Here is a 144179-nt window from a genome sequence, read left to right as displayed (position 1 = left end):
TCATTCAACTGTAAAAATAAGAAATGTAGACTAGAATATTGCTCTTTTCCTTTTGGCTCCCAAATCGTTGATGCTATTCGATATTGGTTCCATGTTATGTGAGGAGCAATGCCAGAGATTTGCACACTGCATGCCAACATTTAACCATTCATGTGACCAAGAGAAAGCTAATTCATTTCTCAAAAAAAACAAAAATAAAAATACTAAATGGAAACTGATTTAGTGATTATCAACCAGAAGAGACACTGAAATCCAAAGGGACATATATCAGAATCCTCACCATCAGATTTTGATAATATTAGAATCAGTGCCATGGAAGGACATTATGATCATTGTGAAGTCTCACTGGACATGTGTTTTTATGAAGAAGAACATTTGGAAACCTTTATCAGTAGTAATAATGAAGAGAGAGAGAGGGAAGGGGTGGAAATAATATTGATCAAATTAACAAATTATTATAAATAAATATTTATTAAATTAATATTAATTAAATTAATAAAATATCACATTTGGGTCACTGTATTATTTATTTAATTAAAAAATAACCCCATGAAATGGACACTACCTGAAATGATCATTCTAAGATCAATTCCATTTTTATGATTCTCAAAATACAGATTTCCAGATGTAGGAGAATAAGAGCAAGTTTTCAACACCAAAGTGGAAGTAAGTTACACACACACACACACACACACACACACACACATACACACATATATGTATATCTGACATTCAAAAGAGAAAATAGTGTAAATTACATATTAAAACTTTCAACCAAATCTAGTGCAAATTGCATTTGGAGACAAGCTCTTAACTGGGGCTATGATCTTGGGGGTGATCTCGGGTCATGAAACCAAGCCCCGATTAGTCTCCTTAAGACTCTCTCTCCCTCTCCCCACCAGATGCTCTCTCTCTCTCTCTCTAAAATAAATTAAAACATCTTTAAAAAAAAATACAAAGGGAAACTGACAAAACCATAGCAGAGAGAGATGCCCTTGCTTAACTACATGTCTTTATGTATCAAGTTGTAGAAAACAAGTACATTTCTGATATGTATAATACAGCTTCAAACCAAGTTAATCAAACTGAAAACTAAAGACACAAAGCAAATTTAAAAGCAGTCAGGAAAAAAAAAGACATTATGTAAGAAATGTAAAGGACCAGGCATGAAGTTTGACATATAGAGTAGTAAAATATTGACTCTAAATAGGGTTCGGAGTGCATATTGTTAGGGTTTCTCACTCTTAGCAGAACTGACATTTTGGGTGGGATGACTCTTTGTTCATGGGTCTCTCCAATGGACTGTAGCATTCTTAGCATCATCCCTGACCTCTATGAAGGAGATTTTTAACAACAAAAACTGTCTCCAGATAAAACCAGGTATCCAGGCTGGGGGGAGAGGTGAGACTGGGAAATCATCCTTGATGAGAATCACTGCCCTACAGCAATGATTAGAAGTAAAGAACCCATAAACAAACACGGACTGTTAAAATATATTCAATAATTCCAACAAAGTCTGGAAAGAAGCAATAGGCATTCAGAAAATAAAAGGGAAATTTATAATAAGTAGCAAGATGCTGTATTTAAATTAAAACACCAATAATTACACCAAATATAAGTAAAATAACACAACAGAAATTGTCATAATTTTATCGACAAAAATCAAGACCCAACTATATGGTTTCTACATCAAATGCACTTCAAATATAAAAACCCAAATAATTTAAAATAAAACAATGGAAAAAAGATACCCCATGCAAACAATCAACAGAGGAAATCAGGAGTGATTATATTAATATCAAACAAGGTGGACTTCAAGATAGTGAATAACAAGATAAAGAGTAACTTTTAAAATGGTAAAAAGAATAATAAATTACAATAACCCTAAATGTGTATGCACCTAATAAGACAAAACCCTATAACAGAGACCATGATCCTAGTAACACAAAATTCATGAACTGTAAACTCTATAATGACCATTTCTACCATATCCTTTCACATTGCTTTGTACATAGTAAATGGCCATCAATACATCTTGTTAATTTTTAATGTATCATAATTGATTTAACATTCTCCTTCAGAGTTAAGCTGTTTCCAATCTTAATTTTTTTATTTGACAGACAGAGATCACAAGTAGGCAGAGAGTGGGGAGGAAGCAGGCTCCCCGCTGAGCAGAGAGCCTGATGTGGGGCTCCATCCCAGGACACTGAGATCATGACCTGAGCCGAAGGCAGAGGCTTAACCCACTGAGCCACCCAGGCACCCCAGTTGTTTCCAATCTCAACTGGGTTTGTTGTAAGTGACTGCAGCATTCCTGGGGTGTCATTCCTCAAACTTTTGTTCTTGATCAACAGATCTATTCCACTATCTTTTATGCTATAAATATTTAGTTTGATCACAGAGTCTGCACCTGCCTACTTCAGTGCATATTCTTTGAATGAAAGAAGCCATGAGATTCTTCTATTTTTTTTTTTTTAATTTTACTCAGCAGCCCTTCCTTTTTTATCTTATGTCCCCTTGACTTTTATGTACAGGATGAAAATAATCCTTAAAAATGTTACTTATAAACTAACAAAATGGATTTTTGTTTTTCTTTAATATATTACATTGAAGGTCTTCAGAAAGCTTTTCATTCCCCACATATATAAATAAATATATAAACAAATGAATAAAAATCATCAAACAGTTAGATATAAGATTGTTTCCTCTATATTACCATGCTATCCCAGTAATGGTAAGAAACCATTATGGCACTCAATAGAGCATTAGAGAAAAAACACTGGTCTTAGATTCAGAAAATCCAGATTTCATCCCATTTCTCCCATTGCCAGTTTTGGAACTTTGAGCTATTTCCTAAATATAACTCATTTTACATTTCCTATTTTTAAAATATTGTTAGAACAACTTATCCCCAAGGTTTATGGTGAGGATCAAAGAAATTCCTGGATATAAACATAATTTGAGAATTTTCATCTGATTATAAAATGTCTTCATTTTTAAAAATTCTGATTTTAAAAGTCAGAAAAAACATTAGAGAATCTGTATGTTTTAGGATTACTTTTATGCATACATAACAAAAAGTCCGACTAACAAGGGCTTACTAAACCGAGTTTTCTCATTCTCATACACCATCAACCCACAAGTAGGCGGCTGCTGGCGTTTCATGGTGAGGCTAGGTAGGACAGAGACTATTTCTCTGTACTCTGTCCTTCTCTGCCGGCTGGCTTCCGGGCTCATGCTTGTGAAGGAAGGTTGCAAAATGGCTACAAAAGTCACATCACTACTGAAGGCAGAAGGGAAAGGTGAAAGGGGCAGGGCCAGCCCCTAACCCTTCTAAAAAAAGCAAGAGACTTCCCTGTCACTCCTCTAGTAGATGCGTTGGATTAGGTCCCAGTGATCACACTACTGTCGCACATCTCTAGAGGTATCTGCCGGTAGGCACTCTCGGGGTCCTGCATAGGAGCATGTCCCAGCTTATTGCTGAGATTCTGTGAGCCAAGATGAAAGGCTGTTGAAGAGGCAACAGCGTCAGTCACAGGATCTCCAGGGTGAGAAACATCTCTCTCTTCAGATCCGATCTTACCACCAAATCCCCACCCTCCCTCATAAATCATTTTCTTAACCAGGATAAATTTGGAGTCTCATTGCCTACACTCTCTTCAGCTGACCTCCTTCTACCCTCAGGACCACTTACAAAACCTGAATGCTTTCAAGCTTTTCAAACATTCAACCAGCTAGTCTTCAGGTACTAAGTGGGTTTACTACTTAGTGGCATCAATGTCCTCATTGGACCATTTTATGGGACAGGCTCTAATCTAATATTTAGGTAAGAAGTAGAAAAATGTTCCTAATGTAAAAATCATGACAACATATGTAGTAGTGCATGTCATCCTATAACATTTCTTAAAACTTCCTTCTCAGAATAATACACGATAAATTTTATTATGATTTGAAACATGTGAAGCTTTACGCCATGCTTCAAGAGGTCTTGAGGACATCCTACACCCAGCCCCTGCTCCCTCACTTCTATGTCTTCACAGAGCTCAAACTAACCATTCCTCCTTTGGGTACTTACTCAATCCTAGGTACTGAGCCAATATGCATAATTACTTTACCTCTTATGACCTTAAGAACATGGAAAACTGTACAATACTTTTCATTTTATACAGAAAGAAACGTTTTAAAAGGTGAAGTTATTAGTAAAGCATTAAAGTTCAAGTAGTTTTATCAATAAGAGTCACAAAGCTTTGTACAAAATTGTTGCGGGAATTATTACCCACTTTTTCTTGAATCTATGGCATTTGCTTGCTACTGTGCACTTGCATGAGGAAGAACACAGGTAAGATACATAGATCCAAACTCCATCCTTTTTACTTTACTCTTTTCTTAAATACCACAGAAAGGTTTCTGTTTACAAAAATGCCATTTTACATAATGTTAATGCATGCAAAGAGTTTAAAATATCTTTTAAGTAAGAGAAACGGAAACGGTAACAACAATGCCTGTGACTATTCATACTTACTTACCAAGACTGATACTATCATCAATTTCATTATCTTGTAAATCAAAAAGGAGAAAAATATTGAGAAATATTTTGACTTTGCTAGAGATTTTATGAAATGTTAAGAAATATCCTCAAACCTCAGTAGCCAGGCCTACGTTGTGAGAATTGTGTTTTGTAAGTGAGTTTAAGTGAATATTTTATCTAAGGAGGCTAGTCAATAGCCAGACTTCTAAAAGCCAGAATAAAACCCCAAAGATTGAATACCTCCAAAACAGCTACAACTTCATTTTGCAAACCTTTTTTGTACATAGTCTAAAGCTCTGAACAATAACAATACATTTTCAAACATGACAAGTACAATAAAATCCATTTAAAAAGAAAAGCAGAAGTAAGCAAAATTGGTTTCAGATGTGACTCCAAGGTGACTTGTGTAGGTAGTGAAAGGTGAACCAGCTTATTTGATACAGAAATCTGAGATATGATATGCTGCAAACAGTGTGCATTGGAGACTATCCAATACAGCCAGCTTGACCTTGCCACATGTCTTCATGGCCAAGTTTGGAGTTCACCACCCTCCCCTCCCCTCCCCAGTTCAACCCCATTCTTCGACAGCGGCAGGACAGATGCGGAACTACCGCGGGTGAGATGCATCTATGAGACATTTATACGCCGAGGGAGACTCTGAAGTGGGAGACTGGGAAGGTAAAAAGCAATCTGGAGATGGAAGTAATTAAAAAATAATGCTGTTTTTCACTGAAAACCATAGAGAGAAATAAATGGCGTAAGAGCTTCCACTTTTTAACTAAGGTGTTGTTTGCAAACTGGAGAACTGCTAAAATATTTACATCTTTAAGTGCATGTAGACAGATTTTTCTCCCTTTGCCACTGTCCCCAGAGAAGAAGAGAATATTCTGGAAGCACACTAATACAGATGATTTCAATTTCCAGAGGCTACCCCTGAGGATAACTCTGAAAGAGGAATGAGGTGGAATGAGGTAATCAAAAGTCATCTCTCCTCAGCCCAAACCACATATAAAAAAAAAAAGAGACTTGGTGTGGCTCTTGACACAAAAAGATTCCTTTGCTACTATTAGTGCCATCAGGAAGTAATATCTCATAAATAAAGCCAAAGTGCTACACAAGGACACTAAAATAAATCACCTGGTCCAATAAGTCTCAAATTTAATAGTAGAGGTATATTGGTTCTTTGAATGAGCTTAAGGTGATTGGACTGTTCATTCAGCCATTGAACCAATATATTTATTAGCAGCTGCTTTAAGTAGAATTACTAGTGAATATCTACTTTTAGTGATATATCGTGTATTAATTATATTTGTGTGTATATATATATACATAAGATATATATAGAGATGTATATATCTTTTATATTGATACCCTCAAAAGATACTCATTCTCTTCCAAATAAAAGGAGTTCTAGGGCCAGAATTCTGTCTCACTGTCTAGAAAATTGATTGTGTCCATGTGTGAGACACTAGCTAATCCTGTGTGTGGAGTAATGGGTCCAGAAAGCCAGACTTGATCCATGTGGGATTCTCAGACAGAGCTGCCCTCATTCTAACCCTCTTACACATTCACTTTCCACTGAAGCTGCCTGCAGACAAGTCCAAAAATTTCAGGCTCTGCCACTCTTCTGCCTCATGTGACATATTCAGAAAGGACAGCACAGCAACCACGGTTTTGTATTTACCAACGTCATGTCGTGGGTATGACCCAGATACCATCTATTAATGTCATATTTCAAAGGAGAGGCATCAGCAAAGCATGATTTACATTCTACCTCATAAATTACTCCCCTTGTCCCTCCTATTTGCCAGACATTCTCTAATGACCTTGCTACCTGCTGATCTTCCAACACGTAACTGCATACAAAAAAAATGGTAAAGATGAACTTCTAATCATGATCAACATCCTCAAAGGCCTGTGGATGCAATTAGGTATCACATAGGTCTTGGCAATATCCATCATCAAAACTGCCTTTTCACATATTTCTTTCTCTTGCAGTTTTCATACTTGTCCTAAATTCTTTATCATGAGAACTCTTATTTTCTAGAAATTGCTTTGTATCGTTTTTCCCATTCCTAGCACTACTCCCTACAATCTCGACATCCTTAAATTTTTCCTTCCATATGATTATTTCCATACTGAAATGATAGCACAACTGATAAATCTTGTCATCCATTTAAAACTGTGTTTACAATATAATAAACAAAGCAAAAATTGCTTTGGCAGAAATCCCTGCCAGATGATTTTGTGCACCAATAATCTCATCTCCGCCATTTGCATGTAGACGGCGTCAGGTTCTCTCTTCTAGCTTCATCCAGTATAGGTAAAACTAGGAATTGATTAGAGCACAGGTCTGGCTCCCCGTTATCTGATCGTAGCTTTTCACTGCCTTTGAGCCATTTTGCAACTCTATTAACTGCAGATAACAGATAGCAATAGCAAAATAGTCTTGTCTATAGAAATGCAAATAAATTCTGTCTGGGGAAGTTCAGTTGGCTGCTCTCTACCCCCTTGGGGAAAAGCCAGTTATTTATCTGTAAATTTATTTCAACATTGATCTACTTCATATAAATTTGTGCATTTTTGACTTTCTTGAACATCTGTCTGATTCCCTCATTAACAATCAGTTAAATAAAATATTTAACTAGTGTTTATGCTATGTCTGTTTGAGATTCAAGTTTTACCTTTTTTGAAAAATAATTCCTTAACACTGGGATTCACAGGCCAACCAGCACTGTATAACTTGAAGCCACAGACTATGAAGATACAAGGAAGAATATACTTACCTAAAATTTATTACCTTTGGTCTATGTTCATGAAAATGACTGAAAACCCTTTAAAAATTTTTTTATATATAATTTACAAAGTGCACAGAGAGCCAATAACTCAAAATGTTGTCAGTTAAAGAAGTTAAAATATAAAAGGTTGAAACATTAAAATGATGAAAATAAATTACTCAGCTCTGTCTCCTTTTCTTTTCTTCCTTTTTATGTTCTCTGACCCTCAAGAATTTAAAAAAAAAAAAAAAAAAGATAAAAGAAATGGCCAGAGAATATTCTCTCCTGATTGTATTTAGAAAGAAATGCTAGTTATAGGAATGTCCCTCAGTGTATAGCTTTTCAAACAAGAACATTCCATTCAGTTCTTCTGACTCCTTCCTGAATCATAGCTGAATGTGATGTATACAGGTTCTGTCTTGGGATCCTGGTCAGGGCGGTGTATGGCAGGTGGCACTGGCAGAGGTCAAGGGCTTCAGCTCCAGACGAGAATCCAGATTCTGGCTTTACGAATTATGTGTGAGTCTAGTCAACTCTTTTGATTCCTCTGAGCTTCAGGTAGTTTTGTATAAAACTATTATAGTAATAATAATAATGAAGATGATGATACTGCTTTATAAAATTATCTGAGGTTTAAATGAGAAACTACCTATGAATCTCCAAAAACAAGGCCTGTCATGTGGTAGCCACTCAATAAATATTATTATTACTACTACTACTATTATTATTATTGTCCCTTCTTTGATATGCTCCCAAAGAGTTGTTTTAATTTGTTCCTAATGTAAAGGAAGTCCTATCACGTACCTACAAGAACACAAAGAAGAAGTTTTATGCACATAAAATCAAGAAATAAAGCCTCTAACACAAAAAATAAATTAATTAAAATACTTTGTGTCACAATCTTAATATCAGTGAACATGTACATTGGCCATTATACTGGACTTCTGTAACAACTACTCTGATAATTAAGGAGATATCACCCAAACAGTAGACTAAAAAATCAGGCTAAATTTACTTTCTCTTCCTAAACCTTTTAATCAAAAGTAATGTGTCCTCCTTATTTGGTTGACATTCCACTGCACTTAAAAATAAATACATAAGTAAATAAATATTTAAGTTTTATATGTTAAATATATATTATATTAAACTTTATATACTGTAAATATATACACACATGTGTATATACATATATGAATATATATATTTATATGTATGTATATATATGTGCGTATATTTATATGTATATATGTATGTAACCACCACGGGAAGCAGAACACCTGCTTCTTTGAATAATTAAAAAATTCAAAGAAAAGCTCAGTTTTATAGATAAGACAAGGGATCTAACCAATGGCACGATTTCTGGTCGGTAACAAATTCACGCAATTTTAGTTGCCCCATGGTAATAAGCATTCTAAGATGGTCAGTTCTTTTAACACACAGTAAAGAGAAATGAGACAAAATATGAAAAAAAAAATCTGTGATCAATTTGGAAGATAACGTGCTTATAAATCCAAGTTGGCACTACTCTGAAGAACACAAATTTAAGCACTTCAGATGCAGTAACTAGATGTTTGATGCAGAAAAGACTCTTATTTCCCACCTGTTCTTTCATCCTATCCCCTTTCCAGGTGCTGCTGTATAATTTTTCTCACAACCAGGCAATTACATCTCCTGAATTGTGTGGTTCATCAGCTAACCATCTGGTTTCTAGGAGCAGTCATGTGCCGGGTTCACAATTTTCTTCATTCAAACCATGAGGAGGATGTAGAAATCTCAGGTGCAGTATTTGAGGCATTATTTATTCTGGAATAATGAACTATAAAGATGAAGATTTTTGACCACCCTTGACTTGCTGGTGAAGTCTTTAGGGCATTGGAGAACAAGGCTGGGGAGGCAAGGAAGATAGAGATCATGGTCACTTAATATGTGCATAGAAATATAAATAAATGTAAGTGACTATTTTTTCTTGATTGCACTTCCTCCTAGCATCCCAAACTGAACAGGCTGTAAATGTATGCCTCCAGACACCCAGAGAAAAGCAGCAATCTTAATTAGCCAAATTAAAACAGTAAGACACATCCGATTATCCCTTTTTAGTCTAAACTAGCTTCTAAAATGACAACTGATGTGAAAATAATTAAAACAAGACAGACTGGAAAAAGAGGAGAAATAATGTATTTAGATTTTGAAGAGAAGTAATTAGTTTTGGCAGGTTATTTTTTTTATGTAAATTGAAAAATTAGGTCTCCTAGGCAGAGGCGATACATTCAAGTGTCTGCATTTCTGGCACAACACGAGAGAAGAAAAAGTTATAATGAAAAGCAACAAAGATGAATTTCAAACAAGGAAAAGACTCCTTAAATTGTTACTTTTTTTTAAAGGAAGACAGATTCCCAAAGAAAATAGAATTCGTAGAATCTGTCTCAATAGTTCAGTATTGCTGTGGATGAGAAAACAATATTACTAATTTCCTAAGATTGTTTTTCGTCAATGCAGACACAGATTTTTTTTAAATTTAAACAGCTGTTTCTTCCTGTGTCATACTGTGTTACATTCATTAAGTTATTCTTCCTTTAAACTGTCATTTTTATATAGCTTTACTTCTCCTTTTTTGCTGCTTCATTTTCTAGAAACCTAGACCAGTCCTCACTTGATCTTGAACTTGTAATGTGCCATCCACTAACTTCTCCTGCCTGGGTTCACCCACACACACAGGCTTCAACCATCACAGAAAAAATGATGACTTATACTGTACTGAAATATACACTCTTCTTGCTGCCTTAATTTACCCATCATGCCTATGGAAACTATGTGGGACCCTGATAGAAGAATGAACAGGATACATAGGAGACAGAAAGAAGGAAATGGCAAATACTATTTGATTTGAGGTGCAGATGGGCAGGAGTGGTGGTTGGGAAGAAAAGGTTTCTTTGTAAACAGCTGATTTTCCAAGTCCCCATGCTCCAATAACTGCTACCACCTTAATAAAAGAGAATTATTTAGGGGATAAATGAAAAAAGAGCCCATTTACCAGCTTCCATGAACCACTAGTGGGATGAAGGTATGCACATAATACACACACACGTTTCTAGTTCAATAAAAATTAGTAATTAAAACCAAGCCTCACTCCTTTCCTAACCAAATCTTTAGTTAGTTAGATGATTCCCCATATCTGTATCTAAAATATACACAGGAGTTTTGATACATATGATGTTACTGAAAATCTTTGGCATTCCATGGTTTATGTGTACAAAGTGCCATATCCATTTACAACTCAAAATAATTCAAGTCTACTGGTTTCAAACCAATATGTCTATTAGTTTCAAGATTTCATTGAAGAGTACCTCCAGACATCTCACATTCGTCTATGATTCTACATATGCAATGGGACAGGCTTGAAGAAAATGAATGAATGTACTAAGAGAGACCTGTGGTCTGAAGCTGATGGACAAACATGCAATGTGCTCGCTGCAGGGTCTCCCCTTCACAAAGTAAAACTGTATTTCCAGCATTCTTGGAGTTAGTCTGACGCTGTGTGACTGACAGTTCAGCAGTGGGACTATGAGTCCCAAAAAGGCAGTTAAATGTTGGTGTGTGTCCTTCTTGATCGCCCTCTTGTATCTGTACCCTGGAAGCCAACAGCTTGCACAGTGGAATTACAGAGCAGGAGTTCAGACTCTGAGCCATAATTTAAGAGCAGCCAAGGAGGATCACCTGACCCACGAGTCAGAAATGAACCATTCTTCTGATAAGCCACTGAAATCATGGAGCTTTAGTTGTTGTCTCAGAATAGTTCACATATCCTAACCAACACAATGTTGTCAGAAACGGATCCACCAATACTTTTCCTCCTAACTGAAATAAAGAAGGAATATCAAAAGATTATCAATATCTTGGGATGCCTGGTGGCTCAGTTTGTTAAACATCTGCCTTTGGCTCAGGTCATGATCCCAGGGTCCTGGGATTGAGTCCAGCATCAGGCTCTTTGCTCAGCAGGAGGGCCTGCTTGTCCTTCTGCCTGATGTTCCGCCTGCTTGTGCTCTTTCTTTCTGACAAATAAATAAAATCTTAAAAAAGCAAAAGCAAAAACTACTGCTATCTTATCAACTGCACATAGTTAATATGAATGAAAATACTGTATAGAGTTAATATTTCTAACTAGGGCTCTGAGGACAAATGGCCTAAGTCCAAAATCTGACTCTTGTCTTTTATGAGGTGGATGATCCTGGTCAAATTGCTTACCTTCCTGTACCTCAATATCCTTATCCATAAAATGGGGACATTATCACTCTACCTCATATATTTCTATATAGACTAAATGAACTATTTCCTGGAAAGAATCTACCACAGTCCCTGGCACAGAACAAGTCCTATTGATAAATATTTACCATTATGCAGAGATAGAATCATCCACAGTTCTGAAGAAACATGCTTTCCAAATTTAAGTTACTATTTATATAATTGGCTAAATATTTCAGGGTTCCTTTCAATAGTCTTTACACAGGATAGCTGGGAGGTACAGTCAGGCAAGAGAGGGAGTTTTCTTTTCCTGAGTCCTGAATCCTTCTGACAATGTCTGACTAGAGACCTTACCTGGGCAGCTACGCAGTGCACTAGATAAATGGTGAGATCCTTCTAATGCCAATGAAGTTTTATAGACAACAACACTGCCTATTTACAACCTCAGTAAAACACTTTACAGTTTTACTGATGCCTCTTAATTTCTGTATTTGTGAAATGGCAGGAAATGATATGACAGGAAAGGCAAAACACAACAGCAACAATAACAACAACAACAACAAAACCAACAACCAATTCAAAAGGCCACAAGGCTGATTAATCTAATAAGAGCTTAGGAATATAGCATTTTCTTAAACTCTATACTGCACTTCATGCAATTGTATGAATTTCATGAATTGCATGAAAAAGAAATGCATCAAGAATTTCAGAGTCTGTATACACATATTACCATGTTTGTACACTTTAAAAAAAAAGGACAGATATTTACATGTATGGACATAAGAACACCTATTGCCAGGTCGTCCCTCATACCTTTAAGATACTCCTGGGCAAGAGAACCAAGCCTAGGCATATAAGAAACTACTTTTGCAGAAAGGAAACCATTTTTTCAAATATTTTTAGGTAACTTGAACTTGTTCCCCTACATATATTTATATATATATTATATATATATATATGAGTAATACCTCTTTCCCTAATTTTAAGCATAAATTGACCCTGAACTTGGTAAAATCTGACCTCCTAAAATATACCCTTATTAATGATAATGGTGACGATGATAATGAGTTCAATAGTTTAAAAAATGTATTGACTATTTAATATTTGCTAGATGATCTATTACGCTTTTATACTTAATCTTCATTTAATCCTGATAATAACCCTGAAATAAAATAATATCGTCATCATTTTATGGATAAGAAAGATGAGATTTAGAGAGATTAATAAACATATTGAGGTCATACAACTAAAGGTCACACATGTTAGATGTGGAACTCAAACCCAGCTCTGTTTTCTGTCTACTTAACCACCACGATATATTACCTTCTATTCCCTCTCTCTTCCATTCTCTCTCGGTTATAGCATATTTCTTAATGCATAACAGTTGTGCTATATCTAAATTATACAAAGTGTTCATGAATCACGTCTTCAGAAACATGCTATTTCTTAATGCAAGCGATAGCTCTTTTCACTGCTCTGTAAAAGAAATGAAGGTCACTCACCTTTCCCTGCCTCCATTTTCTCACATGTCAAATAGATAAATAATTACTTAATTTTTTAAAGATATATTATTTATTTATTTATTTATTTGAAAGAGAGCGAGCAAGAGAGAGTGCAAGTAGGGGAAGGGGGAGGGAAAAGCAGACTCTGCACTGAACACAGAACTGGGAGCCCAACACAGGGCTTGATCTCAGGACCCTGAGATCAGGACCCGAGCTGAAATCAGAGTTGGTGGCCCAACCAACTGAGGCACCCAGGTTCCTCCTTAAAAAAAAAAAAGGAAAAAATATTTTATTTATTTAGTTACTTAATATTTTTTAAATTTCTTTAAGCATTATTAATCAACAGCAAATAATAGATTGCTTGGAGGCATGATCATTATCAGCATAGTAAATGATGTCAGAGCAGAATATACACTCATTAATTGAACAAATATTTATCCAATAGCACATACTGCCAGGCATGGTCTCGGATTCTGAGGAAACAAAAGTTGAGATTAGGGTAGTACAAATGGACACAGATAGGAAGAAATAATGACTGTGCATTTTCTAAGTGAAGGTTTTCTTTATCTATAAAATGGTGTTAGATCAGTGGTTCTGAGAACTGGTTTGTGTCAGAATTACCAGACCTAACAAATCAGATACTCAATTAGTGAGGTCCTAAGCGTCCATATTTTACTGATTCCAATAATTCTCAATTGATTTCCATGGCACACACTAATGTTTGAGATTCATTAGGCTGTGGGATTCTTTAGGGGCCTTCCAACGCTAATAATCTCTGCATTCTTTTTTAAAGAATTTATTTATTTACTGGACAGGGAGATAGAGAGAACACAAGCAGGCAGAGCAGGTAGAGAGAGAGAGAAGCAGGCTCCCCACCAAGCAAGGAACCCAATGTGGAACTGGATCCCAGGACCCTAGGGATCGTGACCTGAGCTGAAGGCTGATGCTTAATTGACTGAGCCACCCATGATCTCTGCATTTTTGATTCATGATTGATCCTGATTCTATCGCAAAGAAAGGGAGATCTCAATGATAACTACAAGCTGTTTAACAGCATCTCTATGAAAGGACTCCAGTTTGCAGAAGTTCATTCTTGAATTTCATCCATAGAGACAGGATTTCAATCTTTTTTAACCTTATTTTCTCTTTTTGATGTTTTATGTTTTTTTTAAAAAAATCCAGCACATCTATTTTTAATTTCTAAGTTACATCCACATCCCTACTGTCTTGCGATGCAGTTTTAATAATGCTAATTAATGACAATGCTAGAAAGTGAACTGTGTGTGCATATAGATAATTTATAACATTTGTTTTACAATGACCTGGTAAGGAACACACACACACATACATACACGCACAATTTATTGCAACTCCCATAACCTCTATTGCCAGCTCTACCTCTTTAGTATATATGATTGTCATAATAATTGTAGGCTCCCTTCTTCCCAATATGGATCATTACCTACAAACCTGGAATGAATTTAGCTTCATTGTCATTGACTTTACATATGATTGAGCACCATAACGTATAGGAAAGTATTCTGTAAACTGAAAGGCATCACATGGTGTACATTACTCTTATCTACAGTAAAGATTAAAACTTTATTGATTGAGCAAATTTTATAATTTTGAAGCTTTAAAGCTTTGGGGAAAAACAATTGTGAAAACCTTTGTATATTTAAGGACTACCTTTTTGAGGATATTTGTACAGTAAACAGTCTTGGAAGACAGAGAAAGTGTCTCCTTCTAGGGTAGCAGGCAGACTTATTTGCTATCCAGGGTAGTAGAGATGTTTCCCTCCAGACAAAAACTGGGCATATTCGTTAGCAATCCCTTATAAAATTGGGGCTCACTAACCTCAGGGCTCTTTATCTAGAACATGAGCCCACGGTGTGTGCACCATCAACCTAGGACCACCTTCTGTTGTCTCTGTTGAACTTGGAGGGGGTGGGAAGCAAGAGAGATGTGAACATGAAGCTCACACTGCCTCATGTTGTGAGTAATAAAGTTCTCTGTCTCTGACCCAGAAAACTTGTGTCTTCTGCCAGCATTCATGAAATTATGCAAAGCAACAGTTTGTAGGCAGGGTAAAATCTCAGACTTTTCATACGGCTTGACAGGATGTAGATGTATGATACTCTTACAGGACAAGGAAAGGGTATTTAGCAAAAATAAAAAGGAATGCAATCTTCCATAAAGTTTGACATCTTCAAACTATTCTTAAAAAGAAAAAAAAAATCAGTGTGAAAATCTTTCTCTCTCTCCCTCCCATCTTCCATCCCTCCTTCCTCTGTCTCTCTCTTTCCTTTCTCCCCATCTCCATCCTCCCTCCTTCCTCTCTTTGCACTAAATTTTCTATGCCCGTTTAAGCTGGTCCTGCAGTTCTAATATCTATCTGCATTAGCATGTTCACTGTTCCAGGAACAGCATGTCCCTGAAAATCTCTGCTGGATATAAAACTTTCAAGCATAACTAATATGACAGCGAAATGAATTTCATTTAAATGAACAATGCATTTCTTGGCCTTCATGGGTCAAGGTTACCGTGGAGGGAACTGCCTTTGTTTACAATCATTTGTCATCCATCCACAAAAACCAAGTTAGCCTAGGATGTTTGTGTGTACACAGGAATGCCTTTCTTTTTCAGAGTGCACTGTCTTTGGAAAACAAACCAAACATTACAAAGATGACAATTTATAGTTCAGATCAACTACCTCCATTTGTTATTATAAATAGAAAGTGTAACAAAGTGATTACTCAATTTTTCTTAACATTTTAACCAAATCATTCTTAACATTTTAGCCAAATCAGATATATCAGGAAAATGAGCAGCAGTCCCCTAATCAAAGGGTATTGAGGATCTAAGTGAGACGTGACCCTAAATTCTGGGGTTATTGACCAAACCATTGTTGACTCCCTGAGTGGGCACACTTCCTGCCTGACATAAAAATTTACTATACCATGCTGCTTCCCAGATAAGCACCGTCTCTTGCCCCTGCAATGGTGCTGTTTCCTTATAAATCCTTGTTTCTTACATTTTCTGACAATAGAAACTGAAGCTATGGAGTGTCACATATCAACCCCATCAGTCCATAGAGCTCACGTAGGAACAGCAAATTACTACCAGAACTTATATTTCACTATTCATCTACCCATTACTCAACAGCATCCTGAGCCTCTTTGAAGGACCAGGCATTGTGCTAGGCTCAGACAAATAGGCAATTCAAAAATAAACACCAACAAGTTATAGGAAATTTGAAATTTTATTTTATTTTATTTGTAAAGATTTTATTTGTTTATTTGAGAGAGACAGAACACAAGCTGGGGAGGGGAGGGAGGGAGAAGCAGGCTCTCCATGGAGCAAGGAAACAGATGTGGGGCTCAACCCCAGGAACCTGGGATCATCACCTGAGCTGAAGGCAGACACTTAGCTGACTGAGCCACCCGGCCCCCCATGCTGGGAAATTTTTAAATGGTGTTCTAAAGAAATATGTGAAAGAATAAAGAAAGGATAAAACAATCGTTTCTGGAGTTGTCTAGAAAGTTTTCATCAAAATTTGACAATTCATTTCTCTACTCATAAACATTTGGGCATTTTTTTTTTTTTAGATGAATGAAAGTCATTAGGGCACTATAGCTAGAGGGAACAACACGCCAAGGTCCTTATGTCCTTATGCAAGGAAGTGCAATGTAATTTTGAAGGCAACTCCGATCAATAGTCAGGAATGGTTTTGAAGCTGGAAAATTCCAGGATCCGATTTATTTATTAGAAGAATATTCTACTGATGGTATAGTGATTATTGGGAGGAACAAGATAGAAACCTGGGCACCATTTCAGATGTTAGATAAGAGCCATGAGAATGCCTTCTTTGAAAGGTATTGCGAAACAGAGTCCTGTGATTGAAGCTTATTGTGGGATGTGAGAGCAAAGACTCAAAAGTGCCTCCATGTGTATGAAGGAGAATAAAAATACAAGGAGTTCAGTATTCATAGAGTATGCTACACTCCAGTGGTGGGGGGGGGGGGGGATAAAACACTAGGCAGAGATAATTGGAAATGTGAGCATGGGGCTCTGGAGAATATTTGGGTTTGGAAATATTATGTGGATTTGTGTGTCATATGAAAAGGAGTCATAACCATTGATTTAAATGCTGCGCCTCAGGGAAATAACAGAGATTTGGAACAGTATCGAACCCAGGATGGACTCCTAGGGAATGCAGATGTATAGTGAGAGAGCAGAAGAGGATGTAGAACAAATGAAATAGAAAGATCAGTGGTTGGGGCGCCTGGGTGGCTCAGTGGGTTAAAGCCTCTGTCTTCGGCTTAGGTCATGATCCCAGGGTCCTGGCATCGAGACCCAAATTGGGCTCTCTGCTCAGCAGGGAGCCTGCTTCCTCCTCTCTCTCTGCCTGCCTCTCTGCCTACTTGTGATCTCTGTCCATCAAATAAATAAATGAAATCTTAAACAAAAAAACAAAAAAAAAGAAAGAAAGAAAGAAAGAAAGATCAGTGAAGATCCAGGAAGCCCAAGAAAAGAACTTCCAAAGAGTCAACTAAAATGGTCAAGTAGTCTATGTCATTCACTTGCCAATAAATGGGTCACTCATGACATTGATGAAAAGGTTTCAGGAGAGTGGGGGGAAAGAAGCCAGTGTTTGCCTGGGAAGTAAATGGAGTCAACAGAGTAGAGCTACTGAATATTTCCTCTGTCACTGGCTGCCACAGGGGTGTTGCGCAATCATACAGGCTGCCATGGTCTGTGGGTAAACCCAGCGATCACCTGCGTCCGTGGTCGCTCTTTCCCCCACCATCTCTTGTAGCACCACAGTCCAGGCCCATTCCTGGCAGTGGGGCAGGAGCAGAGAGAGAATGCGAAGAGGACCCCTCTATATGTGTTTAATATTCACAATGGACCCCCAAGTTGGAATTTTAATGTTACCTCTGATGAAAGTTACTAAAATCAAAGAGGTACTAACAGGACTGAAAGGAAAAAGATATTTATGACTGGGTTCCAATACTAGACCCCATTATCATGGCATACAATAAGTTATTGCTTTTTTTTTTAAATAATCAAGAGTGGATATCAGAATTACTTTTATATTACTATTAACATACCAAAAGTATTATTTATATTCTATAACTTTTGAAACTACATTTTGGCATTAAAAAAAAAAAAATTCTTTAGGATGACCAAGAACAACCAAAGGGAAAATGGAATGGGCCTCTCTTGCCTCTGAGAGATCCTGATGCCAACCTCCCAGTAATTCCTCTCATTTGCATGACTCTGTGCACCTCCACGGGATTTTCTGCATTGATAAGCCAGTTGGCTACAAGCTCTGAATGACTGGGCATTAGAGCAGGGCAGAGCACTGGAGAAAGACCCTGGGAAGGGAGGGGAGAATAACCAGCACGCTACCATAAAACATGGGCTGCACAATGAATACTGTGCTCTATCTAGTTTAAACCCCTTCCTTTTTGACTCCAAGAATAGTTTATCCAAGCCAAACTATCTACTCTTGAAGTTCTGGTGGAGGAGCACATAATTAGAGATCTCCACAGAGACCAGTATTCAAGGCACTGCCAGTGCTCCTAACCTGGTTGGAAATGGCTGCCGAGATCCAAGTATACTTACCCAAGGTGCGGACTGTCTTCCATTTGCCCTTTCACTCCCTTGCATTTCTTTATCCTGCTCTGCCCCGGGAAGCCAATGACCTACTTGTTGGTTGGTTCTGCAGATGAGCAGTACCCATAGGAGATGGACAGAAAGAAAGAGGAGGGTGTATTCAGGACATATCTATTACCCTAGCTCCCTCTCTCTTTTCTGTATCAACTCCAATGGGGCTTCTGCTCCTTGTACAGAACGTGCTCTCTCTTTCTCTCTCTCTCTCAGCTGGCTAACTACACCTTCATGGGTAGTATGTGTGTGTTGCCCTGTTACTGTCTCCTGAGTATTGCTCACCAAGTGTTGCTTCCCTATTTTCTGTCAACATCTGCGTAAATGGTCACTTTAGTAAACTCTCACCAATAGACCCAGTTTGAGGCATAATCATCTGTTTCCTACTAGGACCCTGCCTGACTGACAAACCAATACTACAGAGATACACATCATTGAGAGAAGGAAAAAGAAATAGTCTGCCCATGGGAAATGAAAACAGACTTATGGAAACTTGAGATGCTACTCTTTACAAAGCTGTATAATTTGTTTAATTAAGGTCTAAAGCCATAGAAGCTATTAGATTCCAGATAAGTCTTCATGAGTAGTGTCATACCATGTATAAACCAGAAAAGAAATTCTCAATTATTCTCTCTTCCTTGCCCTGGGATCCCATGCTTTCTCGTTTCTTATTTTCTAAAACAGGAGGAGGAAAGTCTTCACTTTCCTCAAGTGCCACTACAATCAGACAGTGAAAGGATTAATGAAAGCTTATGTACATAATGATCCACAATCTCCTTAGATTATTTAATGGAAATCACAAGCCATTCATGACACACAAGCACTCTTAAAAGCACTCTGGGGAGTTATTCGTAAGAATGCTGTGGCCAGAAGGTAAAGGCTTACAAGGGCTTGTTGAGGTGCAATTTGGAATGTGTGAGATGTGTAGTTTGAGTTAGCAAACAATATGGGAACTAGGGGATTGCCGTAATAAATCACCAAAAAGTAGAGAAAATGCTATAAAAATGATGGCCAAGTCAAGGGATATTCACTGTCCTCCAGAGTGTGGATTTCAAATTTTGCCCTGCAAATTCAGCAATTCTTAACATATTCTTTGATATGCTTATAATTATTTCTTTATTACACAGTCCATATATTTTATATTTAACCAGATGTTTTCTCCATCCAGAGGCACAACTGTCTTCTACCTTTTCCCTCCCATGACTCAGTGGAATTCTGCCAGGTGAACAAGGAAAGTTTGGCTCTTTCATCCTTGCACAGCTATGCTAGCCACACCATAGGCAAGAGCTGAACACTCGCTAATATATTATTTCCACATCTTAATTGAAACAACTTCTGTCTGGAGAAGTTTTGAGAAAAGTGCATTTAGGTGACACATGTGTAAACACTGAGACCGCTCTGAAGGGGCAACTATTTTCATGGAGTATGCAGGGGCAAGGCGCGCCTGGGGGTATTTTGTTCCATCCATAGAAGAAACAGCTTCATGGTCAGTCATGGACTAGATATCGCTGAGGAATCTTTTAAGGCACTTTAACTGTTCAAAGCTCTGTTGAGATATGAATAACAAGTCATCATTTGGACAAATAGAAGCAATACAGTCTCAAATTGGTTGAAGCTGGAAAACTGGAGTTTACTGAGTTTGCTTATTCAGATCACGTTTATTTCTTCATGATGTTCTAACCATTACCACGCCAGGACTTACACTGACTAATGTCATTTGACTATGTCATATCTTAAATGCCAGTGTATGAAATTTTATCTTCAGTTTTAACATATTTTTAAATACTTTATTTAAACCTTATGAAGCCATGATCCTTATCTTATCCCCATTTGATTGTGTCACTCAGGCTAAGTGAATTGGCCAAGAATACACAGCTAGGAAAGTAGCAGAACAAAATTTAAAGCCAAGTTTCTCAAACCTAAGTTGTGGCCCATTTTTACCATGCAGGCAATTCCTACTTTGGCCAAAGTGCTTCTCTTCTTGATGTACAATTTGGGGATGTCAAGCCATCCTGAACTTATATTTATATTTAAGTACTTAAATATAAGTACAACACAATTCGCAGGCAAAGAACCTCCAAATATACAGGATGTTCCTGGAAAGTGCTGTTTGGGTGAGATATAAAGAGATGCTTTCTGCTCTGTTTCATTTGCTCATTTTCTAACATGACTCAAAAGAAATTATTTTGGCCTACATCTCAATCTATTTGAAATAAAATAAAATATGTGTCTTATGCTTTAATTTGAGGGGGTATAATAAAATAAGAATATGGGACATAAGGCCCAGATTCACCCTCTTCCCTGTTTCAAAAGTTCAATTGGTCTCTTAGCTACTGTCCTCATCACATCGAAATGCCTTCTACAGAGATGGATGTTTCATCATGAAGTCTTCTATTGCTGGCTATGGCTTATCTTTATGAATCCCCTGGGCAAAATGCATTCTCCAAGTGCATCTTTCCTTCTAATTCTTCCCAGCAAATGTTGTAAGTGGGTAGTTTTATCTGACCACATGCCCCTAGAGTGTGATCATATTCTGCAATCTCTGAGTCCCAGGAGAACTCAGGAATCCCAACATTGAAATGGGCATTGGACCAAGGCAAAAAAGCAGCTGAGGTACTAGGGGAAAGAGACAAGATGGAAAGGGACACTTTATGATGCGCAGCCCATATCTGAAACTTTTAGTGCTTCAGTGGGAATTTAAGTCCGTCAGTGATTCTTCTGCTTATTTTCCTGGAGTGGTAAAAGAACAGGGAGGGTTGAGCCTCTTGTAACTAAAGGAAACTAACATCAACATGAAAAGGTATTAAAGCATCAAGAGGAAATGCAATAGTGTGAGCCAGTCAAATTTTCAATTCTGCTTCAAGTATTTCGTAACTCACACCGCAACATTCTAGAGAATGGATTACTTTACTTACAGATGAAAGCCACACTAAGGATGACAGATAAACAGAAACACAAAGTGAATTTCTGATCAAAACCCAATAGGGTGATATAGACCCACAAATGAGTGGTGGAAAAGAAAAGTCAAAGGCCTCTTTGAAATAAGAACATATTAAATATCAGTTGTTGATTTTTTTTCTCTTTCCGCCTGGCGGTGTCTTCAAATAGCAAATGTTTAACCTCCAGTGCTAAGGATTCTTATTAATTCTCAGGACTTTGGAAAATAAAAATTCAACCCAGATCCAAGAGACGATAGACAAATGCCTTGAAATTTAAAGTGTTTTGGGGCATCCACTGACAAATCACACTTGAGCTATCAATCAATAACTGCCACTCTAAAGAATATTGGAGAACACCAGAGCTGGCAAAAGACCTCCAGGCTCATGTGCTTAAATATATTCAACATGGAAGCAAAAGATTGACAGAAACTTTGTGAATATAAACTCTTTTGACAGTGTTACTTTCATTTCCGAAGCATTTCTGATTTCTGATTTCTGATTTCTGAGCAAACCATGATTTAAGAAGCTCCAGTGTTACTGGTTCTGAGCCACACATCCAATAAGTATCATGGGCCATGAAAATAAGTGGAATCTGCTTTCTACTTTAGCAAATCTCTTTTCTAAACACCAGCTTTCTAAATAGACTAAGTCTTAAGTGTTTTTTTTCTTCCTACCATGGTACAAAACTAGAAAAAAGAAAGAACTGTGTTACTATCCTATATTTCAACATATACCTCAAGTTCAGTTTTTATAGTTGATAAGACTAAATTATCAAAGTAAGGTCAAAGGAAAAATGTTTTATAGACACTTCTTTTTATATCCACAGTAGTTAAAGGAACATTTCTGACATTTTTTTTTCCTGTTTTAAAAGCAATCCATGTAACTTTTTTAATTTGGAAAATACCATACAATCTATTGAAACAAATAATATAATCTATAAATGCATCACCTAATGATTACTATTAATATGTATTATAATTCTTCACAATGTATTTTTTTTACATATATGTTTAATTGGTATGCTATTATAATTTGGAGTTCACAACCCTTTTTTTTGTTTGTTTTTTAAGTTTTTATTCATTTAGGGGTGCCTGGGTGGCTCAGTAGGTTAAAGCCTCTGCCTTTGGTTCAGGTCATGATCCTGGGGTTCTGGAATCAAGCCCCACATTGGGCTCTCTGCTTAGTGGGGAGTCTGCTTCCCTTCTTTTCTCGCTGCCTGCCTCTCTGCCTCCTTGTGATCTCTCTCTCTCTGTCAAATAAATAAATAAAATCTTTAAAAAAAAAGGTTTTATTTATTTACTATTTATTTGAGGGGGGAGAGGGAAGGGGAGAAGGAGAGAAAGAATCTCAAGCAGACTCCTCGCTGAGCACAGAGCCTAATGTGGGGCTCTACCTCACAACTCTGAGGTCATGACCTGAGCTGAAATCAAGAGTCACACACTCAACTGACTGAGCCACCTAGGTGCCCCCACAATCCGTTTAACATGATGAAATGATGCAGTCACCCAACCTAGAGATTTGAGATCTATTCCAGATTCTTTACTTTTCCTTAGATGCCACTCACATTCAAAAAGTCATCAAATACTGCAGATTAAATTGCTTTCAGTCAAATATAGCACTTTATTTCCCCCTCTTTTAGCCAGAATGCTACTGCCTTACCTCAAGCTGTATCGTTACTCATCTTGACTATGGAACTAAACCTAATTTAGATCACTAGTCTTGTTTTAAATTTCAACTCATCTTTCACATTACTTACCAAATTATTATTTTTAGTGCATCAAAGATTGTGTTATTCTCCTATTCCACTAATTTTCTATTTTTCTGAAAAAGTGTTGAACTCCTTAATATGGTGTATTAAGTGTATAAACCATCATCATGGTTTCATCTAACCACTCTTTACTCTGGCTATATTCACTCATCCTTCCTTCCTACTATGTTCCAATTATTCTGAGCTGCTTCCATTTCTCCAAACCACCAGGGTAATCTGTGCCTTGCCTAATGCTTTTGATCATTCTATTCCGCAATCAAGTATCATCATTTCCTTTCTGAAAACCTCTCTCACTCTTCTTCTACTTTCCAAGTAGAAGAATCACACTCTCCTTTATACGTCACGCTGTATGTTTTTTCCCTCTATATAATTCTGCCTTCATCTTTTATGTTTTTCTCCTTCCCCTAAGAAATGGTACTTCTTGGGGCACCTGGGTGGCTCAGTGGGTTAAAGCCTCTGCCTTCGGCTCAGGTCATGGTCCCAGGGTCCTGGGATCGAGCCCCGCATCGGGCTCTCTGCTCGGCGGGAAGCCTGCTTCCTCCTCTCTCTGCCTGCCTCTCTGCCTACTTGTGATCTCTGTCTGTCAAATAAATAAATAAAAATATATTAAAAAAAAAAGAAAGAAAGAAAGAAATGGTACTTCTTAATGTTAGAAACCATGTCTTATTCATCTTTGTGACCCCAGAATCTAGAGTTCAAACCCCAGTACAAAAGAAATGTTCAAAAATTTCATAAATTAATGAACTATAAGAGTACGTATTACTCTGACTATTCATAAATGTCAATCAAAAACTTGGGCTGAATATCATTTTAACTTAAATATATTATTCCAATTCCTATGCCATGTTCACACTGTATTTATCCATTTTTGACTTTGTTGAACAACCACAAATGAAGGGCAAATTCAGCCTATTTAAAATCCCCATGGAATGACAATTCATAAAATGCTATAAAGAGATGAAACTCAGCAAACACCACAAAGCCATTATGAGAAAATTGTCATGCCCTAAATCTGCTCAGGACTGTGGGGTGCTTAACTGATAGTCACATTTGTTTTGGGATGTTTGCCTAGAAATGTTCTTTTAATAAATGTACTAAATAAGATGCATAATTTAGTTCCTTTTCTGTAGCCTGTTGGCCAACCGCCAACTCCAGCTCCTGCTCCACCTCCCTCCTTTCCTCATTCCTTGATCTCTTACCATCTCTTTCTTGGGTTTGACTCAGCACCAAGGTTACCTGCTGGCCTAGTACAAACAATCTCATTAAAAAGCCATCACAGTTGTGTCTGATGGCTTCATTTCTTCCCCAATGGCTCAATTTATATCTTCCTTTGGAACAAGTGGAGAGCAAGTTCTCTCCAGGATGACTTCATCCAGCTGTAGTGCATGCACACTGGCAGATAATAAGATGAATGAGGACACTTGCCTTTGTTGGGTAGACAAAAAAAGATGAAAAGAAGACTAGCTTTCCTAGTCTTCCCCTACTTATCACCATGGAATTTGTTAAGTTCTACTTTCCTTTGGAGGCTATCATGGTCAGTTCTCAAGGTTTCTTTTCTTGCTTTTATATAGCCTCAAGAAAAACTCAATAAGCTGAGAATCAGAAGACCTTGCTTCAAGATGAACTATTGAAAAATTAGTCGGTATGTGGGGAGGGGTCAAGACACACATAGTCTAGGTCCAATGGCAATATAGCCCCAAATCCTAGGTTTGTTAAGTTGCAGTCTGGCTTATGAGAGAAATTATTTGTTTAGATGCTTCCATGACCAAGAGACAAAGCATTAACACGTGAACACAATAGGTAAAGACATTTCACAGACAAAGGGAAAGGAAATGGGGGGAGAAGAGGCCACAAGAGCAGCTTTGTGCTCCTCTGATTCAGTGACAAGGGGTCTATGATGGTGACACTCCTTGGAATTCTGGCTTGAAAGCTACAAGAAAAAATCCACACCCTGTGAAGTCCCAGGCCATAAAACACAGCAGAATTGGAGAAATCTTGGTTTAGGGCCTGGGAAACATCTGTTTTCTCACTGCAGAAACCTCCAATAGCTCTCCTTTCTTTCCCCTAGGGACCCTATCCTGCTCCCTGGTACTCAGGGATCTCCTGGTGGGTGACGGGAGAGGGCACCACGGCAACCTGGGCAGGTGGTCTACTGCACAAGGAGAGGAAGAGGGCTAGTAAAACCAAGGAGCAGTAAAGTACCTCTGAACTGAGCTGGCTGGCATGAGGCAATTTGCCTTTAAGGGCACATAACCATCAAGGGGATTTGTATTTGGGGATTTTACCACATAACTCTGGGTCAGAGCACCTCTGATGGAAGCTCCACCTTGGAGCTTTCCATGATCCCAGGGAGTACTGAGACCTCCTCCAGCTCCAGCTTTTCCCCAGCTGCTGCTGATCTTTTGCACAATTCAGGAACAGTGGAGAAGGAGCAGAAATGATAGCACTGCTCTGCCAGGACTCTATCATTGCTTCAGGAGAATTTACAGTGGGCAGAAAGCTGTATAACTGGCCAGTATCTGGTCCCAGTCTCAGGAAAGCCTGCCTGTTTTGGGAAAAGAGGGAGTATCATGTTAGCTCCAACCTTCTATAACACAGCCACTTCCAACTGCCCTTTCCCACCTAGGCCAAGGTCTGGTGTGAAAGCTTCAGGTTTCCCAGGAGAGTTCAGTTCTTTAACTGGAAACTGATTCAAAACTGACCTTCAGGGGAAACTCAGGCATAGGGCTTATGACATACAGCCAAGAGAACCTGGGAATGGGGAAAGCCATCCCCCAAACTAGCATCCTGGGCAGCCCCAAGTCCTCTCAAGATCCATCCTTTTCCCTTATCCTGACCTGTAGGGCCCATTCCAAAGGGGAAGAGCAAGGGTTGATTTGTCTAGATCAATCAGATGCTATCTCTGGCCCACTCCTGCCTTAAGCCTATGAGTTCTCCAGGTATAAGAAAGGAGGAGGAAGGAGCCCAGTGCAGACTGGGTCATGGGAAGCAAGATCACAGCTGGCTCAGCCTCCGATGCTGGACAGAAACACTTCTAGTTTTCCAAAAGGGTGAAGTCTTTCTAAAATGGCTGCTTTTGCATTGGAATCTAGCCCCAGATGTGATGCCATTGGCTTGGTGACTGGCTCTTGTGTTTGAAGTCACTGACATGAACTTGATACTATTCTATAGAGTTCAGGACTATCTTATATATCTTGCAGGGGTAGCCCTTCCCAGCTGATGAGTCAGGACAGTAGGCTGACCAGCCGCTCATAGTGTGCCATGAGTTTGAGCTTGATTTCCTATTTCCTGTGTTTCTTGCCCACATAAGGTTGTGGAGCCATGACAGGGTCTTTGAAAGTCACCTGGCAGAAGCTGCAGAACTTGTCTTGGTCTATCAGCTCTATTCTGGTGCAAGCCTTCTACACTAATGGACTGCTGCTTCAGCTTTAAGTTCTTTGCATGGATCTTCCCCCTGGGCCACAACAGTGGATGAAAAGGTCATGTTACAAATGGGGCAGCACTGGTTCTTGTCTTTGCTTCTGCAGGTCTTCTGATCTGCATATAGCTTCTTTGTTTCCCCCTTTAACACCTCCATTCCATGATTGCTAAGAAGACATTCGCTTTGTTGGCATTTTTGTTTGTTTGTTTGTTTGTTTTGTTTTTGTTTTTTGGGGGTTTTTTTTTGCCTGGAAGTGTGCCAGCTTCTGGTATTCAGAAATGAGCAAGTCAACAGACAGGAGTTCTGAATCATGTGCTCCACTTTCTCCCTCCCCACTGATTGGGCCCAGGAGACTGCTGCCCACAGGCAGTGCACCCTCTAGCCCTCTGTTCCCGTCCCCGCTGCTCTGAGCTCTTTCTTGTATGGCCTGGGCCCTCCAGGGTCCTCGGACCCCATGGTACACAACCAAGGACACTCCATCTTTCCCGCAAGCCTGAATCAGCTGGCAGCCACTCATTACCCTTGGTCTCTACTTTCTGCATCTTTAAAAGAAAAAATTAATATATAATAAGCACTGCCTAACAGCACCCCCACCCAACACACACCATCATTTGACCTCCTTACAAGATGAGTATGTCAGAATAACCTGAATTCTGTTATTCTCCTTTCTAGTTGAGAATGTGCGTATTCTTTGAATTTAGTAACTAAGAGAATCTCCTATCTTTTCATCCTGAAAAACCAATTAAAATCCATTTTCCATAGAATTTAAGGGCTTGGAATGGTAGTCATAGTCCAGGACTGGGATAACTTCTGGGGAATAATTCTTCCCAGCTCTGCCAAACCAATCTCTTACTTGTTTAAGGGGATGGAGCTCAAGAGTCTGGAAATCTAGGAAGCCTGGCTAAAATAATGATGTAAGATAAAAATCGGGTACATCTTTAATAAAAGCTAATATTAATAATTGTCACTTGCAAAAAAACACATTATCTGCCTTAGATAATTTAATCCTTCCAGCAAACCTCTGAAGAAAACTCTTGTTGTTTTCAGTGTCTTGCAGTTGATGAAACTATATCAGAATAACTGTGAGGGCTTGGCCATGTTACTCGGCCTCTTCAAGTTCCAGAGATAGAACCCAAGCCCAGGTTTATCTCCCCCAAAGCCCATTCTCTCAACCACAGCAGCTTCTCTTATCCATACCTAAACCACATCTGGCTTTATCAACAGGGAGTGCAGGAATAAAGACATACACTAACTTCAGAAACTGACCTGTAATGAACAGCATCATGTCAGTGCCTATTAGAGTACTTATTTCCCTTACATTTCTTCAGGACTGTGAATCTTTATATCCATCTTTCCTCCCTGGATTGCAATTCAGCCTTGGCTTGCCATGATTTCTTTTCCAGCTGCTAACCTGTGCACCGTGGCACTGCATGCTGTCTGGCTGTCCCATGGAGAGGAGGCTGTGCAGAGCATGGCATCTGACAAAATACAGGACATTTCTCTGAATGAGCATTATTCATTTCTGTCGGTTAAATTCAAGGCAGCAGCTTGCATTTCTCTCACTGGGCTGCTAAGAAGAACTGCAGAGCACGAGACATTTTAAAAACCAAACTGCTATGCTGCATTCTCCCACAATGAGAAAGACATGTCAGTTCATTTCAGGGAGAACTCTTGGGGGCAGAAGTTTTATAAACACCCTCCGGTGGCCCCTGGGTCCTAATTTAAAATACTTCTGTTCTATTTTATGCCAGCACTTGCTATTTTGTCTCTGAACCAAACTGATGGTTTATCTTCAGTAAGGAAGAGAGGGAGAGATGGTCATTTTGTATTTATTCTTTCTTGAACAATAGACTCAACCTCAAAGGTTCCTCAAGTTGTAAAAAGGTCAGGGTAGAGCAGATTTCTCCAAAATATGATTGTTTCTATTTATAAAATGTTACTGTGTTATGCATTAAACCTATTTGTGTCCCTCGCATTTCCATATGAATTTGAAGATCAGCTTTTCAAATCCTCCCAAAAAGAGAGTGCTTTGAATCTGTAGATCAATTTGAAGAATAACGTCATCTTTAAGATACTATCTTCTGCTCTACGAACATGGATGTCTTTCTATTCATTTATTCTTTTTCAGTTTCATTCAACAATGTTTTATGGATTTTAATGTAAAAGTTTCACAGACTTCTGTTTACTTCATTCATATAGTTTATTCCATTTGACACTGTTGTAAGTAAATCCTTTTCTTAATTTCATTTTTAGAATGTTCATGGTTAGTGTATAGAAATACTAAACATTTTTGTATATTGATCTTATATCTTGAAATCTTGTTGAAAATTTTTTTTTATTGATTCTGGTAGTTCTTCATGGATTCTTGAGGATTTTCTACATATAAAATCATCACTTGAGAATAGAGGGTTCTTATTTCCAACCTAGATGCCTGCTTGCTCACTTGCTGGCTTGCTTTTCTTCCTTTCTTTTCTCCCTTCTGTCCTTCCTCCCTTTCTTCCTTCCTCCCTTTCCTCTAATCAGTATCTGAGATGAAAACAGTTTTAATTCGCCATTTCCAACCTCTATGCTATTTACTTCTTTTTTCTTTTCTAAATGCCCGGTTAGAATATGCAGTGAGAGCGGACATCTTGTCTTGTTTTGATCTGGCGCCGAGAAAATATTCAGTCTTTCACCATTGAGTATGCTGTCAGTTGTAGGTTTTCCTGGAAGTTTTCTTCTATTTCTAGGTCAATGACTGTTTTCGTCATGAAACAGTGTTTGATTTTGTCAAATTACTTTTCTACATTTATTGAAATTACCATGTAGTTTATGTCCTTTATTCTATTATGACATATTATGCTGACTGTTTTTCACATGTTAAATCAATCTAGCATTCCCTGAATAAATCCCACTTGGTCATTATATATATAATCCTTTTTGTATTCTGCAGGATTCAGTTAACTAGCATTTTGTTGAGGATTTTGTGTTGCTATTTGTAATGGATACTGGTCTTTAATTTTCTTTTTCCTGTAATATCTTTGGTATTGGCATCAGAGTAATTGTTCTTTGATTTTTTTTTTTTTTTTTGGAAGAGTTTGTGAAGAATTGGCATTATTTGTTCTTTAAGTATTTGCCAGAATTCATCAGTGAATTCTAGATTTTTCCTCAGAGGAAGGTGTTAATGTACGAATTTTTACATTTATTTTAGGGCTATTCAGATTTTCTATTCTTGAGTTTTAGTAGCTTGCATTTTCCTGGGGTTTTGTCCCTTTCATCTAAATTACCTAACTTGTTGATATTCAGTTGTTCATAGTGTCCTCTTATAATCATATTTATTTCTGTAAAGTAGGTAATGATGTTTTCTTCTTAATTCCTCACTTAACAATTTGAAACTTCTGCATTTTTTTTCTTGGCCTATCTGGGCTAGTCAACTTTGTTTATCTTTTCAAAGAAACAAATATGGGTTTTGTTGACTTTTTTCTATTCTCTATTTCATTTATTTCCACTCTAATCTTTATTTCCTTCATTTTTTTTTACTTTGGATTTAGTGTGTATTTTTTCAAGTTTCTTAATATTATGTTATTGATTTGAGGTCTTCCTTTTTTGTTCTAACTTTTGAATATAAGTGCTCATAGCTAAAAAAAATCTCCCTTTGAGCACGTCTTCAAATCCATTCCATAACTTTTGATATCTTGTATTATCATTTTCTTTCATCTCAAAGTATTTTCTTACTTTTTACATACATTTCTCCTTTGTCCCATTGCTATTTAGAAGTATGTTAATTTCCACATATTTATGAATTTTAAAAAAGTTTAATAATTTTGTTTTTAATTCTAAATTCAGCCCATTGTGGTCAGAGAACACACTTTGTATGATTTCATTCCTTTTAAATTTATTCTGGCTTGTTCTTTGGCATAATATATGGTCTATCCTGAAGAATATTCCATGTGTACTTGAGAAGAATGTGTACTCTGTTGTTGGATGGAGTGTTCTCTGTATGTCTATTAAATTTAATTGGCTTGCTGTGTTGTTCATATCTTTTATTTCCTTGTTGATCTACTGGTTGTTCCATCAATTGTTGGAAATGGGCTATTGAGTTCTACAACTATTATTGTTGAATTATTTGCTTACCCTTCAATTTTATCACTTTTTGCTTCATGCATTCTGGGACTTCATTGTTGGGTGCATATATATTTATAATGTAATGTCTCTTTGATGGATTGACCCTTTTTATCATTATAAACGTCTTTTTTAATCTCCAAGAATAATTTTTACCTTAAAGTCTTTTTAATGTAGTCATTAGTGAGGCACTTTTGTTCTCTTTTGTTTACTTTGCATGGTATATCTTTTTTCATCTTTGGAGGAGTTTTTTATTGTTGCTTTTGTTTTGTTTTGTTTTTAGGGAGAAAAAGAGAACATGCATGCACAAGTTGAGGTAGGGGAGGGGGAGAGGGACAGGGAGAGAGAATCTTAAGCAGGCTGTAAGCACAGTGTGGAGCCCAACACAGGGCTCGATTTCACAACCCTGAGATCATGACCTGAGTTGAAATTCCTTGTAAGTTCAATCTCATTTTGTCCTCAAGCTTAAAGTATGATTTTATAGGTAAGCATATAGTTGAATCATATTTGTTTTAATATAATTCCATCAACTCTGCCTTTTGTTTCTCATTCCCAGATTTTCCTTTGAAGATTTTTGGCCATCTTCTTCTTTGCCTCATCTATGGTGTTAAATGACTGCCACTGATGTGTGTGTGTGTGTGTGTGTGTGTGTGTGTGTGTGTGTGTGTGACAAATATCCTGTGGATAGAACATTCCTCATCAAGTTCTGAGTTATAATGAATAAAGACAGATTCTGCCAATAAAGACAAGATCAGGAAGCTGCTAAACAGATCAAGTAGTAAAAATTCTCTGGGGATGAAGCTTTTTGAGGCTCTCCAAATTCATTCTGCTCCCCCAGTGACTGTTAAGCTGCTGTTTTTCACATCTATTACAGTACTCTAAGTTGTTATATTCAAGACCACCAGAGGGTAGCTATTTACTTCTAACCCACTTCTTTTCTGGGGAAGACTTAACCAACACTCATCCAAGTTGCTATCCAAGTGACATGTACTCTTAGACACTCTTCAAGTCCTGAATAAGGAATAATGGCTATTTTGGCTCGAATCTTTTTTTTTTTAAGATTTTATTTATTTATTTGACAGATTTTATTTATTTATTTATTTTATTTATTTATATCACAAGCAGGCAGAGAGGCAGGCAGAGAGAGGGGGGAAGCAGGCTCTGCGCTGAGCAGAGAGCCTGATGCGGGGCTCGATTCCAGAACCCTGAGATCATGACCTGAGCCAAATACAGAGGCCTTAACCCACTGAGCCACCCAGGCGCCCTTGGTTCGAATCTTTAAGTTAGGCCTTGGATGCAGTTTAATTGTTTTACCTTAAAAGAAAGAAAACTTCTCTGCTGATTGGAAGGAAGTAAGGAAGGAAGAGGGGAAGGGACGGGAAGGGAAGGGGGAAAGAATAATTACAAGAAGAAAAAATCTACCTGTTTGTATATCATGCTCACTCAAGCTCCCATAAAAGAGCCTTTGCCATCTTTAGCCAAGTTATATTTGCTGAATTCAACTTTTTTCTGTAAGCTATATAAATTCTTTATACATTCTTGTCCATGGTCTTCTTAACAGCATGCACTCTAATTATTATGTCAGTAATGCACCTTTAGACTTTAAACTGATTCTTCTGAATGTCCAGTGCTTAAAGGTGAAGAAATAACACTATATCCCAGAAAATTGTATATTTTATGCTCTCCTTTTAAAAATGAATAACTGTTATTTAGTCTATTTTTAAGTGTAGTTCTCTCTACACCTATACTTTCTTCCAATTTCATTGCTAAATGACCTACTATCACCTGAAGTTAAGAAGTTTGGGAAATGGCATCTTGATAGCATTTTAAAACACCACAATGATGTTGAAAATAATTCAGCTTTTCTTAAAGCCAACTTAAATTTAAAACTTAAAGAAAATATGTGGGCACTTACTTTTGTTACTTGTAACACGGTGCATAGCTTGTATAACATACAGTGTTAAAATCTCTGACTTAGTAGTGCATACGGCCATCTGAAATAGCACTACATTCCTTAGTCTTCCTCACAGCTAGTGACTTTGTGGAAAAGATCCGATCAAGAACTGATAAATGGAAGTGATATACGTAATTTCTAAACAAAAACCTTACTGAGATGTGAAAGGAAGGTTAGCATGTCATCCTTTCTCTTTCCCACTGAATGGAATATAATATAAATCCTGGCGTTCTAAAAGACAAATGATCTTTAGACAACCTTGGAAATATAATGCACACTTGCTTCAGAGTCAGAGAAGCTCAGATCCTTGACACCATGAACTTGCCATGACCACTCCCACCCAGCTGCCAACCTCAAGACTTTTACATGACAGAGAATTAAATGCCTGCCTTACTTGAGGTTTTAAGTTATTGTTATTTGAGGTTTGAGTCACCCCCAGCTGAATCTAATCTTAACTCATAGAGCAGTTTTCAAGGCTTAAAACTTAACTTTCCTGAGCTAGGGAAGCCATTAAATACATCATAGAAATTCAATTAAGTTACTCATTGATGATCAGTACTGCTTAATCAAAATGTGCTTGGAGGAAATCTCTCTGCAACATGATAAAATGGATATTCTGAAATAGAACCGCTTCTCCAAACACTACGGTACACTCACACTCACACCAGATGATTTCTTATAAAATGGAAACTGACCTTTATTCTGACTTCAATCGGTTTTGCAAGGTTGTGAATATTCATGCACTAAGAATCTACATCTCTTTTGCCTGGTAATATTGTTTATCCCTATTACATATTACTTTTCATTATAGAATCTAACAATCACAGTCTCTTGAAAATCTCCTGATTTCCCTAGATAGCATTTGTACCATGTATCTGCATTTTCATAGTATTTTATAGCCAAGTTCTATCATTGGGTTTGATACATTATTATATTATTTGATGTTTCTGCATCTGTCTTGTTTACTCTGCTGTAAACATCTCAAAAGTGACAGTGATCTAACCATCTGTGATTTCAACACTTCACACAGAGCATATAGTAGATTCTATTAGTTTTCTATCGCTATGTAGCTAGTTACCACAAACTTGGCGGCTTAAAACAATACCCATTTATTGTCTTGTAGGGTCACAGGTCCAGGTGGGTCTGACGAGGCTCTTTGCTTATGGTCTCATAAGGTGTCAAAATCAAGGTGTCAGTCAGACCGAGCTCTGACCCAGAATCACAGTGCTGGTTCAAGTCGTCGTCAGCAACCTTGCATTAATAGGACTGATGGGTTTTCATTATCTTGCTGCCTATCACCAAGAACCCACTTTGAGCTTCCAGAAGCCCCCTGTATTTTTTGTCATGTGGCCCCCTTGTATCCACAAGCAAGCTATAGTGTGCCAAATCTTTATGCTTTGACTCTGTCTTCCCTTTCTACAATCTGCTAAAACAAACAAACAAACAAAAAACTCTTCATTTTAAAAGACACTTATAACTAAATTAGGCACACCCAGATATCCTCCTTTTGCCGTATGATTTAACAAATAATCTTGGGGGTGATAATATCATTTTCATGGATTCCACTTACACTCAAAAGGGAGATGATCATACAAATGAAGGGGCATTTGGGGGTTGTTCATGCTTATCAGGTAAACATAAAAAATGTATCAAATAAGAAAATGACCCCTGCTTGTTGAATTTTATTAGCATGTAGATATTTAAAACATAATTGGAGAGGGTATGTGCTATGGTGGGTACTGTGAATTGTGTAAGACTGATGATTCACAGAACTGTACCCCTGAAACAAATAATACATTGTATGTTAATTTAAAAATAAATAAGCAGGGGTTCCTGGGTTGCTCAGTGGGTTAAAAGCCTCTGGCTTAGGTCATGATCCCAGGGTCCTAGGATGAGCCCTACATGGGGGGGGGGGGGTCTCTGCTCAACAAGGAGCCTGCTTCCTCCTCTCTCTGCCTGCCTCTCTGCCTACTTGTGATCTCTGTGTGTGTGTGTGTGTCAAATAAATAAATAAAATCTTTAAAAATAAATAAAAATAAATAAGCAAATACCCCCCCAAAATAAATAAATAAAATGTAAACTTGTGTTAATTTTTCTTTCTCAAAGATCCATAAGCACATGCGCATAATTTCATCTTACAGTACAACCATTAATTTAATTATCAAAGCCTTAGGAGTTTGGGTGACAAGTCATTACTAACTGGATCAATAAAAAAGAAAACAACAACAACAACAGTAAGAAGAAACAAAGCTAAGAATAAAGCATATAAAGTCCTATCAACCTATCTCCTAGGGCAATGAATACTACATTTGCAAATAACCAAAGGAGAACATGACCTTTCTAGGACAATTAAGTCCTCCTCCAAAGAGAGGACTCTACAGAGAGCAGCTGACACTTTTTCCTTAAGAGTCATAAACAAACCAACAAACAACAATGACAAAACTATATATATAAAGAAAAATTTAAAATAGTAAAATGGTGGTGAATTATATAAATGAAATACAGCTGGGAAAGGTAATTTGGATGCATCAAGATAATATCTGCATGATGACGCAGTAAGAGCATTAACTGCTTTGCTGTGTCTGTGTATATCCGGAGTGGAAGAGAAGTAAAGCAAAGTCTAAGTGAACTTGACCCTCTTTCTGCTGAGGTCTCTACACCAAAGTTCTAGTCACCATGAACCTGTTTCCAGAAAAAACGTACTTCCTAGCACCCTGGTCCAGAGCCCAGGGATCAGTTACCTGTGGAAAGAACTCACCTACGTAAGCATTCCCATTCCTGATTCTGTAGAATCTGTTTCCCGTGTCTACACAGTGCCCACTTTGCAGGGCTATGCTGAGACGGCTCAGAATTCTAGTACAGTCATCATTAGAACTTGTCCCACCCTTAGGATGTCAGGCCTGCCTGTGAGTCATCCTGCTCTTAGTGATTTTCTGCCAATTCCACACACCTTCCTCCCTTTCTTTCCAACCTATTGAAAAAGAATCAAGTCTCAGATTGTTACACTTGCTTTTCAAGTACAAAATAGTATAGGTAATACCACAATTCATACAACCTTTCAAGAATTTCTCCAGGTAAACTCATTTATGGGACGCTTGGATGTGGTCGAGTCCCTCTTCCAGAAACACAGAATTATTAAAAGATGGGAGGAAAATTATCTCATGCAGCAATATTAAGAAGTTTAGCTAAAATAGAAATCTCTGTACACATACAGAAAGCATTAAAATGTGTACTTCTCATATCTATAAAACCATTTACCTTGCCCACAAGAGCAAGCTGAATGTAGTGCTGTTTCGTAACAGAATTGTGTGAAATGTGTCAGTGTTGGTTTTTCTGATGGATTCCACTGAATGTAACTCCACCAGGGTCTCTGACTCATTGCCTTCACTCACAGGAAGACTGCCCTGAATCCCGAGAGCAGACAGAACAGCTCTCTGAAACACGGCCCCCTCTACTTACGGCCCGTCACCAGCCATTGGCTGCTTCTGCTACAATCAGCTAAGATTTGTCATCTTCTAAAATTACAGTCTTGCCCTCATAAGCTGCTGCTCAATCAGCTTTTGCAATTTTTGCCAATTCCATGGAAAAAAGATTCATTTGTGATTTTGTAGTTTCTGCCATTTTCCCTCTCTCTCTCTCTCTTTTTTTTTCAGGATTTATTTGTTTGAGAAAGGGAGCAAGAGCTTGCACACCCCAGGAGAGAGACAGAGGGAGAGGAAGAGAGAGAATCTCAAGCAGACTCCCTGCTCGGTGGGGAACTGACCCAGGTCTTGACTCCAGGACCCATGAGATCACGACCACAGACAAAATCAGGGAGTCGGTCACTTAACTGAGCAAATCCAGGTGCCCTATCATTCCCCCTCTTTGTGGCCTGACTGGAAAGTCATCCAATCTTCCCACTAAGATGCTTAGGTCACCCTCAGTCCTGTAAAACAGTGAATCTTGGGACACCACATCAAAAACTAGTGATGCATGTATGGTGACTAACATAACACAATAAAAATTAAATTAATTAATTAACTAATTAATTAAATTAAATAAAAACTCCTGTGCTAAGCCAGCCCTTCATTTCCTTTCATCCCTCTAGGGTTGCCCACACTTGCCATCTTACATATCTAATGCATAGTTTGATTTTGCTTAATGTCTGCTAGGAATAGCCATGCCAAAAACCTAAGCAAAACAAAAACAAATGGATTGCTTAGGAGTCTTGATATGACTGGCAAGCATCGTTCCTATGTAAGTCACAAATGTGATTTTTGATCTCAATTACTATTGACTATAACTTGTGGTCATTTAATAGCTTTGCCACAACCCACATAGGTCAAGGCCATAAACCCAAAGACACTGTCCCCTGTGGAGATACCCACAGTCATCACTACAGCACATTCTAATTATTGTAATGACTCAGAAATAAGGAGATAATAAGAAATAAGAAATAAGATGCTCAGCTCTATTAGAAAATTTTGTCTGGCATCTGGATGAGAATATGCTTCTTGGATTCTTTCCTTCAAGATTCCTATTGTTTCCCACTGGAGACAGTCATTTGTGGACCTCTATAATATTCTACATTTTCTTTATGTTAGCATTTATTGCTATTATTTAAATCATTTTAGGTCACCCTTAAACAATTTTTCTGCCATAATATTTCTAACCCATTTGAGGATTAATGGATGGCTTTCACTCACTGTAGCCACATGTTAATTCTCCTAGATCTGTTCGTTATTTCTTTGATAACAATGTTCTATCTTAATATGTGAAAGAAGATCCCTCTAACTCAATCAAAACTTGACTGCATTTATTTTGATATTCCAAATACATTTCTTCTGTTTGGTCTTTAGGGGCCAGTTATTTTTGAGAACAGCAAGAAAAGAAAAATTCTTCCTATTTGAGTCGCATCCAACTAACTAATGGGAATCCAAAGGGGAAATGGAGATTTGGCTTCTCTACTTTTTTAAATTTAGCCTGATTAGGCAGAATGGAAAATAACTGGCTTGAGATGTATAAAAATATGTGTGGTTGAATGGAGATATTAACCTATTCCCTCCACATGGATCAGTTGCTTAGATAAGACTAAAATAAAAACATCTACCAAATAATATACTCTTATACACAAGAACAAAAAGAACATTTATTCTTTAGGACCCGATGTCAAAGTTCAAAAGTGCATAAAGTATTGATCAATCCATAAGTTTTAAGCTTTGCTCAGTCGAAAAAAAATACAGAATGTTCTGAAATCAAATATGAACAAAAAAACTGAGAAACTGAGCAAGGTTTTTTAATAATGTAACTTATACTAGTTCAAAGAATAGACTCAGCACTTTTAGTATGTATTATGTTATGTACTCAAGTATTGGTGAAAATAATTCACAGCAGTAAAACCTATTAAGCCTTCCACTTACAAGGGCATCCTAGGGACAACTTTAAAAAAGAAAATAGCAAATGCTTCATTTTATAAAAAATATTGTTGCAAGGTTAGCAATAAATCCTGAATCAAAAATCCATGTTGGGTTATCAATAGTTGAAAAAGAATTTCAGTTTTCAACCTATAGACTCAGTCTAACCAATATGTATAAATCATTATATTCTTTTTCTAATTAATAAAGGTAAATACACGAGACTTTTAAATTTTTGCACACATTTCTCTAAAGCAGCTGAAAGATCCTGGGTAAACTGGCTCAGACTTTTAAAAGCATGTTAGTAACTCCATGTAAGAATGTATACATGTATAAGGAAAATATGTTGCTTTTTCTAAATTTAATATAATGAGAATTTCTAATTTAAAAAATATGACAAAAATATGAACCTGGAAGTGATTAAATAAAAATTGAAAGCAACCAAACTTTGTTAATAAAATTTATGTGATTAAGGTCATAATCTTTATGGATTTAAGAATGTCTCTGAGACAATCTACTCTCCTCTAATTTAGAACAAATTCTACATGTCAGGAGACATAGAGAGAGAGAGGGAGGGAGTGGGGGTTGGGGCAGAGCGGGGATAGAAGCGGGCTCCCCACTAAGCAGTATCCTTTGCATGCAGGAAATGCTTCTTCCCTTTCCTTTTTTTTCTTTAAAGATTTTATTTATTTATTATTCGAGAGAGAGATTGAGAGAATGTGTGGAAGGAGGGGCACTGGGGAAGCAGACCCCATGTGGAGCAGGCAGCCCAATGTGGGACTTGATCCCAGGACCCTGGGTTCATGACCTGAGCCAAAGGCAGATGCTTAACTGACTGAGCCACCCAGGCACCCTGCATTATGGTAGCTTTTTTAAAGGTTAAGTATACACCTAAAATCCAGCCATTCAATTCTGGGTATTACCTAACAGATAAGAACAATATATGTCCACACAAAGACATATACCTAACATTCATACAACCTTAATTTATAATAAACAAAAACTGGAAATAGTTTCCATGAAATGGTGGGTGGATAAACAGAATTATATTGTTTCATCGAATAATACAATTTAAAAATAAAATGAGGAGCACCTGGGTGGATCAGTCAGCTAAACTTCCGCCTCTTAATTTCAGGTCAGATCATGATCTCAGGGTCATGAGAGCAAGCCCCATTCTGGACTCCACACTCAGCAGGGCTGGGGGGAGCCAGCAGTCTGCTTGAGATACTCTCTCTCCCTCTACCTCTGCCCTGCCCCCCCCCACTTGCATGAGCATGCCTGCTCTCTCTCTCTGTCACTAAAATAAATCTTTTTAAAAAATTGAAATAAAAATAGAAAAAAATAAAAATAAAATGAACTACTCACACTGGTTAAGACATAGAAAAAAATCTCAAAAAAAAAAAAATCTTCAAAAAAGAAAGAAGCCAGATTAAAAAGAACATACTTTTGGGACGCCTGGGTGGCTCAGTTGGTTAAAGCAGCTGCCTTCGGCTCAGGTCATGATCCCAGCGTCCTGGGATGGAGTCCCACATCGGGTTCCTTGCTCAGCGGGGAGCCTGCTTCTCCCTCTGCCTCTGCCTGCCTGTGCTTGCTTTCTCTCTCTCCCTCTGACAAATAAATAATAAAAAAAAAAGCATACTTTATGATTTATTTATATAAAACTCTAGAATATAAAAAGTAATCTGTAGGATGAGGAAGTATGTTACACGGATATGGGGAGAAGCCAAAGGGAGGGACTACAAAGGGCAAATGGTCATGAGGTAATAACTTGTGGGAGGGATGGATATGTTCAGTACCTTAATTGTGTTATTGGCTTGTGTGTATATAATATACATATATATTATATATATAATATAAATAATATAAATATATAGAAGACTCATTAAATTATGTAACTTATTGTCAATTACATCTAAATAAAAATGTTCAAAAAATAACATATCAAAATACGTGGAATACAGCTAACACAGTGAGTGGTCAGAGGGAAATTTATGGCTTTCAATTTATATATTAGAAAAGAAGAGTGCTCTAAATCAATGACTGAAATTTCCATCTCACAAAATTAGGAAAACTAGAGCACATTAAGATAGAAGGAAGGAAATAAGGAAGAGCAGAAATCCTTGAACTAGAAAACAAAAACACAAATTATCAATAAATATTAGTAAGTCAAGAGTGGACACAACTAGGGTTTCTACAGACATTAAATAATTGAGGGAATATTTTGAATAACTTTATGGCAATAAATTGGAAAATTTAGATACAAAAAAATGGAAGACGGCATTACAAAAATGGATCCAAGAAGATATAGAAAAGCTTAAGAGCCTTAAGTCAATTAACGAAATTAAATTTGTAATTAAAATTTTCCCACAAATAAAACTCCTGCTAGATATACCCTGATGGATACATAATGCACATTATATAATATAATCATATATTACACATACATCTTTTATATATAAATAAAAATGGAGAAAGAAGAGAGAAGGAAAGAGTTGAGAGGAAGAAAGAGGAAAAGAAAGGAAGGAGGGGATTATCATGTAGTAACTTATTATGACTATTTATAAGCCAGAGCAGATAATAATGACGAATTGTGATTCAGCCTAGCTCTGTTGCATTTCATGACCCTGTTCCTTACCTTTATCACAATCACAAACGCCGACCTGCAGTCAAACACCTCAGTAAAAATGGCATTCACTTATGTAAAATTCATCTAGAATCCTCAACTCCATCAGTCTGAACCCAGATTGTCGGGTGGGTTTTTCCCTTCAGTTTCACTTAAATTATAGATCTATGTTTAATACAGTTAACAGACTCCTCAGAGTGACACGAGACATTCACAAGCAAGCCTCAACAAAGTTATAAAATATTTTTCAACTAAAAATTGCATTGAATTAGTTCAAAGTCTAATCAAGGTTTGCCAATTTCAGGATGGATTAAGAAAACCACACTAGCGCTCAGGTTAGCAGTTGTCTCTTTTATAATTGTAGCCACACCCTCGGAATCATGGCACTTTGCTTTCTTCACAGAAGACACCTTAGGGCAACACCCATCCCTGCCCCCTCTCCTAGATACCCAGGCTGCAAAGGAAAGGAACCCAGGATGTGAATGATCTCACGAGCTCTCCTACTCCCAATTTAAAGGAACTTTACTGATACATTATTCCTTCAGTTTGATAAGCCAGATGGCTTTTTCAGATTATGTTATCACAAAATACGGGCTGCCAATTTTCCTATAAAATAACTGTCAACCTTTTAAATATGAAATATCAAAACCATTTTTTCAATGTTATAGCAAAATACAATGTGCCAATTGGAGAGCAGGTGATGGATCCCATTGTTTTATTCTTTATTGGTTGTCATAAATGAAGTGAATTGAAATGTATAAAAAGTGCTTGTAAATACTGAAATGCTATTCAAATAAAAGATTTGTTTGGGTTTCCTTCTGTTGGTCGCATTAGTTATTAGGTTATAAAGTTGTTAATAGTTTTAGGTACCTCTATTGTTTTCACAAGAACTTTTATTAAAAGGCTTAGCTTTGGGGGCACCTGGGTGGCTCAGTCGGTTGAGTGTCGGACGCTATTTCTGCTTGGGTCATGATCTCAGGGTCCTGGGATCAAGCTTCACATCCAGCTCTGTGCTCCCATGCTTGTCCCTCTTCCTCTGCTCCTCCTCCCCCCCTGCTCTTTTTCTCTCTGTATCATGAATAAAAATCTTTTTAAAAAAATGCTTCGTTTTTTAAAAACATGTAAATGAGAAAGATAATTTCATTAACCCAGACGGTGCAGTGTGAACTTATGAGAAGCTTCAGATTTGGTGCTATTCTCAAATGAGATATTTGTTTATTAGATCGAGATGTTTAGCTGAAAAGATGAGGTGAGCATATGCTGGATTAAGGTTTTTTAAAAACACAAAGCCTATTTCAAGGAGAAAATAAACATTAGGGTCTGTTTTCATTGTGTGAAGGTTTCTCTCCATTTCTGCTCTTCTAAAATCCATTTTATAGATTTTGTAATTTCTCAAGAGTTAAGACTTTGCAGCTTAATTTATGTGATTATCAAGAGAAACTAATTCAAAAAGTGGACAACTTTGTGGAAGTGACTTTATCAGGCTTCAGAAGCCAAAATTTAAAAGGAAAACTAATTTCATCACAAATATCCTTCAGTCAGCAAAAGCTCTAATTTAAAGTGGTCAGACTTCCTGAAATACCTCAGCAGTTAAAATCCCTGATTTATTTTGCATAATGGGAGCAACTCAAACAACAGGACCCTTTCTACTGTCATCCACAATATCAACCCCTTTTTCATTTTACTTAGTTGTTAGGTGAGTATAGTACACTGTGAAACTCTTGACTGGCCATAGAAAATACTGGAAACCCTGACTTTGTGTTTCTCTAAACAAAGCCCTTTCTCATCTCTGAGACATAGCTATATATACATTTCTGGGTGAGGCCAATGAATGCCCCTTTTCTGAGGGTATCTGTTGCCCAAAATGTATTCAAAATGATGAGTCTGAAGATGCACATATTCAAGTTACTAAAAAAAAAAGAAAAAAGAAAAAGAAACTTCACTGTGAGTTTCTCAGAAATGCCAGTGTGCCCACTCTTCCTCATGCTTTCTCTCTCTAGTCTCTTCCTTCATCTCCCAGCCAGATTTCCGGCTATGCAGAGAATATATCTGAGGTTATTAGAATTGAGACTGAAGAAGTCACTCAAAGCCATTAGAAAGCAGTTATAATAGCAGGCAAGAGAAAGGAGCTTCTTTTTTTAAAAACCTAAAACTGGCAGGTTAGTTGGACCCTCATGTCTACCCCTCATGAGTTGTGTGGCTCAGTCGTTAAGCGTCTGACTTTAGCTCAGGTCATGCTCCCAGGGTCCTGGGATCGAGACCCGCATCAGGCTCCCTGCTTGGCAGGAAGCCTGCTTCTCCTTCTACCACTCCTTCTGCTTGTGTTTCCTGTCTCACTGTGTCTCTCTTTGTCAAAGAAATAAATAAAATCTTTAAAATAAAGATAAAATGGGACATAAAGAAAAGGATCAGAAGTAGAATCTTTAAGGAGACGCTGACAAACGAAACAAGACACAACATATAATCACTTACTTTGAAAACCATATTCATATTGCCTGTCTATGTATTTGTATGTTTCTATACCTGTAGAAAAACATGGAAGGAGCACACCTGTTTATCATGTGAATTGCTAAAACAATCCCTACGATAGGAGAAAAAAAGTGCTTAAAATAATATAAATCAAAATATCTGATTTTTTAAATTGAAAAAAATCACTTCAGATTTGCTTTTCAAAAATTTTTGTCTGAAGGTAGCAGGGTAGAGTAGGAGCAGAAATCTGAGTAAGCGCATACATTTGCATTTGAATGTTGCTAATCACCAGCTGGGTGAACTTGACTGAGTTAACTCCCCCTGAGCTTTGCTCATTTGTGAAATGATTGAATTGAGCCAGTAACCAGTATGTTCTTCGCCACTGTCAAAACGGATTTGAGTCTTGGATAAGCAAAATTAAAAATTTTACAGAGACATTTAAGGTTATTTCGTGTATCGTAAACCATTATGAAGACACTGCCTTAACCAATTTTATAAAAAAAGACCTGTCCTGTAAAACAGTAAACCTCGGGTTGGTGCTGATGAGGTCCAAGGTGACAACAGTAGTGTCCCTCTCTAACATCACTGGCCTTTGAACTCCAGGCTGTCTGCTTGCTGGGAGCAAGGAGCTTGTTGGACATTATCTTATCCCTAGAGTGTGTTAGTGGCCCAATAAATATCTGTTGCATAACTGATTAAGCCCTTAAATCGAAACCTCTCATATTCAGTTAAGAGTTCTATTTTTATGAACTGGAGAATCACTTGGCATCATTAAAAAGGGAAAAAAAAAAGAATGAAAGAAAAAAAGAAAGCTAAAATAAATAAATAACAAGAGACCTATTTTACTGGATTTTTGCTTTCTGTTGCGCAGTCTTTACAGAGCCCTGTTCTTCCCCGCTTCCAGTTAGGAAAAACCTCTTTCCACTCTTCTTTAAAAAATATCTACTCATTTTATAATTGCAACAGGGCACAGCAATGCATGTGGCAACACTGATGGATGCATTTCTCACGTGAACTTGAAACCTGAAATGTATGTACCTGAACTACAGATTAATCAACACATGAGCATAGGCTGCTGTGTCTTACTGATTAATTATGCTGAATGATGGATACAGGTTTAATCACTTTACATGATAGATGTTGGGAGGCTGCAATGAGAGTTACCATATCATTTCTCAATAAACTGCTTTCTAACCACCTTACTGCAGAAATTTCCAGAAGTTGCCCTTCCAGAGAGGGGGGAAAAGACATAGGATTTTCCATGAATCACTTTACATTTCTACTAGTTTATCTTTAACTTTGCTCTCTGACCAAAAATATCATACCTACAAAATACAATAATTATCCAGGAATTCCATTGTCTGGAAATCTGTCTCATCAACTAGAAAACATTAAAATGCTAATAGGATTCAGAGTCAGGTTTATAATGTTAGGGAAGAAAACTCTTTCCTTAAGCTAGAAAACCAGTATCTCACGGCTAAAATTACATGTCTAAAATTGAAGAGGAAGAAACATACCTACAAATAACCTCTTCTCCTTTTAAGAAGAAAATGCTAGGTTGTTCACATTTAAAAAAAAAAAAAAAAAAAAGATGGAAGTGCTTAGTGATCACTTTTTTAACTGAAAATAAAGAAAGAAGCCAAAAAAGAAAAAGGATGAAAAGGATGTACTATGTAATTAATATTTTCCTTCTAGACAATTCAGTAGACAGCCCTAAGGAGAAAATGAATAATATCTAGACCAATGAGACTTAACAAATGGGTAGCAACGTCTCCCACAGACTGAAGTTAACTCCTCTTTTGCGTTTCCTTTCACTGCATTTTGTACTTCTATAATAATTTATTACTAGCATAGTTTTTCACACTGTGATGATTAATGTGAAAAATTTATTAGCATTACAGATGGACATTGGTCTCTCCTTCATTAGAGGTAGTGGTGGCCAGGAAAACAGTGGCCATCATATCTCATTTAACACTGTTCTGCACAACATATAAATAGTTCCCCACTGGTAGTAGATGCTTAATAAAATCTTACGGTGAAATAAGTGAAATAAATGTACAGATTCTGCAGAGAAAAGATTAGTTTCCCCATTCCTAATCTCTATAATTCCTTTCAATTATATGTAAATTGCTTTAAACCTCAGCCCCACTCGGGTCCTGACTTACCCTGCACCCATAAAGGGCTTCTCTTGAATTTATGTCTATTGGAATTCGAAGAGTCTAGCCTTTGCTGTGAGTGCCACCGTATCTTCCAAGAGGCGCCCTCTCTTACTCTGTCCCTTTGTAAAGGCCATTTGTGAGTCCCCTGCCACATTTTTCCTTCATGAGATTTTCTGTCTCCCCATGGGGCATTAGACTGGGTCTGGTGACAGAGATGCATAAATGAAGGGGATACTTTCTGGGGTTTAGCTTCCTACCCATTTCTTTTCTGAAATACCAGCCCTAGTCAAGAACCTAGTCAAGAACATTGGCTGGGAAACTTCAGCTGAGGACACCTGCTCTTATTCTTATACCAAAACTTAAACTCTTTCCGCCATTTTTTCTAAGTCCAAAGCATGTTGAACTTGCTTCAACATGGGGAAGTGCCCACACTCAGCTTCACCAGGAAGCAGTCACCACGCAAGGGACTAAAGCAAAGTATGACATCAAGTTCAACATTTGGCTAGTTTGAGACTTCAACAGACGTGTGAGCCAGATTTCTGGGGTCATCTTTGAAAGATAGAAGAGTAGTGGTAGAGTTTCAGGTTGAAAAGCTCTTTTGTGGCAGTTATAAGGTTATCAGGGTCACAAATAACTTGGGGGAGTCGAAGAATCTTGAGTTTCTTAGCTAATTTTACTCTTAAACTTAACTCTCTAAACTCCATTTCCTCCTCTGATAGAGATATTACCTGCTTTGTTGTAAGGTTTAAGTAGTAAACAGAGAAAGCATATAAAGGGCCTAGTACAGTACTTGGTTTACTAGTGCTTGACTAATATTAACTATATTTCATTTGGTCTTTTCACATAAGAGCAAACAGCAGTTTACTAAAAAAAAAAAAAGAAAAGAAAAAGAAAAAATTTAAAAAGTAGGTTAGAGAAGTGGGCAGAGCCCTGAAAGTGACCACTGACCTAGGAGTTAACCAGAATGATTGAATCAGTTCGACCCTAAATGGTGGTGATTCCAGTCATGAAGTGAGGAGAATTATAGGCCTTGTTCCCCTGACAGACTCTGAGTGTTGAGGTGACAAACCCAGACCTGTCCTCTTTTGCTAACTTTGCTGCTACAAGGTAAAAACTAGGTACATGGTGACAACAGCACTTACAGAGAGGCCAGCCTCAACAGCTGCAGGACCCAGGTCAAGACTATGAATGGAAGCCCATATATCTTACGTCTAAATATCAAAACAACACAGATAAAGCTATCACACCATTACGTAAAATATGGCCTATTCTCTGACCTTATAAATATACCTGCATATAAGTAGGAAAGTCAGGTTTGAATTTACTATTCTTGGACACTTTGGGGTTTTCTTCTGGAATGTGATCCTAGGGGGAAAGCTACCTCCAAACCCTCATCTGACCCAGCTTACATCTTCATAGTGAGGGTCTTGCTGCCTTCCAGCTTTGTTAAAAGAAGCCCCTCACAAGCCACTAGGGCATACCGGTAAGCAAACTGGTGGCTTGGTCTGCTTTCAGGTGGAAAGGATTAAGGAGTAGGCTTACACAGGCCCTGGAAGCTGAGTCGTAGCCATTTGGCCTGGACAGAATACTGGGTACTCAGAGTACAGTCTAAAAGGGGACATGTTGTCAATAGTGAGAACATCCTTTTAGTCTTATGCTTTTCTGGTTTCAACCACGGGAAGCTAGAATAGGGTCCTGTAAAGCCCAGAGCCTGAAAAAAAGAGTCCTATACTGTGCAAGGCTAGGGGCAAGAAGCTTAAGTGATGAGTTTCTTTCAGAAAAGAAATGTAGGAGCCACAGCCTTAGGTTACAAAGCAGCATGAATTTTGTCCAAGAATATTTGATAATCAGTTGCTGATGTGTTATGACAGTGGCTCAGGGGAATTTTGCACTGGGAATTTAAAAAAAAAATTTTCTCTAAATTTCTATTTTCTCGTTCTCCATTTTCTTCTCTTTTTTTTCCTGGCTTCTATGTGTGTACACTATTGCTTTATTGTATGGAACTAGCTGGGTTTTTTGTCACTCATGGGATAGGTATGTAGTTCTTGAGTCTATTTAATAGGAAAATGCACCTGTAACTTTTATTTAGGTAATTGAGCAATATCTTTACATGAAAAGGCCTTGACTTGTTCCTGCAAATGATACAACCCACCTAAGACCTTCTGACCAAAGCTCTACCTTCAAAAGACAGTAAGACTAACAGCTTGAAAATAAAGATTTAAACTTTTAAATCTGTATTCTTATCTATTTTCCACCTAGGGGAGCTTTCCAAAGCAAGTACTGAAAATTAGCTATCTATGCAGAATTGCTACATTTGGGGAAAAGTGTGAATGACAGGCAGTTACTTAGAAACTAAGGTTTTCATTATTCAGATTATTATGCCACTAAAGTTAAGGTGGTAGTTCTTCATGATAAGTATAATCGCAGCAATTTTAAGTTGGTAGGACTTTAAAAATGATCAAAATCACTGTGGTGGGAGGTATATTTGAAAAAGAACGAACAGAAATTCAAGTGGTTTAGTTAGGTCCTAAGAAGAGAGATTGGGCTGGAGCTCAGGTCTCATTTCTAGCTAAGTGCATATCTTAATCAGTTTGGGATGCTCTAACATTTTACTATGGAATGGGTGCAGTCTGGGAAGTCCAAGATCAAGGTGCCAGCAGATCCTGTGTCTGGAAAGGCCCTCTTCCTGGTTTGCACATGGCCCCATTACTGTACCCTCACGTGGTAGAGAGAGGCTTCTCTCTCACATCTCTTCTTACAAGGGCACTAATCCTATTCGTGATGACTCCACCCACATGACCTCATCACCTCCCAAAGACCCCACCTCTTGATCCCATAGCATTGGAAATTAGAATTTCAGCCTGTGAAGTTTGGAAGGATACACGTATTCACTTGCTAATAGTGGGCTTTCCCCTATAATGAGGTACTGAGTCTAGGACTGTGAATACAAAAGTGCATTTCTAGATTTCCTTGACTTAAGATAAAGGTAAGAAACGGTGGTAAGGAAGGGAGGAACAGGTAGAAGAACAGGAGCTTCCCTGTACCCTCCGGTGGTAAGGGAGGAGACTCTCCTGGGTCAGACTCCTTCACAGAAGCTGCCACCTTTTCCAGAACCCAGTGCCTAGTCTGGAACCATTAATAGATTACCTTTCTAAAGAAACTGGTTGATCTAAAGATAGAAATAAAAGATGCAGAAAGTCATAGCAAAGAGCACCCCATCCAGGGACTTGAAATACTAAACATCGAGCTTGAATTCAGTTTGAATCATCATCCCACCCACTTGTAAATTTTCATGAAGTACGGAACTCACAAGGCACAGGGAGAGGAGTCAAAGTCTTTTCCTCCACAGAAATCACTTTCTGAGCAGCTCTTTGGGGAAAAGAGCTGGGTTAAATGAAACCAAATGCTTTGCATCTTTGATTTGAAGTGGATCTGACAATGACACACCAAGGAGGCATCAGCATTGGTAGCCAGAGCTGGTGCTGTTAAGCTGCAAGCCAGAGGCACAGAAATCTATAACAAGAGAGAATCAGCCCGAATAGGATTAATTTAGGACTGTCTGTCAGTTGTGACTCTTGGGCCATTTGTATAAGGAGGACTCGCTGGGATTGCAAAATGGCCTTGAACTTGTTTTTAGTTGTCACTAGCTATATGGACTTACCCCATAAATTTAACACACAGGATGAATGATTGGAAAGAAACTGATAGGTTAGTGATTCCCCAAAGAGACAGGTTTCTCCTGAGACCCTAAGGACATGCATTCCAAGGCATATGCTTGCACTATTAACTCACTTCGGATGGGATCTTCCATGTGCAGGGTGAAACTATTTGTCACGAATCAAATCCTGATTGGGCATCCCCTCAAGAGCAACTTGGGTATAATCCCTTGAGAAACAGGGAAGACAGCATCACTTCCGGAATAATGCTGGGAGTGGATTCTCAGTGATTCAACATGAGAAAAGCAAATGCATTTTATATAAAAAACACAGGAAAAAAAAGGTCTCTCCTAGAACTATAAAATACTAGACGGGAAAAGATCCTGGGGGTCATCTATTTTAATCTCCTTATTTTAGAGATGAGGAGTAAACCTCTAGAAAAATTAGAGGAGAGAACAAGATTACTGAGTTAATAAAGAAAGGTAATATAGAGTAGTGGCTTTATAAGGGTGTTCTAGCATCAGACTCCCTTGGTATAAATGCTGGCCCCACTGATTACTGGCTGTAACTCTGAGTGAGTTATTTCAACTTTCTGCATGTCAGATTTCCTATGTGTAAAGGGGGGTCATGGTTTCTACTACATTGAGATTACTATAAAGATTAAATAAAATATTTTGTATAAAATGGGTTGTAGAGTTACAAGTCAGATGGTAAATAATCAGTAAATGTTAACTAATAAGAGGAAGAATATGATGATGATAAATTCATTATTTTTGTTATGTGAAAGATAAGAATTAGTCCAGGAATCTCCATGTGTGCTCTCTTATACTCACAGCAATTTCAGAGACAAATTTAGTCAATTGGCCAACTATAGTCAAATGAAAGTCTAATGAAAGAATGAATTGCACTACTGGTAGAATAAAGACTCAAGTTGTTTTAGAAGAGTTGAAGAGAATGGGGTGGGTAAAAGGACAATTCAAGAACTTTAGTAACATGTGGAACCATTAAACCTTTGATGGATAAGGAATTTTGGACAGATGTCAGCCTTGGAGAGGGATCTAGTGAATTGTCACAAAACTGTCTTTCATTTCATTCTAGATAATATATTTATAAATACCCTCAGCATAGAAGACAACGCTTATCAGTTAGGGGGACAAAGTTAAGTTGATAAGGTCAAATCTTAGCAGGCTGTAGCCAAAAGATAAATCTGGAAAGAAAACGTATAAACAGATACATTTAGATTTTTAAAAATCAACTACATAAACAAGAGACAACTGAGACATGTTTTAGCAATAACACATGTCAAACATTTATCAATTTTAGCTGCCATTAAACCCCAAATGATGCAAAACACAAAGGGCAGCAAATTTATTGACAACAAACACATACATAGGCTGAACACTGTGAGCAAACATTCCATCAGAAATTTGAAAAGCTGAATGTCTATTGCCCCTCTGGAATAATATCACAAAGTAGAAATCAGAGTCCTCAGGAAATAAATGGTGAGGAAAGTGGCAGAGATGAAATAAAAGCTGATAGATCTTTGAAAGGAAGGAAACAGAAAGTAAAATCAACACAGTAAGAAAGACAGAAATGAGGGGAACATAAAAGTGAAACAAAACAAAACACAGAAGAAAATGGCAAGGCAAAGAGGAAAGAAATACAGCAAATGTACAAAAGAAACTGAAGAAAGAATCAACAAAAATGAGCAAGAAAATGATAGAAAAGCATACAAAGGGAATTCCAGCATATAGCTACATAAGGTCTCAAAAGAAGGAATCAAGGTACTGGAAAAAATAGAGAGTCCTAATTCAAGAAACATTTTCTGAAATAAAAATAAACTAGAATCTGAAAAGGCACATCTTTGTTAGAGCAATTGACCCAGAATAGTGGATACCAAGATGTAGGGACTGAAAAGTACAGAATCCTTTTCACAGCCTGAAATACAGATGAAACCATGAACTGATGGGAAAATCTGCAGCAACATTCAAACTCATAGGATTGTTAACCAAAATATAAAATTAACTTAAAGAAAATACAAACCAAGGAAATTGTATCAATTCAAATAAATTTTTATCTATAAAAGAAACTGCAGGCGAACTGTGTTGAATAAATGAGAACTGAGTAAAAATTGTTCCCATGAGTCTTTTCGGGGAAATTACTGGAGGACAAAGCTCAGCCTTTAAAAATGTCAGGGGGCCTGAGCAGCAGGACAGGCAGGGAGACAGAACGTTGAATGGTTAATCTCTGAGAGTCAAAGGATATCATTTAAAGGTGACGGATCAAATATTAGAAGTATAAGAGCATTTACCTCTACCATGACAATAATTTAAAAAGACTTTTAAAGTGACTAAAATTGAAGGAGAAAGGAGAGAAGAGAGGGGAAAGGGAGTGGAAATATGCTAATTTCCTCATCTCTCATAGAACAGAGATTCTTTTTTTTTTTTAAAGAATTAAGTTTGTTATATAACTTTATAATTTTAAAGGAATGCGACCTTGCCTAAACAAACGATTTCCATACATAAAGACACAGGAAAAATGAAGAAAGTAAAACACCTAGGGAAACACACATACAAAGTTATGAATAAAAAATTCATAAAATGTTTTCACAGAACTAATACAAATATATATCATTATTTTATTAAAGTAAAAAAGATTAGATTACAGAATGCATTTAAATTTCAATTAATGAAACTAGAAGCATATTAATGATCTGGCCTTATTTTTTTATTTGTATTGACTCCTTCCACTATTCGCTTCCTTGCTCTTATGGAACATGTTGTATCTCTTTCTACTGCTTCAAGGCCTCTGTACTTGCTATTTCTTTTGATTTCCTTGGGATCTTCCCATAACCAGCCAACTCAGATTTGTATTCTCTAGGTCTTTAGGTTCCATTTCCAGAGAGAGATTTTCTCAATACTGTGTGTGTGTGGGTGTGTCTGTGTGTCTGTGTGTTTGTGTGCATGTAGTTATATATATATATATACAGTATTGACTTGTATATGTACCTAAAAATATTCTGGAAGGTTAAGTAAGAACTGAATAATTGTTATCTTAAAAAAAAAGGAAACTGAGCTGTTGAGACACAATTATGGGGGGAGAATTTTTTACTTTATATCTTTTTATAGTTCAGATATTTGAATTATGTGGTAAAATGATCTATTTTTAAAAATGTTTAGCATAATAATGCATTGTGATGATAACCGAAAGGGCACAGAACCCAAAGGAAAGTTGTTAAGAGAAGACTGTTTTTTGGTGAATATATATTTTTCTGTGAATTTTAAACTCAGAAAAAGGGATAAGCCAGGAGGGGTGGGGGTGAGGGATCTCCAGGTAGAAGGTAAGACAAAGACAATTTTCAATTCATGAGTCAGCACTGTATGTGCACAGAGGTATAAGTCACATAGTATAAATGAACCATAGAGGGCAAGATGGTGTGGTCAGAAGTGAGGCTGAAGAAATAGTGGGGGTCAAGTATACACATCATGTTATCAGTCTTACATGTCATCCTGAGAGCAATAAGAAGGCACTAGAGAATTCTAAATAAAGCTTTAAAAATATCACTGCCTACCAGAAGTTAGCTCAATTTTTTATATAATTGATACCACCTATACTAACTTATAAAACCATAACATCAAATTGATAAAAAGTCTGTAATTAGTTTTGGCAAAAATATGAAGAAATTCAAACTTCTATATTGTTGATCATTGTGTAAATTGGTCCAGACATTTGAAATAGCAATTAAGCAATATCTATTTGTGTTGAAAACGGGCATTACATACATCCCAGTAATTCTAGATCCAAGTTTATACTGAAGGAAAATACTTATGTAAAACACAAGGGAGGAAGTAAAGGAGATTGTTATAGGATGTTTGTAATAGCAAACCACAGACAGTATCTAAGTCTCCATAAACAAAAAGGTAGATAAATACAGTGTGGTATATTCATAAAATATTATTCACAGTCAAAATGAGTAGTAAAAGATCACCTTATGGCACACACACACATAAATCAATCAATAATTAAGTCAATCCAGGTAAATGGAGTCTAAATATCCTGTATTCTTATTATTGCTATAACTAATTATCATGAACTCAGTGGCTTAAAACAATAAAAATAGAGCGCCTGGGTGCTCAGTTGCTTAAGTGACTGCCTTGGACTCAGGGTATGATCCTGGAGTCCCAGGATCATGGGACTGCTCAGCAGGGAGTCTACTCCTCCCTCTGACCATCCCCTCTTTCATACTCTCTCTCTCTCTTTCTCTCAAATAAAAAAAGTAAATAAATAAAAATCTTAAAAAAAATAAAAATGTATTATTTTATAGTTCTGGAGGTCAAAGTCTAAAAAGGGTCTCATTGGGCTAAAATCAAGGTGCTAAAAGGCTACTTTCCTTCTGGAGGCTCTAGGCAAGAGGCTCTGTTTTTTCCCCTTTTCCAGCTTCGTGGCTGTCTACTTTCCTTGGCTTATGACCCTTCCTCCTGCTCCGAAGGCAGCACTGACTGGCCAAGTCTTCCTCCACATGCCTCCCTCCAACACTGGCACTTCCGTTTCCCCCCTTCCATCTTTTAAAGACCTTGGTGATTACACTGGGCCTACTTAGATAATCCAAGAAAACCTCCCTATTTAAGGCCAACTGATTACTAATCTTAATTCCACCCATGCTCTTAATTCTTTCTTTCATATCATCCCATATTCACAGATTCTGGGGGAAAAGGATGGGAACCTCTTTGGGGGCCATATTTTTATCCACCATATTCCTCTGACAACTGATGATTCCTTGCACTCTGATTCTTCATCATGATCTAAGATTTGCCCAGTATCGTGGTGCGTAATAGTACACCGCTTCCTTATTTAGATACTACACAAAGTGAACTCTGGAAATCAGAGAGCACAGATTCGACAAGAATCCCACCAACACCATCAGTCAGCTATTTGAAATTCAAGGTTTACTACTTCTGAATTCAAGGTTTATAGCTCGTAACTGGGTTCAGTGAAGACCCAAAATAACCTTCTCGGGAACCCACACCTGAACTGGAAACACGGTCAGCCAAAGTCAAAATAATATCCATACACATGAGCAATTCACGCTGACCAGTGCAGATAAGACCAACTAAAATAGCACAAAAGGCCTTTCTGTCCTGAGTTTTCATGCCATGGAAGTCCAATTGCTAAAACCAAGTGGGCAAAGAAATCAATGCTTGCTCTTGATTTTCCAGACTTCTAACACTCTGAGATGATTTGGAGAGTTGCTGTTCCATCAAACCAATCATAAATAAATGACTGGACACTCATTTCCATTTAGAATGTCTGTTTAAATGCTGATTTGACCTCTAAGTGTACTGGGGGTTGAGTAATGTATGTAAAACTGTCATTAAAATTGCATATGAAGCACAAGTTAAAGCAAAGCTACTATATCTTTTTCTTCCCTGGAATCCTGAGAGGAAAGAAAGCAATGGCAGTCAATCATCAATAAGATGAAGCAGAACAAGGAAATTTTAATGTTCATTATAAAAATATCTGAGCCTCTCAATTTTGCTGAGAGAATTGGACCACCTCCTGCTAAAGCGCTTTATGGTATTTTTAAAAATCCGATGTAAAATAACCCTCTTAAAATGAGACCACTGAATGCCATTCTGTTTTTGCACCGGAAATTAAGGGTGTAGAGCGTGTAATATAAATGTCTTCAGAGTTTCCCAAGAAACACTCAGTGAAAATCCTTTTAAATTTATTTGGTGGTTTACCTCCCACCCTGAGGGGTTGAAAATCTCAAGCACAGGAAGCAGTTACTGATTTGCTGGTTGATCTGCAGCCTTTTGTTTCAGTGACAGCTCATTTGACCCATTTCATTTCTCTAAATTGCTTTTTAATTTCCTGAGGACAGCAGCATTGTTGTAGTGTGTTGAGAGCATCATGGGTTTCAAAACACCGAACCCTCTCATTTTATTTCATAATTCATCTCAGTTGGAAAGGCAGGTTTCCTTTAGAGGAGCAAGAGGTTTGGAGGGTCAAGAGATACAAGCCTAGTCCCTGCATTGCTGCTTGCCAGTCATGTGACCTTAGAAAATTCTCTTAAATTCTCTGGGCCCAGGCTTCCAGCATCTATTTCAATGAAGGACTGAACTCTATTTCCAAAGATCCTTTCTGTTCTAAAGTATTATATTTTTTAAAGGTATCACTGATGGGTCCTTAGCACTAGTAAAAATACAGAGTCTTTTTTTATACAATAAAAAGATGTTTTTACTAATTTCAGGAACATTAGTTCATCCAGGCATAAATTTTTGAAATGAAATATGATGTTTGGCTATTAAACAGCAAATAATATGGTTCATTCTATAAGACATGAAGTTTGTCTTTTAACCTGTTTATTATATAGCTCTTACTAGAATATTCATTTAGACTCTGGGATGAATCCTAACCAAGCACTGGCTATAAAATTCCCTTTTTTTCAGGGTGTCCCACTTCCTAAAATTTCCTCCCCTTCATCATTATCTTTTCAAACCTTGTCCATCCTTAAAGACCTAGAAGGAGTCCATCTGATCAGTAGGCTCTCAGGACTAGTCCAAATTTTGTATATCCCGAGTCACTATAGAATTTGATCACAGCAGTGCTAACCAGAGCCACAAATATTTATCACCTTGTATATTTGTGTACAAATTAGAAGATACAGAGGAAACAGAGAAGCATTAAACAGACCACTGCTTTCAAAGAACCTATAATTAACGTAAAACATAGGCATATACAGCTTAAAGGAACATGTTAGGTACAAAAATTACTTAATCATTTTAAGGTTACCTATTGTTAATTATAAAATGAATGATAAGACATCCAGAAACTTTTTAATATTTTTTTCCCTTGAACTATTTTACTTTTACAAATAAAGAAACTTACCGAATACATATCCAATAGTTAGAAATGATATCGTTGAATTGAAGATAGGAAACCTATGTCTTTTCTCTATGTGGATCCCAAAACATATCCTTATAAATTTAACACTCTAAAGAAAATGATTTTAAAACCACAGGGCCACAGGGCTTGATATTGAAGGCATAAAAGAAACTCAAGCTGGGTGATGAGCCTTCCTAGAACACTAAAACTGAACCCAGGTTTTAAAAAGATGCTTGGATGTTGGGTAGATTAAGATAAACCTGTGGAATGCTTATAGGTTAATGGAAAGAGCACAAGGGAAGCATTGAGGGGGCCATTGCAAGAAGATTTGGAAACAGAAACAATTATAAAGAGAGAAATTCTTTGTGAAGTATATTATCTTCTTTTTTCCATTTTAATGCATGAGGCTTTGTCTTTAATCATTTGGGATTACTTCTCTCTCTTGAGTGGTTGAGTGAGGATGGAGGGACACAGAAGTAGAAAATTAAACTTTTAGGGCAGAAACACAGAAAGAGTCTTTCGGGTTTTTAATATCAAGAGATTCATTATGAAATGAGATAACAGTCTTGAAAGCTTAACTTTGAGAAGGAAAAATAATTAAGTGGCCTTAATGACCATTAACATATAAAGGGCACAGTTAGATCATAGAGTTTGGGGACAGGGTATTGTGTGTGTGTGTGTGTGTTTCCCTCTCTTAGGAGGCTATATGGCTTTTCCTCCATGCTGGAGCGGGGTGCTGTTCACCTGTCAGGTAGAAGAAGAACATAAAATGTCCAGATGAGTTTTGGTAGACCAAACCTGATCAGAGGTGATGGTTGCTCCTGGGTATAACATGGGACAGGCTGAACACCTAACTTCAGCTCAGAGCACAGAACGAGTGTGATGGGACCAAAGCCGACAAGTAGATAACTGTGACTGTGTACTCTGGCATCCTAGCGTCTGAGTACAATGCTTGGAAGCCCAGAAGATCCTGGAGACTGGGATGGTACATGCTGTGCTCTGCAAAGGTCTTCACTGTGTAGGGACTTGCAGACTGATGGCTAATGCCTAGGACACAGACTCAAGATCTTTGTGTCCACAAAACACTTGCAAAAGACCTGACAGGACCAGCTTAATTTAGGAGGGAACAATTTAGGGAGAAGCCCAAACTAGCCACTGGACAGCACAAAAAGCAAGACCAGGAAACACTGTACAGATATCAACAATCTACGGATTCCTACCTCCGTAATCAGAACAAGGCTGTTATAAACACTTTAACCCCAGAGCCACCAAAAGGAATGGAAAGGAGAGAACAAGCACTGTGTGAGGTTTCCCAGTCATCAAACGAAGTCTTGGAATTTTGGGAGAGTAATATTAAACTTAGCCACTCCTCCCACCCCAGCAGAAGGTCTGTATGGGATCACATGGCTAGGTACACTCAGAGGAGCTCTAGGGTCTGGGGAAAGGGGTGGGGCAAATGCAAGGAAAAAGAGATGAATTATAGAAAAATGAAGTTATATTTGGGATTAGTCTCAGTGAAATAGAACCCTACCACACAAATCGGTTTGAAAATAATCAAGAATTCACATATATAAATAATGACAAGGAAGACAGAAAGACAAGCCAAGTTATGGAAAATTCCAAATCCAAGTGTTACACATTTGAAATGATGTCCTTCTTCTGTACTCCCCAGTTCTCCACATCTTCTCTCCTCCCTGTCACACACAGCCTAGTGGGAAGGTAATTTTTCAGCTATTCTTATTATCTTTCTTCCAAGAATCCATCCAATCATTTTTTTCCCCTTTCCTTCGTCAAATAAGTGGGCAATCAAATGAAGCTTAAAACAAAACAAAACAAACAAAAAGCAAAGACAAGTAAGAGGAGCAAGGTACAAAGAGCTGGGAAGGGTCTAAGCTAATAAGCGAGCCTGGAACTCTTTCTTGGGTAGTAGGAGAGGACATGAGCCCTCTGGGCCAAAGAGCAAGGACTTTATTACTCACAGCAATAGCAGTAGCTACAGGATCAGAATTTTTACTGCTTCCCCTGTCTCAAATCCCAACAATGCAACACAAAGAGGGCCAGGTGGCACTTACTCTCATAGTAGATTGCATTACCAATTGCACTAAATAACCCCAAACTTACAGAATGCTCATCTTTTATACTGGAAAGAAAGCATGCCTGACTTTTGCCCCCAAAAGAAGTTATTGTCTTTACTACATTATTCAGTAGAGAAACTTTCTTTTGGCTCTGAAGAGAAACCCTGTTTCCATTTTCAATGCTGTTCACTCCACAAACATTCTTGGAAAGATAGTCTGGAACAGAGATCGTCTGCTCAAAAGATGTACAGAAAAATGATAGACTTATGGAGAATTATCTTCCAACACAAGGCTGTGAGCCTCTACCCTAATTACTTACCTTACCACATATGATTATCATTTACCTCAGAAATGAGGGTTATTAAAAACATTTGTTATTCTTTTAAAAAAGATAAGAGTAATACTTGTCTTAGTTTGGGCTATTATATCAAGATATCATAGACTTGGGCGCCTGGGTGGCTCAGTGGGTTAAGCCGCTGCCTTCGGCTCAGGTCATGATCTCAGGGTCCTGGGATCGAGTCCCGCATCGGGCTCTCTGCTCAGCGGGGAGCCTGCTTCCCCCTCTCTCTCTCTGCCTGCCTCTCTGCCTACTTGTAATTTCTCTCTGCCAAATAAATAAATAAATCTTTAAAAAAAAAAAAGATATCATAGACTTAACAAAGTGGCTTAACAAAGTGGCTTAACAAAGACAGACTTAATTCTCATAATTCTGGACACTGGGAAGTCCAAGATCATGGCACCAGCAGATCCGGTCAGAGTCTGGTAAAGGCACTTTTCCTGATTTTCAGACCAGGTTGCTGTAGCCTCACATGGCAGAGAGCAGAGAGAGGGGAAGCAAGCTCATTTATTCTGTGTCTTTTTTTCTCTCTCTTTCTCTCTTTCATGTGTCTCTTCTTCCAAGGGAGGCATTAATGCCCTGAGGGCTCTATCCTCCTGATCTGATTATTTACCAAAGACCCCACCTCTTAACACCATTCCATTGAGAGTTAGGGTTTCAACACATGAACTTTAGAGGGGCACAAACATATAGTTCATGATATCGTTGAATTTTGAAAGTTGGTTTAAAAAGTGACGTTTCATTAATCCAGGTAAGAGGTATATTTAAATGCCATTCATTACATGACTTCTATTTTCTTAACTCCCGAACTAGAAGTTGTTTCTCTTCAGAATCCAGACTTATATATTATATGAACTAACCATTTCCCACATCACTATCACAGGAGAGAATGCAAAGTAGGCACACAATATCCTTGCTGATACGGTGATTTATTAATTTGAATCCGGGGGTTGCTAAGAACAGAGGATACAGCTTCTAATGACTAGTCACAGTAGCATAGCATAGAAGATCTGAATTTGCCACACTTCTTCATTACACATCCCATTCCCCAAGAAAGCAATTATCTCTTTAATGCTACTTCCTTTTGGGGGATTTTCTTCATAAGCAAGTTGCATTATACTTATAAAGAGCATTATCCAAGCTGTTTTGGCCCATACCTCTGAAAAGCCAGCTTATAAGAGAGTCAAGCTTTGGGGCACCTGGGTGGCACAGATGGTTAGGCATCTGTCTTGGGATCATACACCCTGCTTGTGTTCTCTCGCTTTCTCTGTCAAATAAGTAAATAAAATTATTAAAAAAATAAAATAAAAGAGTCGAGTTTCAAGTGTGTAGCAATGCTCTCTTTTTCATCAAGGACTTGGAAGCTGTACTTTTTTATGACTTGTGTTTTTATATCAATGTTAGTTGCTGTGTAGCTGCTTTCTAATTGCACAGGACCATTGCTAGAAATTGAATTTCTAATATTGATGCTTTCCACTCTTATTGGTGTCATCAATTTTTCTTTTAATTAATTAGCAAAATAATGTTTGTTATAGGAAAATGCCTAAAGCAAAACCTGATTCCAGGTACCCATCAAAGGAGGAAACAAAACATTCGTTGTTCACTGTGAGAACAATCTTTTAAGGTCAATGTGATGGATAAAACTGCAGTGTTTTTTGCGGTTGTGCTACTTACCAGAGTCAGTCTTTTTTTTTTTTTAGAAGAAAAATGACAGCATCTCTTCTTTAAGTTTAGAAGTTAACCTTTGCCAGATGATGACAGAAATAATTAACCATAGTATCTTAGTCAAATTAGCTAATGAAGTTTATGCTGCACCTCCACGATCCTCTTTGATTTCTTCAAGGATTTTGGAACCTCAGAAAGTGCAAAAGGAATTTTCATGGGAGGAAACTGCCAAGCAGGGTCTAGGTGGAAGACTGAATGACTTCAGTAGAATAAGTCCTGTATATTTCATGTGACATATGACTTTATGAGTGATGAAATCTCAGTACTTGAAGAGTGCAATCCACTCCACCATATTGGACAGATGCCTAGGCCAAGTGTTTTGTTTAGGTTTTGATTTTGGATTTCCCTTTGACCCTCCCTCTTTTAGAATCAGCCATTCATGTTCTAGTTTGCATTCAGATTTATTTCATTAAATTATTCAACAATTCATCATTTCTAGAGGTTTCTCCTCCTCCAAACATGGTATAAGACATTTATGATTTCTCTGAGCCTTGTTTTCACTATGCATTGTGACTTCCCTTGGTGAGTGCAACAGAGTGAAGACTGAATTATTACAACCTAGGTCCTGATCCAAAACTCCCTGCCAATGTATCTTTCCTTACTAATAAAGACAACAGAAAATAAATAATCTTAAAATGTTTTAAAATCCCATTCTTGGAAATTTATCCTGGTGGATGTGAATAAGCATTTTCTATGTCATTAGGATATTGTGTAAGTATATAACTGTGTGTGGGGGTGTGTGTGTCAGGGATAATTTAACATTGCAGATAAAAAACAATAAAACCTGTGCAAATGAATTGATTCAAATGAGATCTTATATAATGTGATTTTGTAGTACTGTTTTCTCATCTCAATTTTATTGCTTTTAATTCTTGTCTCCTGCTTTATTCTGGAAATATTATTGTTTTTTGCATGAGGAGTGAGAAGGAGTGTCCTCTTTGGTTCTTGTTCTCAATACATGAAATGCTTGCCATTATCAACACAATCTGGTACCACAGCCATTCTCACATTCCCAGACACCACTGTGCACAATTTATGAGGTTTACATAAAGGTTATGTGGAATAAATCACTGGCCTTTATCTTCGCCTGGTATCCCGTTTGCATTATTTATGAGCAAAGAACACTGCATCATGCCGGACTCCATGTTAGAGTGCTATAATTCACCTGGTAAAACATTTTTTTCCTGTAGATTCTGACGTGAGAGTGCCAAGGCAACTCCCTCTTTTTGAGAAGAGCCATGCAGCATGTTTCAGATAATACATCAGAAAGACAGTGACAGCACCCATTCATAACGATCAGTCAAAATGCGGCACAATCCACGGAGGACTAAACTTTCCTAAGCCTGCAGTCTGCAAGAATGCCACTTATCTTGTCCACCCTCTGGACACCATTAAGTCATGCATTCAATAAATAGCATTTTGCTGAGCGCTTGCTATGTTCCAGATACTATCATAATTGCTCAGAATTCCCTAGCAAACAGAAACAAAAATTACGGTCTTGGCCCAGGTTTCTCTACAAAAGGATCTGAGATAAGGACTTGAATTCGTGAAGTCAAATTTGGGAAATGAACCCAAGTAACTGGAGTAGGGAGCCGGAAGAGCAACACATAGAAGGAGGGAAAGTTAATTTGAAATTGCGCCATTGAACTGATTACCTCAGTGAACAACTGGAACACCATTCCACTGAGGGTCTTCTGAGAAGCCATGTCTGAGAACCTCAGAATTATAGACCCAAGACATGGAAGAGCAATTTGAATCCCCAATCACAAGGTTACCTCGTGGAAACCTAACTCTTCTGCCTGTGCCACATGGCTGAACAGATTCCCACATGCATCCCATTTGGAAGTAGAGAAAACCCAGGGCCAAACACAAGAGATTTAGCGTGCAGCTGAGACAAGGTGCTGTCATACTACATCCGCCGCATACACCTGTATGCCACAGCCATGGATGAAATGAAATTCAGTGCTAAAAAGATATACGATAGAAAGCAAGAGATACCCGATGGAATCCCTGCCCTTAAGGAGGTTATATTCAAATCAATTGCATTTTATCCAACCAGATGCTTTACTTAGGGCTTCCTAAAGCAAAGAACATGATTAAATCAAAGCAGCTGTACTCAACACCATAGCTCTAGACCAATATATGGTTAAGTCACCTAAATTCAATTCAGGATCTATTAATTTAAGAGTCATCATGTGAAAAAAAAATAGAAATATATAAAAGTTTATTTTATCACCAAATCTTATCATGGAGGATTAAAGTTTTTGAATAAGTGTGTCTAAAGGGATCAACTGTAGCACAGTCTTGTCTGAATTGCTTTTTTTATTTTCTAGGTTCAATAGGATGTAAATGTGGACTTATTAGTATCAGTTTCAACCCTACAGAGAGGAGGGAATGAAAGAGAGAAAGAGTTGGCAGAAAAACTAACTGGAAACACATTCAATGATTGATGGCACTTGGAATAAAAGGCAGGTCATTAAAAAATTTGTCTTGTGTTCACGATGTTAGTAGTATGCACTTTTGGTGAAGAAAGTCTAATAAAGGACTCTACCTGTACATCTTCCAGATATCACAGGACAAAATGTCAAGATCTCATATAATAAAAAAACAAAGAAGGAAAGATGAAAATACCAAAGTATAATGCTGCATAAAATAGGAGGAGGCTTATAAGCTGGCAGACTTTATCACCCTAGGTCTAGCCACCAAAAGGTGAAGCTCATGTTCTAGAATCAACAGCCAACTCACCTTTTACTCCAGGATAAACCAAATGAAAGAATCTAAATCCTTAAAAATTCTATTTCCATCAATCTTTCTGTAGAATCTCTGAATTTGTAATTGGAGAAATGTAGTAAGATTGACCTTTTTCTTTTCTAAACGAAAAAGTTATGCATGGAAGCAGCAATTTCAGCTATTTTCAACTGTTTCAAATGAAGATCTTACATCCCCTCCATTATGCTGTATGATCATATTTCTTCAATATCAAGAAAAGCTGGTGACCTAAGTGGATGATATACCATGACTGCTGATAAATTAAATCAAAGCAACCAGCTGAAAAATTAGAACTTAGGCAATCAACAATTTGCTTTTCCTTTGTTACATCAAGTGACTAATTTGTGTGATTTTTCTCTTAAATTCCAGGGTGTGATGGATAGAGCCTGTGTGAACCAGAGGGTAGTATTGAATATACCTTAGGACATCAGGAGCCAATTGCATCCTGTTATAAAATATAATTAAATAATCAGACAAATAAAGTCTTAGGAGACAGAATTATCTCTTATTTTATTCTGAAAAATTTAGCCAGATTTTACATATATCAGATGCTCCAAAATGCCAACTTAGGCATGCCACAAGATTTCACTAAAACCAACGTTTTCAGAAAGGAAACTGTTAGTAAACTGTAGTGGGGAAAGAATTTCCATTTGTTCTGAGAAGGCTTTGTTCTAGTGTTCAGACTATGATGGATGATTACCAGGACTTCAAGTGAGCAGAGCCCCATGAACTTAAAGATTTGTCTTCCTTGGGGCACCTGGGTGGCTCAGTTATTAAGCGTCTGCTTTTGGCTCAGGTGATGATTCAAGGGTCCTGGGTTCGAGCCTCGCATCAGGCTCCCTGCTCAGTTGGAAGCCTGCTTCTCCCACTCCCCCTGCTTGTGTTCCCTCTCTCACTGCGTCTCTTTCAAGATAAATAAAATCTTTAAAAAGGAAAAAAAATGTGTCTCCCTTTTTCTAGAAGGGGGTTAGCAAAGATAAAGAGATGGAAAGTGTGATTTCACCTGCATCTGAAGAAGAAAACTGGCTGGGTTTTTTTGTTTTTTTGTTTTTTTGTTTCCTTCGAGGAGCATAAAAAAAAAAAAAAAGAAAACTCACAAATCTTGACAATTTTATATTTGTTTTCTTTATTTTAATTTTAACTTGCTACTGTTCAATAAATAGCTTTCCTTTAAATTCATGGATTCCCATTGCAGTTTAACACTCTGTGTAGAGGCAAGGTATAACAGAGCTAATTGATTAGTGCAATTTCAATTTACTTTAATATACCAAACCTCTGGTGTGAAATACCCATGGTTAATGATCAGCGACTAAACTGAGGTCATTGTAACTATTACCAACTCCCAAATTTAATTTTACAGATGAGAAAGAGAAAAAGATCATTAAAGTGTGTGTTTCTTTCAATTTTAATATCCTCTTATGTAGATCTTATAGTCTTTCATCACTTTGCTTGCTTCTTAGCTAGTGTTTTCCCTTATATGATTATTTATACAGGCTTTAAGAATTAAAACCCGTGTAATCAACATCATGAGTCTTTCTTTGTTCATAACATCTTGGCTTCTGATCCTTGCTTTCTATTATATCTCAGAAAAGGTAAAGCTTGTCCGGAAAAACTATGATTTTTTTCAAGGCTTAATTGTGTTTTCATCCTTTCTACCATCCCTTTGGAAGCATAAGGCTACTTTTCCAGAAGTCACATCTTTCAAAAAAAGCAATCCCTGAGAGAAAGGGGAGAAGAAGAAAAATCATTTGTTTTATCTTTCCAAGGTTCTCAACAGAGATTTGGGAAGCATCTTAATGTTGATACACAATAAATTCAAGAGCAGCAAGCTCCATGGGGTTGCCCATATTTCCTCCTACTTGAACTAGTAATCCCCTGGAAAAACACAAATAATAATGATCAGATCAGGAAACACCTACTCAACATTACTATGTGTCCGGTATCATGTTAAACCCACTGTATGCTTAACCTCATTGAATCTTTAGAAAGATCCCACACTGTTACAATAATGTAGCTTTATTAGTCTATGATTGACTAATATTAAGGAAGTGCAGACAGGATAAGCAAAATCAGCTAGCTATATGGCTAAGTATACATCAAGATTTGAACCCAGGACCAATTGGTCCCAAATCTCATTCAGCAGAAACTTTTAACACTTCACATCAGATCCATTTAGTTTCATCTGTTTCTGAGGTCTTTGGCCACTTCCCTTACTCCAATTACCACTGTGGAAACCAGCTCTGTGTTCAAACTCACAAAATCCATGTGGGACACATTGATGAAGCCACATTTGATACACTCATTGCACACCCCTCACCTCTTGCCATGGGGGTTGATCTTGGTGTTGAGACAACTGACCTACCCAGTAGTGTGGAAGTAGTCCACATCCTGTGGGAAAGCCTTTGACTAGTGGAAGATAGAAACTGTGTGTAGGTTTTTCACACATTACCCTGCCCAAAGTCTCCCTTTAGAAGCAATTTCAGAGCCTCTCAGAGGTGTCCAAGTGAAATGCATAAAGTGAAATACTTATGAAAAAGAATTTAATACAAGGAATGAAAAGGTTCTACAGCTGTTGGAAGAACTAGAATTCTAAGTAAGAAAATAATCACTAAGAATCTCATCTCATAGCATCAAAGCAATGGCTCTCAAAAGCATGCCTAGAAACCACCACAAATCTCAAGAAGCTCTGGTCAGCTCCTATCAACTCTCAGTGTGCAACAGTGAGGTGGGTGTTTCTCAGACCTCATACCTCATACCCACCTGTAATACTGACTACCACATCCTCTAAAGAATAGTAGTTTCCCCTCTTGCCTTCCTACCCAGAGCCTCTCATGAACAGAATTTAATTCAGAACTATACAAGGAGGAGGATTCTGACTTAGGAGATCCTAAACTAGGAGACAGTGAAGACGCTAAGTTAAACATCAAGCACGTAGGCAAATGGAAATTTAACCCTGATATGGATCCTGATTGAACAAGTGGTCAGCTTGGCATCTATGGGGGATATGGAAATAATATGAAATTTCCACAAATACTACTGAGCTTCTAAACCCACCCAGGAATATAATGAGATGGAGAAAAATTATTGCCAGAATTTCCTTTTGGAAACCTTTGTGCTTAGAAGAAATACTTTGATAAGTCACTGAGGAAGGATGCTGAGACCAGTGGGTAACAGGGTGACATAAGACAGGATCACCAACTCTCTTCTAAGAAGCACAGATCTGGTTAAGAGCAGGGGTCCTGTCATGTTAAATGGGTTGCAAGCTGATGCCATGTCACCAAAATTCCTCCTTCTTTATAGTTTACTCACATGGTCTTTCCTCTTAATCAATGTTAAACAGATATTTAAGAATATTCTTTTGAAACATCAGCAATCACTGGTCTGCATGAGGGGTCCATGTGACTCAGTCCAACTCTACATTCATGTGAACATGATCAGTCAGTTAATAGTGTTCCAGTGAAAAAGCAGATGAGAGCCTTTGTTCCAGTCCACCGTGTTTATTAAGAAACTAGGCTCAAGACGAAGTCATTTTCTGAGGTCTAAGTGCCTTTTTAAACTTCAGTAACCAAGTATTCAGCCACAACATACCAGGAACTAATTGCTAATTCTGTATTTACTATCTTCATTTTAATTCAAGACTAATCTTATTTAGTGAATCTTTTCTCTGTTTATTTATACTGTGCCATAGCTATTAAGACCATTATATTGAGTTGATATGTACGTAAAGTGATAAACTAGTTGTAAGACCCTTGAGTATAAAATGTTTATTTAAAGCAGATGGAACATTCCCAGTGACTGTTCCAAGATGTACTTCTGTTGGAAAAACAGTAACCGTAACCACAAGGGCATATTTATTTAAACTCTATTATATAAAAAATCATGTGTTTAGATGATTCTAATAAGGAACAAGTAAGAAATTATCATCATGATTCAGTTTGATCCATTTCGGCTTTAATATGTTACTAGTTCCAAGTAATTTGTATTAAAGTAATAATGTGTATTAATGATGGCACATTCAGGGCGCCTGGGTGGCTCAGTGGGTTAAGGCCTCTGCTTTGGGCTTGGGCCATGATCCCAGGGTCCTGGGATCGAGCCCCGCATCGGGCTCTCTGCTCAGCGGGGAGCCTGCTTCCCTTCCTCTCTCTCTGCCTGCCTCTCTGCCTACTTGTGATCTCTGTCAAATAAATAAATGAATAGATCTTAAAAAAAAATTCATTTAAAAAAAATAAAATAATGGCACATTTTTTCCTAAAATTATTTTATTTAACTATTTATTTAATTTTCTTCTGTAATAATTTTATGGACAGAGAGATCCAAATAGCAACTGATAAAATTGATGACAACAAAATATTTTACATATTAAATTTGTATTTGAAACATAGTAAGGGGCTATTGAAGTGATAGAAGTAGCACCAGGGAACAGCAATTTCATCTAAATTTTTCTAGCTTTTCCATTTTTCTTTCGCTATTCCTCCAAAGTGATCATCTATCACTTCTATAATGGCTGTAACTCTACCACTACAGTTCCAAAGATTTCCATTTTTGATGACTGATGTGTAGTATGCCCTACAGCTTTTCCAAAGCAACGGTGATATTACTGAGTTTAAATTCTATTCTTCATGGATGCAGAGTGATTGAGCTGGGTTAGGCATCAGGAACCAAACTGGGAGAAGTGGGATGAGGTGTCGAGCTCCCCAATTCCTTTTAGTCTTACCCTTATTTTCCTAGGATAATGATTAAACCCTCATGACATCAAATACATTAATAGCATAAGGTTAATTAATATATGTGTGTCATTACTAACATCCCAAAATTTAATCAAAAGTGTAGCTCCATCCTATTCATTATAGAAATCATATCACTGGAAATACTTAAGCCCTTTGTAAAACTCAAACTAGAATTCCACAAAGTATGTTTAATCATACTATCAATTCCTGAAAAGGGAACTTTCCATGGTATATCTTTTCAGAAACTGCCATACCTTAGGCAAAATTATTCAGTAAACTATATCTAAGATGCTGAGGTTTGTCTTTCTTTTGTTAAAACTAGCTGTTTATTCTAGCATGCTCATTAAAGTAAAAGAAGCTTGTAATAAATTGTCCAAATGTTTCCCCTAATCAGGCCACAAGTGATATTTGCATTTTAATGAAACCCCTTGGAAATCATAAAACAAAAGTTCAATACTTTACAAGAATATGTACTGTTAGTTACCATGTGGTCAAAGTGAGCTTATAGGTACAAATGAATCTAGATATTAAAAGGGGAAAAGGGGTCTTGTTTTAATTTAGGTTATTTGCAAATAGCATGCATTATACCATAAGTCTACAAGGAAGACTCATGGGATTTCATGTGTATGTCATTCTGCATCCCAAAGCTTGTAACTTTCCCTTCCAAAAAAATAAAGAGAAAAAAATATACATATATGTGCCAGAATTCAACATATATATTAATATATATTAATTAATACATATATATATATATATATACATACATACATGTATATATGTATGCCAGAATTTAAATTCTAAGGTGATTTAAGTTCTATAAGTATAGCACTACAACTTCTTTTAACATAGCTGGACAGGGCGCCTGGGTGGCTCAGTGGGTTAAGCCTCTGCCTTCGGCGGAGGTCATGATCTCAGTGTCCTGGAATGGAGTCCCACATTAAGCTCTCTGCTCAGCAGGAAGCCTGCTTCCTACTCTCTCTCTGCCTGCCTCTCTGCCTACCTGTGATCTCTCTCCCTCTCTCTGTCAAATAAATAAGTAAAATATATATAAAAAAAAAAAAATAGCAGGACAGACACCCTAAACCACTTATCTCCTGAATAAGATATATAATTAAGTTATTGCTCACTTAGTAGGAAAAGAAATATCCAGTGCAAAAAAAAAAAAAAAAGCAAAATAAGAGATAGATTAAGAATTCTGGGTTCAGACTCGAGCAGGGAAGGTAATACAAACCAATGGTGTCCAACAATTAAATATTGATATCAAATACTAGGCCTTGTGCCAAGCATAAATAGAAAGTGAACTATGATTCTGTTACTAAGTTTAAGATTATCGGTGGGGCTACAGTGATCACAAGTCAGTAGTGTCTTCTGACTGCCAGGAAAAGCAAATATAATTCCTCTCTGAAAGACAGAATTTATGTAGACCTTCAGCATTTTCAGTTTAAACTCAGCCAAATGTTAACTCATCATCAATTATTCTTAAATGTACAACCAAACAAGATACTGTGACAGGGAGTCTGCAAAAACAAATGAACAAACAAACAAAAGACACTACAGATTCAGATGGCTAGAGGACTCAGCTACTAAAAATATTAGATTTATGCTAGATTTATGAGCCTAGTGATTTATGACATATGTAATGAAATAAAAGAAGTCAGTCATATATTACAGAAAAATCTAAAGTTTTAGAAATGAAAATATAACAATGTGAAATTAAAACTCAATGTGTAGAGTAAGAATATCCAAACTAATAATTAGTGAATTAGAAAATAGATCTACCCATACTGAGGCAGAGAGATATGAGAAAATGGAAAATATAAAAGTTTAAGGGATGTTGAGAATAGAAATAAATTTAAAACCAAATGCCAAATTTGGCATTAATGCCAAATCAGAGTCCCAAAAAAGAAAATAAGGTTTAGGCCATATTTGAATAAAGATTGAGAATTGCCTAAAGCTGAAAATGTTGGAATCTACAAATAAAAACAATACAAAATAACATCATTTAAAGTAATAGGAAGAGTAATATACAAAAGTGATAAAAATAACTATACCTACAATAATTAGTTGAGAGATATACAAGATAAAAAGATACTAAATTTGACACTAAAATCATAAAATGTATGTGTGGGGGGCAGTATAAAAGTGTGGAAACTTAGAGTTTCTTGAAACTTAAGCTGTTGTCAAGGTCAAATGAACTGTGTAATAAAGTTGTTGTATAGTACCCACACGGTAACCACAAAGCAAAAACCTATAAGAGATACACAAAAGATAATGAGAAAGGAATTTAAACATACCATTAAAGAAAGTCATCAACCAGCCAAAAAAGCAAGCAAGATAAAAGGAAAGGGACAGAGAAGAGCTACAAATGGCCAGTAAACAATTAACAAAATGGCAATAAGTACATAGCTATCAATAATTACTTTAAATGTAAATGGACTGAATTATCCAGTTAAGACACAGAGTGGCTGAATGGATTAAAACAAACAAACAAACAAACAAACACAAGACCCATCTATTTGCTGCTTATAAGACACTCACTTCATATGTAAGGACCAACACAGACTGAAAATGAAGGAATGAAAAAAGATATGCAAGTGGAAACCAAAAGAAAGTTTGGATACCTATACTTATATGAGACAAAACAGACTTTTAAAACAAAGACTAATAAGAGACAAAGAAAAGCATTACATAATAATAAAGGGGTCAATCCAACAAAAGGATATAATATTTGTAACAATTTTTGCAACCAACTATAGAAGCACATAAATGTATAAAGCAAATATTAACATACTAAAAGGTTAAACTAGACAGAACGATAATAATAGTAATAGAAGGAGGCTTCAATGTCCCATTTACATCATTCAGGCAGCAAATGAGTAAGGAAATGTCAGCTTTTAATGACACCTTAGACCAGATGGACTTAATGAGTATATACAGAACATTCCATCCAAAAACAACAGAATACACCTTCTTCTCAAATGCATAAGGAACATTCTCTAGGATAGATCATATGTTAAGCCACAAAACTAGTCCTAATATAGTTAAATGATTGAAATCATATCAAACATTTTTCTTTTGCAGAATTTTTTTTTTAAAGATTTTATTTATTTATTTATTTGACAGACAGAGAGAGGCAGGCAGAGAGAGAGAGAGGAGGAAGCAGGCTCTCCGCCTAGCAGAGAGCCAGATGCAGGCCTCGATCCCAACACCCTGAGATCATGACCTGAGAAGAAGGCAGCAGCTTAACCCACTGAGCCACCCAGGCGCCCCCATATCAAACATTTTTCTAACAATATGGTATAAAACTAGAAATCTATTACATGAAAGTAAACTGGAAAATTTACAAATATGTGGAGATTAAATAGCACACTACTAAACCACCAATAATTATTGAAGAAATCAAAAGAGAAGTAACCAAAATACCTTGAGACAAATGAAAATGTAAATACTACTTAAGTGGAAAACTTATAGGCTGCAGCAAAAGCAGTTCCAAGAGGGAAGTTCATAGAGATGAGTAACAACATCAAGAAACAAGAAAAATCTCAAATAAACCTAACTTTACACGTCAAGGAACTAGAAAAAGAAGAACAAATGAAGCCCAAAGTTAGGAAAAGGAAGGAAATAACAAAGATCAGAGTGGAAATAATGAAACAGAGACAGAAGGACACTAGAAAATATCAATGTAACCAAAAGCTGATTTTTTGAAAAGATAAACAAAATTGAACAACCTTTAGCTAGGCTCACCAAGGGGAGGGGAAAAAGAGAGAGATGGCTCAAATAAATAAATTCTAAACTTGTCTGCATCAAACTGAGACCTCAAAATACCCGAAGCAGAAAAATCTATAGCATCATGGATATAAATGGGAAATAAATGGGAAAATCTATAAGTATATGGAAAAATTTCTAAATTTGTCTCTCAACTATCAATACATCAAATAGGCAGTAAATTTGTAAATATATGTACTTGAGGAACGCAATTTAAAAGCTTCGTTTAAATAAACATTTATTTATATATATATATATATATATATATATATATATAATATCATGCATCCAGTAATTAAAGAGCACATTTTCTCCTCAAATACCCATGTGCTATTTGTAAAACATGGCCATAAAAACATTCACTATATCATAAAACAAGTCTCAATTAATTTCCTAAAGTCTGTATCCCACAAACTATCTTCTCTTACCATGATGCAGTTAAGTTAAATATCAATTAAAAGAATATGAATTTAAAAACACAAATATAAGAACAGAAATTAATCATCACACTTTTAATAACCAAGGATCAGAGATCAAATGATAAAGAACATTGAAAAATATCCAGAACCAAGCACCAGTTCTTACACTCCATTACTTAGGGAGTACACTTAAAACAGTATTTAAAGGGATGGTTTGAGGAGATTCCTGGGTGGCTCAGTCAGTTAAGCATCTGCCTTTGGCTTCAGTCATGATCCTAGGACCCTGGGATGGAGCTCCACATAGGAGGAAGTCTGCTTCTCCTGCCCTTCCACTTCTCCCTCTGCCCCTTGCTGGTACTCTCTCAAATAAATAAATAAAATCTTTTAAAAAAATAAAGGGATATTTTGATTAGAAAATTTAATAAGTAGTAAAATTTAAAAATTAAAGAATTAATACCAAAGAAACTCAAAGACAGAAGGGAAGAGAAACTAACAAGCAAAAATCAAAGAACATGAAAAGAAAGATAAACAGAAGAAATCAAAGTTGGTTATTTTATGTATTAATAAAATTTGGGGCAGTATTCACCAAGAACAACTAAAGAATATCCAAAGGAACAATATTGAAAATATTTTTAAAATGAAGCATAAAGCTGTAATCAGCAACTATTTTAAAGAAAGAGCAGTATGATAGACAGCTTTTTGCTGAAAACTTTTAAATGTAGACAAAAATGGATAAATTCCTAGTAAAATACAACATACCAAAACTAAACTAGAAACAAGACAAAACCAAGACAGAAAACCTGAGTAGACTAATGACATTAAAAAAAAAAAAATCTTAGTTTATAGTTTAAAATTTATTGTTTAAAATAGTCCCTCAAGGGACGCCTGGGTGGCTCAGTTGGTTAAGCAGCTGCCTTCGGCTCAGGTCATGATCCCGTCGTCCTGGGATCGAGTCCCGCATTGGGCTCCTTGCTCAGCAGGGAGCCTGCTTCTCCCTCTGCCTCTGCCTGCCATTCTGTCTGCCTGTGCTCGCTCTCTCTCCCTCTTCTCTCTGATAAATAAATAAAATCTTAAAAAAAAAAAAATAGTCCCTCAAAGAATACATCAGGGTAAGCTCAACTTAGAAGGAATGTTTCATTCTAATTTATACAAATCCTCCCAGTCAACAGGAATCAAATAAAAATTACCTAATTTACATAGGATTATATATATATATTTTTTTCCAGGAGTACTCAGTCCTCAGTCAGGTCCTACAGCCTCAATCCAGTCTTGGTTGGTTTATACTTCGAATTTATCCATTTCATCTATAAGGACACTCTGGAGAGTTAAGCTACATCCCACTTTGGGGATTCTAGAATATTTAGCTAAACCACTAAGAATTCAGAATAGAAGAAACAAGAATAATTAATATTGCACTGATGCTTCAGATGACTTTAGGACTCCTGAAATTTTAAAAATTTAACAGCTTTACTAAAGAACTATTTTCATATTATAAAATTCACCCAGTTGAATGATTTTCGGTAATTTATAATTGTGCAATCATCGGCAACCTTGGTTTGCAAACTCTGAGCTTCCCAGGTGAAATCTCAAACTGGCCCCATTTTCAGAAGGCAAAAAGACACGGAAGAAAAGGGCCAGGCCCTCCAAATTGCGAAGTGGCCTGTTTAATAAGCAAGGGAACTTATGTACGAGGCTTGTCTTGGGCACCTGCAAGATGAGCTGGTCTCCACACTCCGGCCAGAATCCTAGAAGTTTCTATGAAGGCCATACCTGGGTTTAGTCTCCACATAGACTCTTCAGATGGTCTCAACAGCACATTCCTTTCTCAGTTGCATCCACTAAAATGGTGGCCTGCAGGAAGGGTAAGCAGAATGCACATTTCAAAGACAAGGGAGGTGTGAGGAGCCTCCAATTACCCTAGCCCATTGTGTGGGTCAACTAACAGGTTCTCTCATAACCTCCTCCAACAATGTAACAATCACAACTGGGTTTTAGTGTATTTCCATCACCATCACTGGAAAGTGTTTTCTTTCTTTCTTTTCTTTTTTCTTTCCTTTCCTCTCTTATTCTTTTTCTTTCTTTCTTCTTTTTCTTTTTTTGTTAGCTTCAAAGTGTTTTCTTATGCCTATTTTTAAAAAATCCCCACACACACTGCCACTCCCAGACCAGGTATCAATTTTTTATTTATTTATTTTTTTTTTTCAGTAAAAAAGAGAAGGGTGAACTGAAACTATGTGAGTTTAGCAGTTTTATCCTGAGAAATGAGGGCTATCTAGATAGCTCATATTTTCGTCCTATAAAAAGTGTACTTATGCCTGTTTTATTAGTCCTCTAACCTGAAAAACTTAAAAGACACTATTTTGCACATAAGAGAAAAACCAGAACAAGAACTGAGATTACAGTGTAGCAGATAGAAACAAGAGTACATGAGATAAGCCAGCAGTTTCAGTTAGAAAATGCGGCCAGAGCAGGCACCGCGTCTCATGTGCCCCCTTCTATCTCTGTCTCTCACATAATGATTGAAATAGGTCAGACTACAAAGGTTGGTAAAAAGGATGACCTTGACCCAAACAGAGGTTATTTCACCTCAGTTTACTATAAATCAGAAGGCAAGCAGTGCAAAGAGTATAACTAGATAAAGACAAATATGAGTTAGTAGATATAGGTCACCTTGCCTCCCTGAGTCCTCAGTTGTGCTGGAAGATAGTATAAAATGCAGGCATGATGGGGGCGGGGGTGGAATGAGCCTGTTCAATACCATGGGCTCTCACCCCTGTATATCCTTAAGATGAGAAAAAGCCATCCTAACTTCTTATTTCATGTTCTGTCCTGTAAGAAATTCTCACTATGGAGAGGGGCATCTTGGTGGCTCAGTGGATTAAGCCTCTGCTTTCGGTTTAGGTCATGATCCCAGGGTCCTGGGATCAAGCCCCGCATTGGGCTCTCTGCTCTGCAGGGAGCCTGCTTCCCCCTCTCTTCTGCCTGCCTCTCTGCCTACTTGTGATCTCGCTCTCTGTCAAAAAAATAAATAAAATCTTTAAAAAAAAAAAAAAGAAAGAAAAGAAATTCTCACTATGACATACATATGTACTTCTAAGTCTCCCGCAGACCTAGTCATGGGCCACTATACTGGCCTGCCCCTTTTTTCTGTTTGAGTAGAGTTAACATTACATTAGTTTCAGGTGTTCAATATAGTGTTATGCTAGCCCTTTTCTATGTGTTTTAAATTCAGTCTGTAACTAGCCATTCTCAAAAAACAGTATTTTTTTTTTTTGGTCCCATCTTTGCTCACAGTCCTCTAATGCTGGTGTAAACCTCTCTCCCCTTTTAAATTTATTTATATGTTTCTCTTTACTCAAGGCACAGTTCATGCACTCTAACTTCTAATTGGAAACAACTGTTTCTTCTTCCCTCTTAGAATTTCAAAAGAAGCTTCTACCTCCTTAAAAATATCCATTTAATCCACCTGCTAAAACAATTATTTGTAATTATTATATCCGTCCATCTACAATAGAAAATCCCTAAGGGTGCAAACCTCTGCCTCTGTGTAAAAGGGTGCACTTAAATGTAAGAAAATGATCACACTAAGTTCCAGGCTTCTCGGAGCCTCTGTCCCACGGTACTTCCCCTGTCAATGAAACAATGAAAACCAATTTTGAACACAGGTAAAAACTCTAGAAAGATGGATGGTAGCACTTAACAAAGACCTCCCGTCAGTGTGTGTGTGTGTGTGTGCGCGCGCGCACGCGTGTTCCCTTTTCCCCAATTTTATTTTCATATATTTCCAATGCACAGAAAAGTTCAGAGTCCCTACGATGAACACTATATTCTCAGAGTCCATATGCACCAAGTATTAGCATTATGCCAATATTTTTCATCCGTTTTGTTTCCTTCCTTCTTACCTTCCTTCTTTCCATCTTTCCTTTCTTCCCCTTCCCTTCCTTTCTGAGTTTCTCTTTTCTCCTTTATATTTGTTATGGAAACATGTAAAATAAGTTTCAGATATCATACCTCACTCCTAAATGGTTCAGTATCTCCTAAAAATAATACTATTATTCTCAATAACTACAATAATTTGTCATATCTAAGGAATATAATGTAGACACATAACATTATATAATGTATTGACCGTATATACTATATACACCTTTCTACTTGTTCCCAAAATGTAGTTTATGGCTTCTAGCTTTCTTTTTTCCTTTTTTTAATTTTTTTTAAGTCCAGGATTCAAACACAAATTGTGCATAACATTAAATTACCACGTTTCTCTAGCTGTCTTTAAACTCAGACTATATAACATTAAGAACACAGGACCATTTTCTTGCCAAATGTCCTACAATATAAATTTATCTAATTTTTCCACATGAGGAAATTGGAGTTAAACAGTTTGGGTGAGAATATTTCCAAAGTATTTGCATGATATCATGAAAAGTATTCTCAATATATGAAAAGTATTTGCATGACAGATGTTAGTTTGAATAATCATTGACTGATGCTAAGTTAGATCATTTGAATAAGATAGCATTTGCCTCTTTTCCTTTTGAATTAATTATAAACCCATGGTTTGGTACATCAAAACCTTGTGAATATCTTGTCACACAACTACCTTTTACCCAGTAATTTCAATATCTGTTCAGGATCCTTGCCTGAAATAATTATTAGAGTGTTGTTTTCAAAATAATGAAGGTAGGAGAAATGAGATGGAATTAGCTGAAATTATTCTATGAAGAAGAGCTATATTCTTCCCTTCTTTTTTGGTATCATGATGGACTCAAGGATTATTTCTTAATTTAATGAGTTATAATCCGTTTGTAATTCTTTACCATCATAATGCCTCTTGATGCTCAGATTGTCCCAAATTTGGCCAGTGATTTCTCCTTCGAGCTGAATGTTGTATGTTTGACATTTTTTTAAAGATTTGATTTATTTATTTGACAGACAGAGATCACAAGTAGGCAGAGAGGCAGGCAGAGAGAGAGTGGGGGAAGCAAGCTCCCTGCTGAGTAGAGAGCCCGATGCAGGACTCGATCCCAGGACCCTGAGATCAGAACCTAAGCCAAAGGCAGAGGATTAATCCACTGAGCCACCCAGGTGCCCCTACATTTTTTTTTTTTCTATTAGTCTTTTAGCACTTTCTTGATTTTCAGCACAAAATGATAATGAACTCACCTCATATATTCCCTACCATAGACTTACAACCAACCATTTTCCAAGTGGCCCTTACTCCTTTTAGCTAAGAATGGCATTTAGAAATTGAGTTCTAGGTGCTAACTGTGTTTGTTAGAACTGGGGTGTCATTGCTTCTAGACCTTTTCAATTGATGGATAGATAAATAGATGATAGATGGATAGCTAGATAGATAGATAGGTAGACTTAGATTTATATGTAATGTAATGTGTTTATACTAATTTCATCAATATAACTTCAAGACCACAGGCTTCTTTCTCTCTTTCTCCTATTCCATATTTGTATTTCCTTTACCAAAGTCCAAAGAATTGGGTAACCCAATTGAGAAGCCTAATTCCAAAGAACATCAATATGTCTCCCTATTTGTTCTGCCCAATACAAACAAAATGGTTTTATAAATAAACATCAGCCTCATTACCAACACGAAGCTGAATAAAGAAGCTTCAGGAGTTCTTTGTAATCTTTTATATCTTTAGAATATAACCCACTCATTATAAAGAATAAAAATACTGTGTTCAAAAGTTATTTGAATTAATTGTTGTTGTTATTGTTGAGTGGTTATATTCTATTGATATAGTTAGGTTTGTTTGTGTTTATATTCAACTTTGGGTTGTGATTTTTTTATTCTTTTGAAATTAATTTGTAAAGATACAAAATATTTACATAGTTCAAGGGTCAAAGCTCTTTAAAAATGTATAGTCAATGATATCTCACTACCATCTTTATCCCTTCTATTCCAGTTCCATTCATTCCTCATAGGTATCATTTTCAATAGCTTCCTTTTATCCTTAAGTTTGGGGCTTCTTTGCTCTAAGTAAGCAATACTGTGGTTGTGTCCAATATGCTCACTCATGCTCTCTTCACCTCAGGGTTTTGGTTGGAATCAGCAAAGCAGGTCACTGGCAGGAGCTGTGTGTGGGAGGGAGGAGCCTGAGGTTGGGGTGTTAATTCCCCTTGGCTCCCCTTCTAGGAGCTCACAGTAAGCCTGCTGGGTCCGATCTAGAGGTCCTCTCCTCCAGGAAACTGTTCCCCCTCACTTGTCTTTTCAGTCCTAGAGGTGTGAATAATCACGGCTGTTACCAGCTCCAGGGTGAACTCACCATCCCTGTGGGTTTCCTGTATGCTAACCATAGCCTTGTGAATATTCCCTGTGTTAAACTCCCTGAAAATTAATCAATTAGAGGGCACCATCTGTTTCCTAGAGGGACCCTGACTGACACTGTTAATTGTGGCATTCTGGTGTTCTTTTCATATATGCAGGAATGTTAACCCAAGGCCGAACGAACCTGGCCTTTTGTTACTTAAAGCAAAAAGATTTGTAATTAAGTCTTCTCTTAAAAAGAATTAAGTTTATAGTGAACAATGAACTGAGGCTTTGTCTGATTAAGATGGCTGATTTTTAGTGATGGGAGGGCCACAGGGCTACAGAGAACCATGAATCCTCATCACTGTAGTGCTCCAGGGAGCCCACTCAGTAAGAATCTGCCAGGACAAGTCCAACACCAACTTGCTGAAAAGGCAGTATCCCTTCTCAAAGAACCTCATGTTTCTCTTCCTTATAAACCAAGTCAAATATGTAGCTGAAAAGTTAAAAAAAATTAATCATTCCCATATCTTGTCAAACTTACTCTTAACACCAGGACAGGAGAACACATAGTCTCTAAAAAGAATATACACAATATGAGCTCACATTCTATTGTTGCCTTAAGCCTTAATTGCAAGTGTTCATTTTTGTACACCGGTGTATTAAATAAGAAGCTACTGAGAGGAACAGATCTTTCTCTCAACTAAATGACCACTCTACCATGTTTTATCATTTCTTAGGTCTATTTTCTTTTTTTTTAGACTTGCATACTCTCCTTCATTGTTGATATTGTGGTTTTCTCCCCAAAATTATTCTAATACCTCTTGTGAAAAGCAGCCGTGTGGCTCAGAGTGGGAGGCTGGCTTTGATCTTTCTCCCAGTTCCAGAGGGATATCTAGTCAGGGTAATTCCATTCTTTCTGCCACAGTCATTGTCTCAGGCATGACACTGTCAGGGCTTGACACTATTCTGACAGAAGAAATTGATTGGTTCAGACATGGCCAAATAAGAAACAAGCTTTCTCTGTGCACTGAATGTGAATGAGGAAGAACACCACCACCACTAAACTGGGAAAAGCAGCCTGAGGATGAAACCAAACACAGTGCCATGGAGCTAAAGGATTCTAGAATTGACATCCGGATTTAAGCATGACTGAAGGTCACCATACCACTGGTTTTTTAAATTTTATTTTATTTTATTTTTCTAGTTGCATAATTCAATAAATTGTTTTGTATCATTTAAGCTAGACTTGTACTGTTTACTTTCGAAGTCACTAATAGACCTTTCTGGAAATTAACCAGAACTCCATTATCTATCCTGTTTGTTAGTCTTAGCATCATTTTCTCCCTGCATTTAATATCTAGCTTGGCTTTCTAGCTGCTGTAAATTGTAGAGAAGAATAGTCAAGTTTGAAAATTAAGTCTTACTTATACCAAACATCTAGGATTATAGCATAAAGTCTAAGAGTTACTCTATATTATGCCTATGAAATAGTATGTAAGCTTTGTGATAATGAATTTTCTCACTTGGAGTTCATTTTTGCACACTTCATATATATGTTCATGAAGTGTGAACTGCTGGACACTTAATTCCTAGATCAATGGGATGTACTTGTGCCTGCTGATCCCTGCAAGAGTACACGTATGTGTGTGGTCTGTGGAGACCCTTCTTCCTGCCATTATTCAGGGAACTAGAATAAATACAGTAGATTATTCCTTAAATGGTAGACATTATTCTTTTTTGGCACTTGTTATTCATTGAACTCATTAGAAAGTCTGAGGCTAAAACAGTTGGAATAGCAAAAATTGTAAATTTACAGCATATTGCTGAATTTTGATGCAGCGATACTCCTTTCAGGCATCATGTATTATGTCAGAATATTGTGTTAATAAATTAACAACACCAGAAAAAATAAGAACAGAAAAAGCTTGTCATCTTAGGCATTATAATTCTTGATTCCTCAAAGCCTGACATCCAAAGTACAACAGGAAAAGCCTGAATTATAATGTCACCAATTCAAAGATGTCCCCAGAAAAGAGTTTCTTGTGATTTGAGATGTCAGCGTCCATCAGTAACAGCTTTGCTCATCAACCAAAACTGCCAACTTCACTGACACAGTTTAATTTTCCTAAACAGTATTCAACTAGATTCCTTCTGCTGCTTCTCCTATAACATATGCTCACTCTACAATTTGTTCTTCTTGTTGTCTTTATAATGCTAAACTGTTTTGCCCTGGTAATATCCTTTTAGATTTACCCATCTTATCTTTTAGGGTAGATATTTTGAGAGAGGGAACAATGTCTCTTTTTGCTTCTGGCACCACTGCTGGGGATTCTAATGTATAACCATATCCGGTGACTCTCTGCTTCTGGGAACATTGTAGGATTAAACTTCCCTGGCCCTCTACAGTTGTGGCTGCTCATGTGAATATGTATATTTGATATAATGTGATTCAAAAGAATGTTTGCCACTTCTTGACTGAGACAGTGAAAAAAAAATCTATATGCAATTTCCTAGTTTCTGTTTCCTCACTGCAGTGAGCCAGGAAACAGTGTATCCAGGTGAGGTGTTAGAACTACAAGATAGTAGAGCTGCCATCCCTTTGGACCTCCAAGGTGCCCTTAGACCTGAGTATGGCCTCCTTATCTTGTATGCTATGAATGCCATGTAAATCTGCTTTGTTAAGTGACTAAGATTTGGAGTTTATTCTCTCAACACAGGATAGATTATCTTTATTAATGCAATCATGTATATGATAAATAATTATTAAATTTATGTTATTTAATTGTCTTTTAATCAAATCAGCCCTAATTACTTGCTAGCTGTCATTTTGAGCTCTCCTCTTAAATAGCAAAGCTATCAGGACAGTATATTTATTCTTCCCTTTCCTTCAGGATATGTGCAACAATTTGTCCTGGGTGAAGGGATTCTTTGAAAAACTATCAAAAGTTTTTAAAATGGGGAAAATAAGTAACTAAGTAAGTTCTTAAACTGTGATCAAATAACATTTCAGACACCTTGAGACCTGAATCCGTTATCTTCTATGGGCTTCTACATCTGTTTATTCTGATGAGAATAACAGATCCTTAGCATTTTATCACATTTTTAAGTGTCCAGAACCACAAATAGATAAGAACTCCCAGATTAAATGAAACCTAGAATGTCTATAAAACAGGACCTTAAAACCTTGGTATATATGGCACAATTAAGAAAGCTGACAGGACACTGTGTTCTTAGTCTAATGCTCATAAACATATAAAGTAGCTAATTAAACTAACCAGATATTTCCTCACATCTTGAAATTTTATTTAAAGTGCTTTCTGAATTACTGTGTCTTCAACTTTAAACTACTTGTTTTGATCTCATTTAAATTGATGAAAGAAAAAACACAAATTTTAAGAAAAATCTTTAAATCACTCATTTTATAACAAAAGATCATGGCCTATGGTCAGACTGTTCTATCATTGGACCCATATTTGATAGTCCATACTGTCTTGATGAAGTAGACTCTGATGTTAACACCTAACCATTAAGAGAAGGATACCCACATCCTTGTAATTTTTACACAGTATAAGTCTCTTAGTAATCCATTTCAACTATTTCTAGTAAGTACTCAGTTATTGATAGGTTGTTGATTCACATCACACAATGAATGTACCTCTTACCTCAACTTCCAGAAAGATTTGAAGATCATAATTCTACAATACATTCAAAGGTGATGGTGCCAGGAACTGTTCCATTGCTGTGATGCTGAAGCCAACCATTCACGGAATATTCAAAAGAATAAATATATCAGCTTTTCTGAGCCACTCTTTCTTAGTATCCTATCTTTCTTCTCTATCCAGAGCGTGGGTTATAAACAAAAACAAACAAATAAGAAGCAAAAAACAAAACTTCTATCTCCTGATCATTGGTTCAAGCACATATCCTTGCCTCAATTCATGAAAACCCACTAGTATTCATCTATATTTCCTTCCTCTAGACTTCATAAAATAGATGAACAATTAGTCACAAATATTGTGCTCTGCAAAGTAAATGTTTTATTTTCTTCTCATATCAGTGAAGTTGTTTGTTGATTCCCAGAGTTAATTAATATATCAAGATTTACAATATAGTTACTCATATATGTCTGAGCCTTGGATCATACAGAGATGCCAGGTCATTAAAAATAAAAATCATGTTATACTTATATCTGTGACTCTTACAAATTCCTAATGCATTACTTTGAGCATAGCATGACCTTGGTAAACAAGTCCTGAATTATAATTACAGACTGGATGAGTGGATGGATAGATAGATAGACAGACAGATTGATAGACGGATAAAAATCACAGAATCAGTGGAAATAAGATAAGAAAGCAGGGTATTGTAATACAAAAAACATTTGAGTCTAGGTGGCTAATCCCAGATTTCCCACTAACGAGCATTGACTAACCCAGAAATCTTAGACAAGTTAGTCACCCACTGTGGACTCCAGACTCTTCATCTATAAAATAAGGATGCTAAGGTTATGTGGTCTTTTGTCACCTCTTTAGTATTAAAAGTCTGTGATGGATAATTACCCAACTAAGCTTGGTACTATAGTATTTCAAGTCTCTCTCCCTTTCTTTTCATCAGTGGCCTTAAATATCTTTAAGTAACTGTCCATTTTTCTTTCACCAATAATCCTACACAGACTGAAACAGAAACCCTACAGAGGAAGATCAAGGAACAGTCCGTAACTTTGATCTTTAGTCTCTAGGTATAAAATAGCCCAAGGATAAGAAACAAAGAAAAGCAATGTCAGACTAGGCAGGCTTGAGGGAAAAAAAAAAAAAAGGATGATCTGCAGGGGGTGAAATCTGGAGTTAACAATTTTGCAGAGAGTTTTTGAACAAAAAGTTGGGGCTTTGAAGTGAAGGAAGTTATAAGGAAGAGGAAGTTGATGATTCACCAAATGACAGAAAAATGTGATAAGATAGGCTAGATGTGCCTGTGTGTTGGAGAGTCTGTAACTGGAAAAAGACACTGAAAAGCCATGAGTAGAATACATTAAATTGTTTTCATTTTCATGTAGCATGGAAGAATTCTTTGCCTGATACTGTCACCATGAAGGGGGTGGTAGGTAGTGGTAGATAACAACAGCATTCATCTGGGATTCTAACTAATTTACCCCTTGGATGACTTTCTAGAAAGTACCCCAGTCCTCAGTCCCCTCATCGATAGTAAATATGGCTACTGCATGGGACCATGATGAGGATTAAATGAGGGAAAGCTTCGATAGTCCCAGCTCAATGTCTGGCACAAGTAAGTGTTCAGTCATTATTAGCATCAGCCATGAAGAAGTAATTAAAATATCCTATTGTTTGAAGACCTTTGTCCCAGTTGAGTATGGCTAAGTGAGAGTAAGGTTGGATAGAGAAGTACCAGCCCAGGAAAGCTAGCATGAGTGTTGCTAGTAAAGAGCCTTCTAGTAAGGAAGCAAGTTTGCAGATGTTCCCTGGGGATGAATTTGCATCCAAGCTAGGAAGGAAAAGCAGTTTTGGAACTAGTGAGAGTTGGACAGCTAGGTTCTAAACTGGGTAATTACACAAAACTCCCAGTTGTGTTTGGTCATTACTCTGCTTGTCAAGCAGTAAACCACTGTTTGATTCAATCCCAGTTTTCAGTACCACAGAAAAAGTCATCAGTAGCTCTGGTTATTTTTACAGGTTAAGCATTGAGAACATTTGATCTTATCTCTCAATTCTGTTTCTCCCTTTAAGCATTTACAGGTTTAAGAAAGAAAGTGTATGTGACTGGCAGAAGAGGGGGGTTTTTAAAAGGCCTTTTCCAGACAACCAGAAACTGAAACACAAATCTAATTGATAATTTTAATTATCCCCCTCAAAATTTAAAAAATGTTTCATTAGTTGGTATTTTAACTAAGACAATGATTTTCATGTTAATGACCAAGTGGAAACCCAGAAAATTTAAAACCCTTGTGATGCATTTTAAATGTTAAAGCTATATATATTTAAATTTTCAACACTAGGCAGTGTAATTTCAATTCCACTTAGAAAATGGTGAGGGAAAAGAAAAAGTAAATATATAAGTAATAACACATCTAATTAAAGCATCTTTTCTCCACTAAAGGCACATTTTTGACACAGATAGGATATTAGATTTGACGATGTTCCTTAATGTGTATATAGGAGGAAAATATATAATTTTCAGGATTTGTATAGGAGTCCCTAGAGTGATATGGTTTCTAAAACACATTTATATCTCATTTACTCATCTTTTTCTATTGCCTTACACTTCAAAATGCACATTTTCTGACTCCTAATTGTATAACTCAACAAATGCCAGACTCAAGAGGGAACAATGTATCATTCAATGTAAGAGATAAACAGAGATGCATTCAAAAAGCATTTGAAACCTTGAAGAGAAGAAATATTCTCTCTTATTTTCATGTTTCTAAATTCTGGTTTCACTGGAGCAAATGCCAGGAAATGAGCAGAAATTAAAATCTCCTGATTTTATTTTCTTAAATCTGTCTTTGTTGCTTCTGCTCTATCATATACTACTGATATGAAAAGCACACATGTATTCAAAACAGATATTCATGTTTAATATGTTGGTGGAGAATTCTGTTTTCATAAAATGACTATTGTGATTTTTTTTTCAAACAGTAAGCTCTTAACAACCATGGTAAATGACAGAATGCAAATCCATTTATTTTGTTTTCGGAATTTTGTTTCTTGAGTGGGACAAATGAAAAGCTTAGCCAAATTGATTTTATTTTGATTAATTAATACATGTAGATGAATTGTCTTTCTCATGTTACCAGTCTTTGGAACAGCTGGATCAACACATTTACAATGTTAGAAGACATCATTGACTTTGGCATGGGAAAACAAGGAAGATGAAAAACTAAAACAAAACACCTCAAATTTCACAGAATTATAAAGTTTTCATCAATAACTTTGCCACCCAGGAGGCACTAATTAAAGATCATTATAAGACAGCAAATGCATAAAATCACATTTAAAAAGATATGGTAGATGCTTGCTTCGGCAAACATACGGTAGGAACATCATGGAGAAAGCATCATAGTTCAGCAAAAATGAACTAATTAGAACTATAGGAAACTAGTAGGAATCTCTTTAAGTATAAAATTATTATCAGATAAATGGCATAAATAGTTACTACTCTTTTTTTCTTGATATGTTCTCCATCTCATCTTACCTTCTTTGAGCAAATACAGAAATAAACTGTTGCAAAATAATAAATAACACATTTTAGAAGGTGTAACTTCTTAGTAGACTTTTCTTAAGAATACATTTTTTTTCATAGTTTGCATAGAAAAGAAAATATTTCATTACAATTTTGCCAGGTAAAAAATCATTTAAAAAATCCTAACCTTTTTCAAATTCCCATCACTTTCTCTCTCTTTCCCATTGGTAATTCTCTGTTTTTGGTTTTTTTGTTGTTCATTTGTTAATTTTGGGGTTTTTGTAGTTTCAAGTTTTTATTTAAATTCCAATTAGTTAACGTACAGTGTATGTTAGTGTATGTTACTATTCATTTCAGGAGTAAAGACCTATTTAGCAAGAGGCTTTCATTAAAGTTAAACTGTCCCTGCTCCCCTTCCCCCAGGGGATTTACTTGGAGACAAGTCCAGGAAACCAGCCTCAGGTAACAAAGCTCAAATACAGGGGTGGGTCAGGCCAGGTGGAGAAGTCTGATCAGTGGGGGCATGCATACTGTCTCCCTGGTTACCAAGGAGTATGGACCCTGCCCTTTGGGAGCTTTTTGGGCGCCAATCCCAACCAAGGTGATAGGCTGGGTCAAATGTCTACTAGGGTAAATTATAACTCAATTAGTCACCTAGCATCACTGTGGAGTTTCCTGTGTGTGTTACAATCTCATTGGCCACCTGTGCGTGGCCAGGCCTGACGGCATGGCCTTTGCCCTTAAAAACTAGTCTGTGAAACAGAAAAGGGTCGCCCTCTCTTGTAAGAGGTGCGTCCCTGACATTCAATTAGATACTTGATGCTTGATGTGAAATAAAGCTTTGCTTTATTTCAAGCTTTGCTTGACCTTCGCCTTATATCAGTCTCGCTCCTTTAATCACGGACCTATTATTGGGGCATAACATCAGGTATAGAATATAATGATTCATCACACACATATAGCACCCAGTGCTCATCACAAGTGTCCTCTTTAATATCCATCCCCCACTTAACCCATCCCCCTGCTCACTTTCCTTCCAGCAACGCAACCCTTAGTTTGTTCTCTGCTTTATGGTTTGCCTCTCTCTTTCTTTTTGTCCCCCTGTGTTTATTTGTTCTTTTTCTTCATTCTCTGTTTGTTGTCTCTCTCCATTACTCCTCTCTCTCCACTTTCTGTTTGATTTCAAAGTTGACTTAGGGAAACATTTCTAAAAAATTTGATCAGTTATTTACATGACTAGGTATGTAAAAAAGTTTTTTTTTTTTTTTTTTAAAAAAAGCTTTTAAATGCTAAATAGTACTATATCAAGAGTTATGCAAATAAAGTCCAACTGAAAAAATAAGTGGCGAAGTGTAAAGTTTGGCCACCCTATATGACTTTTAGCCAGTATTTACGTTACTCTAAAATTTAACTATTTATATAGGTCATCTTGTATGTTAATTTTGCTCTCTCCCACTAAAATAGTTGTTAAGAGCAGATGATTCTGAAGAAAGATACTTTTCACCCTGTGTAAGTTTCTAAATTTTATAAGCAGAGTTTCTTTCAGCAAAGCCTCCAGGCAATAATATGAACATAATATGAGCTTTCTTCTTCTCTCTCTCTATATATATTTTTTTATTTGAGAGAGAGGGAACATGAGTGGCGGATGGGGGGCAGCAGTAGAGAGAGTAGCAGACTCCCCACTAAGCAGGGAGTCTAACACAGGCTCAATCCCAAGACCCTGAGATCATGACCTGAACTGAAGGCAGATGCTTAACTATCTGAGCCACCCAGGTGCCCTATTTATATTTTTAATGACTCCTATTAATTCATATCTCCAAATTATAGTTCTTTCATTGACATTTTTGTCATATCTTAAGGTTCTTTGTACTGGTAATTTGTTCCTAAGGACCCCTCAACTTTAATTTGCTTGCTGTCTCACTGAATAATAAGTATTGTGTAATAATAAATAGATAGCATTTCAGACACTCAGAGTCTTCAGAAAGAAGGTCTATTAAATCTTGCTTAGACAAATGAAGATTCACTGCAATTTAGAACAACTTCATTCTCAGGAATAAGACATAATGTTCAAAAAAAGTTGACTAAGCTCCACTTCAGAAATTACATAAAGTTGGTGGAAGAATAGGATATATGAAATGATAGAGAGGTTCCCTAGAATTTTTGTCACTGATGTCTTGTCAAATAACTTTGAGCCATCCCCAAGTGTGGTAATTGTTTTGAAAATATTTAATTAACAGTTTTCAGTCTTATATTCAAAACTCCAAGTGTTTTTTGAAGATAGCTTGCCATTATTTGTTTCCAAAATAGCAATGTTATACTTCTACTTCTTATCTTAAAGTTGTCTTTTTTTTTCAACCATATAGCCATATTCAGTGCTTTATAACAGGATTAAAGGAGTTAACATTTATCGAGTCCCTGCTATATGCCTGGCTCTAACTAGTTACCTTAAAAATGGTATAAAATTTAATCCTAAAGATCAGAGCTCTACTTCTGGCAGTAGAATCATGAAGGAGCCAGGCAATTCTCTTAAGCAGAAAACAAGTTTAAAATGGATTCAAATTGCTCAAAATAATCACTTCAAGAACTGGAAATGACCAAAGATAGACAACAACTTGAGAAGTGTTCATTCATCAAAGTGTTTATTCATCAACAACTGCTGTTTCATTGATTAAGAAAGTTGAATTTTTAGTCTCTCCATAATGGACTGTTCTCAATTCCAACTCAGAGGATGAACATCAGAGCATCACTTGTCAGGAGTGAAAGTTTGTTTCAAGGGGCAAAGGACAACAACTAGAAACCAAAGCAGAAGAGTTTGGAATCAAAGTATTCATCATAGAAAGGCCTAAATAAGTTCTGAATACATCCCTGGATGACTTCTAAACTATGAATGCAAACAGGACAAACAAAGAGAGCCCAGTGAAAATTAGAGCCTTGAAGAAATTTGAAAAATTGCTGCATCTTGAATGCATTCTTCAGTCTACAGCTCAAGGAGCAGCAGATAGAAGATTTTATTGGCTTAAAAAAAGATTTATTGACTTTCATTGTCTGAGAATAGCCTCTGTCTAAATCATTGGCTGACTTGTGAACTACACAGGCAAAAAGTAGACCCCTACAGACCGAGGTTAAAGAGAATGAGCAGAGACTTCAGTGGATACACACCACAGAATAGATAGATTTTACATTTGAGGACCAAGAAAGTTAATTACTTACTAAAAGAAACAAACAAACCCAGCAACTCCCAGAACAAATAGAATTAAGAGTCACTGCAATGAATTATCTAGTGTCTGGCTTTCAACCAAAAATTACTGGACATGCAAATAAACCAATAAACATGACTCATAAGCAAAAGGGGAAAAAAGGAGTCCACATTCTGGATACAATAGACAAAAACTTCAGAGAAATTATTATAGATTAAATATGCTCCAAATTTAAAGGAAAATTTGTCCAAGGAATTAAAGGAAAATGTGCTAATAATAAGTGAGCACTTAGATATTTCAAGAGAAAATAAGAGAATTTTTTTAAAAACAAGTAGGAATTCTAAAACTGAAAATATAATAATGAAAGGTAAAAATTCACTAGATCAGCTCAACAACAGGACTGAGATGACAGAAAAAAAAGTATGTCTGAACTTGAAGATATATCAAAAATTATCCAATTTGATGTATAGAGGGGAAAAATTAGAAAAAAAAAAAAAAAGAACAGTCATCTACAACAGAAGCTACTTCTTTCATAGGATTCCTCAAACTGAAAATCTTTAGCTAGAATCAATATTTATTTAGCTAAATGTTTACCCAGAGGAAGAAGAGATGAGTGAAATATTCATTACCAATATTAGGAACCTAAAAGGGGACATCAATACACAGCCTATGGTTATTAAGAAGAGAAGGAAATACTACAAATACTTCAGGCCAAAAAATCCTTTACTTTATATGAAAACAAAAAAATCTTTGAAGGACAAAAATTATGAATATTAACAAAAATGGACAATTTGAATATTACTATATTAGTTAAATAAATAAAATTAGTTATTTAGAATCCTCCCTAAAAAATATAAGTTCAGATAGCTTCACTAGTGAATTCTGTCATTTAGAGAAGAAATTATGCCAATATTGATCAAACTTTCACAAAAATAAGGAAGAAATATTTCTGAATGTTATGGAGATATTACATTGACATATAATATATATAATAGTGTTATAATATTACATACATTACATTGGTAGCCAAGTCATACAAAGACATCATATGAAAACTGCAGAATGATATACTTTATGAGCATAGATATGAAAATCCTTAACAAAATATTAGCCAATCAAATTCAGCAATATATACAAAAGAGAATGCATCAGGTTAAAGAGATGTTTACCCCAGGATGCCAGTTTGTTTCAAATTCTAAAATTGATCAATGTAATCCATCATATCAGAAGATACTCACCCAAGAATTACTTTCTCTCTCATACTTCAACTCATTCAACAATTTTCTATGTAATTGTACTTATTTTATAAAAGAGGGATCAGAGATCAAGAGGGATTCGGTAATTGACCAAATGTCACATATCATATAAAAGGGAATAAGAATTTTAGCTCAGTGCTGCCAAACCCTTTCTTTTCACTGTGGACTCTATCTCTTGCTGCTGACCTGTAATAATATAAAAAATATACATGGACAGATGAGAAGGTCTTGAGAGTCCCTTTAATAAATTGTTAGTGCTGTCTCCAGTAGTACCTTTGCCAACATCCTTTATATTCTGGGAAATAAACACTTAATCCAAAGTAGTATCTTCCATACTGCTGGAACCATAATAACTGCTTTGTTTCCCTCACAAAGCACCAGATGCCCAGACACCAGTCTCAGTAATAGTTTTGTAACCTGTGAATATGAAACATTAAATACACAGAAGTTTTCTGTCTTCCATTTGGTTAAGAAAAGGCTGTCACCCCATCTGAGGTACAAGGAAAAATGCATAGGCAAAAGGTTTGAGTCCTGCCTCAGACGATGATTTCTTTTTTTCCACAAGTAAAAGCAGCATGGCAGCTCCAATGAGTTTGTACTTGTAATTGAAACCTGTAACATGAGATAATAAAATGTCTCCTGTATATTAATATCCATACATGGTCTTGCATTGAACCTACAAGATCTTTTGAAGCACTTAAATAAATATGTCATGAAGCAAAAAAAAAAAAAAAAAAAGAAAACAAAAACAAAAACAAACAAAAAAAAAAAACATCCACTGTGTGAGAGCATTTGAGACCTGATAGTAAATTCTATGGGAATTCAGATAAAGTTCATTCTTTAGAAATGCTTTTAAAAGACCTTTTTAAAAGGTATTCACATTGAAATGCACAAATTCTTCTTTAATATTTAAAAAAAGTTGTTAACACAGGGCTTTCAGATATAGACATCCAGACTCTAAATAACATCACTCCATTCTCTGGAACCCATTTCAAGTCTATTCTCAATTTTTTTCCTGGATTCCACATGGACCTTCAAACTTTCTTCCAGCAATATCATTATGTAGTTAATATCAATTAAAATAAGCCACTATAACTATCAAGTCTGTTTATAAGATCAGATACATTCAATTGAATAATAAAATACACACACACACACAGAATGTGTATATATGTGTGTGTGTGTGTGTGTGTGTGTGTGTGTTTCCTTTACTGGAACTTCCTACTGCTGGATTTTTGTGTCCCTGTGTTTTCATACTAGAATCTTTTTCTTCCTCCTTAACGACTAGTGTATTGTTATGCTTAGAAAGGATGCCCATGTATAGATCTAACAGTGATGAAGTTCAACACAGTGGGATAAGACATAAAGGAAGACCTTGTATGGGTAAAGTTGTCTCAAGTCTGAGAACTGATACCTAAATTAGTTGATTAGAAATATAGCTGGATGCTTAAAGAACCATCTGGATTTCTTGTTAAAAAATGTGGGTTCTTGCTTCTGTGCACAAATGAATTCTATATTTTTTAGAAGAACCTATATTTTTAAGAAATATTCCCTATGGGATGCCTGGGTGGCTCAGTGGGTTAAAGCCTCTGCTTTCAGCTCAGGTCATGATCTCAGGGTCCTGGGATCGAGCCCTGCATTGGGCTCTCTGCTCAGCAGGGAGCCTGCTTCTTCCTCTCTCTCTGCCTGCCTCTCTGCCTACTTGTGATCTCTGTCAAATAAATAAATAAAATCTAAAAAAAAAAAAAAAAGAAATATTCCCAATGATTTGGATACATATAGTCTGATGATCTTTGGCACCAGACTATAACTTGGAGAAGGGTTCAGCCTTTTAGAATGGTTAGACTTTCCTAGGGTGTTCTTAGAAAGACTATAATTGCTGGCCACAAGGCAGCAACTAATTAAAAGATATGGTCCAGTGGATAGTACATGTCAGGATACAGAACCTTCTAGAAACAAATCTTAGGAGGACAGTTTAGTATTACTCAGGCTATGAATTACCAAAGGAACCACAACTATTAGGTACTCTGTCCTCATCTCCAAACAAGGCCTTCTTAAAAACAAAAACTAAAACAAAAAAAAAAAAAACCCTACCCTTTCCTGTTTACACAACTCTCCATTCTTAACTGATGATACTCTGCAAGTCTTTTACTTTCGGAAAACTTCTCCAAAAGCCCAATACAGTCACATACTGTAATTCTTTAAAAACCAGCTCAAGAATTATCTATTATAACCTTCTTTAAACATAGTATGGCAGTTGATTAGGATGTATTCAGATGTCTTAAACTGAAAGTTACAGAAACCCAAACTCGACAAGCTCAAACAACGAAGATAGGAAAGATGCCAAGCAAACCAGAACAAAAGACTGGGAGTTAAAAAAAAAAAAAAAAAGAAAAAAAGAAAAAAAAGAAGATACTGATCTGGCTTCCTTCAGCTTGGATATTCTATCACCACCAAATAGGGAAAGGGAGGACATTTCTGAGGAAAATTTTTTTTTTAATTTTTTGAGCTTATAATAAATTCATAAAGATATGAAGTAGAATGTCCTTATCTATATCAGTCTCTATCATTTATTTTTTAAAGATTTATTTATTTATTTGAGAGAGAGAGACAGAAAGAGAATGGGAAGAAGAGGCAGAGAGAGAGGGAGAGAAAATCCCAAGGGGGCTCCACACTCAGTGCAGAGTACAAGGCAGGGCTTGATCTTATGACCCTGAAATCTCCTGAGATAACAACCTGAGCCAAAACCAAGAGTTGGATGCTTAACTACATCACCCAGGCACATACAAGCTCTATCATTTCTTCCCATAGTTATCATAATCTTTGTTACACTAATCTCATCTCATAACACTGATTCCTTCATTCATTTTTTTTCTAGTTTGTGTTAATGTGTGGCTTGAGATAAAAAAAACAGGTTCTGTGTGTACCACATAGCCCCAGATCTGTAATGAATGAAGAGAGTATGTGGGGTCAGACTGGCTCATCTCAAGTGCAACATTTTCCCATTCAGTTAATGGTGAGGTTGAGTCTAGTACTTACCAGCTCCTCAGATGCCACATCACATCAGTGCAGAAAGCCTCCATCTGGTCTGAGCTGTGCTGTCATATTTCATGTAAGACATTCCATTCTATTCTGCAAATATTCCAATAAAGGTGTCAGACTCAGTTAGGGAAATCAAGTATAAGCATAGATCATCAATGCAAATATAAAATCAAATCAGTGTTAGGTCTTCAATACATTAAACTCCTGTCAAGTCTAATTACAGCTCCCTCCAATATCCTTTCATTGGAGAACACTTGGTATTATGGGAAAGGTAACAAGAATCTTGGTGCAGACGTTGCAATTCCCAAGGACAAATGGTTAAGACTTTTATCAGTGCTTATATGAAATGGTAGCATCTGCTTCCTAAGCAAATCCACTAACTTATTTAAGACCTTCTTTAATATTTAGAAGTGTTTTGTTTTTCAAAACTATCAGAGCTATACATTTTAATGTGAGCTAAGCAAAATATTAGAAATGACTATCCAAGGGACTACTAGTGTGGTTCTACTCTTCTATTCTTCAAACATATCAAACCAAGAACTATATTTTAGTTTTATCATTTTTTAAAAACTTCCTGGTACAGTAGTTTTATCTTTGATCACTAGTAGTCTTAAACTTTTTCTAGTCAGTTTGACTATTTCCAATCTTGGCATGAGAGATGTTTAGCTTTTTTCTTCTTTCTCTTCTTTTATTTAAGCCAACTTACTGATACAGAACCCTTATTAGTGATGTATCAACACTAGAAAATCTTAGCTTATAAGAGCAAGTTGTTAAATACTTAATAATTCTTTTAAGACAGTTTTAAAACCATAGGTAGCTAAAATTGGCTATGGTCAGAGTATTTACACAAGGGAAATTGACAAGGACAATAAATCAAAACTCTTTTTCCCCCCTAGACAGCTGGTTTATAAGCAAATTAATGGCTATAGTAGAAAATTATAATATCAACCACAACCACATTATCTTCTCATCTTTAGGAAGCTGTCCCATTAATAGCTTCTATTGAGAGAAGTCTCTGTAGGTACTTCTCTAAGCCCTGGAGGGCAAGTTCTGTTTTATATAATATTACCTCCTCCTCTCCAAAGCTTCAGACACTTGCACCACCATAGCTGGTACCAAAGTTAAGTACAATCAATATTTCAACAGCACAATAACTTATATGGTGGTATAATATGAAAAGATTCTTAGACTCTGTGATCGTAAATAAGTAGATGAACCAAATTCTCTTTTGTTTTGTCATAGGCAAAAAAAAATTACATAGTAGAAGGAAAAGAATTGGACTTAAGCCATACAGACAAATGGAGAATAAAGAAATGATATAATGATGAATCATAGCTTTACAGAGCCAAAGAAAAGAAAAAGAAAAAGAAGAGAAGGGAAGGGAAGCAAAGCAAAGCAAAGAGAAGAAAAAAGACAAGAGAAGAAAAAGTTTCACATCTAAAGAGAGACCTGTGCTCACCTACCTTGGATTCAGAACCAATTTCTAACACATGACATTATGAGACCTGCTGCCATTTCTGAGATTCCAAACTCCCTTAATGCCATCTGTATCCTTACTAATAGCCCTCAGGATGTTCATTCACTTTTATGGGTATTTCTCCCTTGCAACCTCCAATTAACAAAAAACCTACTCATAATCTATACTACTTACTGGGTAATAGATTACAGATTACCCAATAAGGATAATAGATTAGAGATTTTTTATTTATAGCTCTAGAAACTGGGCCTTAAGCTTATAGTTCTCCCAACTCTACCACCAGTGGCTGGATATCCTGCCTAGTAACCCAATTCCCTGAAATTTGGGTGCCCCAGTCCTATACCTTTCAATGATAAAAATGGGATTTGCCCAGGATGGTGGAGGAGTGGGGGACCCCCTTTCAACCAGTCCCCTGAATTTATGTAGAAATCTACCAAGCCACTCTGAAAAATCCACAAAATCAGTCTGAGGTGTAAGATTGTATACCCCTGGATCTCTATGGGGGCAGAGGATCATCAGTCAAGAGGTACAACATAGGGAGTTGTGATTGCACAATAGATATCTGAGAATAAACAGAAGGGGGAAGGAGCCACCAGAAGCTAGCGATTGGAAAGTAATAGCGTCCTGCGCCTGAGGACCAGCAATAGCTTGGAGATGAGAGGCAGTGGGATGGGAAGGGACTATTAACAGTACTCAAACAGAACACAGGGGCTTAAGGGGTAAATGCTGAAACTGGGTGTCCACAGATGGACCTGAGCCTGCGGTCCTGGGACCAGTCACAGCAGCCACCAGCTTCTGAGAGGACCTAGAGCAAACTTGAGCCTGTGGTCCTGGGGCTGGTGGTGGTCGCTGCCTCTGCCAATGGCCATTCCTGAAAGGACCTGGCTTGGACTTGTGTCCACAGGCACAGGAATGGCAGCCACAGTGATGGGACTTGCCCCGACTGGGATCGCCTGTGGTTTTGATGGCACAGGCATGCGGAGACATGTAGAGTCCAGGGTCCAGAGCTGAGAGGATTTCTGGGGGCATGTACCACCTGTGGGAGGCAGTGTTTTTCAATGGCACTTACAGAAGGGGAGACCTGTGTGTTCAGGAGGATTCAGAGAGGAGCAGACTGTGGCTTCTCTCTAAGGTGGAGGTCTGGATGCAGACAGTTTACTTTGCTCTGACCCTCCAAAAAGGCTAAAAAATCTGCCAGAGATCAAAAGCCTCCAGAGAACAAAAACCAAAAAACTGATTTCCATGGAGCCCAGTCCCTGGATAGGGGACAAGACAACTCCACCCAAGCAAGATTGACCACAAAACAACGTGGCAGGCCCCTCCCCCAGAAGACAAGCTGAAAGAACAAGAGGACAACAACTGCAGGTCCTCATAAAACTGTAAAAACCCAGCACCAGGGGAAAACAGTTTATTAAGCTCCTGGTGTTGCTGCAGGGCCTGTGTATTTCTTAGATACAACTTTTCTCTCTCTTTCTCTCTCTTTTTAAAATTCTTTCTCATTTTTCTTCTGTTTTTTGGTTTACCTAGTTATCATTTCAACTAGATGTTTAATATAACATATTTCATAGTAAATTTTTAACCCAAATCTTTCACACATGTACTTTATATAGATAGATAGATAGATAGATATAGATATAACCTTCAATTTAATGCAAAACTCCCTTAATTTCCCTGTATATCTGGGAAGTAGAGTTCTCTAACAAAAAGAACAAGAAGGAAGAACTGAAATAACTTTCCTCACCCATATCAAGGGATTATAGCCACCTTCCCATAAGCCCCCCCCCTTTTTTATTTTGGGTTACTTTTTATTTGTTTTTGTGGGTTTTTTGGGTCAGTCTTTTTTTGTGTGTGTTTGTACTTTATAAATCTTACTCTTAGGTTGCATTTGGCTGTTTTTTGTTTTTGTTTTGTTTGGGTTTTTTTTTTTTTTTTTAGTTTGTTTGTTTGTTTGTTTGTTTGTTTTTGGTGGTGACTTCCAATTGCTCTCAATCTTCCCAGGGTGCACCTTGCCTGAATTGTGGTTGATAGTTTTGGCTGTACAACCCCTCAAGCACAACTCAACAGACTGACTAGGAAGAGGAAATCTCAACCAAAAAAGACCCAGAAACAGAGGCCTCTCCCACAGATCTAATAGATATGGATATGGATGTCAGAAATAGGCTTCAGGGTAGTAGGTATGAAGACTGTAGTCAGGTTGGAGAAAATTATTAATGGCAACACGGATTCCCTAAGGGCAGATATGAGAACTGATCTGGCAGAACTCATAAATGCTATCAGTGAGATCCAATCTAATCCAGATACTCTAACAGCTAGGGTAAACAGGCAGAAGAATGAATTAATGATCTAAAAGACAAACTGATAGAAAAGAAGGAACAGGAGGAAGCCTTGAACAAAAACTTAAAATCCGTGAAAACAGAATTAGAGAAATAAATGATGCTATGAAACTTTCCAGTGTCAGAATTATTGGGAACCCTGAGGGGGTGGAGAGAGGGAGAGAGGACTAGAAGATATATTTGAGCAAATTGTAGCCAAGAACTTCCTTAATCTGGGTGAAGGAAACAAGCATCCCTATCCTATAGGCAGAGAGGACCCCTCCCAAGATCAAGGAGACCAGACCAATGCCCTGGCATGTTTATAGTAAAACTTGCAAATCTTAGAAACAAGAAAACCATTTTAAGGACAATTAGGGGGAAGAAATTCCTTATGTACAGAGGAAGGAACATCAGAATAAGGTCAAATCTATCCATAGGGACCTGACAAGCCAGGAAGGTCTGGCAAGACATATTCAGTGTACTAAATAAGAAGACCATGCAGCCAAGAATTTTTTATCTGGCAAGGCTGTCATTCAGAAATGATGGAGGGATAAAGAGCTTCCAGGACTGGCAGAGACTAAAAGAATATGTGACCACTAAGCCAGCCCTGAGAGAAATATTGGAGGGGGGGAATTATATAAAAGGAGAAAGACCCCAGAGTGATATAGAAAAGAAATATACAATATATAGACAATATATAGAAACAAGAACTTCACAAGCAACATGGTGAAAATAAAATCTTATCTTTCAATAATCACTCTCAAGGTGAATGGCCTAAATGCTCCAATAAAATGGCACAGGGTTGCAGATTGGATAAAATGACAAGACCCATCCATATGTTGTCTACAAGAGACCCATTTGGGATCTAAGGATACATGCAGACTGAAAGTGAAGGGATGGAGAAGCAACTTTTATGCCAATGGACCTCAAAGGAAAGCTGGGGTAGCAATTATCATATCAGACAAATTAGATTTTAAGCTAAAGACTGTCATTAGATATACATAAGACACTATATAATTCTTAAAGGGTCTGTCCAACAAGAAGATCTAACAATTGTAAATATCTATGACACCAACAGGGAAGCAACCAACTACATAAGACAACTGTTAGCCAAAATAAAGAGATATATTGATAATAATATGTTAACTATAAGAGACCTCAACACCCCTCTCTCAGCAATAGGTAGATAATCTAAGCAGAAAATCAACAAAGAAGAGCTTTGAATGACACACTGGACCAGATGGAATTCATAGATATATACAGAACATTCCACACTAAAACAGAATGGTCACTCTGTTTTTGAACAGAATACTCATTCTGTTCTCAGACGCACATGGAAATTTCTCCAGAATAGACCACATACTGGGTCACAAATTGGGTCTCAGCCAATACCAAAAGATTGAGATTATTCCCTGAATATTCTCAGACTACAGTGCTTTTAAAATTGGAACTCAATCACAAGAAAATGTATGGGAGAAATTCAAACACTTGGAAGCTAAAGACCATCCTGCTAAAGAATGTTTGGGTCAACCAGTAAATCAAAGAATTTAAAAGATTCATGGAAACCAGTGAGAATAAAGACATATCTGTCCAAAACCTATGGCATATGGCAAAGGCGGTCCTAAGGGGGAAATACATAGCCATCCAAACCTTACTCAAAAAATTAGAAAAATTCCAAATACATAAACTAGTTTTATACCTTAAAGATCCGTAGAATCAACAACAAATTAAACCTAACCCACATATGAGAAGAGAAATAATTAAGATTAGAGCAGAGATCAGTAAATTAGAAACCAGAAATACAGTAGAACACATCAATGAAAATAGAAGCTGGTTCTTTGAGAGAATTAGTAGGATCGATAACCACTGTCCAGACCCAAATTAATAAAATTATGAATAAAAGGGGAGAGATCAGGTCTAACACCAAAGAAATAAAAACAATTATCGGAAATTATCAACAGATATATGCCAATAAATTAAGCCACCTGGAAGAAATGGATGCTTTTTCTGGAAAACTATAAACTACCAAGACGGAAACAGGAAGAAATTGACAACTTGAATAGACCAAAACCAGTAACAAGATTGAAGCAGTGACCAAAAATCCCCCCCGCCCCAAAAAAAACCCCACAAGAATCCAGGGTCTGATGGATTCCCTGGGAATAACACCAAACTTTCAAAGAAGAAATAATACCTATTCTCCTGAAGCTCTTTCAAAAAATAGAAACAGAAGGAAAACTTCCAGATTCTATGAAGCCAGCACTACCTTGATCCCAAAACCAGGCAAGGGGCCATGAGAAAGGACAATTTCAGACCAATATCCCTGATGAATATGAATGCCAAAATTCTTAATAAGGTCCTAGCTAATAGAATCCAACAGTACATTAAAAATATTATCCACCATGACCAGGTAGAATTTATTCTTGGGATGCAAGGTTGTTTCAACATTTGCAAACAATCAATGTGATAGAACATATAAATAAGATAAGACAGAAGAGCCACATGGTCTTCTCAACTGATGCAGAAAAAACATTTGACAAAATATAGCATCTTTTCCTTATTAAAACTCTTCAAAGTATAGGGATAGAGGGTGCATTCCTCAATTTCATAAAATCCGTCTATGGAAAACCCACAGTGGATATCACTCTTAATGGGGAAAAGCTGAGAGCCTTTCCCTTGATATCAGGAACATGACAAGGATGCCCACTCTCACCACTATTGTTCAACATAGTAATAGAAGTCCTAGCAACAGCAATCAGAAACAAAAGGAAATAAAAGACATTCACATTGGCAAAGAAGAATTCAAACTCTTTCTCTTCACAGATGACACAATACTTTATGTGGAAAACCCAAAAGACTCCACCCCCAAATTACTAAATCTCATACAGCAATTCAGTAATGTGGCATGATACAAAATCAATGCACAGAAATCACTTGATTTCTTATATAGAAACAATTTAACTGTGGGAAGAGAAATTAGAGAATCGATTCCATTTACAGTAGGACCAAAAGCCATAAGATATACCTTGGAAAAAACCTAAGGTAAAAGATCTATACTCTAGGAACCACAGAGCACTCATGAAAGAAATGACGAAGACAGAAAAAAATGGAAAAAACATTCCATGCTTATGGATTGGAAGAATAAACATTATTAAAATGTCTATGCTTCCCAAAGAAATCTATGCTTTCAATGCCATCCAATCAAAATACCAACAGCATTTTTCAAAATGCTGGAACAAATAATCCTAAAATTTATATGGAACCAGAAAAGACCCCAAATCACCAAGGAAATGTTGAAAAAAGGAAAACAAAGCTATAGTACCACGTTGCCTGATTTCAAGCTGTATTTCAAAGCTGTGATTACCAAGACAGCATGGTACTGGCGTCAAAACAAACACAAAGACCAATGGAACAGAACAGAGTTTAAATATGTACCCTCAGCTCTTTGGTCAAATACTCTTCGACAAAGTCGGAAAAAATATCCAATGGAAAAAAGACAGCCTCTTCAATAAATGGTGCTGGAAAAATTGGAAAGCTATATACTGAAGAATGAAACTCAACCATTCCTTTCCATCATACACAAAGATAAATTCTGAAAGGATGAAAGATCTCAATATGAGTTAGGAATCCATCAAAAAACCTAGAGAAGAACATAGGCAGTACCTTTTTGCATTAGCCACAGCAATTTCTTTCAAGATACATCTCCAAAGGCAAGGGAAAGAAAAGCAAAAATGAACTTTTGGGACTTCATCAAGATAAAAAGCTTCTGCATAGCAAAAGAAACAGTCAACAAAAAACAAAGAGGCACCCCACAGAATGGGAGAAGATATTTATAAATCACACTACAGGCAAAGGGCTGATATCAAAAATCTATAAGGAAGTTCTCAAACTCAACACCCCAAAAAATAATCAAGTCAAAAAATGGACAGAAGACATGAACAGGCAGTTCTCAAAAGAAAACATACAAGTGGCTAATAGACACATGAAAAAATGTTCATCGTCATTAGCCATCAGGGAAATTCAAATCAAAACCACATTGAAATATCACCGTACACCAGTTAGAATGGCAAAAATTGACAAGGCAAGAAATAACAAATGTTGGAGAGGATGTGAAGAAAGGGGAACCCTCTTACACTTTTGGTGGGAATGCAAGTTGGTACAGCCACTTTGGAAAACAATGTGGAGGTGGACTCTGAGAAACAAACTGAGGGTTTTGGAGAGGAGAGGGATGGGGAGTTTGGTGAACCTGGGGATGGGTAATATGGAGGACACATATTGCATGAAGCATTGGGTGTAGTGCATAAACAATGAATTTTGGAACACTGAAAAGAAATTAAATTAAATTAAAATTAAAATAGAGCTACCCTATGACCCAGCAATTGCACTACTAGGTATTTACCCCAAAGATACAGTTGTAATGAAAAAAAGGGCCACATGCACTCCAATGTTTATAGCAGCAATAGCCACAATAACTAAACTGTAGCAAGAGCCAAGAGGCCCTTCAACAGACGGATGAATAAAGAAGATGTGGTCCATATACACAATGGAATATTGCTCAGTCATCAGAAGGGATGAATACCCAACTTTTGCATCAATATGAATGGTATTGGAGGAGATTATGCTAAGTGAAATAAGTCAAGCAGAGAAGGTCGATTACCATATGGTTTCACTTATTTGTGGAACATAAGGAATAGTATGGAGAATGTTAGGAGAAGGAAGGGAAAAATGAAGGAGGGAGAACAGGACAGGGAGATGAACCATGAGGGACTATGGACTCTGGGAAACAAACTGAGGGTTTTAGAAGGGAGGGGAATGGGGGCATGGGTGCGCCGGGGGGATGGGTGAGTCTGACAATGGGTATTAAGGAGGCATGGATTGCATGGAGCACTGCGTGCTATATGCAAACAATTGATCATGGAATATTACATCAAAAACTAATGACATACTGTACAGTGACTAACATAACATAATAAAAAATAAATTAATTAAAACAATTTTTAAATGATAAAAATGTCCAGCACCTAGTGTGAAATGTCCTATGCCAACTGGCTTTTCTATATGATCCTCAGTGATCATTTGCTTCATGTTTGCATTTTAAGATTCTTTAGACTGAATGACTTTAACATCTATGCATGCATTTCATAAGGTTCAAGAAATTATTTCAAAAATGTTACATACATGCTGAATGTAAGCATATCTGAGGCAGATATTTCCAGAACTTTCAAAAGATTCTCAGGGGCATTTATGACCTTGCAAAAAGTTTGAGTAATTGCCATGGATTTTATTTTTTTTTTTAGACTTTGTATTCATTAAGGTAAAGGTAAGTGCTTTATCGAGTAGTGTCCACAAGGGATTACTTATTGTCCATGTAACAGTATGGGACAAATGAGCAGATTGTCCGGGAAGACTTTAAGCCACCATCCTAAAATACAAGTTGATGGAAGCTTTGCCATCTTCAACACATGTCTTCCAGTGTTTCCCTATACCTTATCTCTAGTTCAATCAGGCATCATGAGAACAAATAAGGACCACTGCATGTGGAAGATCATAAACCAAGGTCTGTCAGTGGTATATGTATTGTCATATATTATGGTCCAGAACTTAGTTATATGTCATATGAGTTTTGGAAACCTAACTCCTAATCTAACTTGAGTAACTGTATTTATGCTTTCCTTCACTTTTACATTTAGATGGTTCATCCAATTTAATCAACTTTATGGAATCAATTCACTGTATTCTCTACAATAAAAGACCCATTGACCTTGGTGAATGTTTCCTTTTTCAGACTTTGTCAAGTTATATTGACATGTTTCAATTCCTAATCTATACACTCAATCTCACCTGCTCACAGTCATTGAGACTCCTAAAATATATAAATCACCTCAATTTGTTCTACTTAACTCAAAACTTGGTTAATATCACATCTACTCCTATATAGTAATAGTCACAGCTCCCACTAAATTTTAACTTTAAATACTCTGAAATAAATTATCAGTGATTGGGTTATTATGAAGCCCAAGTCAATGAACTGTGGAGCAGACACTTTCATCATGCTCATGGTTGACTTATGGAAGTTTCATATAAAGAACAACAGCAAATTCCCACACCCTTCTTTATCCTACTCAATAAAGTATGCAACAGACCTTTCATCTCCATAGTGGCCCACAAGATGGCATATAACTCTTGGCTTGTATCCGTCAAATTCATGAGTTCAAAAGAAGAGTAGAATTATAAAGTATTAGGCATCTGAGCTATGCCTTACATAGAAAAGAGTATTATTATAAATGAATATCTGGGACATAACCCTTCTGAATTTTTAAAATCACAAGTATTTGAGGTTTATTCATTTTCACACAAATGCCATGTGAATTGCATATGAGCTGGATTTATTGAAATGAAGAGCGGATCAATAGTAATCTACTTGGTAAAATACTCTGGCAACAACTTTAAATCTAGTTTACGTTGTTGTGAGAAAAGCAACAGTGGTAACATTTCATTTTTTTTTAAATACTGCTTACCTGAGGCCTTTCACAAGTTTAGATTGGCTTTCTCCCAGCCCAATCACATACAGCAGATGGATTTGAAACATTGATTCCCAAAGTGGCTAAAGTCTAACCTGGGATAACAGAATGGGATTCATCAGTAAATTTCACCATTAACCATGTTCATTTGCTAATAACCAGGATTAGTCCCACCCTTAGAAAGCTGGTCTCAACATCAGAATCAGAATATTTAAACTGAAAAATCATGTAATCTAACTGCATCTCTTGAAGTGAGTTAAAGGGAATGGTTCAAAGCCAAAGAGTGAACAGTGGAATCAAGATTATAACACAGTGGTCTTTCCACCTTGTCACTTGAGCCTCTTTTCAAAAGACTATATACTTGTATAATTTTGGGTTCTGTGAAATTGTTATAGAGTGCAGATTGGGTTTATTGTAAAGTGTGCATTAGTCTCTGTTCACCTAGATAACTCACGTGTCAGGAGTGCATGGCAGAAAACAACCAGTGTTTGACTACAAATACAAACCACTACCTAAGCCATAATGGCAGTTGTTTTCGCATGCAAACATTTTTCTTCTTTTAATCACCAAAAGGAGAAAAGGGATTCTGCTCTTTAACAAGCTTGCTTGCTTGCTTGCTTTCTTCCCTTCTTTTCCTTTTTGGGAAATTGGGAAAGAAAAGGGCACAACATGGCTCATTTCTCTGGGCTCTAATGTCCCCTTTGAACTCAACAGGGTAAAAATGAAATTATTTACTGAAAGTTTCCCTGAGGCTAAAAAACTGGCATTTCTTCCAAATCCAGCCTTTTATGGCTGCAAAAATTAGCACAAACAACATCCATATTCATTAGCTGCCTAGAGTATGTGCACATATGATAAGGCTTTAAGGCAATCTCACCACAGAGGTCAGAAAATGTAAAGAAAGAGAAAAAAAATAAAGTGTGGAGGGTTCAAAGGGTCTCTTTAATGTGCATCAGGCAGTTTTACGTAATGCAAGTCACTATAGGAATTTGCTATTTAGCGGTGATGGGTCATGCATGAGCTGGGCTTCTCCTGATCCCCTGTTGGGCTGGCAGCATGTGCTCGGTACCAGTCAGCTGCCAACATGTGAAGGATGCTAACAGATTTCCCTATAATGAGCTCAGTGGACTGGAGCACTAGTTAAAGGAGAAGGTCAAAGATTCATGTTTATTTAGCTTCCTTCAACACGTCCATGTCTTCCTCAGATTTGCAAGAAACTAGCTCTATCTTGCTTGCTACAGTTTCATGCTAAATTAGCCTACTTGTCAAATGGATCAAGGTAAAAAGGTCATAGCAGCTGAAAAAAAAATACAAAATAGAGAGAACAACATAGAGAAAATTCTACCAGCGACATACATTAGCACAAGTCCCAATTTTTCAGCCTTTAATGAAGTGAGGATGAGCCTTAAGGATATTATACTCTGAGAAAGTGAACATTATATTAAGACTAAAATATTCCCCAAAGGCATAACTTCAATGTTCAGCCTACAAGCACATCATGCCCTTAAGCGCATCATTATTCTTCACAAGTAAATAACGTGAGATGAGCTCATGGACATTTCCAAGTGGAAACGTTTTTGTTGAACTAAAAGCTCACCCAAGATACAAAAAGGAACAGACACAATGTTAAAAATCTGAATGAATATAACATAGCAGGGTGAATTTTTCCTAATACAGTGTTAAATTATTAATGTCCTGCCTCAAATACATTTTCTCAACAGCCCTGCCCCCATCATTGCATGTACAAATAATTTTTTGTCTAAAAGGTCACTACAGAATTCCCCTCTCTTGATGCACCTTTCTTTTGATACTATACTATATATGGCTTTTCCTATAACAGTCAGAGTCTTGGCAGACAGAGAATAGTACCCAAATTGTCCAAGAGACCTAATATATTTACGAAGATGTGAGAAAGATTAATGAACCCAGAAAAGGGTGTTAAGGAGCCAGAGATTAGTAAAAGTGAGGTATCGCTAGCACTCAAATGAACAAAACAGCAAAGGAAGCGAAGAACATTATAAGAGCATTGAGCATGGAGAGTTGAAATGGAGAAGGAGTTATTGTACAAAAACTGTAGTTACAGGAGGAACAACATCTCCATAATGCACACTCCAGATCATGAGGGAGAAGGAAGAAAAAGCCCCAATCTTTCTCACCTCTCACCTTCTAATTTCCTACTGGTGACTCAGTTTGGCCACGCCCAGCTAAAAGCCGAAAGACAAGATGACTCGGGACCTAGGGTCAACCTCTGGGTGAAGTCAGCAGGGCAAACAAGGGAAGGGAGTGGGTGGATTTGGGAAGGACAGTAGCAAAGACGATACATATTTGGCTTATCTTCCTTGTAGAACCCTTGAGGTCCAATTGTGTTTTCTTGTCTTTGGGTGTTCAGCATTTAGCAGTGTTGAATGAATGGCACTTGCTCAACAACCACTGAACAAGACTTTGATTTTATGTCAATTTCATTATTCTACTCTACCCTTGTGATCAATGCTAACTTGTTCAACTTGTGGTGCATCTGTCAGACAAGGGGGATCCCTTACAAGACCTTGAGCCTTAGGCTCATGTCATCTTATGGTTTAGCCCTGTGTTGATCCACTTTCTCTTTAAGGCAGCTTCCCTACTTTTAGTATCAAAGTATCCAGTGGCTCATACACGCATGGTCCTGCAACATTCCTGTAATTCTCAGCATTCTGTAGTGAGACTTGGAATAGAGTAGAATATCAGTGACTCACATAGCTCACTGAAAACTTTTCTCTAAACATGTAATATTGTTTATATAGCATAGAAACAGTCATCACTTTTCTCACCCTAAAATAAAGATCCTCACTGCATGACTCTTCCCTATGTGATGGGTTAAGGTGACACAAAACTCTTTTTCTTCTTGTCCCTCCTTTCTCAGTGGTATCGTGATTTTTGTAATTAAATCATCTTTTGGAGGTTGAGCTGCAGATTCATTCAGCTTTCCAAATTGTGACCCATTAGAAGGTAGTAAAATCAATTAAGTTGACTGTGACCTGCATTCTTTAATGGATAAAGCCAGAGGAGATAGAAATGAATATAATAGAATAAAATAGGCAAAATAGAGGGCATTGCAAAACATAAGGTAGCTGTGGTCTTTATGAACCACATGTATGTGTCTGTGTGTGTACATGTGTATTGTGTTGTGGAATGTATTTCACAATGCTGTATCTTTATATGTTATGATAAAAAGATGTTTGAAAACCACCATGCTATCTGGGTATTTGTTTCAGAATCATTCATGTCACGAAGGGGTCATTCCTGAAATGGAAACCTCACTAATATATGCTGTTTGGATTTTTTTTTTCTTTCCTTATTTTACATACCTACATTCAGTTTATACATAATTAATTCGATTAATTACACTTCCTGCTGCTAATGATGCCTTTTCTTAACGTGCCATCATCAGTATTTAAGATTTTCTATAATTCCCCCTATATATGTTGAAGGTAGAGTTTTTTTTAAGAAATTTTACATATTTATTAATTTTTGAGAGAAAGAGAAAGAGTGAATGGGGGAAGGGGCAGAGGGAGAGGGAGTAGGGGAGAATGTCAAGCAGGCTCTGCACTGAGTGTGGAGCCTGGTGCGGGCCTCAGTCTCACAGCCCTGAGATCATAACCTGAACCGTAATCAAGAATTGAATGATCACCCTTCCTCTCTCTCTGCCTGCCTCTCCGTCTACTTGTGATTTCTCTCTGTCAAATAAATAAGTAAAATCTTAAAAAAACAAAAAATTGGGGCACCTGGGTGGCTCAGTGGGTTAAGCCGCTGCCTTCGGCTCAGGTCATGATCTCAGGGTCCTGGGATCGAGTCCCACATCGTGCTTTCTGCTCAGCAGGGAGCCTGCTTCCCTCTCTCTCTCTCTGCCTGTCTCTCTGTCTACTTGTGATTTCTCTCTGTCAAATAAATAAGTAAAATCTTAAAAAAAAAAAAGAATTGAATGATCAACTGACTGAACCACCCTCAATGAAAGTAGTTTTTAAATTTTCAGTTGTGTTGCCTCAGTCTCTTCAAATGTTAAGAGAATTTCTGTTTCCAACCTCAGTTTTGTATTCTGCTTTCTTCCCCTGCAGCTACATTTCTGGAAAGTAAGATGGAAGGGAATGGAGATGACCTCTCATAAACCACAGAAGACGACTTTGTAATAACGAAGAAACTAAATGGATTGCCCAAATTCCACCTTTCCTTCTCTAAAAGTATTGTGAGCCCAAGATCATTGGTTGTGGCTGCGAATCTTACAGAAATTTATATGTAAAACTACCTATGTCAAATAAATACAAAAGCATTAGAAATTACATTTGTGTTTCTAGATAAATGGGCAAGTTACTCAGATTCTTAACTATGAAATCAAGTATTATAACACTTTTGAAATCGAGTATGTAACACTTGATTTTTTTATTTCAACACTATGAAATCAAATATGTAACACTGTTACCGTTTATTGCTTAAAAATCAATACTCAAGAGATAAATGATGGTGGCAAAGGAGAAGTTGCTTTATTCAGGAAGTTGGCAACCTGGGAAATTGGTGGACTAATGTCTCAAAGACCATCTGTCTTTTCCAGGCAAACTATAAGGTTTTAAAGGGTAAAGAATGCAGGGCTCCTGGATGGCTCAATGGGTTAAGCCTCTGCCTTCGGCTCAGGTCATGGTCCCAGGGTCCTGGGACTGAGTCCCACATCGGGCTCTCAACAGAGAGCCTGCTTCCCCCTCTCTTGCTGCCTCTCTGCCGACTTGTGATCTCTCTCTGTTCAATAATAAATAAAATCTTTAAAAATGGTGGGGTGAAGAATGGGAAATGGTGGGAGAAGCAGGTGTTCAGTCTGAACAGACTTGCTGGCATCAGGGCAGCTGTTTTCAAATGTGGGAAGGCCTTCCCTTATCTTCTGGAAAATTCTGATCCTTCACTTCTCAAGGCCAGAAATCTGCAAAATCTCCAGTAAAGTAGGTTGGTTCTGCTACAAACGAAGGGACTTAGGTCAGGAAGCAAGGATTGCATAAGCTTAAGCCAATTCAACCCTTAAGACTGGTTGGAGTGCTATTACAATACCTACAATTGAATTAATTAATATAAATAATAAATTGCTTAGTGCAAACCTAGCTCAGAGTAGTACTAACAAATAAATGGTATGAATCATTGGCAGAATCCACACTACATTTAGATTTGAATTAAGTTTGGAACTTACACCTGAGGTTAGACTCGTCCGGATCTGCAGATTAAGTCATAAGCCTAGATCTGAAAATCACTTTGTAAAAGTCATCTCTGCAATCATGTCCCTTCTCTCTCTCTCTCTCTCTCTTTTTTTTTTTTTTTTAAGATTTTATTTATTTATGTGAGAGAAAGGGAGAGAGTGAGCAAGAGCAAGAGAGAGAGAAGGAGCTGGGAGAGGGAAGGACAGAGAGGAAAAAGCAGACTCCTCGCTGAGCAGAAAGCCGGACATGGGGCTTGATCCAGGGACTTCCTAACCTGAGCTGAAGGCAGATGCTTACCTGATTGAGCCATCCAGACACCCCTCATGTCACTTCTTTTTAAAACCAAGTTCTTCATCCTGTATCCATGAGTATGAGGGCTATGAGATATAACTCTCTGATCTCCAGTGACAGGAAGTCGTCGACGTATAGCCCTGGCTGTTAACCTCTGATTGCCATTAAGATTTTCTTACAAAGTTCATACACACAACAGGCTGCTCCCAGTCAAGGACTTGGGAGACCAAGGCATATCTGTCAAGGACAGGGATACTAAGGCTTTCTGTTTCTAGAAGATGAGGGATTCTTCTGATGGATAACCATTTGAAGGAACCCCAACAGGCTGATAAACCCTCTTAGAACCACGTCATAGTCCAAGATGGTTACACCCAACCTTCCTTCCTCCTGTCTTTCCCTCACCTGAGACAGATCTGCATTGTGGTCTTATAGTGCCCTCAGTTTCCTCCAGTTCTTTTCCCTTTGTTATTCACAAATCTCACCCCTAATAAGTCTCTATCTCTGGAGAGTCCAGATTGCTAACATAATAACCCATAATTTGTGTGTAACATTTTGTGTGTGGGAATATATATCCTTTTTACATAATAAGAATATCTATCAGTTTCATCAACTTTTTAAATGGATCTGTGACCCAAAAATATTAAAAACTACTGCCTTTTCAAATTCTGTTCAAATGATATAATATCACCTCTAGTACCCCAAAGCTAAAATAGTGCTTAAGAAAGACCGGTATAGAATGCACCATAGGCTTAAACGTTCTTGTGACATCATTTTGATATTTCTATTCTTCTATATTTGATATTTCTATTTTTTATTTTATTTTATTTTATTTTTTATTTATAATATTTATTTTTTATTTTATAGTTCTATCTTCATTTTGATATTCCTATTCTTCTATATTTGACATAATATTTGATATTTCTATTCTTATTGGCAACATATGTGAAATTATATTATTTATACTATTGATACCTGTTTTTGCCTTGACCTCCTTCGACTGAAACAGCCTATCTTTTTACATGTTCTGCTAACCCTAGCCATTTGATTCTTACTTTATATCTCTGAACATAAATTTTCTTCCCCAAGTTACTGCTTTATATGACATGTTACCTACACTTTAGTATTCACACTCTTAATATTCTGAATCTATCAAATGTGGTGTTTGAAAAGCAATGGCTTAGAAAAACTAAAACTTAATTATGAAAACTCTTTAACACTTTGGAGACCTTTGAAAGTGATTCTTTGAGTTGCATTGGAAAAATCATTAAAATTTGAAGTCAATTAAAATTAATTTTTTACAAGTCAGAGAATATGCAAAGTGTCCAAAATTTTAAGTTGTAAAAACTCTAAGTGAACATTTTGCATTTTTAATGCTACTAGAATCCCAAAGGATTGGAATTCACAAAACAGAGACTTGCATTCAATTATAGTAAGCCTTCTATTTTAGAACTCATGCTAATAATCACCAATGAGAAGGCAGGACTGACTTCGAAACTAATCCTCTTTCTTCAATTCTTACTCTTGCAATGATGCCTGATGATGTACAAATGCTTAATTTTTAAATTTTGTTTACTTTTTCCAGCTTTATTGGGAAAAACTCATTTATTTATACATTTATATTTATATAAGGGACATACAACATTGTGTAAGTTTAAGGTGTACAACGTGTTGATTTGATATGCTTATTTATTACAAAATGATTACTACTATAGCGTAGCTAACACTTCTACCCCTTCACATAATTATCATTTCCTTTTTGTGATAAGAACATTTAAAAGCTACTCTCTCAGCATCATTCGAGTATTTAACACAGGCATTTTTTTTTTCAAATTAGTCAAACCAGAACCAACAAAGAGCAACCAATAGGTTACTCATTTCTTCTACCCCAAGCCAAAACCTTTGACAACCACCAATCTATTCTCTGTATCTAGGAGCTTGGTTTTTGGTTTGTTTTTTAGATTACATATATAAATAAGATCATATGGCATTTATCTTTCTCTGACTTATTTCACTTAGCATAATGCTCTAAGTTCTATCCTTATTGCAACAAATCACAGGATTTCATTCTTTTTTACAACTGAATAAAATTCCATTATATATGTGTGTATATTACAATAAATGTATATTTATCCAATTATCCATTAATGACACTTATGTTGTTTCTGTATCTTGGCTACTGTAAATAATGCTGCAATGAACACAGGGTGCATATATTTTTAAAATTAGTATTTTTGTTTTCTTTGGCCAAACACCCAAAAGTAGAATTGTTGGGTTATATGGTACTTCTATTTTTAATTTTGGAGAACTCTCATTCTGTTTTTCCTCAGGGACTGCACCAATTTATAGCCCCATCAAGAGTGCACAAAGTTTGCCTCTCCTCTGCATCCTTGGCAACACTTATTATTTCCTGTTTTTCTGATAATAGCTATTTCAAAGAATATCTCATCATGGTTTTGACTAGCATTTCCTTGATTAATGATGTTGAGATTCTTTTCATGTACCTGTTGACAATCTGTATGTCTTCTCTGGGAAAAAAAAAAAATCTATCCAGATGTTCTGCCCATTTTTTAATTGGGTTGTTTATATTTTGCTGTTGAGTAGTGTAAATTCTTTATTTTAGATATTAGCCCTTAATCAGATATACGATCTTCAAATATTTCCTCTCATTTAGTAGGTTGCCTTTTCATTTGGTTAATATTTTTTTTTCCTGCACTGAGACTTTTCTAGTTTGATGTAGTCCTTATAATACAGTATTATTACCTATAATCAACATGCTCTACATTAGATCCCCAGAACTTATTAATCTTATAACTTTGTCTGTACCCTTTGACCAATATTGATGATTTATATTTTAATGCGTGTGTTTAAGCACATAGTCTTTAATCTTACCTTTTGAGTCAAACAGGTAACTTATTCATCTCTTCCCATTTACTCTATTTAAGCACAGTTTGGGCTCCTGTGATTGCTTGTAAACCCAATCAATATCTGGCTCCTTAAGATTCTATGATCAAAGTCCTGAGACACCATGCTAATCTTTTATCTATAAACAGACCCTGGTCATTTTGTCTCTCTAATTGCTGAGAGAACTTCAGTGCAGCTTGGCATTACACTTTCCATCAGGCCTGGTTTGGGGCTCCCCTCTCACAGATTTAATCACACTGCTGCCAATTGTGTTAACCTGACACAATTGTTCCTTTTAAAATAAATTCCTCTAATTTACAAGGGAAAGCACCTTGTAGTGCTGTAGCTTCTGTCTGGAAGTGTTCTTCCTTCAAAATCAGTCTCCATCAGCTCTCAGTTCTAAACTATACAATCTGCTGAGAATAGAAGTAATAGATAACCCTTCTGTTTGAGAAGGTAGTCTAAGAACAAGAACTAGACTCTCATCTCAATAGCCATGTTAAGCCTACTTATTTCTCCCATTTGGCCCCCGTGTTATGACATGGAGGGGATAAAAGCAGTTTTATAGATACTTGTTTTTAGTTAATGCTTTTAAAATTAAATGTAACAAGAGTGTGAGTTGTTACCAGCAAATGTCCAAAGGCTGAGAGGTGAAGAAAGAAGTGGTATGATTATCATAGTCAATGGTGAATTCAAATGTGACAGCAAAAGCAAACCCAGCTCCTACCTTTGTCAAGGGAAAAGAACTGCTGAAGTAACAACCACCAAATAACCATGCTCCAGAAACACTGATGACTTAGACTTATTTTCCTATTAGGAGATAACACAAGTGTTTGGGAAAGTTTAATTTACTTTCTTTGTGATGGGGCATGGCAAACATAAGATACCTAACATAATTTCATACACTGTAATTACTTACATAATATTAGATTCTCCTTCCTCAGTTTTCCCCATCCTTCTCTCTACTCCCTCCAAAGTAACTTGAAAGTCATAAACCAGATGAGGTCAGGGATCTTGCCTAATTTTGCTCACCAGTGTGTCTCCAGTGCATAAATTCATATATGTATTAGTTAAGGAAAGGATGTGTACCAGTCATCTCTACTGAGTGTTTGCTCTTTTTGCTTTGTCCAAAGCCTGGATGAGGTGAGGGTCATGGTGCATTTGACAATGTCCTTTCCCATAAAAAGTTTACAATTTAGTGGCAGAAATAGGGATATACAAACATAGCTACTATGCGATGTTAAATTACTATAATAACAGAGAAATGTAGTATGCAAAATAAATCTGAAGTCTTCCTATTAAAGAAAGAAGATATTGAATCCAGAGATTCCTCTGAACTACAAAAAGATTCCATTGAATTTAAAGACCAAGCATGAAACACTAATTGCTTTGTTTTTCTTGTTGTACATCTGTGTAAGAGATACAGACAAGAGAGAAAACCATTCTGATGTTTCCATGTCTGAGAGTAGAAGGACTTTCTGAGCATCAGTTCAAGAAATATCAAGGCTAAAAAGTCAAAATGAGGGTGGTCATAGAAGACAGCAAGAAAGGGACAAAAGTGAATGCAGAGAAACTGGAGTACTTGGGTGTGAAACTCCGGCCTGAAGGAAGAAAACCAGGAGTCTTCAAGCTTTGGAATAGATGCTTATTTTCAGATGAGAAGGGATTTTGGCTTGGCTTGAATCAATAAATGAAATAACATATAGCTGAATAAATGGCATTAAAAAATGATCAAAATTGATAGTTCACACCAAATTTCAGCTTTTGCAAAAAATTCAAAAAGCGAGAGCATTGTGTCATATCAGACTCTAAAAACTTGCAAATGTCATTTCTCAGTAAATAGTTGCTGAGTGAACATGAATTGATGAAACATGATAAAAGAGATAATTCACATAGGTTATAGCTTTCCCATGTAAGTTCAAGGATAATACCATGGATTCATAGGATAAGCATGGATTTTGAAACAATAGATTTCTGGATCTGAAACTTGAATATACCTTTTACTACATGTGTAACCTTGGAAAATTTCACTTAAGCTCATGAGATTCAGTTTCCTCATTTTTGAAACTTGGATGGTAGAGTAATCATGGGATTATTATAAGGATTAAGTGAAATTATATACACATATATAATTTTTATATTTATATATACATTTATATATATATATACATTTATACATATATAATATGTATACATATATGTATATAATGTATATAAAGCTTTTGTATGTGTTTCATACACATTAATTAAATATTGGATATTGTTGCATACTGTAATTTAAAATTTTTATTTTAGCTGCCTCTTTAAACCTTCAATTAGAAAATAAGCAAAACAGGTATAAAACTTTAGAGGTGTAAGTAAGAAAAGAAGAGCACCTGGAAAATGATCTGGAAATGATGTTAATAAGATAAATAGAAACTTTTCATATGGTAATGAGGAGTAAGGGGCAGGATTTGAATGCAGGGGTCTTCGTTGCAATTTGATGGAATTCACTTTACATTATGGAGATGTCAGTGGAAGCACCTAAATTAAATCACCCCAAACTGGGGAGTATGGGTTGACTTTCCTATCATCCAAACTGGTCTTCAGGGTCCCTTCTAACCAAATCAGCTAAGTCAAAAGCTACTTTTGCCTTTTTTTTTTTTCCTTGGGATTCGCAAAGATAGTCAACACCATGGTCAGCACTAGATTGATTGTGATCTATGGGAAGTCATGTAGCTTGATGTTCAGAATCCCCAGCTGCTTCTCAAGGTCAAGCAGACCTTGTCTGAATGAGATATTTAGTCCTGAGAACATGCTGCCAGTCCTGAAATTTTCTTGAAGACCGAGGTAGAGCATTTCCCTTGAGGACATTTGCATGGTTTGCTCGTATAGTCTGTCAGGAAAAATCACCTGAAAATGATGATCACCTATGCTTAATTTACCCCATTACTGAAAGGAAAATGTGTCCTGGTGCTGCAGTAGACTTACTGCAGGATAAATATGCTTTCAGGCACCTTCCCGTATATAATATTGAAAAACTGTAATAAGTTTTTCTGAAAAGATTGGCAATAAGATGTAGAGTGGAAATTTTAATTAAAAATTACACATTTTGGGGGCACCGGGGTTGCTCAATGGGTTAAGCCTCTGCTTTCGGCTCAGGTCATGATCCCAGGGTCCTGGGATCGAGTCCCACATTGGGCTCTCTGCTTAGTGGGGAGCCTGCTTCCCTTCTTCTCTCTCTGCCTGCCTCTCTGCCTACTTGTGATCTCTGTCTGTCAAATAAATAAATAAATAAATAAATAATTCCACATTTTGAAAAACAAAGTTTTCACTGAGAAGAGTTCCTTGACAAATACTACACTTCAATAGAAGCACTTTCCTTTGAGTTTCTGCAAATATTATTGCTCATCTATGTCTATTTCTATCATTTTAATAATAGTCACATATTGTCTCTTAATTGTACTTTATTTCATTCTCACTTTCTTGGAATTTACTAATACAGATGGCTTGATCTCTCAGAGGTCATACAACAAACATTTACTAAGTCCCTACTATATGTAGGAAGTACCATAATACTCTAGAATATAGCAGGATGTAGTAACAGAAAGTGCCCACTCTAAAAACCAGAGACCTTGAACTTAAAATCAGCTTCTATAGTCACAGCCTTATAACCTGTAGCTGTTTTACTTCAGCTCCCTAAACCTTGGTTTCCTTATATGCATACTGGTGGTTTATGAACAGAGTCATTTGGAGAGTTCAGTAAAGTAATATTCAGAGCCCAGACACTTCCTAACACAGAACTCAATAAATGCAAGCCCTCCCTACGCCCTATGTGTCAGGTGCTGGAGAACTACATGATAAATGTGTCATACTCCCAGGGGCAGGGATAACAATTATATTTATAACTCAAAACTGCACTAGCATATTAATCATTCTAAAGGCAACCTGGCTTTCTTAGGCTCCGAGATTCTACCAAGAAGCACTAAATGAGACCTGATATTTCCAGAGCTATATTATATCTCATTGGGGATAGTTTCTAAAGAAAGGTAAGGAATCTTGGCACCAGTAAATCTAAATACATTCATAGATTTGTCTTCAGCTTGTTTTATGTGTACTCTTCGATATAAAGCACTTTATAGTTTATAAATGAGCACAGTTAATTCACATACCCCAAGGTGGTTTTGATTTGCTTGCTTTAAAAAGGAACACTCTATCAAATGATGGAGTTTATCCTTTTAATAATTAGGAAGAGTTCTATTAAATCCACCAAGTCCATTCTTTCAACTTAAAGGTTGCAATCGCTATTCAAAAAAAAATGTTTTTTAATTACCTGCTTAACCCCTCTCAATTCTACTATGATTTATAACTGATTGTAATTTGCCTCCTTCTGGGCCGTTCTTGGCCTGATATCCACAGCTCTGCATGCTTCCTTTCCTGTCTTAACTGTCTTCTCAAAATTAGAAATTTGTTAACACCTTACTCTTCACTTGTTTCTCAAAGTCCTTCTGGTGAAAATAATGATATACATTTGACATCCCAAAGTTGCAGGAGGATTATGCTATTTTGCATACTTTTTAAATTGCAAACATATTGGATTATCAGTAAATACTATTGGCTGAGAAGTTTCTGTTACGTTACTTTAAGAGTTAGAATCAAGAAGTGACATATGCTCCCTTACCATACACTTGTTGGATTACAACTCTTAGAATCCTGTGGCTCCAGCGTGAACATGGACTGAATGGGGATGAGAGGAGTGTATGAAGGTATCCAGGCCACCATTGTGGTTTCATATCTAAGAAAACACTACAGACAAGTCATGGGTATCCAAGGTCTCTGTCCCATTCAGTTCTACCTGGCTCCATTTTCACTCCTGGTTTTACTCTTTCCTAAATTTGGAAATTCCATAGGCAACTTCTTTATTCATTTTCTGAAATACAACTATTATCCTTGTGTCTGGACAAATTCTCTGGGGAAATTACCTTAAGCCCCTTGGTCTTTTCCTGAGAGAGATGAGATCACACTACCCTTTCTTCTAGCTCTCAAGGCAGTAATGGATTTGTAAGCCCCCAGGAAAATGTTATTCTTCTATAGGGCAGTAACAATGACTAAGATGGTTGATAAAACATTGCAGACACGGACGGTGAGTGAGTACCGTAGCAGAGAAACTGGAGATCAGATTCTGGAGTTAGCCTTCCTGGAACCAAATCCCAGATTTACTACTTTCTAGCTGTGGAAACATGAGGGAGGGAGGTACTCAAAAATCCCTGAGCTTCTTTCTCATCTGTAATAGATGGATAACGGTTCCTATCTCATAGGGGTTATTAGATGAGTAAAATAAATAACCTGTTGCATTGCGATTTGAAGCATAATCAGAGCCAGTAAACATTTGTAAATTATTGTTAGAGAAAGATACCTTGATTTAATTTTGACTGGATTATAACAGAAACCAGATCACCCAAGGAATAGAACTCACAGTAAAAACATCCCATGAGACATGGGTCTGTGCAGAACCAAACTAATATGTCTCGTTAGAGAAAAACACATCTTTTATATTTTAAGGCTAGCATGCAGATCTCTCAGGATTAAAGAAAAAGAAAGAAGCTAGAGTAAAGTAACACAAAGCTAACATGATCTGTCATGGTAGAGGCTTCCTCTGATGCAAGCATCAAGCTGTAATCAAAAAGCTAAATGAGCAGTGTTGTTGGAAAGAATGGGAAGAAATGATGAGCACTCACTAAGGGAAACTCCTGCTATGGGCTGTTGAAAATTCATCTTTGAGAAAATGAAGCAAAAAAAAAAAAAAAAGGAAAGAAAGAAAGGAAAGAAAAAGATTATGCCAAGTCTTTTTAATTGATGAATAATTTATGGATGATCAGCAGGAACATCCATCCAAGCAGCTGATTAAATGCGAAGTGTTTTGATAAGCAGAGCTACCACCACAGGCCTCCTAGGAAAAGGAAGTATTCGCAGCAATCAATGCCAGTCTATATATTGATGCGTGTTGCCCAGTTTCTTTCTAGCAGCCTATTTCCCCACACCATCCACCTTTATCACTGGCAGGAAAAGTTACCTCCTCTGTGAGTTTCATTCTCCTGTCAAAATGATGGAGGTTAAATGTGGATAAGAAAGGCAATTAAAATAGATCTGTCACAAGTATGCTATCCCAGTGTGCCATCCTGATTTCCTTCTCTAGTGTGAACTGCTACCGAAGGATGATAATTGAAATTTGTCAGTGTTGACAGCTGATGACTAATATGGAGATTTTCATTACATATCCCTCCTGGAATGAAAAAGAGATGAGTGCATATTAAATTCCAGATGGAGGCTTCCACAGGACAGAAAAATGCAGACACCACTCAAGCCAGTCGTGTAATGGCTATTTGAGAGAACCCTAAGACCCTCTGAAATTAATCTGTACGGAAACAGAGATGGCATCTTCTGACTGTGTAGTCATTTTCAATATTACTGTTATCCTCACAGCCCATTCATGTTAATATCACCTGGAAACCCAAACCACTAACCTTTGGCAGAGTCAGTTTGAAAAGGGTGTAGAACTTCTGCTACTCCCTCGAGTTTGAAAATGTTGTGATTTTAAAATATAGAAACCAGGAGTCTTTTCTGTTATTCTGTGTTATTCTTTGTTTTGTATGTGATTTTCCTATTTATTAGAGTCACTAAAAGAAAAATCTCATTAATTATATAATTCTTCCAAAAGATACCAAGAAGTCACCTTTAGTTAAAATTTTGCCAAGTTTTGTTATTGATCAAGAATGAATATTCATGGGGTGCCTGGGTGGCTCAGTGGGTTAAGCCTCTGCCTTCAGCTCAGGTCATGATCTCAGGGTCCTGGGATTGAGCCCCACGTCTGGCTCTCTGCTCTGCAGGGAGCCTGCTTTCTTCCTCTTCTCTCTCTCTGCCTGCCCCTCTGCCTACTTGTGATCTCTGTCTGTCAAATAAATAAATAAAATCTTAAAAAAAAAAAAGAATGAATATTCATTTAAATGGTTTTCAGGTATGTGATACAGGAAGCAAAATTGCTCTAAGACTATGGTGTAATGTTGCAATTAATTATTATTGCATAACAAACTACCCCAAAATCAGTGGATGAAAATGACCTGTTGACACACACACATCTGTGTGTTAGGAATTTGGGCAGGGCTCAGATGGGTAATTCTTCAGTTCTATGTGAGTCCGATTGAGTTACTTCTATAGTAACCAGCTGGCAGATGGCCTGGTCTGGAGCATCAAACATGGTTTTACCTGTAGTTCTGGTTATATTAACTATATTTTCTTATTTTCTGTATTCCTGATGCTCTGGAGGCATCTGGCCCCTCACTGACCTGGGAGAGATTGTCCCTCCAAAGGCTAGCCAATGCTTAGAGATAGCAAACTGCTCCCTGCAAGATAACACTTCATGTGCAACCAAAGTCTGTATCCCCCACCAGTAAATGGGGAAATCCCATTTTTTGGATTTTCATAGAACCAATACACTCAGAACCAATATTCTCCTGTCTTAATCACCTCACAGCCAGGTACCAGGCAAGTTGAGTCAACTCTTATACCCGAAGTCCACTGAGATTACTCAAATTAACTAATTTCTCTGCTTTTCTTACATCTCCCATTCCTTTTTGGAAAAGAAGAAAGAGGGGTCGGAGAGAAAGAAAAACACGAAGAAGAAGAAGAGGAAGAAGCAGCAGCAGCAGCAGGAGGAGGAGGGAAAGGGGGCAGAGGAGGAGGAGGAGAAAAAGAAGGAGAGGAAGAAGAAGAGGAGAGTGAAGAAGAGGGGGAGGAAAAGGGGGAGAAATAAAGGAGGAGAAGAAAGTAAGATAATAAAATAAAATAAACGTAAAGTAAATAAATAAATGTGCTTTCCCCTCATTCCTCTTTACCGACCCCAGTGCTTCCCCTTGTGACCCTGCATGGCGTGGCAGACGCCCTCCTCTCAGGAACTGAGTGACAAACTATCTTTTCAAAGATTTTTTATTTATTTATTTGACACAGAGAGAGAGAGAGATCACAAGTAGGCAGAGAGGCAGGCAGAGAGAGAGGAGGAAGCAGGCTTCCTGCTGAGCAGAGAGCCCAATGTGATGAGGGGCTCCATCCCAGGACCCTGAGATCATGACCTGAGCCGAAGGCAGAGGCTTAACCCACTGAGCCACCCAGGCATCCCTGACGAACAATCTTTTCAATGGCAGTCAACGTCTGATCCTTTGGCCTCACTGTACTTGAATAATAATAAGACCCACACTGAAATTTAAAAACAAAAAATGAAAAAAATCCCTAATGCCTTGGCATAGATGACTGGAAGGCTGGGTTCTGCTGAAACTATCATGTGAAATACCTACATGTGATCTCAAAGTAGTCAGTTTTGTTGGTTTTTGGGTTTTTTTTTTAAAGATTTATTTATTTATTTGAGAGAGAGAGAGTATCAGCAGGGAGCGAGGCACAGGGAGAAGGAGAGAGAAAATCCGGATCAGACTCCCTGCTGAGCACAGAGTCCAATATGGGGCTCAGTCCCAAGACCCTGTGATCATGAACTAAGCCAAAATCACCAGTAGGTTGCTTAGCCAGTTGAGCTATCCAGGTGCCCCAAAGTGGTCAGACTTCTTATTCAGTAGCTCCAGGTACCCAGAAAGAGTGTTCCAAGAGTTCTAGACAGAAGCTCTAAGGCTTCTTAATGACCTTGCTATATTCTCTAAACTGGTTAGTCAGTAGGTAAGCTCAGACTCCATGAGATGAATTAGGCTCCATCTCTCAAAAAGCAGGGTAATAAAGAATTTGCAATTTTTTTTTAAGAGTTTGTAACCATCTTTAATCTTCTATAAACAAGTTTACTTCAGTCGAGCCTTTACAGATCCCTAACTGAAGATCAGTGCTGATGCTAATTCTAAAGGAATTCTAAGGAAAATTGTTTCCTAATTTTGTGATCTCCTGGGGATTAGACAGCTTTGTCTAAAAGGGTGCTACCTAGGATTTCTGCACGATTTCAGGCTGAGTTGTATCTGATTAGTATAGTTACTAGTGCAAAAGGAAGAAATGAAAACAGCAGTGGCTTCAGGGCACCCCTTAAGGAGATAAGTTCTGTCACATGCCTGTGGTAAGAGCGACACAAATAAATATTCTCCTGATTTCATGGAGGGAGGCATGACATTATGATGATTATAAAGATCTAGGAGATAGAAATAGATGTGTGCAAATGCCCCTAATGAGGCATTAGTGTTGGAATTATATCCCATTTGTTTTCCAAACCACATGCTTTCTAAACATGTATTTGCATTTGGGTATAATGAGTATAATTTGCTCTTACTGACCAAAATTACTTTATATGTGAAAATGCTGAAGCTTTAAAGTGAATAACTCGGCTGATCAATCACCAGCATGCTAATGACCTCCAATTTAACCAGGAGTGCTTTCCTCCCCAACCCCCTCAGACCAGGCAGCTAAGACCTGACCCCCATGCCAAGAGAGCATTTAGAGTTCTTGGGTTCACTCAATCTCCAGTGGAAATGTTGTCACCACCAAAGAAGAAGGGAAAAAAATGCTAAAGAAGACATGTCTTACTCTCCTCCGCCTCAACCGTGACAAAAGGGCATTTATGTGCCACGAAGCATTTTTTAAAATACTGTGCCTATTTATTTTGTATCAACATGTGGTAAAATATGAATATACCCAGAACCTAATTACCGAAAGAATATTACACAAGCAACTTCCTTACATTTCACCAAAAAGAGCCATCATACGGCTGGACCACATTCAAAAGTCATTGCTTTCCTATCACCAGACAATTGTGCTATTTTACATAATCAGTATTCAGGGGATGGTATTTTGCTAATAGGCAAAATCCTACAATGACAATTTAAATGGTTTGAAACATGCACAAGATAATTTAGAGCCACATCGCTGCCAATTGCTAAACAAGTACAGCAGGAATGTGGGCTCTCTATGCATCCTGAGTGCTGTTGGGGGAACAGGCTGTCCTGTTTGATCAAGGAAGCTTTGCTCACATCAAGCCAGGAGCTCAAGCCAGCTAATATCATCATTTCAGACTCTTACTCGGGGAGATTAAGTGTCTTCACTGGATAACTCCATTGCTCACTATGGGCAGGAACATAGAACAGGCAGATGATTTTTAGTGGTTAAGAGTGCAAACTCAGGGGGTGCCTGGGTGGCTCAGTGGGTTAAGCCTCTGCCTTTGGCTCAGGTCATGATCTCAGGGTCCTGGGATTGAGCCCCACATCGGGCTCTCTGCTCAGCGAGGAGTCTGCTTCCTTTCCTCTCTCTCTGCCTGCCTCTCTGCCTGCTTCCGATCTGTCTGTCAAAATAATAAATAAAATCTTTGAGAAAAAAAAAAAAAAAGAGTGCAAACTCAGGCTACTTAAAAAAAAAAAAAAAATAGTGATATAGTGATCTTGGTTTGAGTCCCGGCTCTGCTGCTAACCAGTTCTATGAGCTTGGATAAGTAAGTTGGTCTCTTTTGCACTAATTCTTTCAAAACAGAACTTACCTCCTAGAGCTGTGAAGGTTATTGAAATATTACATGTAAAACAGCACAAAAATCTGACAAATAACAAGTGTTCCATAAAACTTAACATCTGCTGTTTAAAATGGAAAATTAATATAATTTGGAAATGATAAGCCCCACATGAATGGGTTTAGGCTGTCAATGAATCTCCAGAAAATGTGACAGAATTCTGAATTTTTCTGGGAAGTGTTTCCATGGCTTTCATCAAAGTCTCAAATAGGCTTTAACAAGAACAAAAGGTAATAATCACTATCGTATATATTTTCCAGTATAGAAAAGTTACGTTTATGAACCTTGAACAAATATTCTTGACGTTTTACTAAGTTTCAGGCACCACGCTAAGTTCTGAGGCTGTGAAGAGTCTAAGTGCCTCCCCTTAGGGAGGCGGGTGTGAAAGGATGGAGAACAGATATTGGTGACTAATCCACCAATATATGTGAAATGTGGTAAGTACTATGAAAATGAAGACCAGGGCACATAAAGTAGGGAAAAGTAGTCTAGATCATTTTTAGACAGTTGTGCACAAACCTAAGAGTTGAATAAATTCAGCTCTTGATGGACAAGGGCTCAGTGTCCTCACACTTGACCAAGGGGGAATATAGCTGGTGGCTGCCCACCTGGGCCATGTGGCTGGAACTGAGTGTTCTTGGTCTTAACTGCTGTACCCCATTCCCTGCCCCAACCCTGCCGCCAAAGGACTTCACCCTGCCAGGAGTTGCAAGACTCACAATCCACAAAATTTCACCCACCCTGTATACATTGTGCCTCAAATTCCACTCAGTCATTAGACAAATATTTACTCAGCCCTATTATGTGGCAGTTACTTTTCTAGGCACCTTGAGATACGGAGACAAACAAGATAACTGAACGCGATTACAAGTTAATGCTACTGAAAGCAAATTTGAAGTGCTGAGACATATTAGTTAGGGAAAGGTCACCTCGTCTGGGGAGACTTGCCTGAGGGAAGAAACAGTCTGTTGGCCTTTTTCAAGCTCATTGGATTGGTTTCTTATGGCTGCCATAACATATTACCACAAATTTAGTGCCTTAAACAATCTGCTCTCCTTTGTTCTCTGTGTGTTAGCTTCCTGATGCACCTTCAGTAAAGTACCACAAACCTGGTGGTTGAAAACAACAGTTAGTCATTTTCTCACAGTTCTGGAGGCCAGAAATCTGGAATAAGTTTCGCCATGCTAAAATCAAGGTGTCAGCAGAGCTATGCTCCCTCCAAATGCCCTAAGAGAGAGCTCAGTCCTTGCTTCTTTTAACTTCTGGTGGCTGATGGCATTCCTTGGCTTGTGGCTGCATTCCTGCAATCTCTGCCTCTCTGCTCACATTGCCTTTTGTCTGTCTCTAATTTCCCTGTTTCTCTCTCATAAGAATACATGTGATTGCATGTATGGAATAACCCAGAATAATCCCATTTTGAAATCCTTAACTTAATCCCATCTGCAAAGCCCTTATTTGTCAGACCAAGTACCATTCACAGATTCTAGGCATTAGGTCCTGGATATCTCTGGGAGAGAAGGAGAAGGGCTTTAATCAGCCAACCACACTCAATTATTTTATTTTGGTATTGGTATTTGGTATTTGGTACATGCAAAGATTTCTATTTTGAATGAGAAAAATTTAGCATACACTTTACTCAGGGTTTTGGAAAAATAATATAGGCAGTCACTGACAAAGAACAAGGGGTCTTATCCAGATCAGTTGGGTGGGGTGGAGATCCGAGGCATTCATTAGTTACCCTAAGCCATAGTTTCATTATTTTGAGACACAAGCCACCTCCTGGGGATTATGTTGTTATATTTGAAATATAAGAGATAAGACTTGCAAAGCACTATCTCCACAATAGATATTAGCTACCATTATTGAATTTTTCCATAAAACATCACAAAGTAAGATTCTGTTCTATATCTGCATTTCAGGTCCATTCTGAGCACTAAATGATTGAAAGTTCCCAGTTAAGTCCATTTTTCTCTCACTAATTTGAGTTGCGAGTATTAGCATGAACTACTTTTCTCCTCACAGTCTAAAAAATAATTTCCCATTGTCTATTTCCCTTTTTAGTTCGTCTTTCTCTCCTTTATTCTCCCCAGCTGACACATTATGTCCTAGCTTTGTCCCAAGAACTGCATAATCGAGTTTCCAGTTTGCCTTACACCCAAAGGGTTGAATGAGAATGCAACCTAATTACGTGTTTGTTTGCTGAATAATATTTATATACCTATTTATCAAACGTTACAAAATTTTCATGAGCGAAATCAATTATTTAGAGCCTAAAAGAGACCAGAATTTATCTTTCTACCTTCTATATTAACAAGTAAGGAAAAATCTCCCTAACTCTCAGACACCTGCTTAAAAAAAAAAAAGTTTAGAATAATTTATTAAACATTGTGTGTGTGTGTGTGTGTGTGTAGGCCTTTAAGTTGGCACAGGTCCATCTCATCTCTTATAATAACCAATCCTATATTTGCATTTATGTTTGACAAAAAACAATCCATCATTTAGCCATAACAGACATTGCTAGTCAATCACTGATGCATTCTCCTTAGCTGAGATTTGGTTTTAGAGCCTTTTTGAATGGGACACCCTGGAGTTACCAATTTGTCAGAGCTGACAGCTGAAGGGAAACTCTTTACCATCCCTGGATAACTCAACCATCTTGACTTCACTCTGCATCAGAAATGTGGTCATAATTTACTCAGGTCAATGCCATGGGCAGTACATTCACATCTCATGGTAATTACACAGGAACTTATGTTTTTAAATATACTTTTATTAAAAATATAACCCTACGTGCTACTTTATTCAGCAAGTCATTTTTCTTGATTAACTTTTAAGGGTAATAATAGCCCAAAATCACAGAAAGGAAAAAGTCATGTTCTATGTTCCCTTTGGCATACATGTTTTTTTTCTTCCTTTATACTCTGGAACTTTCTCTTTTTCTCCCAGAACAACAACAACAACAACAACAACAAGATAATAATAAATATGCATTATTTTAAAATAATATGTAGCATTTAAAATATTCTGCTCAACAGTTCGAGATGTTAGAAGTCTAACAAAAAATGAAAATGTGTTTTGAAGTTCTTTATAGTCATGAATTAATGATATTGTTTATCTCATCACCACAAGAAATCCAATAGATCTTGAAGTGAAAGACAAAGCTCTCCTATGGGAAGGCAAATTATTGACACCTCAGAAGAGTATAGGATATTAAAAACTTCCCAGATGAAAATGGCAATTTGTTTTAAAACTTCAATGTTAATTCCCTTCCGAATGAGTCACAAGAAAGTGACTGAAGGCTGAAAGTGACAAAAACTGAAATATTATATGTAAAACACAAACCAAAATCACTTTCCTAAACAGTAACAATATACCTGAGACCATTCCTTCCTTTAACTGTGATTTGTGATTCCTTTGGAGAAGGTCATGTTGGGTCTATGGTCAAAGGAGAGAGACCGATATAAAGCAAAGGTCAAGCAAAGCTTTATTTCACGCCAAGCATCGAGAAACAAACTGACCCTTCGGGGTTGCACCTCTTACAGAGAGGGCAACCTCTCTCTGCCTTACAGACTAGCCTTTAAGGACAAAGGCCATGTGGTTGGGCATGGCCATGCACAGGTGGCCAATGAGATTGTAACACACAAAGAAAGCTACATAGTCATGCTAGGTCACACATAAGTGACCAATTCAATCAATTGAATTAGTTTACCCTATAGTAGATATTTGAACTAGCCTATCACCTTGGTCAGAATTGGCACCCAAAAGGCCCCCAAAGGGCAGGGCCCATACTCCTTGGTAGCTAGGGAGACAGATGCACCCCCACTGATTGGATACATCCACCTGGCCTGACCCCCCCTGTATTTGGGCTTTGTTACCTGGGACAGGTTTCTGGGACTTGTTTTTAAGTAAGTGTCCTGGGGGGAAGAGGGGCAGAGACAGTTTAAGTTTTACTGCATAAACAACAAAATTACTGTTTAACCGGATGGCTAAATAGGCCCTTACAGTCATTGAAAGGACATGTCCTGTGAGCTAGACCAGGGCAATGGGAGGCTCCTCACCCCATCCCCCACCCTTAGAAGGAACACTCGGTGGTTCTCACAGTGGGAGGCATTTTCCAGGATGCAGCCTTGAAAGAGCTATGTGTTGTTGAGACCATCTGGACTAGCTATGTGACAACTCAGGTAATGCCTTCATATAAACTTTTAAGATTCTGGAAGGCAGGTGAGATCTATTGTTTTGCAGCTGCTCCAAACAAGCCTCATAAAAATTCAAACATTGGTAAGTTCCCTTGCTTATTAAACCTGCCATCCAGGAACCGGAAGTGGCCAGCCCCTTTCTTTCAATTTGCACTCTGTGTAGGGGGGCCAGTTATGAACAAAAGGCTTTGCAATCAAACAGCTCTGAGCTCAAATTCTGTCCCCATATCCAATTAACAGGTAATCTTAAACAAGTCTCTGTGTTTCTCTGAGCTCAGTTCTGCTCATTTGGAAGAGGGAAAATGTGGCATTGTTAAATTAGTCTTTACCCCAGAGCTGTCAGATAAAATACAAGACACCTAAATTTGAATTTTAGGTGATCAGATAATTTTTTTAATGCTTCATACTTACACTAAAAGATTATTTGGTGTTTATCTGAAATTCAAGTGTATCTGGACATCCTGTATTTTTATTTGCTAAATCTGGCAAACTTATTTTTTCTTACTATTGTCTTTCTCAGCAACCTGCAGTTTTCCTTCACAGTGATTGCATTGCAGTTCTGTTTATTTATTTAACATATCCCTGTTCCACTGGACTGTAAAGCTCCAATGGGTAGGATCTAGTTATTTATTTCTCTTCTACAAACCCAGCAAGTACTATGTCCAGCACAAACAGTAATCAAAACAATCTGAAACAGTAGAATTAATGCATGCATAGATATTACCATATAGGGAGACATGACTTTGAGTCCCAAAATTTATAAATTGCAATGTTATTTATTATTATTTATCTCTAAAATTAGCACTTGGACTATACAATCCCCACAGACTACCTTGAAATGAAACTTCTTTGTTGATGTGCTTTATAATAAAACAACTGAACTGTTCAGTAGGGCTCTCAGTGTAATGATTTCTAAAATTCTGAAATACTTCGATAGGGGGTGCCTGAGTGGCTCAGTGGGTTAAACCTCTGCCTTCAGTCAGGTCATGATCTCAGGGTCCTGGGATCAAGCCCCATGTCGAGCTCTCTGCTCAGCAGGGAGTCTGCTTCCCCTCTCTCTCTCTCTCTCTGCCTGCCTCTCTGTCTACTTGTGATCTCTGCCAAATAAATAAATAAAATCTTATAAAAAGAGAGAGAGAGATGAAATACTTCGACATAACCGTAATGAGAGATAGGGTTATTTGGCCGACTACCATATCCTAGATACTTTAATTATATGACCTCTTGTCCTTGGATAGCCTTTCATTGTAAGGCTATCCAAGAAAATTAAATCCATTTTGCAGAAAGAAAATTAAAATTCAAACATTTGTCCCAGATCACAGAGAGAGGGAAGTGGCTCTGGATTGTTCTAGTCAACCTCCATTTAACCCTATAAAGCTCATATGAAATTTTCTCAGATTCCCTTCAAGCTAAGGTTCTAGATGTGAGTTAGCCTCTACTCACTACATATTCTCCGACAAAATTTGGGCAATAGCAGGGAGGCAGAGGTGAACTTCTTGTGGCTCGTGGCTTTTGTTGCTGGCAAGCAAGACCATGAAAAGGTAAAGCTTTACCTCCATAGCAGCCCAGTATCATTGCCCAGTCTCTGGGGTAGTGAGAAGCAGCTTCTATGGCAGTGCCCAAAGAGGCTGCTTGCTTCCAGCAGAGCTCCGGAGCAGCATCAAAGGTAGTGCTATCTTGGGGAAGCAGCTCCCTAGAGCTCTTGGAGTCACTCCAGGGATGTAGCCTACGAACTGTTTCTCCAGCCATTCCAATGATTTTATAAGCATCTACCTTCTCAATTACACCCCCTGTGCTTTAGATACTTATGGTAGATTCTGTTTCCTGCACTGAATCCTGATGGATACAGTAAACCATCAACAGAACTCAGATTTGATTCCAGGTTTATTTGGTTCTAACTTCTGCTTTTTCCACCAGGCCCTGCTATACGTAATTTTTACTTTGAAAGGAAAATGTTTTAAAATGTTTATTTTTTAAAAAGATAATATATTCTTTACTTCTATAAGGGTTAATGGAAAATCCTATTGTATAGACAGGTTCTAAAAAGAAGGACTGTAATAACGAATCTGACTCCGTTTCTTGATTGCTGACAGCTTTTTTTTTTTTTTAAGATTTTACTTTTTTTTTTTTTTTTTTTGACAGAGAGAGAGAGATCGATCATAAGTAGGCAGAGAGGCAGGCAGAGAGAGGGGGAAAAGCAGGCTCCCTGCTGAGCAGAGAGCCCAACATGGGGCTCTATCCCAAGACCCTGAGATCATGACCTGAGCCAAAGGCAGAGGCTTAACCCACTGAGCCACCCAGATGCCCCTTGCCTGTAGCTTTTAAGCTTCCCCTCTTCCTTCTCCTCTGGCCCCATCAAGCGAAGCTGGTGCTAAAGCTGAGGCATTCCCTCTTTGGTTCTGGTGGGAAGTTCAAACCACTAGCGAGAGCCCTTACTCTGGCCCTACCTTTCTAATTACCGTGAAAAATCAGACTGCTCTCCTTTGCTTTTTCTCTCAGCCATTTTGGACCAGCTCGGGGTCCTGTCTGGAACTCTTCAGAAAGTCCCATTATGTTGGTAATAAACATTTTCATACCATCTTGGTGTATATGTGGCATTGTCATCCTGCCACCCAACCCAGATTTTGGATGGGGTCCACCCTGTTTTCACAAAGCGACCGCAACAACGGCTCTCGGTGTTTCTCTTAGTTCAAATTGCTATAACAAATTACCACATACTGGGTGGCTAAAACAGGGAAGTTTATTCCTCACAGTTGCAGAGGCTGGGAAGTACAAGATCAAGGTGCTGGCTAATCTTGTGTCTGGTGAAGACCCTCTTCCTGGTTTGCAGATGGACGCCTACTTATTGCATTTTTACGTGAGAGAGAGAAAAGTCATCTCTCTCGGGTCTCCTCTTATAAGGGCACTAATTCTGTTCACGATGACTCCACCCTCATGACCTAATCACCTCCCAGAGGCCCCACCTCCAAATACCGTCACACCGGGGGTTAGGACTTCGACATACGGATTTCAGAAGGGAGGGTACACAAACATTCAGCCCACGCAGTGTTACAGCACTCCTAGAAATAATTTAAGGAGAAAATGAAAAAGAAACCAAGAAAAAAGTAAAAAGCAAGACTATCTGCTCTAACTGGAGGTAAAGCTGACTCACAGATAAAATTTCTTGTGGACAAAACGGCTTTATTTGAAGAACCCTTGCCTACGAACATATTATGTGAAATATCTATGCATTAAAAACTTTTATGTGAAATCCAATTGTGATTCATTCTAATAGCTTCAATAGAAATGCAATTATTTCCCACATCCAAGCATTTTCAGAAACAGCCATTGTGTTAAAGAGCAGTTTTAATACACAAGCAATATGAGGTTGTTAAATATTTTAACTACTGAGTGAGTGACTAAGAATTAATATTTCAGGATTAAAATTCATTGATTATTGAATTTCTGCTATCTAGTCAGTATAAATCAATGATTAATGTGATTTCCATGGAACATCTTTTAGTTAAGAACTTGATAAATAGAGCAGCCTCAACGGGGCAAAAATACCACTTAGTGTTTCAAAGAAGATATCTTGAAAGAAGATAGCAACTCTCCATCCGAGTGCTCTTTATGTTTAAAAAAATGAAACAAAATGACACAATTTTAGATGTAGGTAGATCTTGAGCCTTAACTACAAAAGAGGAAATGATTCTTGTAAGTTAGGAGTCCGGTGGCCTTCGGGCGTTAGGGCTGATACTGTATGGGCACCAGATTTTACAGCAAAGAGCTCAATACACTTACCCTGTGAATACTTCCATAGGAGTTCTAATGGGTAGCAAACAGTCATGATGCTAGAAAACAAATTTTTGGAATCTTTTAATATAATGTCTATTAGATAGCTCCATTTCTCCTAGTGAAAAAACAAACAAACAAACAAAAGATGCTCATCAGTTTGTACACAGGATTGCCACTAGCTATATAGTACCTTTGTGCCAATGGAAAAAGGCATCCCCTCTGGGTGGATGTAGCAGGATGCAAATGAGCCTTATTGTCCGCTCCCAGGGGCCCCCTCCATGGGTGTCTCTGTACGCTGTACAAAGTGCCTCTTATCCCAGTGCATATGTGCTCACTCTTTCCCCAAATCTTCCCCCCCCCTCCTTCCCACTCCCCATCTTTCCTGCATCATTTTTAGTTTAGTATAGCAGTGTTTGGGTTTTTAGTTTGAGCTTTTGTTCCACACGCCGTGAGAGGCAATATGCAGTGGGGACTGGTAGCATAGGCTCCAGAACCAGACGTACTAGGTTTGACTCCTATCCCTGCCGTTTACTAGGTGTGAACTTTGTCAATTTTCTCAACCTTGCCCAGCACTTTTTCTTTCTTTTTTTTTCCTTTTCATTTATTTATTTTTAAAAAATTTTTTGTTATTCATTTTTGTGAGAGAGAGAGAGAGTATGAGCAGATGGGAGGGGTAGAGGGAGAGGGAGAAGCAGACTCCTCACTGAGCAGGGAGCCCCACGTGGGGCTTGATTCCAACCCCGGGATCATGACCAAAGCAGAAGGCAAACACTTAACCAACTGAGCCACCCAGGTGCCTCCGGCCCTGTTTTCTTAATTACAAAATAGTGATAATGTTATCACTCTTCTTATGGAGTGTTGTGAAGAGTTAATACAGGTAAAACATTTTAAACAGGCCCCGCTGCACAGTAATATCTACAGAAATGCTTCCTAATCCTGAATTGCCTGTGGAAGTCCCAGTAACAAATCAGGTAGGATGTTTACTCTCTGACATGTGGACATAGCAAACACATTACTAAGAACTTTGTGATTTAAGAGTCTGTTCCTGCACTGGCCAGAAGGCAGGAAAACAATCCAGAATGCAGGGATGCAATAAGACCATGAACCCTAATGTTCAAAGGGCCATAGGAGGCTGGGTAGACAAGAGGCTGTTCCATAGAGGAGGAAGGGGTGTCCTTCCTCCTTGAAACACAGGTTTCAAAATTGTGGGGCTTTGTGAAGAAGTTCAATACTTGTGAGTCAGATGGAGAATAGGTTCCTGTAGTCAGCAGAATAATGCACCCCTTCTCCCTACAAAAGGTCCACATCCTACTCCCAGACCTGTAAGTGTGTTACTTTTCATGGCAGAAGGAACTTGCAGTGTTGATTAGGTTAAATATTTTGAGATGGGGAGATGAACCTGTGTGATCTGTGTTGTCCAAATATAATCACAAGAGTTCTTCTTATAAGTGAAAGAGGGAAACAGAGAAGTTGGAGTTGCTATGCTGCTGGATTTGAAGATGGAAGAAGAGTTGAGAAACTCGAAGAAGTAAGGAAACATATTCATCTCAAGAGCCCACACAGAAAGAATGCAACCTTTCAATATCTTGATTTTTGCCTCATGAGGTATATATTGGACTTCTGACCTATTGAACTGTAAGATAATACCTCTGTGATGTTTTAAGTCAATAATTTGTTACAGCAGCAATAGGAAATGAGTAGAGCTTCCCAGTGCTTCTATACCCTGTGACTTTTTTCTGTTTTACCAAGAAACACAGTTAGGTACCATCACTATATATGGCTACCATGAAGATGCGACAAAATCAAGATGACAGGCTTTGTGAAGGCCATCAATATTTGCCCGTCCAGCACTTCCTTCATGGATACATATCTAATTTTTGGTCCCCTCTCCTAAACAATCCAAGAAAAAATTTTGTCTCATTTTCAAAGTTTGGTTGAGATTTACAAATATGTGTTTTCTGTGAGGTATCTGAATTCTTAGGATATTTTTCTCATACTTTAGAAGAAAAGCTCTGCTTCCTACTAGTAGAAGAAGAAGAATACATAGTTTGAAATCAAGGAATTTTTCTCTTAACTCTGTAGTCAGTCATTCAAGGACAAGGTTATCCGGAATAAATTGCCCTTACCTCATACCAGGTGTCTGTGATGACGGGTTCACAGGGTGTTGATGGTTTTGAAATCATCAACTTTCTTCCCATCTCTCTGTTAATCTTGCCCCAAAAGTTAAGTGAACTAAATTAATCTCATCTCAGTTCTCATCCCAACTTAGCAAGATGTTTGGTACTGAGGATACGTTTTCACTGTCCCCTTCCCCTTCATGTATAGGTTTGTCTTTACCCAATTTCCTCATCTCTGAGCTACACAGAAGGTGAGTGATCAATGGTTATCGCCTTCTGCTCTAGCCAAGCATTTCCTGACCTGCACTTCATCGATTTCTGAAACATAAGGCTCTTTCAAAGAAGGAATAAAGAGATTAAGCATATGTGAAGAAAGATAACTTGACCCTGAGAAGTGCACACAGAGGTCTTCACCCCAGAGGAGAAAACCCAGGTTTTCTATCTTATAACATAGTGAACATTAGCTACTGCATGATGATTTCATTCAATTCAATCCAACAAACATTGATTGAGACCTTACTCTGGGCAAAGAATAATAATTAAGTCACACATGGCATTAGGGAAACTGCTGACATTTGTGTTGATGATAGATACTAAAGAATTAACACAATTAGAAGGGAAAACCTAAAAAAAATTGCCGTGGTGGTATAAGAGTAATACTAATTACAGTAATTTATGGGAACTGCTTATCACTAATGCCTAATTATTATGCAGCAAAATCATGAGTATGCATGCCATTAAATGTGTGTTATGAGGGGCTTTGGTGTGTGTTGTATTAGATTCGATTAAAACAATGAAATATAAACATGCATGCTCAGTCCTCATAATGTGTTACCATGCAGTAATTTGTCATCTGCTCCCAATTTTTAAAAATTAGAGAAAAGTGCTTAGCCCGTGAATAATATAACTTGGTTCTTTTATACCAGGGAAGCTATAAATTGATTAGTGCACTTGATTTCCTAAATGACTTCCCTATTATTACCATCAAGCATTGTAGTATATTTTGTTTTTTTCCTCCCAGGCTTTCTTATAAATAATTTTAATTTTTCTTTTACAGCATTCTATTCTAGAATAAATGCAACTCTGAGATGTTCATTATCTTGATAGTCCTCAGAGAGAATGAGTCAGATAGAATGAGAGTGACCAGCTCTGTGTGGTCTGACCAGTCCATCTAGCTGTTTGCAGATTACTTATCAATCCAGACAAGAAAGAAGCTCAGGTCCCAATTACTTCAGGTTCAGTTAAAATAACAGAGTAAGACAGTATTAGTGTTAACCTGGTTAACATGGACAAGGTCACATTTATGTGCCAACCTGAAAATTCAATGAAACCTTCTGGCATAAAAGGATTTAGAAATAAAGGACAGCCCCCAATGTCACAAGACTGTCTTCTGTCTCAATGTATTCATTCTTTCAACCAAAAATTGTTAAAGATCTGTTACGTGTCAAGCACTGTGCTACACACTGGAAAGACAGACATTTATGAGACTGAGCCCCCCACCCCCAAGGAAACTCATCGTCTTGTAGTAGCAGTTTCTTTGAAGTCTACAGAACTATAGTATCAAAGATGCTGGAGCTTCTTCTGTGTCCATGACCCTAGTTGTATAAATGAGAAAGTAAGTATGAGTCATTAACTTCCTAAGGCCATAAAAGAAAGTAAATCCAGATACATTACAACCGGATGAATAGATGCCTGCCCCATCTTTTCATCCCATCTCCATTATTTTAAAACCATGCCCAACCTCAGGGGCCAGAAGGAAACTGTTCTGTGCCTCCACTAGCTTTCTTTTCTATTCTGCAAGCTGCCCTCATGCTTACAGGTCTTCCTGGGGCCACTTGCATCCATCCTCAGGTAGGCCTTTGGTTTTGCTACATAACAACAGAGTATTCACAACCTTGTACCATGAAGACATACTTAAAATTTGTGTTTACATTTCCTCAACCATAAAATGATGATAATAATGTGCACATATGTATCACATATACTCAAATAATATAAATGACCTAAGCCAATGTTTTACATCTGTGAGTGTGTTAGGATGTTAGTAAGTATCTGTATGCTGCAGGAATGAAACCCAAGCAAACCTAAAACTTGGGCCTACTGATAGATGCTTCTGATAAATTGACCTTTGACTCACTCAAGAAACTCGGAAAATTCCTGTCCTAATCACCAATGGGCGGACTGCAGATGTGTGAACTGAGACTTTAAAAGAGTTTAGAGGATCTACAAATCTGTAAAAAAGATCAACAAAAATGGCAAATGGGTCTTACAGTCTTCATTTTCTGCATCAGTTGTGCAGTTGCTATATTCCCTGCCATGAAATGAGGCTTTACAAACTTAAACGTATTAGAAGCTTTTCATCAATCACATTACTGTGTTGTAACAAATATGCATCTAGTATCATCTACCACCTCTCCCTGAAAATGGCATTCTACCTGCTTTTCTTCCTCCCAATTTTTTAGGAAAGATAAATAATCTTTTTTTCAAGTCTAAAACGTTGGCTTGTTTTTAATCTCAATCCTTTCTCTTCAGAATGTTAGTGTCTTGTAGCTTTATTCTTTTCTTCTCTGTTGGATCCTTACTATCAGGCCACAGATTCTTCATCATCATTTAATATTTTCAACTTTATATGCATCACGAAATGCCCAGTTGGTGATTTCTAACTTGCAAGCAAGAACTACCTCTTCTAGGAAGATATTTTTTATTCCCAAATTGACAGTAATCCTTGAGATAGTATATCAACCCCCCTAAAACTTTTGTAAGGCTCCTCAACCACAGATAACTATCAAAATATAGCAGGAAGTTTCCAGGGTAGTTGAGCTTCCTTAATAAGGGGTGTATGGTTATTGACTATGATAATTGCAAATAGTGGGTATTCAATGAAATTGTGGTTTTGATTTGATAATGACAGCCCCTCCAAAGGTTTTCCATTTCCCCTAACTAAACTGACCCACTCTTTTGGGTCTTCAGAAAAGACAAAGACAAACTCCAATATTTATTTCCATCTGAAGGAAAAAAAAATCTTTGTTTCTCCTTTGTGCTCCTTTCCACCATCAATATTTCACTCTGACACAAGGTAAGTGCAGTCATAATTTGTGCCCTTTTCTGTACATATGTTTTATTTCAATTAAAACTTCATCAAAGTATAAAAGTACCAAAACATCAAAGTGCAAATCAAAAACCAAATTTAGAACACGAATTATCAAGATTTAAGATGGGACCTTGGCTATATATTTTTTTCATTATGTTCAGTTCGCCACTGTATAATACATAATTGGTTTTTTGAGGAAAATATACAGCTGTAAATGCTTTTATTTTTAAGGAAGAAAGAATAAAATAAACATTTCTATAAGAGGTTCTGAAAAGAATACCAAACAAAATAATCTAGCAAAAAGAGAAGGAAGGAGTTTATAAAATATTGGCATATGGATAAATGAATTAGGAGACTACAAACAGGATAGCCAAAATATTTATCTCAAATTGATTTCCTTAAAAAAGCAAAAACACAGATAACCCATTTTCTGGCCTAATGAAGATAAAAGAGAGGAAACACAGAAACAATAACAACAAAAAATTAGATATCAGGAATGATTTTAAGAGATAAGATTAAAAAAAAAAGAGATAAGATGAGTATTTTAAATCACACACAATATATATGTGTATTTACAAGGGAATTATTTACAATAACAGAAATATGGAAGCAATTTAAATTTCCACTAAGAGGGTATTGACCATATAATGTTCCTATTTTTAATGTAATAACTTTTATTCAATATTATGCAAATATTGAACAGATTTACATCGATACAGGTTTTTTTTTTTTAATTTGTCCACAAGACTTGTGTTATACAGCAAATCTTAGCTTTTTATCTATGGGCAGTGGTATTATCTGTGAAATACTACCACTTAATGAGATTATTACTATATTATTATATATTTAATTTAATTTAATTTAATTTAACTATTTAATGAAATAGCATGTTTATTTTTTACAGTCAACAATTTCATTCCAGTATTTTTTATGTGTCAGACTCAGTGCCAAGTAGATAAAGAAAAAAGAAAAATCCCTGCTTTCATTTTAGTGATTATCTGCTTTTTGAATCAGACATTAATCACACCACCACATAAACTAACTTTATGCATGGAAGAGCTATTTATAGTGTCATTTGGGAACATATAAGAAGTACCTAATAATCTAACATACAGCTAATGCTCAATCCATGTGTGTGTTGTTTTTTCTTCCTCTCTTTTGGATATCCAACCTACTGCTCTTTTCAGGAGTTAAATTTCTTCTCAAAGGTATCCTGAATAGGCATATTACAGCTTCCTAAAGTAATTATAAAAAATAATAAAACCAGGGAATAATAAAACCAGTTTCAACTCAAGACATTGGGGTAATCTGGCCCATTGTGTGTCAATAACATCCAGTCTCTAAATCCCAACCAAGTAGGCTTGCTAAAATTCCCAGCTCAGGAGAATGAGTAATAAGGTACCTGTTCCTGGTACCTCATTATCAGTCAAAAATAGGTCAAAGCACCAGGCTAGTGAAAATGCAAATATGGCTTCCAAATCTGTGTCACAGTCTGGTTTATGCTGTTCCTGACCACTCACAGGTCCCTCACTTACTTGGACCAATGTCATCACAAAGGTGTGTGTAGGCCCATTGGTCATATGTAGGATCGCTGAGGGGAGTGTGTATATGCCATAGCACTTTTCGTGATACTTCATAATTCCCTTCATAGTAGTTAGCATTATGTGGAATTATATAAGCCTTAGGTTTGCTCCTGTGATTATTTGATCATTCCTTAGTCACCTTGTTTTAACTGTCTGCATATTATGTTTCATAATTGATTTTTTTTTCTTGTTTCCTCTACAGCTGAGGGTAAGAAAGAATAGGGAGATAAGAAGACAGTGGATTCTAGCAGGGAACTCTCTATGTTTACTTCTTTGTGAAGTCCTGGAAAAAAGAAAAAGATCCCCAAGAGTAAGAAGATTATACAGCTACTTTAGATTGTGGGGTCAGGAATACCTAAGGGGTGACATTTCAGCTAAATGTCCATTAGAAGCCATTCATACACCCCCTGAGAAAGCCAGTTCCTGGCAGCAGAAATAGTGCATGGAAAGATCCAATGGTGGTGAATGGACTCGATTTGTTATAGGAACCTATAGGGAGGAAACCAGTCAAGAGATTCTTGTATTTGTCAGGAACAGAGGAGATGGTTTTGAGCCAGCCAGGGTGGCAGTAGCAGAAATGGAGACAAGCAGATGGTTTGGGATATGTTTTGTAAGAAAAGTCGGCAATATTTATGAATGACTTTGAGATGGCAGATATAGATAGAAATAGATTTAAAAAATAACACCTAGATTTCAGTCTCTGAATCTGGATGCCACTGGAGCTGTTTGAAGAAGGGTAGAAAAAGAAGGAAAGAAGGAGTTGGTTTGGATGGACAAACCATGAGTTCATTTTTAGTTTGAAATGCCTGGCAGGAATCCAAATGATGACATCAAAACCTGAGTTGATTTGAAATATATGGAATTAAGATTATAGTCTGAGTTTAAAGGGCTAGGAAATATGTTGCCTCTTTGAAAAAATTTCACATGTTTTTGCTCTAGTCTATTACTTTGTATTTTATTGCTTAATCCCAGAGAACAGAAGTATCTTCTCTCTTACTCTCATGGATTAAAGAGATCCTTTATTGGGGGCACCTGGGTGGCTTAGCTGGTTAAATGTTCAGCTCTTGGTTTCAGTTCAGGTCTTGATCCACAGTTCTGAGATGGGGCCCCTGTCAGGCTTGAAGCTCGGCAAGGAGCCTGCTTGCCCTTCTCCCTCTGCTCCTCCCTCCCCCATAAGTAAATAAAATCTTTTAAAAGAGAGAGAGAGAGAGAGAAATCCTTTATTCCAGCCCCCTAATAGAAACATGGGACCATAATCTCCATAATCACTACACATTATGAACCTTAAAAACTTGTTCTTGACTGATAAGGTTTTCATGTTGAAATACCTAAATGGTAACAACCAGTAAGATATATATATGTGTGTACATACATATGTATGTATGTACACATATATATGACATATATACACACATACATATACATAAACATATACATATACATATATGTGTTCTTTTTTTTAAATGGCATATTCAAAGTGCTTATTCATGGTGAGTTGCTGAAAGCAATTGCTTCATAAATAGGAACATGGCTATTTTAGTCCAACTTAAAATATAAAGACATTAGGAACTTATATTTGTAGCTGGCCTCCCTCTTCTGCATGATCATGGTCAAGTTATTACAACATCCCAGTTTCTTCTACCATAAAATGAAAGTCCCCAACAAGATCATCTCCAGGTCCCTTCCATTCACAAAATTAAATGTAAGAGAAATCCACAATTCTCCCAGCACCAGGCACCCTTAAATGTGCCTCATAAATAATAATAATAATGTTTCACAGAGTGTATGGCATGAAGTAAGGATTGTTTGCAAAATGCAATTTAAACAGATAGCATTTTATGGCTTGCCATTTACCGTAGTAGTAAATAGCAAATAGGCAGTTGTGCCTATGTGTATTTGCTGATCTGTCAGACATTGGAAATAAGGCCAGTGCATTATCCCCTTATAAACCAGAGCACGCATTCATTCTCTGGGAGAGGCATTAAGTTTTTATTGAAAACGACAAACCACTGCCGCTGGGGTGAACCACAGAGGGGGCTCCTCCATTATCATTTAACATATGCATACGCGGTTTTCAGAGTGAGTGCTAGGGTTTTCTTAGCCTTGTTCAGCCATGTGCTGGAGTTGGCATCCCCATCTATTTCAATGATTTTAAAGACTACCATTTTCTCATCACATTTTATCTACCCATGTCGGACTTCACCAGCTCTAATTATGTGACTTCCTTCTTCCTGATTCTTTTACCTCCATGTCTCAAATATGATTTGGTTCCACAGTTTCTCCAACGTTCTTTCCAGGCCCCAGGTGGCTATTTCTTCACAGCTAAAATCTGCTAATGCTCTTAAGATAATGTCCTCCACCCTTGGAAATAGAAAAAGAAGAGCAATGATCACGAATTCTCAGTATGAAATCCCTAGACATTATATGCCTTCTTTCTTTTAAATGCCTTACATCCTTTTATTTTTTAATGAAGTAAAAAGCACCTGGGTCTCAGTATTAGCTCTCTTAGAGATGCTTGAAATCATCAAAATTCTATGTGATTTCTGTAGTTACAGATCTATTACAGTTCTATGAGTTGGGATTGGATCTACTGTTTCCTCATCTATTTTATTCTAGTAATGAGTTTATGATTGGTACAGCGCATTGTAACTCAGTTGCTGCATTACACGTTGCTTGAAAATGAAAGACACTTATCTGGAGAAAAATTCATTCAGAGTCTTCATACAGATCAGAAATTATTAGGATGTAAAGATGAAGTCTGACCTGGTACAGAGGTTTTACAATTTAGGAGCAGCTGATCAGATGACTAAATTATTTGCTAATATTTTAGTCGATACCTTAGAAGCAACATTTACAGTTCAAAGGATACAACTGGTTAATTCTGACAATATTCTGTTCAATAAATCTCCAGAACAGTGTAGAATTTAATGTAGTTCCCAACCAAATTTTCGTATGTCCTGTATAGAATGAAACATGTAGTGTTTAGGTTCAGGGAAATTGATAGAAAATTCTGGTTGGTAGATGGTTCTCTTTGTTTTTGAGTGAAAATGATAAGGCACTTTCTCCTCAGATATTTGTAGAATAGTACGGGTACAAAACTCTCCCAAGGTCACATCTACACCTTGAAGGTTACTTTGTAGTCAAGCACCATTTTACAAGATTGTATTGTATAACTTACTGTCTCACAATAAAATAGAGATTGATGGGGGAGAAAAGTGCCTTTTAATAGGAACTAAATCCAGAAGCTGATTCCACAAACATAGTGTATAATCACATAAACTCAATTTTGGATTATTCAGAGTAACATCTGAATAAAACCAACTGTTCCTCTTTTCCAGAACAGTTTGGGTTACCCAATATTATTAACACATCAGAGTCAGCATGGTTAACACAGAATTTAGAGCAAAATTTAAATCACAATCATGGTTCACCACAAGAACATAGATAAACGAGAAGCTTCCTTCCTTTTTTCTATTTAAGGATCCACTGAATCTAGTTCACGCAAGAAGTTCCGTTCAAGGCCTGTGGTCTGTGCCATTACAGGCCAAGGGTCACCTCTTCCCCTCTTTGATTACAAACCAAGCACAATGTTACACTTCTGTTGTGACTTTCCCAGTAATGGGAAGTGCGGCATTGATTGTCTTACATGGAGAAAGTCTTATATTTTAATATATAGTGCATTTTTGAAATGCTGCTTAATGGTTGCAAGTCTAACAGAAAAACAATAACCTTGCAGATTCTGAAGTAAAGTTCTATTTACTGGAAAATAGAACTTTTTACAAATTCTTTATTGAAAATATGCAGGCTTATTGATGTTGTTGCTATTGTTTTTCTTGGGTTATCCAATCTCTAGAATTATTTCATATGTTAACAACCTGAATTTTCATTTGCTCAAGGACCACGCAAATTAATTTTATGTATTTTGGAAAGCTAACTTTTTTAGCTAAACTGGGTTGACATTGAGTGCAAGGAGAAATTAGTTCTAATATGTGGAAGAAGATATTAAGACTGAAAACATTGCAAGGGATTGAGTGTGGATTAAGGCTGGAGATGGGAGGTTCTTTTTTTGTTTTGTTTTTTGCATAGTCCACAGATAACAAAATGTAATCAGAGGAAAGAGAATGGCAATCTTCTTCAAACAAAGGGTTCTCTGGTGAGCTCTAATCCTATCAAGAGGTAGGCAGAACTATGAACTTCCCTTTGCATTTCGATCACTAGGATGATGTTTTGATACAAATCCGTGTGACTGATCAAGTCACCTGAGGTCTCAAGCTTCAGTTTCATAAAGCTGGGAATAATAAATCATTGCTGGGAGACAGTGCTCCATGGTCTTTCATATTTCTACATGTCTTGTGAATCAAGATCCTGACAACATTTTGTTCAAAATGAGCTTTTCAAAAATGTTTGCATAGAAAACAACCTTGGAAAATAACATAGAGCCAGCCTTTTACTGTCCGGAATAACAATCATAATGTCTCCCTCCAGGGCAAAAATTTGGCAGGTTTGCTTAGAGCTCCTTTCAAAGATTGAGCTTTCCTAAGCTTGGGATTTCTGTTCTCTAATATTAACCAAGAGTTACTTGGCCCTCCTTGCTCTGCCCTGCAGAAATCTAGGCTTACAGAACCAGTGTAAATGCTGACGCTGGCTTTTGCTGTGTCTGTAGTAAGTAGTTCACTGTCTCTGATCCAGGATTCTGTATCTTCTACCATCAATCTGTGTTATGCTAACTTGTTAGCTGGCAAATGGAATAAAATCTCAGTCCCTTCACACTTCCTGACATATATTTCATACGGTGGTTGTGGGAATCAAATTACACAATGCATTTATAAACTTTAGCTCTGCGTTTGGGAAAAAAAAAGCTTTCAAAAATTTTAGCTATAATATTACTCAGACTAGTTTAATAACATCTCCTATACATTTATCATTAAGCCTCACCTTTGAAAACTGGATTCAATTATAATTTTCTAGGATTCCATATCATTTAGCTTTTTATTTTTTTTCATAATTGAATTAAATTTAATGAACATTAAAATGGATTAAAAGTTTCACTCTTAATATGCTTAATATTTTCATCTTTTTAGCACTTTCAATTTTCTACTCATTTCAAAAGACAAGACATTATGAAATTAAATAGTCAAGTAATTGCACAAACACTGTTATACAAAGATATTAATAATGCCAAAATCAAACAGTTGGCAGACATTCCAAGCCTGAGAAGGTGGCAAATATTTGCCAACCAATGTCTGAAAGCATATTCAGTATGAGGAGGGTCCTTGAGGAATGGGATTGATTATTTTAAGGCTCTATGCCACCTGTGGATAGGATAGAAATTTAGTCTCAAAATTTCAGGGGCACCTGGGTGGCTCGGTCAGATGAGCATCTGACCCTTGATTCCTGCAGAGGTCATGATCTCAGGGTTGTGAGATCAAGCCCTGTCTCAGGCTATGCACTCAGTGCGGAGTCTGCTTGGGATTCTTTCTCTCTGTCTGCTCCTCCCTCTGCTCACATGCTCTCTCTCACGCGCGCTCTCTCTCAAATAAATAAATAAATAAAAATCTTTTAAAAAGTAATAAAATACAAACTCAAAATTTCATACATCGACTCACTTTTCCAGCTACGAATCTATATCTTTCATTTTATAAGCTTTTCCTATGTCTACCTGTGGCCAAACCACCAATCAGGAAAATGAAAGAAGTCAGTCAAGCTAAAATTAATACAAAAACAAATGATCAAGCAAACAATTAACATTAAAAATAAAGATTTATTAATGATACCAATTTTCTGAGATTTGGGTTTGTAGTATGTAAGTAACTTTTTTTTTTCAGTTTAAACTATGTATAAATGCTTCACAGATGAGGGAAATAGACATACGAATTTAAGTGTGGTATCCAAAGCACCAGCAAGGATTAAATTACACTCAGTGTATCTGTGTGTATATTTGAAAAAGAGGTATAAGTACAAGCATGTGTATTTATGAAAATGAAGGAATTTTGTAACAGTAAAGATTGCCCCCACATACACTAACCAAAACAAAATTAATCTAGAGCAATTTTCGTATGTTAATTTATTTGGCAATCTATAAATGGATCCAAAATGTAAAGTCAGCCAAGTATTAATGAAGAACCAAAGACTATATTCCACAAAGTCTTTTTTATTACTGTAAAGTTAACACTGACAGCTCTAAAAAATAATTGGAAAGGCATGTACTGGAGTTAAAGTAAAAGAATAATAAATTTGGGTATATAGATGTATGACAGACCATTTAAATATCCTTGAAGCAGAATGAATTCACAATCTGCTAAAATATTATAATCATTGTTGTAGTGTACATTTAAAATACTTAAAATATTTCTCTCTGTTTTAAAATGTAGATTTTAGGGGCACCTGGGTGGAACAGTCGGTTAGGCGGCTGACTCCTGATTTTGGCTCAGGTCCTGACTTTGGGCTGTAAGATGGGGCCCCATGTCGTGCTCTGCTCAGCCAGGAGTCTGGCTAAGATGTTCTCCCCCTCTCCTTGTGCCCCTACCCCACTCCCTCTCTCAAATAAATAAATAAATCTTAAAAATAAAATGTAGATTTTATTATCATACAGGTATGGCAGGCCAACAGATCAGAGGATAACTATTGAATGGATAGCTGGTTGTACTTACAGATCCCAAAAGGAGGGGGCATGATACTTCACGGTAGAACCACACAGGGAAGTGGCAGTGCTAGTAAGGAGGCAGAAGAAATAAGGGAAAATGTTGGCGTTTATTGTAGTTTCTGGGAAGAAACAGCAAAGCAGGCTAAGCAGGCTCAGAATTGCCTAATTTTAATAATTTCAGCAGGCTCTGGGGCAGAAGGGCTGTCCCTAACTGCCTGGTATATGTGTTATTATAGTTAAATGGTATTAATATAGGTATTCTTTAGTATCCAAGTAAAAGCCTCACAAAACAAATAAAATGAATAATGAAAGCAGAGTGCCTTATGGGAGATAAAGTTTGTTACCAAAATTAAAGGTTTATTACACATCAACAAAAAATTCCCTAACCATTAATATGAACATAAGTTTTTAAAATGACATCCTGGTGATTCACAGACCTGTACCCCTGGGGATAAAAATATATGTTTATAAAAAATAAAAAATTATTAAAAAAATAAATAAATAAATAAATAAAATATTTAAAAAAAATGACATAAGGAATATTACATTCTTAATATGTGACTATATTCAAGATTTTAGCTTGAAGTAATTATATACAAGTACACTTCCTGTTTTGTGTGCTGTTCACACAAAAAGACAATTTAAAACTTTTATTCAAAGTTACATGAAATTCTCTCACCACGGCT

At 37.1% G+C, this 144179-nt stretch overlaps 1 pseudogene across 1 annotated transcript; it reads right to left on the bottom strand.

Annotated features, from left to right (window-relative positions):
* Window positions 1-26514: 26514 nt before the first annotated feature.
* Window positions 26515-128034, bottom strand: LOC309868079 (zinc finger protein 346 pseudogene; annotated as a pseudogene). Its single transcript has 3 exons — window positions 127839-128034; window positions 28234-28325; window positions 26515-27225 (listed from the first exon to the last, which is right to left on the bottom strand). The product of its transcript is annotated as a zinc finger protein 346 pseudogene (transcript).
* Window positions 128035-144179: the final 16145 nt, after the last annotated feature.

This window comes from Mustela nivalis (assembly GCF_964662115.1).
Source record: "Mustela nivalis genome assembly, chromosome: 6".
In the NCBI taxonomy this organism is placed as follows: Eukaryota; Metazoa; Chordata; class Mammalia; order Carnivora; family Mustelidae; genus Mustela; species Mustela nivalis.
Note: the sequence above shows the minus strand (reverse complement) of the source record. Positions and strands in the feature narration are given on the sequence as shown.